The 109,091-nt window shown below is 44.7% G+C and overlaps 2 protein-coding genes and 1 long non-coding RNA gene across 5 annotated transcripts; 2 read left to right on the top strand and 1 right to left on the bottom strand.

Annotated features, from left to right (window-relative positions):
• The first annotated feature begins 11,959 nt into the window (after nucleotides 1-11,959).
• LOC130153051 (uncharacterized) lies at nucleotides 11,960-32,469 on the top strand. Its single transcript, XR_008823191.1, has 4 exons — nucleotides 11,960-12,856; nucleotides 14,241-26,308; nucleotides 26,809-26,901; nucleotides 30,014-32,469. It is a non-coding gene; the product is annotated as an uncharacterized LOC130153051 (long non-coding RNA).
• Nucleotides 32,470-38,231: 5,762 nt separating this feature from the next.
• Nucleotides 38,232-66,307, top strand: ASB2 (ankyrin repeat and SOCS box containing 2). Of its 3 annotated transcripts, XM_056347034.1 has the most exons (10): nucleotides 38,233-38,360; nucleotides 38,457-38,736; nucleotides 40,330-40,434; nucleotides 45,580-45,746; nucleotides 46,421-46,576; nucleotides 48,518-48,763; nucleotides 51,012-51,183; nucleotides 56,026-56,587; nucleotides 60,371-60,524; nucleotides 61,270-66,307. In XM_056347034.1, exons 1-10 carry the CDS (start codon nucleotides 38,297-38,299, stop codon nucleotides 61,404-61,406), a joined length of 2,043 nt encoding a protein of 680 aa, XP_056203009.1. In that variant the 5' UTR covers nucleotides 38,233-38,296; the 3' UTR covers nucleotides 61,407-66,307. The 3 variants fall into 3 exon arrangements, with proteins under 3 accessions (XP_056203011.1, XP_056203009.1, XP_056203010.1); XM_056347036.1 differs by lacking the exon at nucleotides 40,330-40,434 and having other exon boundaries at nucleotides 38,232-38,360; XM_056347035.1 differs by having other exon boundaries at nucleotides 38,233-38,736.
• Nucleotides 66,308-67,689: 1,382 nt separating this feature from the next.
• Nucleotides 67,690-68,559, bottom strand: FAM181A (family with sequence similarity 181 member A). The gene has a single exon (XM_056347854.1). It carries the CDS (start codon nucleotides 68,557-68,559, stop codon nucleotides 67,690-67,692), a length of 870 nt encoding a protein of 289 aa, XP_056203829.1.
• Between the last annotated feature and the right edge of the window lie 40,532 nt (nucleotides 68,560-109,091).

Genomic DNA, 109,091 nt, shown 5'->3' with positions numbered 1-109,091 from the left:
TTTTTAAGCAGATAGTTTTGGAAATAGATATAACTTCATCAGATTGCTATCCCACCAGTTGATGTCTTTTTATTAGTGTAAAAATAAAGCACAGTCTTCTTGCTGAGGCCTTTTTCATTAAGCAATTAAATTGATAGATGTTATTCAAAATCTTGTTTAGGATTCAAATATTCCTGATGGCTTTTTATATTTAACAAATTCAGTCTTGCTTAAAAAATATAAAACTTCAATTATTTGACCCCATTGCTCTAATACTGAGTGAGCTACAGATTAAGTTTCAACAGTATAAACCAAGATTTGAATTGCTTGATTTAAGGCAAATCTGCATTTGTCTCTTTCTTGGATCTTGGGCTTAGTATTCTGTATATTACTGAATGCCTTTGACCTCTCTCCAGCGTAGGGTCCCTGCATGAAGCGCTATGCATATAAGTAGTAAGCAGAACCAGCCAAAAGTGAGGTCGTGGGAAATTTTTTAATTTCTTTTTCTTAAAAACCTGGTCGTGATCCAAATTGGGTGGGAACCAAGACTTTTGCGAATTTTCAGCAAACTGAAACCTCCACAGTCTGTGGTGTGGCTGGCTGGAACTGACAGACTTGTCGATTCCACTGCTAACAGCATCTGTCAGTGCCCCAAGCAGCTGCAGGAGGCTCTCCAAATCCCCACGCTGGGGCAGACCCGCTGGCACATCGGGGTCCATCAGCCCCAGGGTGGGTGTCAGGAGCACCTGTGCTGTGGCCACGACCTGTCAAGCTGCCTCAACTTCAGTAAAAAATTATCAATTAGAACATTGCCTTTATTGCCAGTAAATGGATTATTTTGTTCTACCTTAGCTTGGCAGATCTGAGGTTAACTGATATTCCTGTCTAGGTTTTCTTTTCCTTTAGGTATACAGCCCTTAAAACCATGGTTTTATTTGCGGCGCTCACTGTTATTCTCTGGCACAGCCAAAAGTCACACCTCCACTTAGCTATTCCGGGCACCTTGGAAGCTGGCAATGCCACCACCTGGATGGAAGACTCTTCTTCCTGTTACTATACTGTTAATATTCTTTTACATTTTTTTCTTTTGTGTTGTTGCTTAATTGCTTCCAAAGGCTGTGACCATTTAATATTTTTGGACATAGGATTTTTTTTTTAACTTGAAGTTGTTATTGAGTTTGTGCAATAGAGTTTAAATATGACTGGAGTCAATTAGCCCTCCAAATCAGCAGCTTTAAGTCAGCAATTTACTTTCACAGTGTAAGGCGATAAGGTCATTCTTCTATAATATGGATGCCTATGTGATATAGGAAGCACTTTATAAGTAATATGCCTGCTTTGTGCTTCTGCATTATTGTCATGGTTTAGCCCCTGCCAGCAACTAAGTACTACACAGCTGCTTGCTCAGCCCCCCGATCCCATGGGGAGGAGAATAGGAAAAAAGGTAAAACTCATGGGTTAAGAACAATTTAATAACTGAAATAAATAAATAAATAAATACAACAACAACAAATAACAACAATTGTAATGAAAAAGAGAGAGAAAGAGAGAGAGGAATTAAACCCAAGGGGGAAAAATGCCCCAAACAAGTGATGCACAACACAAGTGCTCACCACCTGCTTACTGATGCCCAGCAGTCCCCAAGCAGTGATCAGCCCCTCCCCCCAGTTTATATAGTAAGCATAACGTTCTATGGTATGGAATATCCCTTTGGCTAGTTCGGGTCAGCTGTCCTGGCTCTGCTCCCTCCTGGCTTCTTGTGCGCCTGCTCACTGGCAGAGCACGGGAAACTGAAAAGTCCCTGATTTAGAGTAAGCACTACCTAGCAACAACTAAAATATCAGTGTGTTACCAACATTATTCTCATACTAAATCCAAAACACAACATTGTACCAGCTACTGAGAATAAAATTATCTCTTATCCCATCTGAAATCAGGACAATTATACGTTTTTATCCTAATGTATCTAAAGTCACCAACATATTCTAAACTTAGCCATGCAGACTATTGTTAGGGAAGGGAAGACCACATCTTAGGTCATGACAGTCCTCTTGACTTTTGGAGGAAAGAGAAAGTTCAAAGCATCCATCCAGAAATAGCCAAGCTGGACTGGTATTGAAGCCGAATTAAATCCCCATTTCAGTGAACTGGTAAAGCCAACATTCAGTGGTTTCTTAACAGCATCGCTAAATGATTCTCCAGTTCAGAACTGTATTGTGTACCAACGTGGAAAGTAGCTACTGCACATTGTAAAACATGGTTATTCTGCAAATAGGCTCAGTAGCAGTGGTGAGGAAGGGAACCTACACAACATTAACACCAACTTTCTGCAAACAACCTTGCCACCCTCCTGAAGCCTGCACTGAAAACGAACAGCTTTGCCAGAGCCTGGAAAAGTCTGATTCTTCTTTTAACTTCTGGCTTTTCACACAGAGCAGTCTGGAGATTTCAGGCCTACCACCTTCTGCCAATAATCCGTTAAAGGAGAAACAGCCCCTTCGCGTAGAGAGCAGAAAATGAGCGGCTGCTTGCCCAGTGCTGCTCTGGGGAAAGAAGATCAAGACCTGGCATAGCCAGTCAGATAAACTGAGCTGCCCAAGCTTTGGTTACTGCCCTCTTCCATTGCCTGAGATGGGAAATTCTGATGCTATGCACAGTCTTTCCTGAATTCCCAGAAGGCCGTTTGTTCCCTGTAGTACAGCCAGTCATAAGTTCAGGATCAGGATGGTCCTACTCTCCCCTTTCCTCTTTCCTCTCTTCCTCTTGGAAAGTAAACAACCAAAAGCCTCAGCAGGGTCATGTTTACTTTTGCTCTACAGATTCTGGCTGGCTGCTGGAGAAAAACTATGGCTCTAAATTGACAGTGACCAATGATAAATCTTTTCAGTTGTGTTGAATTTCCTTTGAATTGTTCCAGTGGCAAATGCACATGCTATACGTCCTTTCTGAGAGGCTCTTTCCATGGTGGGTATGAGCTCTCCAGCTGGGGGTTGCCTGGTGAGGAAGGAAAGCAGAGGGCTGGGAGTCCAGTCATCTCTCTTCAACACAGATGAGCTGGGCTAGCATCAACAGCATGTCCACGCAGTGGGTAACAGTGAGCAGCTGAAGGCAGAAATCTCCACGGGACCTGAAAGAAGATGGTGGGGACTGCAGCCCTGCACCCAAGCTGCTAGGGACCAGTGCAATTTGGTTGCATTTTACACACTACACAGGCCAAACAAAGGTGTGACGAGGAGGAATGAGAGGTTTCTGGGGTTTGTCCATGTAATTGTCCGGGCTTCTGATTTATGCCAGAATAACCAAGTCCAGCATGAGCATCATTCTGCCCTTGTAGACCTGTCACAGAAACAAAGGCTGCAGCAACACACTGCTTTCTTACAGAAAAGGGACTTTGGGTGGCCTAAAGAAAAGAATAAGGAAACAAAAATTGTATGCAGCAGTTTACAGCTTTAGTTTAAATCCTTTGAAGCTTATTGGTAGGATAGGGGAAGCGAGCGAAATTGTTGCTGAACTGGAAATGTTTCATTCAGTGGAAAATTCTGACTTAATTTCCAAAATCATGAAAGACTGCAGTCAAAACAGGAGTTGTAATGCCTCTTAAAAGTTGCATTTTACATTTGCAGCTGTCATTCTGCTCTTAGGCCTGGGATCCCAAGGTGACCCCTATGCCTCCTCACCCTGGGAGGTCCTGGCCCCGCTCCCTGAGGGGAGAGGCTGATCCTGGCCTCTAGGAAAGCTGAAGGATACAGGAAGGAAAGTGCAACTCCAGTCTAAGGGCTCTGTGACTTTCATTTTTTCAGGTATTTACATATCTGGTTTAGTATCTCAAAGGACAGTTACATTTTCTGTCAAAACCCACATTTCTGGGAAGTCTTGTTTCCATTCAGAAGCACCCTCAGCGTCAGCAGTGGTTCCGTTAACAAGATTCGCTCCAGGACTGGTGCGTGACAGCCTTCTCTGTGTGACTGGTGCTTTGTCCTCTCCTCTGCACAAAGCCGGCTGTATCCACAGTGATAAACATTGGAGGTGAGACCCATGCAGCAGGCTTGCATGCTCATGCAAGAAAAAATGCTCAGAGGAAAGAGAGGGCACCAGGAGATGGGCAGAGGCAACCAGAATGAGTAGGCAGTACCCAGTCACCTCTAAATCGGGCTTTTTAAGGCCCCGTGAAGCTGATCACATAAGATGCTACCCATATGCTACCCATAATTAAATGAAACCTTGCAGAGCTCTGCAGTGCTGGCGGTCCCTTCCATCGGCAGAACACACTGCCCCTCTGCTGACTGACCTGCACGGGGTTATGTGGCTCACGTTTTCACACGCATGATCTGTTCTTCAGTCATTTCTCTTAATACATCATCAACCAAAACACTTGCCTTCTTCAGACCTTTAAACATGTTCTGGTTCTCTTCTTTACCTTACTGTACAACTTAGTTTGCTGTTGCTTGTTGTTCCAACTTTGTCCTGGGTGGGTTATACATTAGTTTGTTGTGCAGGGGGTGTCTTTTAAAGGCTTCTAAGCTGTGAACTGAGTTTTGATAATTCCTATTTATCAAACAATATCAACTTCCAAATACTATTGGACTGAACACCAAAGGAAAATCCATGTCCTTCTCCAAATAAGCATGCTGGCGGTTTTGTTAGGTTTTTTTATATCTGTACAGCCCCCAGGGATACTGATTCATTCTGAGTTTTTAACTATACAGCAGCACTATAAGTAGGAACTATAGTATCAGAAATTCATTAGAAAATCATTAAGAAATCTGAAATGTGGAACTTAGCAGAATCTGGGGTGACTGAGTCAGGTTGAGTGGGGTGATTCTGCTCCTCTACTCAGCTCCCATGAGATCCCACCTGGAGTACTGCACTCATCCCTGGAGTCCCCAAAGTAAGAAGGGCATGGACCTGTTGGAGCAGGTCTAGAGGAGGGCCACGAAGATGATCAGAGGGCTGGAGCATCTCTCCTAGGAAGACAGGCTGAGACAGTTGGGGTTGTTCAGCCTGGAGAGGAGAAGGCTTCAGGGAGACCTTCTAGCAGTTTTTCAGTACCCAAAGGGGGCCTGCAAGAAAGCTGAAGAAGGACCTTTTAGTAGGGCTTGTAGTGATGTGACAAGGGGTGATGACTTTAAGCTGAAAGAGGGTAGATTTAGATTAGATATTAGGAAGAAATTCTTTACTGTGAGTGTGGCGAGGCACTGGAACAGGCTGCCCAGAGAACCTGTGGATGCCCCATCCCTGGAAGTGCTCTTTGAGCAACCTGGTCTAGTGGAAGGTGTCCCTGACCATGGCAGGGGGGTTTGAAGTAGATAACGTTTAAGGTCCCTTCCAAACCAAAACAAACTATTCTACTCTATATCCTATCCTACTCTATCCTATGAATTAACTGCAACATGACACTTTTATGAAAGAAGAAGCAATTGCTATTTGTTTTCCAATGGACTAACTGGACATGAGCTGTGGTACCCACTGAAGAAAAGGTATTTCTCTCATCCTCCATGTGATTAGAAGGTAATTTTCATGCAAAACAACATCCAGGGCAGTCCAGTGAGTAGCACAGCCCTATCCATCCCACTATCCTGTGCTTTGGATGAAAAGCCATCACTACTGCACTCTCACTGGAGAGAAGGGGGGTGGACCAGGGACAAGCCTCTCACCAGCAAGTGCCTACTCAGGTGCTTGGCACCATGGGTCCCCATATCCATATGACTTTCTTGGATCACTTTGGTATGAAGGCGGGCAGGAGTGTTAATCTGCTTGAGGGCAGGAAGACTCTACAGTGGGAATCCCATGCAACACTACAGGCTTGGGGCACAGTGGCTGGAGAGCTACCTGGTGGAAAAGGACCTGGGGTGCTGGTCAACGCCAGCTGAATACAAGGCAGCAGTGTGCCCAGGTGGCAAAGGCAGCCAAAGCATCCTGGCCTGTATCAGACACAGTGTGGCCAGCAGGACCAGGGCAGTGATCGTCCCCCTGTGCTCGGCACTGGTGAGTCCGCACCTCAAGTCCTGTGTCCATTTTTGGCCCCTCACTGCAGGACAGACACTGAGGTGCTGGAGCGTGTCCAGGGAAGGGCAATGAGGCTGGTGAAGGGTCTGGAGCACAAGTCCTATGAGGAGCAGCTGAGGGAACTGGGGATGTTTAGTCTGGAGAAAAGGAGACTCAGGGGAGACCTTATCGCTCTCTACAATTTGCTGCAAGGAGGTTGCAGCGAGGTGAGTGTTGGTCTCTTCTCCCGAGTAGCAAGTGACAGGATGAGGAAATGGCCTCAGTTTGCACCGGGAGAGGTTTAGATTGGCTATTAGGAAAAATATCTTCACCAAAAGAGTTGTCAAGCATTGGAACAGGCTGTCCAGGGAAGCGGTTGAGTCACCATCCCTGAAGGTGTTTAAAAGATGTGTAGCTGTAGCCCTTAGGGACATGGTTTAGTGGTGGGCTTGGCACTATTAGGTTAATGGTTGGACTGGATCTTAAAGATCTTTTCCAGCCTAAATGATTCTATTACTCTATGCTTCATTATTATGCTGTTTTGGGCAGTGGTATTATGTCGTTCCCTGCTAGTGGCTTTTTAAGTTGACAGGGGTTTTCAAATGTGTGTGACAATACAGTGCCTCCTGTGAGAGGAACAAACCACTGGGAACAGAGAAATGCAGGTTTGAGTCCCCAGTGTCCCAGGTCATCTATTTAGCACTATTTAGCAAAAAAAAAAAAAAAAAAGAAAAGGTCTGTGAAGTGGCACCCATTCCCAGAACTGAGTACTTAGTTCCCTTTGCTCAAAACACCCACAATCACTGGAAGGCATTACCTAAAAGCTGCTGCTTGGGACATTATGGAAAGAGGTCGTGATCTCCCGTACCTTCAAGTAGCTTGGGCAGCTGAGTTGGGACTGAAGGGAGGTGGTGTTTCCACCAAGGAGCCAGGCCCACTGGTGCCCAGCCCTACATGCAGCCTACAACCAGCAGCAGCCACTGATTTTTTTCAAAGTGCTGCAGCACAGGCATGCAGTGCTCATCAATGGCATGGTGATGATAAATGAATTAGGGGCTCTTTCCTTGTCCTGACGTTGAGAGGTCCAAATTATATCTCATGGCAGTGCCTGGGCAAGAGTCAGGTGGAGGCAGTACCAAGCACTGCTTCAGCAGCTGCCCAGGGCAGAGCTTGAGATTCACAGGGCAAGAAGAGAGCAGGACCTGCAGCACAGTGGTGGAACATTTTGGAGAACATGTGTGAATGTCCACTCCTGGGCTCTGGGCCCAGCTCCATACCTGCCAGCTGAGGCACCAGTGCTGGCTCGTACTACCTCTTGCCTACCTGTTCTAAAAGTTTGCATCCTTGGTACCAGTACCACTCCTGATGGGTTTGGCAATGGGGCATGAACAGTACTCAGCTGCTGTCCCACGGGGCTTTTACTAGCTGGATAATTCTTGGTGACTCAAAGAGGGCTGGTCCTGAGGAGTGGTTTGATGACAGAGCTATTAAAACTGATGCTACCTTTGGATTAAGACAAAAGACAAGGAGTTCGAGGCTAGATCTGAAAGAACTTGATGCTGCCTGCAATGAATGCCTCTAGCTTCATCAGCTGGTGAGTCACTTAGGAGTGTCTAATTCAGTGACTCTTAGGAAACAAAACTTTAGCAACCAGCTCTCCTGTTTGGACTGGTGTGAGGGAGATGTCAAGGGCTTGGCTCACTGCAGCAAAGCAGCATCAGATGCTTCCTTTGCAATTTGGGAGTGTTTTCCAGCAAGCTTGCTCTAGTATAGAAAATTGGCAGCACGCAGTGAATGGAACATGCTGTTACAACACTGGAAATCTTGTGCGAGATGTTAACCGGGCACAAATCAGTACCTCTGTCTTTTGTAAGTAGTGAATCAGCTCTCGCACAGACTGGTTGATGCTGTGATAACACAATGCAGCACACATGTTACTGACCAGTAACAAAATACTGCCATGGTATCATGGGATCTGTGATACTGGATTTGCATCCTGCCCCTTCATGCTCCTTCATTTCTGCTCACACCATCTGGATCTGGAGAGCCTCTGCTCCTGATGCCCTCCTATATGTCTTCCAGCCCAGAGCTAAGGAGCCCCCAGGGTTAGATTGCCATCAGGGAGGAAGTATAGGAAGGAGGGTGAGTGAGAGAGAATTGCATCCCACTTTCCTCTTTTGGCTGCTGGTGCTCTCAGAGCTGCCAGGTGGTCTCAGCCCTTGAATAACGGACTGGGGAGGGGGCTTTGTGCAGAGGCAAGGGAGGGGAGGGCCAGCTTCAGCACAGCCTTGTTCAATTCAACTCCAGGATCAGGGGGAATTTTGAGGGACTGGTGTAAACCTCATGGGCAAAGAGAGCTGGATAGAGCGAGGAGCTAACATGGTGAGAGCAAGAGGCCAAATGCCTCTGAACCCCAGCAGCCTCACACTGAATAGGCTCTGCAGCATCATGATATGGTTTGGGCACTGTGAGTGATTTCAGTAGCATCACTCATCACCATTCCCACAGTGTTCCAGTATGTAATACTTCGTCCATTTTGTGATGCCTTCTTTCTCCCAGAGAAGGAGGAACTAAAATGAGGGTTCCTGCACTAATTTCAAAGTAGACACCCTGAACCAGAGTACACCAAAATATGTATTGATCCCAGTCATTCCCAGCACGACCAGTGTAATGTCAAAGTTTTTTATAACCAGTGTGTTTCCATTCTGCAGCAGTTAAATCTATTTTCACCAAGCTTGGATATGCAGGGCAAACAAACAAAAAAGAGCATTAGAAGAAGAATTATTTAAGAAAACCAGCTAGCCTGATGCTGAAGTTCACAATCTTACTCTGTTGAAGCAGCAGTACATTAATCTAAAATAGTGCCATGTGGATGCTTTCCACTTTTTTACACCACATTGTATTATTTCACCACTGCCCGCCGGCAGCTTGTTTTGTGCCTTCTTTGTAGCATCTTGCTCTGAGTCTGGTCTCCTAAACCAGACTGCAACTTCCCAGATTCATCAGGCTGTGTCACTAAGTGTATGATATGAATTTTTCTGAAGTGAATCCTGCTGATGAAGAGGAGAAGATTTCTGTGCAGGAGACCATTAATTGCCTCAAGTTCCCTGCTAACCTACAGGATTTGAGTCTACAGCTCTGCTCTCCTCAGCCTGTGCCCTCCCCATAGTCTCCTCGTGGGGCTGTGCTGCCCCTTGCAGGCACATGCTGTAGCCAGGAATGCAGGCAGAGTGGATCAGAAAAAGTGAAGGTCTGTTTATGTAGCCCATTAATTAATCTTGGACTGTACTGGGATCATTTATTGCTATTAGCATATCCTACCTTCAGGATTTCCTGCCCTTGCTATAAAATGCATATAGATGCAGACTAGTCCACAGTCTGGGTTTTGAGACCATCAGCTGGACTCATTTCCTCCTTCCTCTTTATTTTTGCAAGGTCAAATAATTTGCCTTGTCTCAGTAAGGCCAGGATTTTGACTGAAGATTGAGAGAGCTGAGGCAAGGTTCAGAGTTAGACACAAAGCTGTAACAGTTTGGGAACTTTTTTGGACACTGTTCTTGGCCCTTTCACTGGCTCCTCCTCTGACCAAGCGCTTCCCTGCGTCTCTGTTATCTCTCTGTTAAGACAGGATTATTCTGCTAAACCACTTTAATACGGGCCTTTGGGAGAGGCTGGAGAAGGTCTTTGAAATATTGATGGAAAAAACATTGCAGTTCTCACTTTCTAGAAATGTCCATATATAGCTAAATTTAGGCAGTCTCCAAGTGGGTTTATGTATCCTAGCAGACTGTGTGCTCTGTGGCTTTCTCCAACGATACTCTGCTCCTCAGGTTTACATTCCCAGGGGCTGTATCCTGAAAAGATCAGCTTTGAAGAACATGTTGTGACATATTTCAGACAAGAAGTACAAGTGTCCCTGTCCTGGCTTTATATCCTGCCTATTGTCACATCACCTCAAAGGAACCTAATCCACTCCTGCTGGTGTTACAGGCTGGCAGCAAGATGAGAATAGCAAAGCTTTGTGCAGCATGCATACTATACATGCATAGGTGCACATGCTGCTGCTGATAGATACCCCTTTTTAGCAGCCTTCCCCTCAGTTTTTTAGTTGTTCGATGTATCTAATAACTTCCAGAGAAAATGTGAGAAGTGGAGAAATATTACTCTTTGTGGGGAAACTGAAGCATGGTGTTATGTGACTTTTTCCCAGTCTCTTCATAACTCACTGGTAGAGCTGAGGGACAGTTTGGGTCTCCTTGTTCCTGGCTGTTTGTGCAAGACAGTGCCCACTGCTGCGACACTCCTGCTGCCATCAGCAGACCTGCTAGTCTGGGTGGCATTGCATCTGCCAGAGTGCTTCGGCGAGCAGGGTGAGTCGCTGGAAGTTTAGCTGACCATGGGGGTGTGCATGCCTCTTGAGGAGGAATGCCACACACACACCATGCCCAGAGAGTGTTTGCTGCTTACCAGCCTCATGTCCAGGCTTGACAGCAATCCCACCTCTCGCCAGGGCTGCGTGTGATGGGGTGGCTGACAGCAGCCTGCCTTGTGCCTGGCTCTGCCCCAGCACAAAAGTCCTGCATGAATTTCTGCCCACCACAGTGAGTACAGCATTGCCAAGTTCCCAGAAAAGGCCATTCCTCCCGCAGTGACAGAGCAGGGCTCCAGCACAGTACAAATCCCTTTGGGAGATCCTCTTTTTCTTTTGGGAGCTTCCCAATGATGTTGCTGCATTTGTCCCTGTCCCCGTTTCCTCCCTGTGACCCTGGCTGGTCTCTGCAACCGGCTTACCTGCTGTCTGCAGTGACCTTTCTCCTGGGTGATGTGTAGCTCCAGCTCTTTGGTTTTTTTCCACAAGCTGTTGCCCATCTGTTGCAGGGAAAGCTCACTCATCAGCAGCACCTGGATGATGAAAGCAGAAAGCTTGCCCACTGTTGCACTTCTCCCTTGCAGAAAGGTGGCCAGCTGAGATGGCTTCCAGTTGCCAAACGGCTTTCCAAGCGACTGTAAGTGTCTGCAAATTTACCAAGCCTGCTTCTGGGGCTGGGTCAGGAGAAATGTAGGCTGGTCCGCAAGCACCAAGGCTCTGCAAGGGGCTGTGCAGCTCTGCTTTGCTGGCAGGGCCACCTTCTTCTCTTACCACCGACACCAAGGTAAAACGCAGCTCCGGCGTCAGCACTTGGACATTGCCGAGCAGAAAGGTCGGCGCCAGGAGGAGTGCTGCCCAGGTACAGCCCAAGCCTGGTGGGTGGCACTTGAGCCTCCTTGGGACCTGGCCTGGAGTATCAGATCCAGGGCAATGATCTGAGGACACAGGCTTTTGCGGGACTGCTTTCTCTTCCCAGTAAGGGTACAGTTTCTCGATTTATCCCAACTAAATTAATAATGAGGATGACTGATTTAACCAAAAATATCAGGAGTAATCTCTTAACCATAGAAATCAGCTTCAGTAGCAACATTTTGTAAACACGTCTCAAAATTAGGCTTCAGTCACCACTTCTGTGTATTGCTGTGGCCTGGATTGCACTTGGCTCCCCTCCAGGAACGCACTTGATATCCATGAGAGACTTCCAACAGGGAGGGAATCCAGGCTGTGCAGTGGCCACTGGCACCACTCATTTGACAACATGGATTTTTTTCTAGCCAGTTCAAATGAGGGGGATAAATTTTATATTTACAGTCAGCAATAACTGGAGAAATGTCCCCCTTTTCAGCTGTTATATGTGAGTCTGGGCCCAAAAGATGACAGTCAGCACCACAAAGAATTTGATTTTTAGGTGGCATGACTCTGTTGACCTAAATACCACCCTATAAACCATAAATAACATGCTTAGTAACATTACAGTTTTTATGGTATCATGTTCCTATAGCAAGGCTTCAAGGTCACGCTGGTTTTAATTGTAGTCATCTGACAGGATGGCTAAATTCGTTATCAAGTTCTGGTTTGTAGCTGAGAGCCTCGTGCTTCCTATTGATAGCTCTCACCGTATTCCAAATAATCGCTAGAAGGGCACAAGGGAAATGAACCACAAAGTAGACAGAGGTGCTACCTATCATCTATCACATATACCTTATTGTCTTTTCTTTGCATGGTAGGAGCCAAATCCTGCTGATGCGCAGATTTCTTCCTGCAGGATGGGTTGTTCTGACTGCTCGTGGACCTCTGAGGAAGTGCCTGCACCTTCCAAAATCCACGAAGGACCAGGACCTCTGCATAACAGCCTAATCTCACTGCTGGGGAGTGTGTCTAGCACTCCTGGGAATTGATTCAAGTTGACGAGTTAGGAACATTCATATCTCAGCACTCAGATTTCTCATCTGGAGGTCATCTCCACAATCACAAATTCCAAAAATAGAAAATGGCAGTTCTTCGTGCTTGCCAGTTTTTAAATGTGGGAGTTTCACATTTTCAGGTTGTTTCCCTGCAACTTTGAAAAGGCTTGAAACAGACTTCTTAAGAAAAAGCCACACCATGCCTCCTTCCCCACCCCTGCTTGAACGGTGGAGACCACTGTTTAATCTGTTGAGTCCAAAACTTCAGCTAGTCTGAGGTGTGAGAAAGTGATGTGAAGTGCCTGTGCTGGTGGATGTCTGACAAAAGCGAACAACCCTGTTTTACTCCAAGAGTGTGGAAAGGTAAGAAAACAAGGAGGCTGAACTGGTTTCATTTCAAGGTTTTGTCAGGGAAGTGTATTGGACTTCATACGTCTACTACTGAGGGCTTTAAGCTTCTAATCCCGGGGAATCTGATTTCTGGAAAATATGGTGATAAGGATGGAAAGGAGGAAGACTCTTCACCAAGTAAGGTGTTGCTCCGTGAATGGAATATGAATACAGCCAGAGTCTGTAGTGACCCAACAAGGAAATTAATCCACTGTGAGACTTCACACCAGTAAGTGAAATGGTTTTTTAAGAGAATCTGTTTGGTTTGGTTTGATTTGGGGGCTTTTTTTTTTTGTTTGTTTTGCTGGTTTTGGTTGTTGGTTTTTTTTTTTTAAGTCTGCATGGGGATTTCTGTGTCCTTTAAACACACTATTCCTTCAAACAGACTTGACCTCATAGTGAAAACAAGCCAGTGACTTTTCATAGCTCAAGGTCTAAATGTTGCCAAGACAAACTATTTATAGGCTTAACACCTGACTTGGTGTTAAATAGCTCTTGCTGATAAACCTTTTGGTGCAGAATTATCACTTCAGACTGAGACTGGACTGAAAACCCAAAGACCTGGAAAGCTTGAAAGGATTCAGGTAGGATTTAAGATGCATTTCAGAAAGTGCATTTAATGCATCTTCTGTAAGATATGTGTAACAGCAGAATTAGAGAGTTTGGTAACGGTAGGCAGGTTCCTTTACCTGTATGTAAACAACACATCAGTGAATTTACTTAAAAGAACATCACCTAAGTGTTTAAATACATCATGGAAACACAAATGGGTTTGTTGATACCAAATGAGCTTTCTGCAAGCTGGATCTATGTTTAACAGCCTCCACTGGGTGGTGGCCCCTCTCATTCTAACACAAATATTCCCTTGACCCCAGTATATTTGTTATAAAAGCAAGAGAAAAAAATATCAAAGCTTGTTGGACTGACTTGCTTGTTTGGAGAAGCTGATAGAGCACAGTTGACCTTAGAAAGGGGGGGGGGGGGGGGGGGGCAGGGGTAGAGGTGGATAGGGAGCAGGACTGTATTCATTTTATAGTGTAATAAATGTTTCAACATATCACAACCATCTTGGTTGCCTTGCATGGGGCCACAGGGGTCACAACCAATTTTCTGAAAAACATTGAGCTATGAAACAGTCTGGAACCTCTTCTACTGCAACTCTAATCCTCCAATAAATAAGTGGAGAAAACCAGATTGTGTCACTCACAAAAGGGTGGAAGCAGTTCAGAGCTGTCTCCCATCCACAATGCTCCCAGGCAAGCATGAGCTCTGAAGCCGTTTTAGGGCAAGGTCCACAGTTGCCTGGAGGGAGAAATCCAACCATGGTCAAAACCTAACTCCTGGGGGCCAAGGATGTGTCTGTGTGGTCTGAGAAAAGTGCTAAGCATGCCCAATGGGCTGCAATTTGTCCAGGCAGGTTTCTTCAGGCTGGCTTTACCCAAGTGTTGTATGGTTGTGTGGAGCCAGAAGTACAACAGAGCTGACAGCCAGCGACGGAAATGGGAAGCAATGGGGTCAGGAGGCTTAGGGTGTTCGTAGCCACTTTCAGTCCAGTTTGTGCTTGCAATGATAGTGTGATGAAGCCATCCAAGCATCACTGCTTTCTTCCTCAGGCACAGCAGCCCTGCTGACTGCAGTACACAGATGGAGTCTGCAAGTCTAAGAGCTCCCAATGCAAGAGGCATGGGTTTGATCCCACCTTCAATAGCAGACAAGCTCAGCAAGGTAGAAATGAAACACATTGTGAATCCTTTCAGTGACTTCATGTCACCTTGGCCTAACCCAGTTCCCAAAAGGACATCATCAATTAATTGCTGTGATGCTGCTAAGTTGCACTATGCAGTCCTGACTTACTTTCTTCCCAAGCACAGCTGTATTGGTAAGTTGAGTGTTTCTGTCCCTTGTGCTGCTATCAGCTGCAGAAGAGTGTGCTCCTAGTTCCCAGCCAGAAGGCTATGCAGATCCCATGGTCAAACGGGGCTGCAGCTATTATAGAAGGGATCTGGCTCCCTTGCCCTCTACCTACAGCTTAAAAGTGCTGCCCGGGCGCACAGGCTCAACCCCAGGGACATGGGTCTGTCTTGCTCCCTGCTGTTCATGCCACCAGCTGCCAGCTAGACCCAAGCATACCTCTCTGCACAGCTGGTATTGCTGGCGACTGCATTTACCCGACCACAGCTCAGGAGCAAAGGGAGACGACGACAGTTGCTGTTACTACAGAGAAAGACCCAGCAGGTGCCTCAGAGCAGCACTTGCTGTCAGGCAATTTGTCACTGGTTTTGAGTACGAAATCTGTATGTACTTTGTATTTAGCAACTTTCCTCTCAAGCTTTTGCTGCCTGCAAAGAAAATGAAGAAATACCCAAGACTATTTTAGAAGGGTTAGTACAAACAGTGAGAATGAAGTATATTGTTAAAGGGATCCTTTGGTGTTAACGGGATCTTTTCATGTTAAAGGGACCCTTTGGTGTGAAAGGAGCTTTCAATTGTGTTATGCCACATGAAGAAGATTTCAATAATGTTGGAGAAGTATATAAAAGCAACTGTCCTTTGAGGTGGAAATCTGACAATTCTGACAGTTCAGCCTCCCAATTGCATCCTGAAATAAGAAGAATGCTAATAATTATAATACTTAATAATAGCAAGTACTAACATCCTGTGGTACTAGACATTAACGAGATCTACTCCCAAATACTGTGTGCACTGTTCATGAAAGGCAACCTCAGACTAGACAGGTGCAGCCAGGGAGAGCTGAGCAGAGCAGGGGCACTGGGAGCCGGTCTGGGAGAAGGGGGACTTGGCTGGCTTAACATTGGCGAGAAAGTATCCCAGAGTGGATACCAGTGCTTTCTATAAATAAAGCAAGGGCATAACACGGGGGAGAATGAAGAGCCACTTAAGCTAAAGGACAGAGCTGGCAGCAAAAGAAATAAAGGGTCATGAGTCAATTACAAGAAAGTTTGTAATCAGAGGAGAGAGGTCTTGAGCAATGCATCACTGGGTGTAATGGGAGCTGGGGCTAGAGCCACGTTGGACACTGTCCCTTTGCATGCTGCCATTGCAGGCTACAGCCTCTTGAAAGCCCTCGAATGCTGGAGGTGCCTAAATCACGTAGCACTCTCCCATAGGCATTGAGAGTCTCCAGGGAGCTGCAAGCTCTGCGTCTCCACACGCTGAGCAGCTTCATGCTTTTGCTCATACCTGAGTCCCAGCAGATGCGGCTGACCACCAGCTGATGTCCTAGGGGTTAAACGTGGAGGGCCCCTCACTGTGAGGCTGCATCAGTCTGTGAGGTCCAAGCCTCTAGTAATATTCATTGAGAGCCATATTTCAAACATGACTAGAGGAGGGGGAGGCAGCGCTCCACTACCCACATGTTTGCACAGCTTCTTGCCGACAACCAGGGTAGAAAACAGGGGTTAATCCCCGCTGACCGCAGAAGGAACGTGAGCTCCCAAATCTCAAGTCCCCTTTGGCTATAAATCAGGATTTGCACTGCCCAGCTCAGCAGTTCTTGCAGCCCCTTACTGTGTCTAGCCCAGATTTCCTTGCTCATTTTTTGATGGGTCTTATTATACTCTGAAGAAGGATTGTACATAATGCTTACTAACAATAGCAAGGGACGAGGCCTGAAGATGCAATAGGTCCCTTTTAGTGCCTTGCTTCTATTACCAATACTGTGCTATCTTGCTAATTTGTTTTATTAAGTGAATCATTGGAATAATGGAGATGCATGGAGTTGGATGAGAGCGTGTGCAGACAGAGGCAGCCCTGTGTTACACAATCTGATATTGTGGCAGGGGGAACTTAGCCCTTACCTGACTCAATTTTTCAACCTCTGCTACCAGTTTATTTTTCTCTCAGTCATTTCATTTAACTCTACTTCTGCTTGGTAGTTTGGATTGCTCGTTTTCTCTTCACACCATTAGCCTTAAAAACATAACAAACTTTAGAGTTTGATTCCTGTTCAGGCACAAAAGAAACAAAATGATGCATTTAACAGGTGGATGAAGCTCTCCATTTAGGAACATGGTAAACTGCTGGATTATGCAGTGTCCTGGGTAGATTTATTAGCTCCCAGCAGATCAAGTCCCAAGCAACTGAAGTGTCCACACTAGGAATGGAGCGTGGGATAAGACACTCATGTCCCCAGTAACTGCCCCCAGTGTCATTGCTGAACCCAAGTCAAAATATTTTACAGCACAAGCAAAGACCCAGGCTTCAGTCTATGCAGGCTGCAGCAGTGACTCACAGGTCATGGTAAGATGTGAAAGTCACTCCTGCCACTGCATGAGGGATGTGCACTTGTGAGAAAGGGAAGGAGGCAGTGAGCACACTGTAGTGTCAAGCCTTTCTCCAATGGACTATGCCTGTTGCTTAAATTTCCTACCAATTGCAATGTGTTTGAATGTGCAAATGCTCCCTGTGAACAGCCAGAAGAGAGTCACTGAGGGATGAAGCAAGACTAAGCCCTGATGCCAGGGCTCTCCTAGCACAGAGTGAGAAGGATGCTTACATCTTGTGCTTGGCGGCCAGCTCTGCTCTCCGCTGGGACACAGCTTCCATCCTCACTTTAATTTCTTGCCTCTTGGCAACAAGCTCTGCTGTGACATGATTGACTTTGACCTCTCTTTAGAAGTGGAGTCTTCTGGAGCGTGTTGGCACTGCTTTCCAGCGTCTTGCTGGGGCCCAACCAACAGAACTGGCTTTGCAAGTCAGTAAAGACACATAGCAAATCCTCTTGTGCTTGCGTAACGCCAGGTCAGAGTACAATAACTCTTTGTCCTAAAGCTGGCCAAAATGTCAGATTCCACCCTCTCACCCTCATAGTACATGCATACACTTTAAGTGGTGACCCCAAACCTAAGCAGGAGTGCAACAGTTTAAGAAGTTCCCATTTTGTCAAAGTAAACTATGAGACTTTGTTTGGCCATGCTAGGAGACACCATGACCCAAGGTCCCATCCTGCCACAGCACCCAAAGGCATACAGTGGCAAGAAACCCTTTGATCAGGCATGCAGCTAAGCAGCAGCAAAGGGGACGGTGGTGGGCTGGGCTGTACTTGTACCATTATGACCAGTGAGGCTGGTGGGACACTGCCACGTGGGTCTGAGCAGCCCTCGGAGTCTCTGACATCCATGGAGCTGACTAGGTCAAGCTGGGAAATGCCCAGGCCGTAGCCAAGCCTCACTCAGTGCTGTCTTTATGCTGGTTTTGGTGCACATTGGTTTAAATGAATAGTAAATTGTCACACGCTGGCCAGTGTGGGATGAACTTGCTAGATATGGGCCTAACCTCCAGAAAGATCTAACCTTGTGTGGGGCTTTTAACAGGGTAGAGGGCATCCTGGTTATCTCTAGGCATGTTGAGGAGGTGCTAAAGTTAGAATATTAACCAACTCTGAAGCTGATGAACAAAAATAAACAGCCTGAGAGGTCACAGAATCACAGAATGGTCAGGGTTGGAAGGGACCTCTGGAGACCTTCTAGTCCAACCCCCTGCTAAAGCCAGTGCAGCCCGCCCAAGCTCTGCAATGCCCAAGGAGGTACCATATCTCTTGCTCATGATTCAGGGGAGCGTAAGGTGGTAAGACGGTGGAGCATCACTCAGTGCCTACAGATACACAGGACAAATCTGGCCAGAGAAGCTGGGCAGGTGCCAAGGCATGTCCCGCTTTCTGCACGGAGAAGAAAGTGCATGAGGTAGGACTTGAAACATGTCATGAACCATGCAGGAGCTGTGCATAACTACAGATGCTATTGTTGAAGACTTGGTATTAAGATTTATTTCCTTAATACATTATATGTCTTTTCTTTGGTTGCACTCCTGATTTTTACCTTTTTCTGAAAATGAATAAATGCTTTTGGGTTATTGTATGTATAAAAAGATGCATAATTTTTCTGATGCATAATTTTGTCTGAGGGAAGCCCCTGTATAATAATGTGATGCAGCTCAAATTTGAATAGACCCTTTGAATCTACCGTATGCTTGGCTTCCTGCACTCATGACACCACCTCACCTCGGCTGTCGATACACCGCACTAAGGTAATTTTCCTGAAGAACAGAGTGCCATGCACTCCCTTCTCTAGGGGCCCAAACTTGGATCCAAACGATAACAGAAATAGCTGAAAACACCTGGGGTGAGCTTAGCTGACACGTGCACTGTCCACTGAGGGCAGAGTTAAGGGTTTGCTTTGATTTAAGGAGAGAATGCCATTCCCTGAGATTCTCTGACATACACAAGAATAGGCAAAGAGATTTATCCAACCTCATAGATGTTGGGGACGTGAGTGACACCTGTCTTCTTCTTCTCTGGAAAAATACACAATAATCAAAGGAACCAAAGCATCACCCAAAGCATGGGTTTCTTACTTGGTGTTCTCTTGCCTGTACATGGTGAAATGGCCTTTGACTTCAGGAGGTGTTTTGCCCTTAGAAAAGAGTCCATAATGTTCTGACCTTCTCTGTGTAGAGCTGTTAAAGAACAGTTACCCAAGGATATGCAGAAAAGCTGAGTGGCATGCAGGACTGTAAGTCTTTCTGGCTTTATACCTGCACTATGAGAGCAAGGAGAGCAAGACCCATCCCTCGTCTCTCAGAGAGGGCTGGACATAACCATTTCTTCTCCCCTCCCCTGGGGACCAGAGGAAGGGACTGACCATATGTTAGTACTGATGATGCTGTCTATCCCCTAGACCATGCAGGGCACATTTTTAGCTTGCCTTGGTTATCTTCACTCCAGACTTGGACTCTCTCTGCTGGCAGGTAACACCACCAATGTAGGACAAGGTGTTTGCATCAGCCAGAAAATTTCTCAATTGAGATGTTTTCAAAAAATTAGCATTACTTATTTGCCAGCAAAGATTGACCAGCCAACAACTTTCATCAGATATCTTTTGATAATATTCCTGGTTAGTGATTTTCTTTTGAGGCACAACTGTTTATTTCTTTGGCCAATTCATAAGCTCGGTGAAGCTGATGTATGTTGAAAGGGAACCAGTTGTATTCATTGGTGTTATAATCAGGGGAGTTAGAAGAGCTGAGGGCAGGATGCATCTTGTCTCCAATAGATTTGTCCGTAGCATACTAAATGCAGTGATGGTTTGAAAAGTTCTTTAAAAATTTATGGACTGATGACAGGGGAAGTTTAATATTCTGATTTTTACTCAGCTTGATTGGTTTCAAAAACAATTACACTACTTGGAAAATTATATTTTATGAAGCAAGGTCATTTCTGTCATTTTCATGATTTCAACATTTCTTTCAGGTTAATATTAAGTTAAACGAAAATGTAATAAGAAACCTGATGTATTTTATTAGATTTTGCTTTTTAAAGAAAGGGTACACTGCATGTTAACAAAGATCAAGAATTTGCTTTTTGAATCAGACCTTGTATGAGAAATACCAGCTTGCAGTGATACGATCTTTTCCCTAATATGTTTCTTAAGCCTGATAGTAGTAAGGATATGTGGTGCACTGCCATGGCATATAATGACACGGCTCTGCTCAGCAGTGCATGATAGCAAAGATGAGAAATGGTTGAGTTAAGACAAAGAAAAGAGTTTCTGTCATTGGTCTGGCAACCCCAAAGGGGTTTTGGTCACAGTGTTTACAGAGACGATTGTACTTTGAAATCTTCTACGTACAAAATGAATGGGTGTTTTTATAAATATATGTATCTGTATGAGCAGGGCTCCTTATGAGGACAAAGCGGACTAAATACAGACTGGGGGAACATAAAACAGACCTGTTCAGCTTCTTGACAAGCTGGTGCAAAGATTATGCTTTAGCACTGCACTCAGGGGCCAGGCAGCAGTCACTTTGCATCATATTGCACAACGGAGAAAGGATTCAGGAGGCAGGCAGGTTTTCCAACAGGAAAATTCAACCTAGAAATTACCAGCATGACAGCCTTTGTATTGCATTTCTGTTTTAAGTTTAACATCAATGTTTAACGCTGAAGATTTGAAATTTTATAAATCTGCAAGCCCAGATCCTGATAGGCAAGACTGATATATATTTATCAGTATGATTCAGAGCATGATGGTCTCTGGAATGGATCCTTCTGGATGGATGGATGCTAAACAGCTCCTGAGGATTTTCTTCAGATGAAATGTTTGTCCTGACACCTCTGCAGAGATTGTTTCAGTGGACACAACTGTTGAAATCTTGGAGAAAGTACCTGTTCTCATAGGTTTTACAAATGAGAAAATGAGATATGGTCCCAGCTACTGATTTTCCACTGGGCACGCAATAAGCATGGTGGGTATGGGGTGAAAAATGAGGCTTCTCTTCCAGGATTAGTCCCATACAAAATGCCTTAAGTGATATTATGCATTTGATTTGTTTATGGTTATAAGTTTTGGAAGTCTAGAGTCTTTTTTTACAGGAGGTGGAGATCTTTAAGGGCAAGCTGCAGAAGAATGGTCTTGAAATGGGCAAAACTAATGGGCATGTCTGGTATGTGGCTGATCCTTCTGAAGATATGCTTTATTGGAAAGAAATGCTGCCAACACACATAGGAAGGACTGTGCCCTTGGATCTTTTGCACCATTTTGAGAAGGCTGATGGGGCAAGTCAGCTAGACATAGACAGCTGATCAAGTAGGTTTGAGTGGCAATTTAGGTAAAGCAGGTCAACGTATGTATGTGACAGAGCTCTGCAGTATGTAAATAGATACCACGGTGGTGGGCACATTACAGTTGAGGGATAGATTACATGGACTCACGTGTGAGCAGCAGCTGCACATACTTAGTTTCTCAGATCTGTCCTAGGCTTTTCTGGGGCTGAATGAACCAGTTGTGCACATATGTGTCATATTATGCATGGTGGTGTTCTGTCTTTTTATTTTTATTGACGCCATATTATCTGTTATAAATTCTGATTTTGCAATGATGAATCATCTCACTGCCTTCTACAGTCTCCCTTCCCCATGTTGCATGACTAATTTAAATTCAGGCAGTGCCTACTGAGATCGTCCCAGTTTGTTTTTATTTTCTGGGATGACACCTTTAAATGCACAGCACTTAGTTTACAGATAGAGCTGTTTTATGTGTACAGAAAAGTTACTACTCAATTATTCTTCCTTTTTATCCTAAATTCATTAAAACACTGCTATTTCTGAGATTCTCCAACCAGCATGTTCCCCATAAAGTTTTCTTCTTTTATATTCAAGAGTATGGTGGGATTTGAAGTCACCTACCTGCACTGACCCAACTGGGTCAGCAAAACAAGTTAGGCTGACTTTTGCCGTTCTGCCGCTGCAGCAAATGCCTCATCTGAGATTGCTGGGGACCCCCAGTTTCTCATGATGGGTTGGAAGCACAGCAGGAATCTTTCTCAACATGCAAGTTCTCTATGTACTAAGCCACGCGTATTTTGATGACTTCTGCAAAAGGATGGAACAGAGCTGGGGGGAAAACAGTTTTTAACAGCCTCTGCCTGCTTCAACACAACCCAGCTGCCTTTGTCTTATTTGTACCAAACTATGATTTGGAGCAATATAAATTTCTAGATGGATGCGAATCTGCTGTCAACCTCCACTGAGCAGAGGGGGACCTGTGGGGAGTGGTGTTCCCAGCCATGGCTGCAGCCCCTGTTCCCCTGGCAGCCTTGGCCATGGTGAGGCAGGTGATCATGGGCCTCAAGGCTTGCCTTGGCAAATATTTCTTCTGCATGCTGCTATGCAGAGACCTGACAAGTCATGTTAACACCCTTACCTGGGTAAATGTCCCTTCCTTGCCATGCATAACACCTTGGAGAAAATTTCAGCCTGAAAGCTTCAAAATCAATTGTAACAAATTCAATACAATCTATTCCCAGGAAGCCTCCAAGTGCAAATGATGCAAACAGAATTGAAGGGTTACAGGGTTAGATTTCTTTTATTTTTCAGAAGCTTTTTGACTTACTTGGTGCTGTCCTTTTTCACACACAGTTCCCAGTCCTTTCTTTGTATCTCTGTGTGTGTGTGTGCACATCTACTGCAGCACATGCAGAGACAGACAAATATTATCTTTTTTATCTTCCTCCAAACTACAGTCCTCTCAGCGAAGAGGTTTGATTTGCACAGTGAAGTGTGTTCTTACTTTACAGAATAAGCAAAAGAGGTACAGACCCATGCTTATATCTGGATTATGCCATTTTAGTTATATGTAATTTTAGCTTTCTTTTTATGTAATTTATTTTGGTTTTCTGCTACTATGAATATTGTGCTGCTAATTTGTATTATGACTTTTCCCTGAGGATGCTTAGCCAGTACAGAACTCCGACCTGTCCACCCACAATGTTGAAGACATATACTTCCTAAGACAAACCGGAGAAACTTTTTTTTCTGCTTGCTCCAAGTCAGCCTAACCATCTGCATAATGAGCGCCTCTTTTTTATATTTCATTGATGCTGTGCTCAGACAGTGGTGGATTCTGTGCACAAGTACATCATCAGGTCCTTTCCAGGTCTATTTGCAGCTGTGGTTGTCCAAAAGTTACCCTGAGCCATATGGCATCAGCAGAGAGCTTTTCACTCCTCTCCAATGAGCCTGAAGTCTTACTGTTTGTTTCTTACCAGACATAAGCTATCACCCTGGAGCTCAAAAAAAGGAAAAGTGTTAATGTATCATGAGAACGTCATACGGCAAGTCAGTGTATGCCATTTGCATGCCACATTGTTTCACAGATCTGATACACAATTTTTAAAATCTCATGATGGATCATACACGCCTCTCCCTGAAGTGCTTCTAGTGCTCCCTGGACTGAGCTGCACCTACTTTGGAAACAAGTAATTACAGTTCCACTGAAATAAACAGGGATATACTGATTTCTAATGGCTGAATATCAGCTCATTCTTTGCATAAATAAATGCAAAAGACTGAATTGTCTGGCCCAGTCTGTCAGGTTTGTAGCTTGAATGAAGAACTTAAGGATGGATGGAAAGCAGGTAGAAGCAGACTTGTAGCTACATGAAGGAATTCTTTATTGGAAGAAAGCTGGAGAAAGCCTGCTCCTTCTGCAGTATTTTGCCCAGCTACCCTCTTGCCACACTGATTTGTACCTGTAGTGGATATCTCAGGTACAGGACTTCACCCTCTTCACTCAAGTAGAGCAGATCTCCAGTAAGATATCTGTACATGTGCACATATATGTGCCGAGAGAGAGTGACTGCTTATTCACGTGTGTGTTTTGCATGACAGAAGGGTCAGAAGCGATGATAGTACTTTGTCATAAATGATAAAGTACAGTTACACTAGGGAAAGAAAAGGTTGGTAATGCCTGGTTGATCTATTCTTTCTCTGCATATTTATGTGTGTTATGAGACCTGAGTGAGTTTTGACTGATTGTTTTGTCCTCACTTACTCCAGTGTGACTCCATCAGCTTCTCTTGTACTGAACCAATATAACCAAGCACAGCACTAAATGAATATTAGTTCCCATGCTTTGTCATACATATGTGATGCAGAGCAGAAACAAACTGATCCTGAGGCCAAACATGTGGTACAGATTGTGGTTACAAAAATCAGTGATGAAGGCAGCATCCTCCAATTACTCCAGTGGTTTCTGGTAAATCTTTTTTCTTCTCCTTCTAAAAAAATAAAATTATTAATAAAATTATTATGAAACACTCCATTCCTATTCACATCCTGAGCAGTGAACCAATAGCCAGAGACTTTTCTTAACACTGGTGAAAATTTACATTATCAATCACCTTTTTTCTGAGGGGAGTGTTTTGGCTCTTGCCAGACACGAAGGTGTCTACAGCTCTGCTGGTGCCCTGTGCTGCACAGGCTGCCCATGAGTGTGCTGCCACGTTCACTGAGAGGAGCTGCCTGCAGAAGTGAAGTCTTGATGCATATACGAGGTCTGGGATTTTTTTTTCTTTGACTATGTTTTAAAGCTAACCACAGTTCCCTGCACAACCTGAACTCGGTGTTCACAGCATGCCTCGATGTCCTTTCTGTGTGACTCAGTGTGTCAAAATCTAGGCTGGTGCGTGCAGCCTTGCTTTCCCCTAGTGCCTGGCTCACAGTGCCAGCATCCATGGGGATGGAGGTCCTTGCTGCTGGTGTTCAAAGCCACATGTGGGTCTCTGCTGCTGCACAGCAAGAGGTTGTCAGGAGTCTGACAACAATAGCACAGAAATGTGCTATTTGTGGCTCTGGGACTCATTGCTTCAAAATGTCATGGAGATAAAGAATTTAGCAAGATTCAAATTTGGGTTCAGTGTTACATGAAAATGGGACTGTTGAGGAATAAATAATCAGAATAGTATTTGGTTAGGTTGCAAAGTGCCAAGTTTTGAAGATTTAAACCAGTCTTCATGAGCTTGCAGGATGTCTCTGCGTGGAACTATTTATCCTGACAGAAGTTTCTTGCAAATGCTCCTAAACCACCACTGTCGGAGTCAGCCTATGTGGTCTGCTTAAGCTGACCACTGGCCCGATTGATTTTTAGGTACTAAACAACAGAAACTAAGGTTGTTATCAGAGATTAACCAATGATACAAAACTGTGACCACAATGAATGTGACAGACAGGATGTGCAATTGCAGCAGAGAAAGCAAAACCACTTTCATGAAAAATAAAATGTGCCAACCAAGAAATGACTCAATCTTTGCAGCATTTCAATAAAAATATCTTTGACACTCTGCATGCACCCACCTACATTCATATATACTGTGAGTAGCTTAAGAAGTTTAAACTTGTCTCACAATCTCAGGTCAATAGGAAATCACTCATTAAAGGAAAAAATGCTAAACATGATTTCAGCACTTTTGAAGGGTGTTGTGCTGGCATGCCCTCATAGCAAAGTGCTTTGGTATCTGGAGAGCAAGCACAAAGTGGATGCATAGATGTCCCTACACTGACATGGTAATGTGCCTCACTCAGGTCCCAGAAGACTGTCCCACCTAAGGGTGAGATTTTTTTTGCTGAGAGGACCAGGCAGTATGCACTGTAGCCCATGATGTGACAGATCACCCTCCCCCACACCCAGGCTGAGCTTGCATGTGCTCCCATCAGATACTGGGCAACTGTCAGGTATCAGCCCCCTCCACTTGGGCTGGATCATCTTTATCTTAGGGACCCAGGGAGCTGTTTGCATCCCATTTCTAATGCCTTGAAAAAAAACCTTCTCTTTGCATAGCTGCCACAGCAATGTCAGTTCCCCACACTCCCCCAGGGCTTGCTCGGCAGCACTGCATGCTGCCTTGGTGCTCTCAGTGCGCCCTGATACCAAGCTGATTCACACATTGCAGCTGTTGGCCCCTCCATCTGATGGCCAGCAGCATTCACCATTGTCTGTCTCATCCCAGTGACGTTCCCTCTGCCAGGCTGTAGCTCCAGGAACACAGGTGGACAGGGACTCTGCACCAGCTGGGGACCTACAAGGATGTTTCTGCAGCAAAGAGCCACAGAGGCTGCCAGCTCCTGGCAGCAGAGGAGAGCTTGGCATTGATGGCCATCACCCAGCCGTGGCCAGAGTGCCTACAGCCTCACCATCCAAGGCCTGGTGAAAACACTCCACAAGTGGGTCTAGATGAATGCCAAAGGACAGAAGCATTGCAGAAGCTCAAATGGAGAAAACACATCCTGTTTGTTATCACAGCTCTCAGTAACATCAAGAGCTGAATTTCAGCTTTTTACTCCAGCCTTCATCTCTGCTGTCGTGCTTGTTCTCATCTTACCGTAAAGGTGTTAAGCAGATTTTCCATCTCACTTTGTGGTTTTGACACTTGTGTAACAGTTGGTTTTTTCCTGTACTCAGGTTTTCCCTGGAGCTATGATCTCCAAACACAGCTCAGGAAGCTAACGATGCTTAGTTTGGAGGTGTGGGTCTCCCTGCCTCAGCCACACTGACTGCTTTCATCTAGCCCTGTTGTGGCTGAAGGAGTCATGTATTTAGCAAGCTACTTCTTCAATGTGAAAGAATCTGTCCTCTTCCAGGCTGAGGGTGGGAGTTTTGACAGCCATTTAACTCTGGTCTTGAGGAATCAGACATCTCTCACTTCGGTGGGAAAAAAATTCTACAATTCTTTTCGCAATTCCACTTTATCTATTCCTGTCCATTTTTAAGATAATCTAGACTGTAATACATGTATTTCTATGGGACAGTAATTACTACTTGATTAAAAAAAAAAAAAGAGAGAAAAAATGCGGAAAAAGATTATTTTTTTCTGTCTTCTTGCTTTTAGTTGTGTTTCTTCCCTCAGTATACTTGTGACTCTTATTATTGCACTGCCTGCTTACCAGCTCAGTAGATAGAGTCCAGAAGCCTGCTGAATTAGGTAAGTGTACTGTTATTTATAACTGAGTTGAACATTACATATTCGTATGGCATGTTGTGCAACAGATACACACTGGTGTCATGACATTCTGTCCAGACACTTGTCCTAAATTTAGCTCTAAATTTAACCTGAGAGATGTAGGGCAAATAATTAAATGTCAGTTCTGTAAAACAAACCTGTTGCATTGTGATTTGAACTTAAAGGGGGCATAAACCTCTGGTCCTCTCTCATGCATGCTCAAAGCAGTCAGTGCAGAACAACAAAGCTTTCTCAGGGCAGTATGAAGGACAGTTCATTTGATCAGGGGGTCAGATATTGTATTTATTACATATGAATTTGACCGCACAGCAAAACCAGCATTGGGTAAACAGAGATAATGGTGCAGTGCCCTTTAGTACAGTCTATTCTGGTTCTTCTGCTGCTTTTGTCAGCACAGCAGCTGACGATGTCTCAGGTCTGACCAGCTCACTAGGGGAGTAGGCCAGTGTAGCATGGCAGGAGTCAATGTGCATGACAGCTCGTCCCCCTGCTTTGAGTTTCTGAGCCCCATGGCAGCAAACCCAGTTCCAGTGGGGGTGGCCAGAGGCTGCCTTTGGCATTCATCCCAAGCCAGGCTGGAGCCCATCTCTCAAAAACCAAAAAACCCCACTTCTCCCTTGGGCCGTCCACAGGAGGGTCCTGTGCTGCTTTGCTGCTCTGGTGGCACCTGATAGCCTTAGTATAACTCCAAGCATAAAGAAAGTTGTAATTCCTTGCACTTCATTGTACTCAAAGTCAATGACATTTCTGCAACCTTCTGAATTTAGGTAGGGGCATCTTTTGGTTTTTTTGAGGTCTGTTTATCTGTGGCAATAATAAAGCAAAGTCAGATTTTTATCTAGAAAGCCTGTTCTCATGTCATTGAGGGAAGGGAAGGAGAGCAATGCAGCAGGTCTGATTGCATACAGCAGGCACCACAGTTACAAACAAATCAGTCTTAAAGGAATTAGGGGGTACCAGAGAACTGCATCAAAAGGGACTCTGTTTATAAACTAGCCTAAGGGATTGAATGGAGAGGAAAACGGCCGCTGTATGTTTCCAAAGACTGCTTTGAAAAAACTCTGGAAAGGTTGTTCTGCATCAAAATTGATGTCACTTTTCCATCACTGCTTTTTCTCAGGACTTTTGCTATTCACGGCAGCCTGTGTCTCTTGCCATTCTCATTCTCCTTCTCCCTTGCAAGAGCCTTGGAGCAATGGGCTTGCAGCAACATCTCTGAATTTTGTGGGTTTTGTAAAGGTCAAGAAAAAGACAAGTCTTTCATTAGAATTCTTACCAACATATATTATAACATAATATAAATGATATTTGCACAGCAAAGAGTAACTAAATGATAATGTTCATGCTTCCCCTCTTCCTCCAAGGAACACGTATTTGTTTATATAGTCTTTGGGTTGTGTTCACTTCGTATTAGCATTTCACATTCCCTCTGACTGATTCCTCTTTCAGTTTGAGTCAGTGGATGTGACCTTATGATGACATTTGCAGAGAGGCAGTGACGGCAGTAGCTATACGCTCTTCCAGAGCTCACTGGCAGGGCAGATCTGGGCTGAGTCATCAGATACCTGAAACAGGGCTTGGGACCCTGGATACTGGGTGTTTCCCTTTGTGCTCATGTTATATTTCCAGAGGAGTGAGGATTGCATTTTGACTGTATCTGAAAGGTAAAAATTTTCAGTGGGGAGCCACTGTGCAGAGGTGGAAGTCATACACTGAGCCGAAGTCCACCCTGACTCGGGGGTGTGGGTCAGCAGCTATTAGGGTGGGTTAAATTCCTCCTGAAAGGGGGATTATGTTCTTAGCAGAGTGATCTCAAAACACCTATATCTTTCCAGCACTGAAGTATTCCGGCAGCAGAGTCAGCAAGAAATAATGTATACTCTAGTCCTTACCCCTGGGCACATGTGACATCCTCCACCTTTTCCCACACAAGTGCCTCTGGCTCCTTGCCTTTCTCAGGGTACTGTGGCCAAAGCAATCATTAGTTCTCGCAAAGGAAATGGAAACCATCTTCCCCTGTGGGAGTTTCTATCGTCTTGTTTTTTGAACATCAGTTATGTAGCAGGAGGCACAGGAGAGTTGCTTTTGGTTCTGGTGTTTGCACTTAGTTTTTGGGAGTGTCTGATGGAAGCGCAGCACGGCAACACTGAACACCAAGCTCTGCTCACTGCAATATGATCACAAAAAGTACAGAGATGTGTGTCCTAGGTCTATTTCAGTGAAATATGCCACACAAAGCATGTTGTTGTCTTTCTGCAGGAAAAAAAAATTGTTCAAACAAGATATAAGTAACAAGAGAACAGTTCCAGGTAATTGGTGCACAAAGCAGTATGCTGTTCTGTAGCAAAGTATTATAAGGACTTTCTGTCCAGGTACTGTTGCTGCCACAACTAACCAGTATTTCCCTCCTTTCAGAACACCCACCCATGAGCCAAGCATTTGGATGCAGTAGAGTTAGTCATTGTTGGTTGTCATAGGCTATGAAAAATAATAGTTTGTGCTAATGTCCATTTTCACTTGCATTTCATCATGTGATGGCACATCTGTGGCAGCTCTGCACAAAATGAGCCTGTAACAAGCTCATCAGTGTCCTGGAATGCACAAATGAACTTTGTTTTTTTTCACCAGCCTCAGTTGCCTGATTCAGTTGTGTAGCTTAGTAGAACTGAAAGGCTTAGTAAGGGCTGAAGGGTTACTTAATGGAAATAGAGACTCTGAACAAATCCAACAATCATGGAAATGTTACATGTGCTTTCCTAGCCTGACTTCTGCTGGCTATTTTGAGGAAACACGAAGATTAAAGTGAATCTTTCTGCTCATTTTGCATGAACAGCGATAATAAAAGCAACATAAACATGTTATTTTCATACAGTCATCCTTCTTTGTCTTCTCTCAGATTCAAATCTCTTTATTGCACCTTGTTTATGAGATCCTAGCTGATTCCCCCATCATCATGAGTTGGCTATTTCCATAATTTTCTATTTAAAGAAAAAGCAAAGAGATCTAATATGCAGCGTCTGAGTTTGGTATCTGTCCCAGAAAATAGTGTAAATTTATCTATTTATTTTTGCAGGTGACATTTGTAATCTCTTGGAATGTCTTGGGGTTAAGCTGAAAATGCTGATCTATAACTGTGCGTGCTCCAGGGGAAATATTAGCAAATCTGATGCAATGCTAATAAAACATAATGATTGTTATTATTATGCTTTGGGTGTGTTGTAATAAAGCCACAACATTGTTTTATTGGGAAAAAATTTCAACCCCCAAATGTATGATTTCATTCCTGTATAGTAACATTTCTGTAATTAATATTTCAAACTTCTATGAGGTCTTCCTCTGAGGATACAAAGTATTTCACAGATACTAATTAAACAAGGTCTTATTCAGCAATCTCTATCCATATAAGTACTCTTGTTGGCTTTCCATCTGCAAGGAATTTTGCACTTTTCTCTGAACTTAATGTATTTGATTATTCCCACTTTACTAATGTAAAAAATGAGACACACAGGAGTTACATGATTTACTCAAGACAAAAGGAAGAACTAGTGATATCTGAAAATAGGTATTCTGAAGCAGAGTCCTGTGCTTTTATTAGAAAATGGTGTGGCAACATTCATAGGATCTCCAAATGTATCAAAGGGGTGCACAGGGCTTTGCAAGGAAACCCAGGAATGTGGGAGGGAAGGGAATTGCAGTGTGCTTGGTGTGAATGGATGGGGAACCACCTGCAATGTTCATAGCTGCTGGGACCTTGAGCCCCAACATCTTTTTTCTAATCAAGTGGTCCATCCTGGGAGACATAGGCACCCTTGCCTTTGCCAAGCGTGACTCTGCATCACAGTATTGGCATTTTTCCTTGAGTTCAGTGGGACATTAAGCAGGCTGTAAGGGTGCCAAGGGTGTGGATCGAATAAGAGACTGCCACAAAGGCAAGCAAAAGGGTTAAATATGTGAGATATTCATTCCTGTGTTTAAGCCAAGGCTGGTTACAATCTTTAAGTAATATAGGGGAAAAAAGTGCTGGGTGTTGTTTAAAAGTTGTGGAGGGTTGGCTGACGTGTTGTCAAGGGCATAAGAGTTTCACACCCTCTTGGTGATGACATCCAAGGCTCCTTTACCTGCCACAGTAACTGCTGAATGTCCTTAACTTTGGACAAAACAATAGCCCTAGCACTAGTTATGAGGGGCAGATGGGTTTGTGGGCAGCAGGGAAGGGGGACGTGTCACGTACTGGCCATCCTGTTGTGCCGAAGTAAGTTGGATGGAGAAGCAAGCATGGAAAGGGAATGACGCTGGTCCTGAAAGACACTACAAGCAAAGCGGGTGAGTTGCAAGGGATCACACATTAGTGGATGATGCGGTCTTGTTAAATTGGTTCCTTTCAAGATTGTTCTTGCTAAGCCTTAGATGGGAGTGTTTATGCACTGACAGGGTGGGTACAGCTAGCCTGAGGATCAACAAGGTACTCAAAAGGTAAACCAGACCCATTGCAATCTAGGTTTTATTCTTTTTACATGCAATGTTTTGCCATGGCAAATAGTGAAGCAGGAACTGAAGGAAAAAGCATAGGCATCATTGTGATGGTGTATTATAGCTTCCCTTCATTCGTCATACTAGCTGGACAAGTACACAGAAACCTTCCCAAACTATATCCCCACGTTCCAGTTAATCCAAGTGTCAGTTCTCCTGTATGTGCCTGACTGTTTTCTTCTAGCTCACCCCTGGATCAGTGCTATCTCTGCCTTGGCCAGCTTGCCCTCTGCCACATGTGGGGAAGGTGGCTACCATTTCACGTTTATGGCCTTGAGGAGTCTGTCGTTCACATTTACATGGTGTAAGAGCAGCTTTTTTTCCACTAGTAAGCTCTTACAAATACTACTTGGAACAAGTTCACAGCTGCTTTTGTCATCTTTTGGAATCCTGAAGTCTCAAACTTGCAGCCTTAAAAACACACGAACCACTCTAAAACACCAGTAACTACCCATGTAATGTTTGGTCACGTTGTTTAACAAGCAGAAGCTAAAAGAAAAGAAAATGGACCTCCCTTCTCCTTGAGTAAATAAAACTCTCCAGGACAACGTATTTTACTTCAAAATTATATGGCAAGGGTTTTTTTTCTTCTTTAGGTTCCAGAAACATGTCCATATATGGTCTACTTGTCAGGGACAATAAATAATGATGTAATAGAAAGGTCAGCTTTGTGTCATTTAGCTACAGGATGCTTGATGAAGTGAAGTTCTTCAGATAATGCAACAAAGAAGAACTTTAGGATGGGTAAAAGTTTCTGCCGTTCATCTTCAAACAGGAAATCTGAGATTCAGAACAACTTATATTTTGGCTTGTATTCGCTGATCATGGGGTGATCCAGAAATAAACTCCGGGCTTCAAAGCGAGAGTGTTTCAAAGCTGTCCTGCAGTTGATCGAAACATCCAGGCAAAGCAGGGAGACGAATACCAGCACGGATTTTCTGAATTAAGACTTAATCAAGGAGATAACCCATTTCAGCAGTATTATTGCCCTTTTATTTCAGAACAAAAAGGTAATGCAAATATGCATGTTTTGAACATATTTAATATTTTCAATCTGTCAGTGTGCTATGTCTGTTAAAGAAAATATTTTTCCTTCAACAATGTCTATGCAAATATTTATTCCTATAGCAGTTTGTAACCTAACACCCTGACACAGTCTTGGGAATTTTTGTGGTTTGCTTTTGGGTTGGTGGTTTTTTTTTCAAATAAGCCATAAAACACTCACTAGTGTTAAGCAGAACTGTAGCTCTGTCATTTCCTTATTTTTCTTTTAATTGCAGGTGATACTTGTATCTTTGTCCCTAGAATAGCTTGCTCAGAAATGGTTGTTGTAGTTACGACATGCTAAGGCACAATGTAGTGTGTAAGGCACAGAGTGAAGACAAAAAATGACATCAGCAAGTTATTTCTTTCATTTATAAATTTCTAGCTGGTATGACATGAAGCTAATATTGCACTGATTGCTGCGTGAATTAATGCTTTCTGAGAAGAAATAAAAGCTTGCAGATGTATGCATTTCCAGTAAAGAATTTGCATAGAACCATGATTTCATGGCATCATAACACATGCCACACTGATAGGTGACCTGTTTTGACAGCTGGGGCTGGACAGGGGGATTTGTTTGCTTGGAGGATTCCTTTGGGAAGCCTGGCTTTGCTCCTTCAGCACAGGGCTAGAACTTGAGCAGTTTGCATAAGCTGTCATTAAAAAGTGTGTTTGCCTGTTGCTGCAGCTGGACAGCATGAGGTGTCATTCTTCTGATGCCTTAGTGCTGGCAGGTCTGATGGGCACTGAAATCATTACGTTTTTAAAAAATCACTTGCTTCCTAGCAGTAGTTACCCAATGTAATATCCTTGGAGAACTGCAAACGTTTATCTGGAAACTGATCTAAACTACAGCAAAAATGTGAATACTTCAAGTGCTGCAAATTGGTCCAGTTTCCATTGCCAGCAGAGGATCTGGCCTGAAAGGTGCTGCAGTAAGAGCTGAAGCAGAGGCTTCGTTTACTGTGAAGACTTCCAGCCGTGTTTACCTTCCCCCTGTGCGTGCTCCTGCTGCTTTCAGAAGTAAAGGCAAACACATGGAAAGGCAAACACATGGAAAGGCAAACATGTATCTGCAGAAGCTGGGGCTCAGTTGTTCCTTGCAAAAGGCAGAATGAGCAAGCCGCTCCTCTCTTTTGCAGCCTCAAAAGACTTGGTTTTGTTTTTAGAAATGTTTTGTTGCACCCTGAGCCATAAATACTGAGGTCCTGTATTGAGTTACAAACTGACCAGGGTAAACTCACTGCAAAGGCAGGCAAAGTCCCTGGCTCTGCTCCCTTAATGACCTTGTCACTCACCTGCCACCCTCCTCTGACAGCACTAAGTAATTCTGCTAATTCTGCTGCCTGGGATCTATTGAAGGAGGACAGGCAGCCTTGCTAAGCTTTTCTTTGAGGAAGCGCTATCAATGGGCACCAGTTGTTTCAGATGCTAATGGTATTGAATAGCACGGTTCTGCATGTTCAAAGCCAGCTGTAATCCCTGTTGTTTATTTATGTTGCATCAGGGATCAGAGGCCCATTCTCCTAAACACTATATGTTGACAGAGCTTGTAGTCCAAATATAATAGCAACCTAATTGTGTTTGTCTGTGGCTTTTGCCACAGTGTCAGTGGTTACTAGTAGTCACCCTGGTGAATAGCACCTTTGGCATCGGAGCTGTGCCAGGTACAGCTGCTCACTGATGCAGGGCAGAGCATCACAGTCTGGCATTTCAACCCTCACCTCCTGGCCCCTGGGTGCAGCTACATTACCTGACACAGGTCTGATTTCCACATCTAAATCAACAAACTCTCACTGAAATCGAGATGGCAAAATTAAGAATCGGGATCAGGACCTATGTGGAAATGATGCTCAGTTTAGATCCAGTAGATCTTGCCAGACCGAGCTATGAAATGGCAGCACAGGCAGCAGTATCCTAAGGGGTATCTCTGCCAAGAGAGATCACTAGTGAAGCCGTTCAGACCTGAACGGAAAGCAATCTCTAGGGAATGATATGGGCACTACACCCACAGCTTTAAAAACCAGGTTCTGCTTTTACAGTAGATGCAATGCTGTGTGCTGCCTGCACGTGAGGATGGGCTTTTAGGCTGCCAGGGAATTGCAGGGAACAGCCGAACATTAAAACTTCCTCCATAAACCTGAATTTAGGGTGAACAGTAAGCACAGCAATTATAAATCTGATTCCAATACTTTAAACCTACGGTAAACAGGCTTAGAGCAAGCAAATAGATCCAAGCTGCATCTAGAAAGGCCACTGGCCAGATCTTACTTATCCAAACCGGTTCAACCATACCTAGCAACAATGACTGATTTTTTTTTCACACCTTCATTACAGAAGCTGGAAAATATTTAGCTTATAGTGCATTAGTCTAGTGGGCTTTCATAAGGCCGTGGTTGGTAGTTCACCACTGGCCTTAGATGGGGTAACCTTAGCCCTGCTGTGTCAGCGGAGCCAGGGTAGGTCTGTGGGCTGCAGCAGTGCCAGGCGATGCCGCCGAGCTCAGCCACAGTGGGAGAAGGTTAAACTGAATCAGGCTGCATTTCATTAGCCTCCAGCAGAGGACATGCACCCAGCTGGCTCACCGTGGCTTGTTACAGAAACAACTTCATCCAGGGCCTGAGCCCTGTGGTTCTGCAGCTTCCAACAGAAGCATCTCCAGGTGGAAGGGGAGGGTGGTGGCTCGGCTCTGCTCCACCGGGGGCCATCACACAGGGAGCTGTAGGGAGGAGGCACACTTCATGACTCCAGCCAAACTCAGTTACACCACACAGTCAGTCTGAGCAAGGGGAGACAGGCAAGGGGATGCAGTAACAGCTCTGCAATAAAACAGTCTCCGCAAGGGTTCAGGACACAAGGCTGTCCCTGGCTGTAAGAACAGACCCAAAAGCCCAAAAGCTCCTGCAGCCCCAGGACGTGACCCTTTACACCTTCATTGCTGTTCTGCCAGTTAGATGAGCAGAACTGAAAGCTTTCTCTATTTTAAGCCCTACAAAGTTTCTTCTACAGGATGAGTCAGTGATGGGAGCTGCAGCCAGAGCTGTTGTTTCTGTACTCCATGGGACGCCGGTCAAAATATTTAGATTAGTGAGGATCACCAACATGCAGGGGAGGTTATCCCATTTCTCTGTGAGTAGGTGGGACCCAGTTAACCCATAAAAAGAATAAGAGGGTGAAGTATGAATGATCCCGTCTTCCTTTGCCCTCCCTGTGCCTTAACAAGGTGTAAAGCAAAAGAAAGAGGGAGGGGAGGATGCCCAGAAATGGCCTTTATATCTAGATCCATTGGGGATTTAGGGAGGCAGCTAAATCAGTTGGCTTCTCTGTGCCAGAGCATGGAGTCACATTGGCAGTGGTCTCCTGTATACTCCTCAAAGCCCTGACTGCCCACAAAGGGACCCACTGCCTGGTTGCCTCCCATCGGAATGCCAACAGTGGGGCTGGGGAGGATAACAAGGAGGGATCTGTATCTCAGGCTCCACTGGTTCCGGTTGCCCTCAGAGAGGAGCAGTTAAATTTCCACTCTTGCCTCCTCCAAAGAGTCACTGTGCATCACCTCCATTAGGAGCTTACGATCAGATCCTGCCTTCACTGACTGCTTAGTTGAGGTCTCTGAGTCACCACTGGGGCCGTGCCCCTACATTTAGGCATTGCAGTGCTGGTTGCTGCAGACAAGCCCTCTGACTCCAGCCCGTGGATTTCACACATCTGCAGTGCACCAGTTACGAAGTGAGTACCCAGGCTGACCGACTATGAAAGTGCTGCCCAGCATGCCAGGAGTTGAACAAGCCAAGCAGCAGCAGAAGCTGCTGGGAAAACAAAGCTGTGTCATGGTTCTTGGCCAGCCGCTGGCTGGAGCACAGCCAAGGACAGGTACTGGAGCGGCTGGGGCATGGGGCAGGCAGCGGCTCCGCACCAGAGCTGCCAGCAGTTTGATGCCTGGGCTTGCTTCCCTGGGACAGCAGAGGGTCATAGCAGAGCTGAGGCGCTGCAGCTCTCTCTGGAGAAGGTAACCAACAACAGCTGTGAGAAATCTAGCTGAAAATACAAAAAAGAAAAAACAACAAAACTCGGTTGCACTATTTACAGCAACAGAAGGTTTTATTTTGGCAGTTTGCATTGCTGTAAAATACATCCTTTGTTGTTAAAAGTCATAATGTCAATCTGAAATCTGCTGGGCTTCCCTTTACCCCAACCTCTTCCCACTTCTTCTGGGGTGTGCTTGGAGCCTGAGGTGGCTCTTGATGTCAGAGATACCAAGATTGCTGAAGTGAAAAACTTAAATCCTAGATTTTAAGTTAGTTATGGCTTGGTTTAAGCTCTTGAAATTTCTTGACACTGTATTAGTCTAGTTTTTTAAAAAAGATGATGGCTAAAGAAATAAACATGAGTGTCTTGATGTGGATAGATACGGCTCTGTTGCCATTTGGGGAGCTACCATTTCCTCCTGGTCAGGACTGTTTCCTGGCAGGAGGCTTGTGGTGTGCTGGACCCTGCTTCCATCGACTACGTGGGTGTGAGTCCCTGGGAAGCCAGGCTGCCCCAGGCACTCGGAGAGCCGGAGCAGAGCCCCAGCCTGCTGGCGAGAGCAGCTGTGCAGGGAAAAGGGGCTGAAGGCTTCACTCTGTCAGCAGTGCTGGTTTGGTGGGAGGCAGGTCCTGAGAAAGGGGGGCCTGGGTGGCTCTGCCATCCTCATGCCTGTGGCTCTGCTGGGTGGTCCAGCTCACCAGGACCCATGGTTGGGCAGGGCAGGGCTGTGTGGAGCTGGAGACCAGCCCAGCTGTGGCGTTGCTGGGACAGGGACTGACAGCACCCAGGCTGGGGGCTGGCAGCTTTGTCGGCAACCCTACTGGTGGACTCCTGCTGCTGGCTCTCCATCCTCCCCTGTCCTGGCCATGTCCTCCGCTGCCCCTCATCGCCATTATTTTACACAGTTCTTACTCAGTCCTTGGCTGTCATCTTCTTTAAAAAGGCAAGCTTTTCCATCTCCTCTCATGAAATAAGCCCTTGGCCCTTGAACACTGGTGGCCAGAGTGGCATCAAATGAGATCCTGCTAGAGCATTGTACAATTCAACACATTAGTACTTCCCTATCACTGCTGGAAATACCACAGTATTTTGGATTGTCTTTGGTTTTTTTGAGTCCATGCTGCAGTGAGGGTTCACAGTCATTCTGTGACTGCTGAGTGCGCTTTGATGTTTTCCCCCTCTCTCATTTCCAGTTCTCAACCACCAGTTTTTAGAAGAGAGCCTGACTATAAGTCTTAAAGCTTATGACCTTGAACTTTGTTCTGTGAAAAGCAAAAAATCAGAAGTGAAACTGAGCAGTCTCATGTTGCTCTCCTAGCTGAGTGAAACAAAGAAAGTCACTTCAAAGAACAGCTTTGCATGTTGCTCAAGAGATCTTCAGATAAGGTAGAAAAAATTACTCCACAAAGTTCTATACACTTTGTGGCAGAGAACTTACAACCATATAAAAAAAAGAACCAGCAAACATACAAACCTCTTCCCTTAATTTTCTGCAATTAGAGCAAGAAATAAAACAACCCTCCCAAAACCCGACAATAGATGCCCATTGGCATTCTCCTAAACAAATTCATTTCAAAGCTGTAGCTCTTCAATTTTATGGGTATTTCCTTTACTTATTTTTCTTTTGAGTGGTGGTAACCAGAATAAGTAGATAAAAACCTGCCTTGCTTGCAGCAGCTCACTTCCCTTTCTTAAACACCAGCTAAGTCAATTACTTCTCTGTGACAGAAAGGAGTTAGTTCATTACATTTACATGCAGATTTTAGCTGATAATCTTCTCTCCCCGGGAGGAGGTTTTCTGAAGGGTTTTCTGGTCAGTCTAATGAAGAGGCAAAGCCGAACAAAAGCACAAGATAATTGAGTTTGTTTCATTTTCCAAATTTTGATGATCACAATTTCCTTTTACAGGAAAGCCAAAAAAAAAAAAAAAAAGAAAAAAAATATAAAAATGGCTACAACAGCAGCAAATACTCAAAGACAAACTATAGGCTGCGAGGAATACAGTCTGTACGGTAGCTTGAGTGAAGATGAGCTGATAAAGATGGCCATCCAGCAGAGCTTGGAAGAGGACCCCGTGGGTCAGCCAGCTGCCCAGAGCCACCAGAAGTCAATGGTGGCAGGTCCCAGCGAGGCAGCCGCCCCCAGCCACGCCAGCAGCCACAACCCGCCCTACCGCATCTACCCTTGGCAAAGGTGAGTGAGCCCCTGCCTGAGCTGCCTGGCCCAGACAAACACCCTGCCCGGGAAGAGAAAAACAGCTTCCCCTGTCAAAACACATGCTTTTTAATTAGCTTTACCAAGCGGCTGCTCTGTGAGTCTGTCATTAGTTTGAAAGCCAGTCTGCTATAAATCCAATGAGGTCAACAATTTACGCCCTCACAGCAAAATGAGAATTTGCTTGATGTTATCTGCTGTAAGCAACAGATAAAACAAGAAAAGGGGCACTGCTACATGCTTTCCTGAACAACAGCAGCCCTGCTGAAGCCAGTGGCTCCTTTCCCCACGGGGGCATGCTGTATGCTGAGCCTAGATTTTGCCAGAGACGGAGCACAGCATTTGTTATGGGAAAACAGAGGAGAGAGGCCAAAAATAGGTACATAAAACAGTGTGAGCTGGCTACCTTCTAAATACTGCAGTCTTTAAAGGACGTAGTTATTTCAGATCGGAGACTGGCCTCAGGCACACTGCTCTCAGCCAAGAGCAGCTCCAGACACCAAAGCGTGGCAGCATCCCCCTCCCCTGTGGTGCTGGGCTGTGGGTTACAGACACCTGCTGACAGTTTCAAACCCAGACATTGTTCTCCTTTCATTTTTTAAAACACAGATTTCTCAAATGGGGAGGGAAGAGGTTACAAAGTCACTCCAAAGCCAAGGGAAAATATCCTTTTAAACTCCTTTTTTTTTTTTTTTAATAATCTGGGAGTAACTGAAATTTTGTTCCTCCTTCATTCTCATAACTCCACCTTCCTCTGACACCTCACTCATTACCACCTGTGATTGTTTGGTTTCCAAGGCTGGGAAACCGGGAACAATTTGATGAGCAGTAAGCGCGTTTCATAGCTGTGGAATCAGGATGCTGTGCTGCAGGGCCATCCTGCTCCCACCAAAGGTCGTGGCTTCTTGGGATCATTACTGTGCACTTGTACTGTCAGCTCTGCCACAAGGACCTGATGCGGGGGAGAACAAGGGCTCCCCTAGCCATTTGGTCTTGTCCTCCTTGGGGGTCCTTTGACACCTGTTGTTTTGGCAAAAGACAGCATCTGCTGTTCCATGCTCTAACCTGTCCTGCTTCTGCCTCAGCTGAGCAGCTTTTGACCTCCCACTGGAGGGAAAAACTTTGCAGCCTGTAGCTCTGGATCTGTAGCATTGCTGTACTCTTCTGCCACCCAGGAGAGCTGAGCTGGAAATGGAGCTGGCACCCGGGTGCCCTGGGCCCTCCTCCACCCCTGCCTCTGCCTGCTTGCGTGGCGCTTTGGAGGTGATGAGTGTCACCTCGCCTCGTCCCTGCTTCCTGAGCGGTGGTGGTAGGGTTAACCTCACTGCTGTCTTATATGGTCATTTGAATCCCCTGACGCTTCCTCAGAGGGCCAAAAATAATCTCGAGCCGAGCGAGCAGCTGAATCCAGCACAGAGCAAGCCGTGGCCATCTGCTTTTATTCAAAGCCCTGACCGGCAGGCTTTCTCGCTCTATCTCTGCGGATGCGTGTCTCTGTTTCTGCCTCAACATGACCTGTTTCTCCTATTCGGAGTATTTCTCTTTATTTCATTCATGTCATCGCCACTCCAGATTGGTGGCCCAGCCAAGAGGCCGTGCTCAGCCGTCCAGCTCGGGGGCAGCCTGGGGGTTCAGGCGAAGGTACGATGGCAGCCTGTTCAGCACATCCCAGCCCGTGTAAGTGCCTTCCTCTCCTGCTTTTCCCTGTGGTCAAAACAAGCCTTGCTATTCACTCTCCCCCTGAGCCAGTTCTTCGGGGTGGCAACAGTATCTGGTGGGGGGAAATGGTGGTGTTCATCTGGAAGAGGTCTTGTTGATACCTGCACCGCACCGTCGCTGCCCTCCCATTCTTCCTTCCGACCTCCCAGCTGCCCCAGACCATGCCCAGGCTCTTGCAGGTGACCTACCTCAGACCTCCCTTGTTCTCTTCACCCCCTTGACCCCTCTCCATTCCTCCAGTGCACATGTCCTGGGTACTCTGGGTCATTCGGTAGCTCTGAGGGGACAAGGATGGCAGGGAAGGGATGCCTGCACTGTGGTTTATTTATATAGGCTGACTCCTGAGTCAACACAGTAGATGAGGCAGGCAGGTGCTGAGAGTAACTGTGTTGGTATTAAGTTCAGCAATGGGGAAGAGTGGGGAAAACAAACAAACATTTTATTGCAGTATGTAAACAGGGTGAGAAAGTCCAGTCCTTCAAAATAAATATTTTATAAACGCTCCCAAGAGGCCATGCCTGTTCTGAGCAATACCAGCACTGTTCTTCCACACTGAGGAGGGCTGCTGAGGATCCATAGCACATCTTACCTGCCCAAGGAGGAAACCAGCTTGACTGACTTTAATCCTTCTGGCCACATTTTGCAGTTGGCAGAGACTGTAAATAAGCTAAGGTGAAAACAGTCATGGATGAGGAAAGCAGACAGGGATAGTGGTGGCCCACACTCTGCCCCAGTGCCTGTATGTAGTGAAAATGTCTGGACTGTATTGAGTTTATTACAGCTCCCGGCAGGCAGAGAGATGCATGCACCTGCCTTTAGCTATGAGATGAAGAGAAGAAAATCAGCGCACTCTCTGTCCTGCAGAAAATTCTTGCCTGTCTTTATCTACCCAGTTCAAATCTAGTCTGTTTTATTCATCTTACAAGTCCCTCCCTGGATGTATGTTGCAGTGACCACCCCACCCCCCCCCACACTTCTCCTTTCATCGCTTACCCAGCTCTACAATCTCCCCCACCTCACCCTGCACCCTAGCTGATCCAGCTCTGTGCCTGGCTCCCCACTGACATTGCCCTCCCTGACATTGTGAAAACCTATTTCTGTTGAAGCATGAAGCCTCCCTCAACCTTGTCACCTGCCAGTGCCCCTTGGCCACACTAAGATCACATCCTCTCATTAAGTGCTCTGCACACCTTACATGCCTCTCTGCTGCTCCGGGTGCAATGACTGGAGGGCAGGCATTTCTTCTGTATTAGGTAGCTCAGTAGGGTTCAGTCCACAAGAAGGCTGGGATAAAGCTGATAACTTAGGGCTCCTCTGCTACCAGGTGAAAGCAAAAATGTGTTTGGGAAGCCACCTGAAAGCATGATGTCATGACTGCTTTATAGCCCTGGTCCCAGAGCCAGGCAGGGATGATAGTTGGCTTCACCTGGGGAGATGCTGTTCCTTCATGCTGCCTGTATCTCACCATGCTGCCTGTATCTCACCAGGCTGCCAGGAAAGGGAGGAGCAGGAGCTTCCTGAACCTTTCTGTGCTCCACTGAACTGCTTCTGCAGCACCCAGAATTGACCCCATCATACATCTTATCTGCAATGAGTATTTATTATCTTGGCTGCTGGCCTTTGAAATGCCTTTATTCTTTTGACTTGCCTGTAAGGTTAAGATTTCATCAGATCTTCAGGTTTCCTCTGTAGTTTTAATACTCACTTTTTCTGTATCTGACAAAATCCAAGCTGTAGAATGTGTTGCATTTTTTTAGAACAGCCAATTATGAGCCAGGCAGAAAACAAGGATTACACATTGAAACTCATTAAACTTTCTGTACTGATCTGGAATTTGCTTGGCTAAAGCATCGACAGCCTTGTCCAGCAAACCCCCTCATTTTACTCAGGAATCATTTAAGGTCAAGGAGCCCAACAGAAGTTTGCTTCCTTCAGCATCTGAGGGCTTAAGCAGAGTAGTAACTGATTCTTCACACATTTTTAACCCTGCCACAGATCCAAGGTACCCTCTGCTTTCACTGAGGCCTCAGCTAAATGTAATTCACTCTGCATTTGCTGTGTGCCAGCCCAATGCACAGCCTTCTGCACTGGCCCACCTGGCATGCAGTAACTCATTAAGTGCTGGTAGCAATCATGTGCCCAAATCCTCAGGCTGCAGTGAACAGCCCTGCAAGTGTAATCTGAACCTTCGCACAGAACAACAGATGGTTTCAGCAGCCTTGTGCCAGAGGCTTTTAAAGACGAAGGTCCCCCACCTCCGCCTCCTCTCCCAGCCAAATGTGCCAATTGTTGCTGTTAGCAGACTTCAACAAAATGCCCAATTTAAAATGCCTGTATAAAAATCTGTTATCTGTACAAAACTAGCAGTGTTAAGCTTAATCCCCAGGGTACTCTAAATAGCGTGGAGATACAACAGTGTCCCTGGGACCTCAGCAGGGCAGCTATCAGAAGGTCACTTGATTTCTCCTGGGTGGGCTGTGGCCAGGAAGGCAGCTGCCTGCTCTAGCTGTTATCTCCTCAAGCAAAAAGCTTGGCTTTGGGTCCCATATCTCCCTCCATTCCAGCGTTGCTATTTTTGTGACCCTGCTGTCTTGAGATCACTGCTTCCAGCTATAGAAAAGGAGCAAGTGGTACTAGGTCCTTTTTCACCTGGGAAATGGTGTCTTTCCCATTCCTTGACACACATGTGTTCACCTGTTCCATTGCAGTCCCTGAGTTTATCCTCACAGAAGCAGCTTGGTGACTTTTCTTTCAGTGCTAGGATTAGTGTTATGGCACAGATTTTGGTACCTCTAGGCAGGCTGAAATTAATGATGTCTACATAAATTTCAGGCTGTCAGTCTGCCCAGCCCCTGCAAGGCAACAAAATCCAGGGCTACTTCTGTAACTTGCACTAAATGCAGAGGCTGTACTAATGATCTGCTTTTTGAGGACTCCTGCACTGTGAGCTGCCCCTATTTTTCTGTCTCTGATCTCTGTTGTAGAATTTTAGACCTTCTGCCATAATCGGAGTTTCTTCTGGTTGTTCCCATTGTCACTGCTCTGCATGACAGTCACTGCACACTGTATTCCTGCTCTGGTGATGCTAAAAGTCTCTCTGAGACATGCACTTCCCTTCCCTGTCTCTGCTTTCAAGGCTGCAAGATGTCTCTTTAGAGTTAGTTTGAACCACAAACTGTCCTATGTTTCCAACATCCTCTTGTTCTCTGTCTCTGAAATCATTCATTTTTTGCAAGTCCCCATTAGAAGTGGAAAAATGCTTCTTCCTTTGTGGTGTTTGCTGTCCTGGTGCTTAGTCATTTGGTGCCTCAGAATAAGGAAGCAGTGCCTGCCTTCTCCCAGCACAGCTGAGCAGGAGCATGAGCAGGTACTCACGCTGGAAGGCACAGCCAGCCCACCGCCAGGCACAGAGCCACTGCCTGCCAGGGGCAAGGGTCCTGCCTGCATCACCTGCAGGGTACCTGCTCCCTGCCTCTGCTGCGCTGTCAGCAGCCTCAGCCGGGGTGGAAGGAGGGTGGCGGGCCGGGCTGCGGGCACTGCTGACCCATGGTACGGTGACAGGCAGCATTGTGACCCCACTTTGCAGGGAGTCCCACAGCAGCTCTTGCTGTTGCTCGGCAGGACTGGTGTGCCCAGTCAGCCCTGCTCTGCAATAGCTCTTACAGAGCTTGGAGAAATGGGTTGCTGTCTGGACTGTGCAGAACACAAGCTTGGCAAAGAGAAGGCTTGGCAGAGCAAAGCACACTTGTAGGCTGCTCATTGTGTCTCACTTCTGGGTGGCATGGAGCACACTTCATGCTCTTTGTAGATTTTCACAGTACGCCTTGTCTTGAAAGCTTCAGAATTAGGTAGCATCAAAAGACGATTGTCACGTTATTTTTGTTTTCTGTGATAAACAGTGAAATACTACTTTAACACTTTTCAGTGATTCTACACATTTCAATCACTTTCTACTCTGTAGAGGCTTTAAAATACTCCTTACCTCCCTCTCTCCCTAATAATTTTTTATTCCTTTTACTCCTTGTGCCTAGAAGTTTTTTGACCCTGTGGAGTCTGACAGTGGTTTGCTGGGTTCAAATGGACCAGATCACAAATCTTTTTACAGCTTGGCATCAGGTCCCAGCTGTGGTTCCAGAGGCCCCTGACTGCTGGAGTTTCTTGGGGAATCGCTAACTTGTCTAAGAGGTTTGCAGGAATGGACTTGTCAACGGAGCTAACGGGTCTGCTCCCAAGCAGGCTTCTCACGACCAGATTTTTAGAAGTGCCCAGCACCTAATATCTCTTACTGGGACACTGAATACACACTTTTGAAGGTCTATAATTTCTGAGGTGGTTATCATTTCTGAAAATTTGATTACTCAGTGCTGAAATAAAGGCTGGGGACCTGTGGGGCACGGTTGTGAAGGGCAGTGCAGAATTTCATTTGGGTGGGTGGATTTGGTTTTTTAATCCTCCCTGGCTGAAGAAAGGAAAGCCCAGATCAACACCCTGATGTTCACACAGTCTAACCAGAGCTCTCCCTTCTTCGTAACTGGACTGGCTAATGTCTGAAAACAGCATTGTGTAAGAGAAATTGGAAGTATCTTTAAAATACAAGAATAAGATTTGTTGAGAATTTCTGTTTTAGGGCTAAGCCACCTGCAAATCAAATTTAAAGTTTTCTTCAGGGATGAACAGAAGAAATTATCTTCAATCAAGAGATCTCATATGGAAACACATGTCCCACATGGGACAGCAAATGGCAGGGTGATGCAGTTATCACAACCATGGACACTCATGGAAGTGTACAGAGCAAGGGTAAAGCTGGTCTCCCCCAACTCCAGCTATCTAAAATATAAGTGTTTATGTCAGAGATTAGTCACACTTTTCACCTTCCTCACACTCCAAGGAGAGAGCTTGGCACCTCCAGACAGTGATTTTTCTGATCTGTTGTGAGTGGCCAAACCAGAGAAGACAAATTTTACCTCTACAGGTCCTGTAGCAAGACACCTTAGGATGATAAATACTATATAGGCTAGGGATTCACTATATTGGCTAGACGATACGGTGATGTTGCTGCAAAAAGCTTCTCAGTAATGAAGGAGTTTTAATCTTATTTTAAAGAGAACTTGACCCTGTAGTGGCAGCAATCAAGGATGGAGATGAAAAAGCAGTATGCAACATGATGAAATCAGGAAAAGACCTTTCTGAACCTAATAAGGATGGCTGGATACCCCTCCATGAAGCTGCGTACTATGGCCAAGTGGGTTGCCTGAGCCTGTTGCAAAAAGGTCAGTGAAGTTAAAGCTAAGTAATCACAAAAGGGAGAAGAAGAATATGAATAAATTAAAAAGCAGAATTAGCAGAAACCCAAGCCTGGTCTGGGACAGTGTGTGAAGCTTTTTTCCAATCTCTCTGAGCGTATGTTAATTTCACCTTCTCTTTGAGAATAGGTTCCCAGACTGAAGCTTCTAAAAGTTAGGATCTTCCAGAGAAAGTGGTATCTGGATAGATCTTGCCAAGTCCTGGACATCTCACAGTAAAGCCTTGTAGCTGAACTCTCAGCTGTTGTGAGCTGCTTGGCTGCCACAGCTGACAGCAATTACCCCACTTCCCACTAGTGGGAGATCCAGCCCAGCACCTCTTTGCTTATCTCTGAAGGTGGTTAACTACTATAGTTTGTTTTCAAACTGTTGCTGAAGAGCAGTTACTCCACAACTTACTGCATCACCAGTGGCCATAGCTGAATATTTTAATCTATGCCGGCCACTGATTTAAAGTGCTTGATCTGAGTTACAGTAACTTTATAGTATATTCTTAAATTGCTTTGCTCATGGAAAAGGAAAAGAAAAGAAATAAACAACAAAAAGTCACGTAAAGCTAGGAGGATCTTGAAAGGTAATGATGCTGCAGATACTTGTGCACTACGTGCTGTGATGGCTTTGGGCTTGCCATTTCTTCACAGCGTACCCTGGCACAATCGACCAGCGCACCCTCAATGAGGAGACAGCTCTCTACCTGGCCACCAGCCGGGGCAACCTGGACTGCCTGCTCACCCTGCTGCAGGCTGGGGCCGAGCCTGACATCTCCAACAAAGCCAGAGAAACGCCACTCTACAAAGGTAAGCGGCTGCCTTTCCAGGGATGCTGAGCTCTTCTGGCACCACCGAGGCAGAGCTGCAGGATGGCTGGTGGTGTGAGGCTGAAACTGTGATTAGCTCTCATTTTCTACTTTCCCTGTCTACTACGTCTGACCTGCCATGCCACAGCCTTTCTTCTCATCCACCTCAGAGGCAGGATTAGAGCTGCCCCTGCAGGATGCCACATGGGCTGAGGGTGGGGTGGGTGATGCTTAGTGGGGCCCTAAGCACAGGGTGTCTGCACAATGTCCCAAACTTATGGAAAGCTGGATTGTACAGGAATATGTATGCTCGTCTAAACAGTAGGTCCTGTTAGGTGTGGGAGTACGATGGCTGTAGACATGCCAGTGATTCCTATATTGTGTGCGCCAGGCCAGGCTGTGTGCTGTGGGAGATGCATAAGGTTGTAAACAATTCATTGAGGTAGGTAAAGTGTTTAGTGTGAACATGCTACTTTGCTGCTGGTCAGAGAGAACACTTTCTTTAGCAGAACAGCTTTACATTATGATATCACAAAGATTCAGAGAAGGAGATGATCTCTCACACTTTCATGTCCATGCCCTTTAACTGACTGCTCCTGTCATGACTATTTTTAGCACTCTAAAACATTAAAAAGCACATATTACTGGTTAAAACAGTAATCTTGCCTCCAAGTTTGGATGCCTAGCATTAGAGCTGTTTAAAATGCATTTGTTTTAAAATTCTGGCCTATAGTCTGCTAAAGGAAAGCTGTTCAACCGTGCATTTAGCACACAGTAGTGGTGGTAGTAGTAGTAGCAGTGCTCATACTACTACTAATAACAGCAAGTGTAATAGGAAAGCACCGTTTAGCCAGAGGAAAACTGTTATTAAGGATGTGCTACTCTTGATGCAAAATCTTCTGGTCTATCCTCCAACAACAACAACAACAAAAAGAAAAAATATCGTAAGAAACTAGTCATCCCCAGTGCGTAAACAAATTAAACTCTGCAGAGCCATGCACAGGTAATTACAGAAGTGTCTAATCACATAGTTGCTTTCAGTACACATGAGTGACACCTGCGTATGGGTGAGGAAGCCATGGCAATATCCCAAGGGAAGAGCCAAACCCAAAAGGTGGGAATTCTGTGAGGAAAAGACACTATTATTTCAAAGAAAAAAACCCAATTGCTATGGAGTGTGCTGGCCTCTCTATACATTGTACAACAAATGCTAACTGGGGTTTGTAAATGTCCCTTATTCTAAGTACCTTTGGTTTGGGGTCCCACCATAAAAGTGTGCAGGAAGCCTCACAATTTGGGATTCAAAAAACAATGGGACAAATTGGTAGAATAAAAATCAACGAAATACTATTAATTATCAAGAAAATATCTTTAGCTCAGGATGGTCCTGAACTATAAATTGTTGCAAGCTGAGAAAGTGCTGCTGACTCACATCATTACTGTTTCCTAAGGATCCTTTCCTGGGTACTGTTGGTTTAAGCTTGTTTTGGGTTTTTTTTTGTCTATATAGAGCTTTATCTGTTGTCCAGTCAGTTTGCACCGAATTTGGAAAGTTTTCAAGTTATGATTTCTGTAACATGTTGTTCTTTATAAATAATCTCCTGCACCTTGTCACCTTGCTGTGTCACTGTGGTGTCCAGTTGGTACAAACGTGCTGGGCTGGATTCCCCTCCATGCCAGGCCTGGCACAAGTCCTGCACAGAACACTTAGCCTCCTCCAGGCCCCGGTTGAAGATTGCCTTCACTGCCACATCATTTACAAGCCCCGGACAGTGTCATTTGGTAACAGCCTTGGCCCTCATATTCACCTAGATGGAACTTTGGTCTTTACTGACTATGGCCTAGTTGTATTATATTGCCTTATGCTACATGGAATGGATACCACAACATCCAGAATCTTCTCAAAAGCCTGTCCTAATCACTTCCCTTTTTTCCAAAACAGCTTGTGAGCGCAAGAATGCAGAGGCTGCAAGACTCCTGGTGCAATACAATGCTGACACCAACCATCGTTGCAATCGAGGATGGACTGCTCTCCATGAGGCTGTCTCCCGAAATGACCTGGAGATTATTGATATCCTTGTGAAAGGAGGTGCAAAGATCGAGTCTGCAAATGCCTATGGGATCACTTCTTTGTTTGTGGCAGCTGAGAGTGGGCAGTTGGAAGCTTTGAGATACCTCGCAAAATGTGGTGAGTACAGCTGTGCCATTAAATGCCTTTACTGCTTTCATTCTTCATATTTCAAAGTTGCCATTAATTCTCCCTGGCTCAGTTTTTCTGCTTCTGGAGACAAGGCCTAGCCTTCAGAGGTGCTGAAACCCTGTTGTTCCAGGTGGCTGAATTGTGTAGGGTCTTCCAGTGAGCATGGCCCAGACACGTCCGCTTCTTCAGCATCCATTCATGGTCACCTACTTTGGGAAGTAATATCGTGCTCTCTAATTACACTGCCTGATTGAAAACCCATATTGCTGCACACACGTAGCCTAAAATCCAATCAGTCATAAAAGATAACTGTAGGTGGTAATAGATGTCAGAAGCTGAACATGAGCCAACCCCATCTTCTCATGAACATGTGCAGTGATGGGCAAGGTTAGCTGTCCTCCATTAATGAATCCTGCTGAAAATAGATAAATACTATTGTATAGTTAATGGATTTACACCAAGGAGAAGCAGACTTGCTCTCTCTGTGTGTATATGTTCAAACATGTGAACAGAGTGAATTTGATTCTAGTTTACACTAAATCTACCTTTTACTGCTCCACTCATGTAAAACAGCTTTAAAATAAGCACAACGTACTTTACTACTCTTCTGAGGCATATTTTATTTTCACTGTGGGCTAATATCTTCAATGTAGGTAACAGCTGGGCCCTGCACTTGTGAAATAAGAGCTAAACAGCAATGAAGATAAGAAAAACTTCTGAAGCAGTTAGTATGGCTAAAATATGAGTTGGGGAACAAAAAATGTGTTCTGCTGTCCAGCTAGCATTCTCAAGTCAGTTTTATGTGACCAGTTAGTCCACCACACTGCCTACAATTTTAGAAACTAAGCCAGGATGTGATTTGTGTTTCAACTTAGATAGATATTAAGATTTCCGTAAAGTTCAATTTTGAGAAAAATACACAGGAGAAAATCCATTAAAACTGTCCAATTGTTTCAAGCCCTGGAAAGCTCCTCTGAGAATCCCAGGAATGATATCACTGCATTGTTTATGATGAGCAATGTTCATCATAAAAAAGGGTTTCTTTTTCATTTCTTTTTCATTAGGATCGTAGTCCTGTGTTATGTTTTGTCACTGCAATTCTCCTGATGTTTCCAGCTACATCTTCAAAGGGCCAAATACAACACAGATGTTTCAGTTTGGGGCGAGAGCACAGGGAAATGTTCTCTTTGGCAAGGAGTTTTCATGATCAAATGGGAGACTGATTGGCTCCTCTATTGGAGTTTAAAAGCAAAACTCCAGTGAAATGTCATTCCCATTTAGGATACACATAGAGCAGCCCTCCTGAGGACAGCACAGTACAGCATACTACAGTCAAAACCCAGGCTTCCAGGCCTTAAATATCTAGCACAGAAAAAGCTAGAATCCAAATTGTTTGTGGCCAAAAAGTATTAGGTCTTGGTTTATTCATGCAAGTTGTTTATTAAGCCAAATACACGCTAGAGCTCCAGAAAAAAATGCCCCAAATAATCTAGTAGCTCATGAATAATGTTCATCTTTTTTTGGTAAAACCTACCATTCGGAGCCTAACTGGAACCCTTGTGAAGTGATGTGGCCTTAGGTGTTGAGTTTTGAAATGAAATAAATTTTCATTGAATAAGGCATGACCAAAGCTGATTAGAATTGTTACTCAATACCATGCAGATGTCATGTTATAGAGTACTCTTTTGGCCTGGCTATGTACTAAAACTAAAATATAGTGTAAATAGTATAAATGTACTGATAGCGTGAATATATAAAAAGTATAAATAATATATTTAAATATAAATAAATGTATATCATAAATATATAATCATAGAATTATGGAGAGCATCTTTTGATGTTATCTAGCCCAAACTCCAGCTCAGGAATAATCTATATACATTGTATAAACTCATAAATTCAAATGGAATTATTGTATCTAAAGAAAAGGCCATGCTATATAAATAATTTTATAGTTTTAAAGTTTTTTGCCTTTGAGCTGCAGCTGAATGGAGCCTAGAATCATGATTGGGAGCTAATAGTCACCACCCATGTTAAACTCTCCCTCATAAAATTCACATCATATTAAAAACCAGTGGAAAGCTATGATGTATCACCTCTGATATGACCTCATTCACATCCCGGTCCAGCACATTTTGTAGCTTCAGTGTCATGGAGATGTATGTGTCCATTCAAAGCATGTTGCTTCCACCTGATTTTAACCTTTTGGTGCTACAAAGGTTTTCTTCCTTCCTAGGTGCTGATATAAATACTCAAGCCAGTGATAACGCCTCTGCTCTTTATGAAGCCTGTAAAAATGGACACGTACCTATCGTGGAATTTCTTTTGTCCCAGGGAGCAGATGCTAATAAAGCCAATAAGGATGGCCTGTTACCTCTTCACATAGCAGCCAAAAAAGGGATTTGCGAGTAAGTTTTAGTTCATTTCATAGTTTCATCTTTTAGACAAGAATCTGAAGTCCTTATTAAAAGGAGATTGGAATGTTCTAGATCTAATTGTGAACATGGGATGCTGCCACTTGGGAGCTGGTCTTTCTGCTTGCACAGCTCAGGCTGGAAATGAAGAACGTGTTTGCAGGTTGGGATGGTCTAGGATGGGGTGAGCAGGAATGTGGGTGCAAGATTCCTTTAGCTTTGCCAAGATGTCACCTATTACAACTAAAAAGACTCATGTATCTTGGAGCAGATTAAATTGAGCTCCAGAAAATATGCTTGAGACAGAATAAAAAAAATCTGTGTGTGTGCATGTGTGTAGGGGTAGGAGTTAGTCCTCATTTTTTCCTACATGAGCCCATTGTGATTCTCCTGTACAAGCAGAACATGCTGCATTCACCTCTGGTATGTCCAGGTTTTATTAACAATAATTCAGATGCTGACAGCAGGAAGTGGTTAAGTGAATCTCTAGGGCATTGGAAAGATTGTTGCTAGAATATGGTGTCCAGTTCTGGTATCCTCCCCTTCAGAACCCTTTCAGGAAATTGGAAAGGCTTCAGAAAAGAAGTACAAGAATTACTCATGATCTGGAAAATATACTCTATTAGTGAGTGATTAAATGACTCTTAAATATAACAGACAAACGCATAAAAAGATCTAGTGGGATCTTTTTTTTTTCTGAAGTAAAATGTGTTTGGGATAGAGCTGAGCACACTTTGAACAGTGAGAAAAGTAACTAATGGAAAAATAACCAGGAATTGAGTAGACTTACTAGTCCTCTGAAGCAGAAGTGTTTATAGGAGAAACTCTACAGCCTGTGATAAAGGATATCAATTTAGAAAATGCTGTCTAGGGATCGGATTGTTGCACTGTCATGGAAATATTGTTGACCTAGCTCTTTCAAGACCTGAGACATTGGAGTATGCTTCTGAGGATGAACTCCTTAGCATTCTGATCCTAGGGCAAGTTATAGCTCCTGCCTTTAACCCCTCACTGCTGGAAGGGTGAGTGACCCACAGCCATTTTGCAAAATACAGTCACATTTCACAGTGACAGACCCTTTTGGTGACTGTAGCAAATTCTTCTGTCACAGCTTCTATCAAAATCCTTTCAGCAATAGTCAAAGGAAAGAGTATATCCAACTGCAAAGACTGCTTCTGGATAGTAAAGCTAACTTTGCAGACAACTGTAGGAGCAGATTCTTATATATTTCACAGTGCCTGGGGAATGAAAAATTTTGACTGCACTACGCCTTCCCATAGCATCTTTTATCCTAGTGTTTAGGTCTTCTTGGGAATCCCTATTAAGCTTCTCAAATCACTTTGATAGGCCTGAAGATAATAATTTTCTGCAGTTGGAGTAGGCCTGCTTTGTGTGCAAGCTGTGTATTCTAGAGGGCAGCCCAGTGTGTGTTTATACGCATACAGCGTGTACATGAATACCCTACATAGACTAATGCAGGCATGATTCAAAATTTTCTCTGGGGTTTGAGCTACAAAGACATTTTCTTGAAAAAAACCCCACATTTTAGATGAGAAATGTGCCAGAGACAGAACCCAGCTTTAGTTGCTCACTTTCAAAAAAAGTTCATCTGAAAATACAGTAAGTCGATCTGAGTCCAATTTGTATATAGAGTCTGCACCAGCTCTCTGAATCTTCTACTCCCCTCAATAGTTCCTCACCCTGACCTGAAAAGAAATTTACATGGAAACTCTACAAGCTGAGTCCATCCCCATGTTATGAAGGAAAGTGCCTGGTTCAGATCTCACATCTGTTTATTCCCAACACCCAGCAGCATAAATGAGACCAGAATTTAGCCCAAACTCTGAGTTCCTTCACTTGTAAAAAACTGAGCACAAATATTTGTGCACAACTGCTGCAAACTAAGTGCAAAAGAAAGAAAAAAGAAAAAAATTTCTGCTCTTATAAATATTTATCTAAATGACAAAGCTTTAGCCCAATTGGCTGATCATTCTTAATTCCTTTGGTATTCAGTAAAATAACACCCTTCACGGTGACCTCTCTTTGTATTCCTGCAGATTTAATACGTAATTCTGCAGGAATTCCACGCTTCAACTTTTTGCCAGAGCACGAAGGCTCCCTACCATCAAAAAGCCAAGAATGCAGTCCCAAGGCTCAACTGTCAACTCTTGTTGCTTGGTGTTTGTTTATTTTAAGTGACACCTTGTCAATACTGACCTGAAATTCATAAGGGTCATCTCATCGGCTGTAGGACAATCACAAGCAGTTATTTAACTCCTCCCCCCTCGGAACTGAGATGCTGAGAAGGGAAGACTTTGTGAAGTGTGGGCAAATTTATCAAGTAAATGAAAGCCATTAAATTTTTGGCACATTCATGCTAAGGATGCTCTGCCTCATATATATATATATGCCTTTCCATATAGTTTCTAACAAATAGAAATTACAAAAACAGGTGCCAGGGATAAGGGGAAACTTGGCACTATTTCAAAACTGTACATGAGGCTCAGCCTTGTGATGGACGTAGGATGTAGCCTGGCGTGTCTGGCCTTGGCTGCCTTCTCCCTCTAGACAGACAGGAAAGACTGCAGAAGTGGAGGCACCATATTACTGAACCGACCCGCTTTGGAGGATGAGGAAGAGAGACGATTCAAGCCTCGAAATGAAACTGATACAAATGTGATGCTTCTTGTTTTTCCTCCCAAAATAAATGTGGGGTACAGGGAGTGTACTGAGGCCTGGGACACTGCAGCATTTGGATGCAGAGTCTCAGCATGGCACCCCTATGTTGAGTTTCAGGCCTCCCTTGCAGACAGAAATGACGCAGTGCCTCTTTAACTCAGATGTGAAGAGCTGGCTGAAGCACATATGCTGGAGAGAAAGAACAAAACAGACCCTTAAATCTTCAAAACAGTTGATCATGGGATGACTAATGCTGGTACTTGGCATGGTCCTCGCAGTGCTCTGTGCCCTTTTTGTTATTACGGCTCTTACAGAACATTTGCTAATGGTGGGAAGTTGCCAGCTCACCAGCGCCCAAACCTCCTGCTCCCTGGTGAGCATCAGAGTGCTGGAAAATGAGTGAGGCTGCTTAGAAAAAAAAAAAAGAAAAAAAAGGTGTTTGATTTCCCAAGATATTTACATATTTTAAAAGACTTTTTGTTTAAAAATGATATGTAGAAGTAACTTAGAGACATCAACAGTCCAACACTTAAATAGGAACATAATCCTGTAAAGTGTTATGCATCTTCAACTCTTATTTCAGCTCCTGGGAGCACTGGAGGCTCTGTCTTTCACAGGATCATTCAGTGTATCACAAAGAAAGGTCTTCCTGAGACTAGCGTTTACATTTGGCTTAGTTCATTATGTAAATATACGTTTGAGGGCTGAGTGTTGGGACCAGGCATTGCAGTCAAGCTGAAGATGTGCAGCATTTTAAAGGAGACATGCTACATGGTAGGAAACTGAGATTTGCATGTTTGAAGAACTGTTGACCGCTGGATAAAGTCTGCATGGAAGGAAGAAGAGGAGGAGAAGGTGTGCTTAGCATGCTGGCTCCTACAGGTTTCATTTTAGATATCCCTCTCTCTCCACAGACAACATACAGGGAACATGAGCATCTCCTGAGACAGTAGGCAGACTCAGGCTGGATGGTCCCTAGTCTTTCTGGAAGTAGCTTAAGGTGACTGGTCTGTATTTACAGAATCAACCTAGTGCCTTGGCTAAACCATCCAGTTTTACATGCAGGAAATGAGGGTTTAACCCAAAGGACTGGTCATGCAGCTCCATTGGCACCTATGGAGAATAAAACTGATCACAGATTTGCAACTGTGGGGCTCCTGCACATCATGTGTTTGAACTTCATGTTACAGAACGAGAGCAGCTTGATTTATGTTGCTGTGTCTGAGGCCACATCACACTTTCCAATAGCAACCCCTGATTACTGGGGTTTAGGACTTGGCTGTACATTTTTTCTCCCTGGGCTAAAGCATGGAAACCAGCCTGGAAAATATTTTTATTTCTTTTTCTGTCCTTTCCTAATTATCTTTTTGGCTCCCCATGATCTGGGATGGATGTTGATAGTCCCATGAATTTGCCACAGCCAAAAGCCACACAGTGAGAGCCTCCAGGATGGAGATCAAGCTAGGGTAATAACTGAATCGTAAAATTGGGCAGGGAGGCTTGGGAACCAAATATGTAGTTTGTTCTAGCTCAGTCCTGCAGAGGAATGTTTGATTTCACCCCATTCTGTCTCAAGCCTCTTGCTGTGGCTGTGACCCATGAGGCCTGCCAACATCTTGTGTTAGTGCCCTTCTCTGCTGAGCAATAAAACATAAAACAATGCCGATGAAGGTGGGGAGATACAGCCTCTCTGCTGGCACCTCAGGCCATGCACCTGTTCCTCCAGTCCTACCCACAGCATGCCGATGAAGGTGCAGAACATCTGGGAGATCCTGGCTGGGCGTCTGCCTTTTGGGCTGGGGCACCTAAGACAAGTTACAACAGGGTAGGTGAGCGCCAGCACATCATCTCTTCCATTGTAACTCCCCCTGTAGCTGCCACTATCTCATAGAAACTGGGTGATAATTTCAAAAAACACCTGTTCCTCCAGGAAAGAAGGAGTCACGCAAGTGACAGTTTCGGCAAGGTAGGAGCACAGGGAGTTGCTGACAGGTTTCAAGTTCACACTTTAGTTTCTCTCAGAGAGAGTTGTTCCTGTGCCTGAGTTGGCAGGCTCTCTCCGGTGGTTACAACCATACAGCTATGATTTGCTGTATGGTTGTAGATCCCCTAGGTCCCCTAGAGCTCACTGCTGTTCATTGACTCTCCACCTGACAGGATTGTCTCCATGCTGATCCCTGTGACCAGCCGCACCCGTGTCAAGCGTAGTGGCATCAGCCCCCTGCACTTAGCAGCTGAACGCAACAATGATGACATCTTGGAAGAGCTGATCGATGCTGGCTATGATGTCAACACCACCCTCTCCAATGAACGGTCCTGCCTTTACGAGGACAGACGCACCACCCCTCTTTATTTTGCTGTTTTTAATAACAACATCTATGCCACAGAGCTCCTGCTGCAAGCTGGAGCCAACCCCAATGTTGACCTCATTAACCCATTACTCATCTCCATTCGCCATGGCTGCCTGAAGACCATGAAACTGCTCCTTGACCATGGAGCGAACATTGATGCCTATATATCAAGCCATCCCACCACATTTCCAGCTACCATCATGTTTTCGATGAAGTACCTTTCCGTGCTGAAGTATCTCCTGGATCTGGGCTGTGATGCAGGTTCCTGCTTTGAGTGTCAGTATGGAAACGGCCCACACCCTGCATTAAATTACAGACGGGACAGACTTAACGATCCTCAGCTGTCCAAGGAGCCAACCATAGTACAGGTAAGCACTGCCTGTCTACCCACAGTACTTCTGAGGACATCTCCTACTCACGTATCCTGCAAATTTTAATGCATTTTTTCTCCCAGATTTCCTGTGATAGAAGATGCCTTCCCTCCTACTTTATTAACAGAAAAAAAGGTTCAGTGAAAGTCCTTGAATGTTCCAAGTCCATGTTCAATGACAGCAGGGTGGTAGGCAACAGCCGCTGTGGCCCTGGCTTGAATCTGTAGTGAATTATGGCCATCTTGACAGCTTTGCTGTCAGATCTACAATATTCTTTTCCTTTGGACCTGAGGTGCCAGGAATAAAGCATGTTTTCTTGATAGGCAGTGTCATATGGGCAGTAACATATGGACAGTAGCATATGGGCAGTAGAAACCTGCTTGTTCTATTTGCCCTATAAGATTTGTTTTGTCTGATACAGAATTTAAGCTCCTAGTTAAATTAGAATTGTCTAGTGCTTCTCTTTATGAGGGTAAACTAATGAATGTAAATAGTTGCAATTCCCCAGTTTACTGAACAAACAGCCATGGTGAGAGAGCGTAAATCATTACATTAGCTATATGACTGTGCATTATATTTGAAGTTTTCAAAAGACGTTAGGAGATGTAGATCCATGATTTCATATGTTCAAAGCCCCTTACAGATTTTAGATATCCACACTTTACACGTGTATCTTTGCAGTCCTTTCCGAATCTCAGCTAGGCTCAGCTTCTGTTGGGCTGGAATTGAACTATCAATTCCTTAAAGAACTTTGCAGAATCTCAGATTACACCTGGGTTTTTTTCTGATCTCTGTGTGCTGACTCCAATCAAAATTTTCTACCCTTCAACATGCAACACAACAAAGAAATCTCAGCATGGCAGTCTTTCTATTTTGCAAAGAAGCAGGGAAGAAATAAATCACCTTCTATCTAGTTTAAGTGTAATTTTGAGGGATTCAGAAGAAAGTGTCATTTAGCCCAAAGAGGTTGTCACTAATAAATGCTCCTTGGTAATGGAAAGAACAAAGGAAGACATTAATAGATCATAGGAGATCTTGACCTTTTTATTAGTCCTGTCTTCCAAAAGACTTTACTCTCTAGTAATGTGTCTGGGAAAAAATGAATAAAAAGAAATCTTAGAAAGAGGATTGTAAGAATCCATCAAAATAATCTCTTATACCAAACAGAGCTGACTTCTCCTTGAGAGCGTTTGTCACAACAAAATTCCTTCAGGATACTACACTTTTGTCAAAGAAGAAATAATAAAATACATCATCTCCAGTTCTTGAACTGTGATATAGTAGCATGTAGAGTGAACAGAGAGCTGGAATTCCAAGGCAAGGAGAGACAGTTTGTCTGTAGCCCTCTGTTGTATCCTAGCCACTCAAAACCCGTTCTGTTTTTACTTATTTAAGGACATTTCACTCTGGATCTCACCTACAACTACTTTTAGTGCCTAACAATATATTAGGTCATCACCTTAATGGTCAGACCATGTGAAGCAGAGGTAGCAGAAGCTGTATCAAATCATATTAGTGCCTAGAACCAGTGAGAGGCAAATGCATACCGAAAAGAAGCAATCCCTTCCCGCCAATACTTTTTTAAATTTGCTTCCTTTACTGCTAGGAATTTGGCTAATGAAAGTAAGGCTTGTGTGGTATAGCTTCATAATATAGTTGTGATATGTTTTGTATTCTGAAATACAGAATGTATCTTATGAAACTATAGCTTTTTCCACACAAAATGCGTACATTTTTTATTTTATTGTATATGATTATGGAAAGATAATAAATCTGAAAGCTTAGTCTTTACACAGTAAAGACCATGAGCTACTGGAAGTGGATTTGAAAAATGAATATCTATAAATCATTACTGTTGCTACTAAATTAATGTGTGCTGGAGAGAGCAAACACAGGGAAATGGTTGCTGTCTCACTGCACCACGTTTCCAGAATTGCAATGTCAGACCCGTGAACACGGAGGGTGAGGTGTCCTACTGCCGCGAGAGGGCATTCGGGGGCCTGCCAAGAGGCATGCTCGGAGTCGCTTTGTCCCTGAGTCAGTCCCTTTGCCTGTAGCTGCAGGTTTGCATAATTTTGCTTCATTTTGTTGTGCCTTTTTTCCTGCAACATGTTTTGGAATATTTTTATTTCAGAGAATGTTTTTGCAGACTGAGCTTGTGAATAGGCAAGAGAGAAAAAGGCAGGCCAGGTCTCTGGCAGAGACAAGAAGAGGAAAGCAGTGAGATTCAGTGTTTTATTGCCCTACACATGTGTCCTCATTTAACTCGATAATGTGGAGTTACTGCTTGGAAGTGGTAGTGCAGATCCCCAGCTTGCACATCCTATAAGTAACTGCGTGGCAATGGCATATGCACTGGAGAATGCAGCCAGATATTCTAAACCAAACTTCCTGTAAGTGGTCCAGGTAGGAAGCTGTAGGTTGTCCACTGGGATCCTCCCAACATTACTGTATCTAAATTTCCTGGGAAACACTACAGGGTGGTGCTCAGTGGAAAAAAGAAAAAAAGTCAGAAGAGTAATAAACACCTCTGTGAATGCTGTCACCTTGAATAAAATGGCCTTATAATTTTCTGCAGCTTTATTCTTTCCAGGGTGAGGTAATATAACTTTAATTCTGAGTAAGGGTATCCACACAAAAGTTTAATGCATTTTGATTTAGGGCTCATGCATGTGTAATAAAATTTGATTTTTGATTTTTTTATTAGATAGTTACAGGAGCTTAAACTGAAAGAGATTTAAGCTGGTGCGTTGTCTTTCCTGTTTGTGGTGGGCTTGGAGGGTGGTTGCAGACAGTCTCAGTGACTAAAGTGATCGACGGTGTTTAAGCCACCATCATCCAATTGGGTTTGGCCATGTGCCTGAGTTCTTACCCACACAGCATGATGCAATTCATGTTAAATTTTCTGTCTGCTCACATGCAGATACATCCATAGATATCTTCGTCATATGCAGCACCTTAACAAGAGATAGATGAAGCTGTCTGGTGTATTATACTTAGTTAAAGTGGAAAGAGAAGTCGCTACTTTATTGATATGAGACTGCTAAAAGTCAGGTCCTTAAATCTGTTCTTCAATATCACCATAAGCAGCCCTCCATGCAACAGCTCTAAGTACTCTGCAGCTCCCATGGGGGGCAACAGAAAATTTGCTTAATCCAGGACTGTGTAAGGAAGACATCACTGTATTAGGCCCAGGATAGTTCTCCCATGAGTGAGTAAAACTGCCTGGGATTCATCTGGGCAGAGATTTCCCCAGACTTGTTTCTAGTGAGGTGTTTCGTCCCCAAAAGCTGCAGATGCTAGTAGGTTCACAAGAAGCAGGAGGTGCTGTGCTTGGCCCGATCTCCCTCTTTCCCTAAGCCTCCTTTCTGCACAGTTGCCACACAGAGCCCCTCCCAAGAAGGGGAAGGGACCCAGCATGCTGGGCCACAGTGCCCTAGGCTTCATGGACCTTTCAGCAGCTCCCTCACTGGCTTGGGGCAAAACTCCTCTGCCCTCCCATTTCTGCGGAAGTAGGACCCTGTAAACAATTCAGCATCTTTTCCATGCTCCAGAGCTCGGACTTCAACAGAGGTTTGTGTCCTCCTGCTGTCACAAAGAAGGGATTCCATCTTCAGTTGCAAAAAAAAAAGTGCTTAGTTGAAGTTTCTGAAGGGAATCTGGTAATTGCCCTCACAGCTGGTATAAGGTTGGGACCACCAAAGCCCTGTTGCTATTGATGTAGATTCCATGGTGGCATTCACGTCCCACTGACTTTAGTCAATCTCTTTTTCCTTGAAGTTTTGTGAAATGGTGTCTACTCCAGAGATAAGTCGCTGGGCTGGTCCAATCATCGATGTTCTGCTGGATTATGTGGGTAATGTGCAGCTCTGTTCCCGGCTCAAGGAGCATATTGACAGCTATGAGGACTGGGCTGTCATTAAAGAAAAAGCAGGTATGGTCACCCAGGACAGAATCGGACACAAATAGTCCCGCTGCTGGAATCAAAGCCTCAGTTACCATCTCTTCTTAGTATTCACCACTTGAACTTGATAGGATTTCCCTACTGAGACTGAATTACATTTTGGACCAGGCATGAGGCAGTAGAAATTGCTGAGTGTTGCTGGGTCTGTGATGTACACCAGCTGCGGATCTGACCCACTGGGAAGGAGCATTGCCAGTGCAGGAAGGCCCATTTGGCCGCACCTGGGGTGCAGTCACATCAGGGCAGGTGGGCAGCATGACCATCTCCACAGCAGCCCAGCAGTCACCAGTGGACTTTAAAACTTCTACTAACATTCTGCTCTCCCAAATATCCTTTCCCTCAGGATCAAGTCTTTCATAGACATTATCAGTATTAGTTTCCTGGCACCAAGATAATTTTGGTACATATTACATTTATTTTCAGTGGGAAGGCTGAGTACTGTGAAGCAGCTCGTTTAAATCTTCCTAGAAAGCCCATAGCTAAGGCTGAGATGGGATACAGCACCCCATCCTCCTGCCCTGCTTCCTTCCCTATGTCATAACTCAGAATAGATGAGCTGCCACCAATGCCAGATGAATCATCCCTCTATTACGGAAAAGCCCCCTTTTTTCATTCATCCTCCCATTTTCCTCTTGACACTGACCTGGCCAAGCTGAGCTGTCCCTCTCAAGTTTAAACCTGTTCTGCTCATGTTTCTGACCTGCCTGTTTTTCAGAACCCCCACGACCTCTTTCCCATCTTTGCCGCATCAAGGTACGAAGCCTGGTTGGAAGAAACCGCATTAAACTTCTTGACACCTTGCCTCTCCCAGACAGACTGATTCGATACTTACAGCACAATTACACACAGTGACCCCAGGCACACCAGACATGCAGCAGCTTCCCGGCATGGCACTCAGCATCATCAGCATGGTGAGGGTGCACGTTGTGCATGGTGGGGAAGAATTGCTGCTGGTTTGGTCAAGCGCCCTCCAATGACTAATCTAAGAGAAATATGCTTCTGAAGCATGAGTGAGAAGAAAATGGAGGAGACAGAGAGCTAAACATGGGACTGTTGTTAGGTTTTCCAAGAGAAAACACCTATGATTCACCTCAGAGCTTGGTCTGCAAAGAACAAAAAATGAAAGCCAGCACTGAAAAATTAGTAGTGCTGAAGCAAGTATCAGTGAGGAATTAAAAGGTATCCTGGGGCTGTGGTGGAGCTTAGTATCCTTGCTGCGATCACAATTCAGAAATTATCGAGAAACAACTTATTTGGGAAAACAATCACATTTCCTTCACTGAATGAGATTTTTATTTTAGTTTCTTTTGTACTGTTTGGATTTCTGCTAAGTGTGCTGGTTGCTAATTCTCTGATGCATTAACACCATCTTGCTAACACTTCTACTTCCATTTTTTGAACCTTTATTATTGAGTAGAATACTTGATTCTGAACATTCAAATCTCAGATCTTTTTAATAGACTAAAATTCAGAAGTTCTGATTCCTTTAGAAGTGAAGGAAAGGTTTATTTAAGGATGTATCAATTGTATCTGCGCATAGTGAATACAGTTCATTTTGTATTACATTGGCAATAAGGAATAGGTGAAATTCTGCTTGGGAAGATTTATTTTTTCTTTTTCTGGTGTAAATTAGAAGTAGCTGCACTGTAAACAGTAGCTTTACTCAGTCATGGAGCTAGTGTCAGAACAGAACAAAGCCCTAGAGGTGCAGGAACAGAAGGGAGAGGCAACACTGCTAAACCAATTTTCTTTGTTCCTCCCATGAAGATCTTGTCCCTACAAAACCCAGCCTCTCTTACCTCCTTGGACCTCCGTGGCTATAATACCATCACTGGATGAAAGAGAGATTATTTCAAAATTGTGGAAGTCAGACTTTGAGATTTATGAAAATGGATACGCAGAATTAGGCTTCCAAATCCTTATTCAGGTGCCTAAACAATGCCAGCTTGCTTGAGCCAGGTGTAGTTCCACTTGAGCCAATAGGACCACATTTGGTGTCAGATATTACTGAGGCAGAATAAAAGGCTTAGGATTTAGCCCTGAATTTCCTGATTTTGGAAGTTTGAAGTATCTATTAGCTCCCTTTGACATTGATGAAAGTTATTATCTCAGCTTCTTTGAAAATTAGGTCACCTATTTACAGCTCAGATTCACAACTGATTTATGGCAGCTTAACAAGTTACCATCTATCAGCTGAACCGCTATAATTGTCCGTGAAATTCTTTTATTGAAGTTTTTAACAAGTCACATTCCCTCACAGCTGGGGAGGCCGAGGAGCCCATGAATGGTTATTGGCAGCGACTACAGCTCAGTTGATAGGTGTGACTTGCTGAACTGATTTGATGAGTGCCTCGTTCCTGACTCGGCACCTAAGTAAGGATGGAAGAGCCTAAATTTGGAACTACGTCTTTGCAAATCTTATGCTAGAAGCACAATCCTTCTTACCTTAGGTGATAGAGTTGTTGTGCACTATGGTTTATTTGGATTCCCCACCAGAGAGCTGACAGATCTGATTTTGTTTGTTGGCCTGCATACCATCCATGGAATCAGATAGAAGTGTAAGTCGGGAAAATGCATTGCACCGGATTTTATTTGTACCGCGTTTTATACCTTAATACAGGACTAAAAGTGTGTTGCACACATACAAGTCTGTCTGGGCACACAAGTTCAGATTCTGTAATGGTTTTGTGTGAAATGTGTTCAGCACTTGTGGAACAGGACGTGAGCAGAAGAATTGGTTATAGCTATGGGCACTCTGTCCATAGCTGTCCCCTTCCCAAACACAGAAATGTTGAAAAACTAAGAGTTTCAATTCACACTGAACAAGGATCTTCTTGCAAAGCTTTGGAAACTGCTGAAATTTTGTCCAGTGACTTCCATTACTACCAGTTTAGCATCTACCCCCTTGTCTCCTGCAACATCAACAGGGAATTGCTTCAGGCTGGAAAAATACTAGGTGGAGAGAAAGGGATGGGGAACAGGAAATCTTCAGACCAGTTTTGCCAGTGAAGGCCCTGTGTTGATAAGCAAGAGCTTGAGAGAGAGAAAATCACCTGTGGAGTCTGTGCATCTCTCACTTTATGGGGCTGAGCAGTGAAGGTCTGGGTCTTACTCATATTGATATAAATCTGAAGAAAATTCCTTGAAATTAAGTGAGTGTAACAGAGCAGAGCTGTAGAGGTTGATGGATACGGACACACGGCTTGGTGGAGACCATGTACGTAAGTGCTTGTTTGGTATGCAGTGACAGTGTCCTGCAGACAGCTGACTGATTGAAGAATTCAGTCACCAGCTGCATTTATAACCACAGGGTTGGGATTTCATAAGCTATCCCAAAGTGGGAATTTCCCCTGAGCCATCAGAGTTACGTATACAAAAGCCTCTTGAGTTGCAATTTCTTTTTTTGTCCTTTGAGAAGTTGAAACTGGGTTTGAGTGGAGCAGATACAGAAAGTCCATTTCTTCTTTCAGCCAAGAGACCTTTATGCCTCTATAGGAAGACCCGTGTCCTGTTTGCTCTCCACCATTTGTCCTGAGCAGGAGAGTCCCTGAGCTGCAGAGCACTGGTCTGATGGGAATGTACCGCACCTGCAGGAAGGATAAGTGCACATTCTGCACCGAAACTGAGAGGAAAGTCGATTAGAGGGGGAATCTGGTAATTACAGTGTTATTAATTCCTTTCTGCTTGACCCTTAGAGCAAATCTTCACATGTTCAGTTTACATTTATTTGCACTGAAATGGAGCTCACTACCTCTCCACTCCAGTCATTGACACAATATTTTGTGCACAATACTGAATCTGTACAAATTCAATGTGCATTTAATGCATCTGTCTAGAAGTTACTGTGAAAAGACAAATACCCTAAAACCCAAACAAACCAGGCTTTGTAAGCAGATCAGTAGTTCTAGTGCAAGGTAAAGTGGCTTGTTTTTACTGAGTGTGATAGATAGACTCCTTCAGAAATGATGACTTTATGTGAAATGTTCTAGGAATATTTCATGACCAGGTTACTGTACTTTTTTTTTACTGCAACATGTGCAATTCACTTGATGTTCTTGTGCACTTTTTTTGATTTTTTATTTCATTTTGTATGAAAGCTTTTTCATTTACCTCTCCCTTCCCCTTATTTATAAAAGCTGTTGTGGTTTTAACAGTTTAAATTTGCATTGTTGTAGTAAATAGCAGCTCTTGAATGTTATGTTTCCATCTTTCAAACTATGAATAAACAAGTAGATTCTGAAGGGCTATCAGCTGTCCTGAATAGCAACACCAAACAACCGAACACAAAAATAGCCAGGAAAGGTCTGAATCATTCCAAGCTTGAACAATTAATAATTTTGACGTTAATCTCAGGGGTGGGAGAAGAGTAAGTATTGCTAGAGAGGAGAAAGAGTTGCTATTCTTTGTAACTTTGGAAAGTCTCACACATCCCCATTCAGTGGTTTTGAATATACTTAACAATTGTTTTCTGGTCATTTGTGTTTTACTTCACTGCTGCTCCAGTTCAGAACCTCAGCAAGAGCCACTGCCTGCCCTGGGCTGGGGAGGGAAGTTCCATGTAACAAAGGATTTTAAGGATTTTAAAAAGTAACATCAGTTTAAATCTGAGGGCAAATGCATAAGTATCTGTGTGCCAGAGGTAATTTGAAATGGTCTGGTTCAATCCTTCATCATAACTTAAAAACATGCTATTCTACTACAAGGAAATTGTACAGCAATATACATTTAAATATGAAGCAGTTAAAAAGAAGAAAAAGAAAACAAAGAATTTAATATCGAAAAAAGTAGAAACTTGATTTTAACTCTCTTCTTTCTCTGGATTTCTTCAGAAACAGAATTTCTACAGAGGCTGTCCACTTTGCCAAGTATTTTAATTTCGATAGAAATTCATATTCTGGTGTGATACACAGCATTTTCAAATTTCCTTTCTGAACTCATGCAGGAACACTTGCCCATGGCAATCATGGCAATACCTGGGCTTCGTTCCACAACCTGCTCTGGTCACCCAGATGGAAATCCAGACCTATGCCAAGGACGCTGCTCTGCATTGACAGCACTGAGACAGAGTTCAGCATCTGGTTTCAACTGGATTACAACAGTGACACAGAGCTAGCTATTGGTGTGAGAAAACATCCCTATTTCTATGTAAAAAATTCCTTGCCTACAGCTTTGCAAATTAAGAGCCATAGCTCTCCTCCCAGTAACTTACACAGGGGTACTGCCTCTGGTTTCTGTTCATCAGCTTGTGGAGGGGGACAGAGTCCTCCTATGGACTTCCCCCCAACCCCCCTCAAAAAAAAAAAAAAAAAAAAAGACAAAACCGGAAAGACATCTTAGTACATTCATATCTTCATTTCTGGATCAAGAGCTAACGTGATGTCTTTAACCCTTAGATCAGCTTTTTATCAGCTTGCATGTAGTTGGCAGGTACGTGCTACCAAAGCCAATTCCTGCTGTCTCTCCTATAGGCATAGTCCATACAGGCTTGATACACGTTTTAAGTGCTGGTAGCAGGGAGAAAACAATGAAAGCAATCTCCATTTCTAATTTTGATCTGCTGGACTAACACATTACAGCTGTTGTTTCCATAAAAAGTAAACATTGGCGGGATATATTGTGAGGTTTGGGGAAAGAATGAGCTACCTGTAGCCTGAGAGTAGTTTATATCCTAATGAAAGTTGCAACTTGGTTATATAAGACCAAACCCCATCAAAAGATGCAAAATGATACTCTACAACTGCTTAAGATGGTAATTCTTTCATGACTGCAATGCGCTCGAAAGAAGTGTTGCCTGTTTTTCCCCTTGTGGATAGGGAGCTACACTAACCAGAGACCAAGCTGATCAAGGCCACTTTTTATTGAATCCTTGGAGAACTTCTTGTTAGCTTCAGCAAGAGCAGCTTCAGGCCCTGGGAGATCACCGGCATCCGTTCTCTGGCCCCTTCCCCCCCATTAATACACTTCTCTTGACCTCAGTGATTTACTCCAGTATAACTGAATAGATATACATGCCTGCAATATTAAACCTTTCAGATCTCATGTTCTGTGCCTTAGTACCACTGCCTCCATGGGCATAAGAAAAATCTAACTCAGAAAAATCCCGTTAACTTTTCTAACACTAATTTGTTAAAATAATTGGGAAAACACCAGGCAAATAATTTGCAGACAGGTCTTGTGATCGTATCTTAAAATCAGGCAAAATAAAAGATGCATGTGAGCCAGAAATCAAGGCAGGCTATTCCATGCAGTTTTTTCGTCTATCATATTTTATGGTTTTGTATTCAACAAATACAATTTCTCATTTGTTCCTTTGAATGCAAACAGTTCCTAATGTGGAAATTCGTGCTGCTTCCATTTGCACCAGCTTAGTGCTAGGTAATTTTCCAGAGAAATAATTTGCAGTTTACATCACTCTGAATAGGCAGAGGTTTCAGCCCTCATATCTGCCCACCAGTTGCAAATCAAACTTGTGTCTACCCAATGGGGCAATAATAAACAGACTGCATTTGCAGAATCACCAAAATAAAATTACCTCTTTTCTTCCCTTAATTTTTTCTTTTAATTCTCTCACTATTTACATACAAGAAGAGCTTAAATCAATTCACAAAGTGTGATTCCTACATTAAATACTGTCCTTCCAGTCTCTTGCATGCAAAAGGAAGTGACCTGAATATCTTGACTTCTCTGGAATTACTTTAAAGTACAAAAACTCTTTGAATGGGTTTAATTCATTTCATTTTGCTGCTGCTGCCGCAGGGCAACCCCGGAAAGATGTTCCCACATGGAGGAGGTCTCCTAGGTGTTACAAGTGCGGCTATGAATGGCCCGCAGCCCCGCTCGCCACAGCTCAGACAATGCCTGTCGATGAAAGAGCCCTGGTTTGCCTCATGCTCCGTGCCACCAGCTTCGTAAGGCTTATTCCCAATTTACACGTGTACCAAGGGGAGAGTCGAGCCCAATAGCTTCCCAACAGTTACTAATTCGCTCCAGCCCGCCCACGAGGAAGAGGGTGCGATTGCTGACCTCCTTCCCACTGCTGCTCCACGCTGTCAGCAGCTCACGCCTGGTGCCCAACCGGGCATTTCAATGCACTCTCAGGAGCTGTTGTGTTCAGCGTGACTCTGACACCCCCTGGCTAAAGATAGCCAAAAACATTGAAGATTGGCGGGGGGACGGCGGGCTTGGTGGGGATGGGTTTCAAAACCACAGGCCTATAGAGTTTCTGCCCTGTGCCCTCGGCCTCCTTGCAGAAGGGCGGCACCTCCGCTGGCAGCGCAGCCACACTCTTCCTCCACAGCCCCAGCCCTGGAAAGGGCGATGGGGGCAGCGTGCTGGGGGGCTGGTACACCCCCAGCCCAGGGCAGGGGAAGGGGCAGCAGGTCCAGGCACCCACCCGACCCGAGAGGACCCCGGCAGGGTCCTTCTCCCCAGCATGCGGAGCAGGCTCAGGGGGGCTCTCTGGGCCAGCAGCATCCGGGCTCCGTTTGCTTTTCTTCCCCTCATAGGGAGGAGGGTCTCTGGGGGCTGGGACCCCCTCGGGGCCAGCAGGAAAGGCCCTGGCTGGCAGGCTCTGGGCTGGCCGTGGCTCTTCCCAGAAGGAAGCGGGGAGCTGTCGCTTCCTCATGGGCACCTGGTCCGGCCTGGTGGCCTCAGGGTTTTGCTCCTGCAAGACCCGTTCCCCGGCGAGGTTCTCCTCAGCCTCAGCAGTCTGTGGCACCTTCTCGGTGGCAGCTCCGCCAGGGGGGCTGGGGTCAGGTGCCTCAGGCTGGGGGCCCCGGCCCCGGTCCTCTGCCCCCCTGCGCCAGCTGCACTCGGGGGGCTTGCTGGGGTGGCACCGTGGGATTCGGGAGTACTTCTGAGAAAACCGCTTGAGCTGCTTCTGCAAGTATTTTCTGTGGTCCACCGACCGGCGACAAGGAGCCGATTTATCCAGAGCCGCTTTGATGTCGCTGGAGGCCAGGTTGACAAAGTTCAGTAGGGTTTTTACCTCGCTGTCCGATGCCATCTCACTGGATGCACCACACGGAATTTCCCATTAAAAGTTTATAACCCGCCTTCAGTCAAACGCTGACAAACCTGCGAAACACGACAGGCAGACTTAAGAGCGGGAAGACTTGGTTCAAATAGCACCCAGCAAATGGAGGGAGGCTGGGGGGACATGTCAAACTTCTCAGCCACGCAGACAAGTTGTCCATCAGCCCTCCTCCATGCCGGCAAACTCCCGCCACGTGCCCGCAGCCCACGGCCCTGCGCCGCTGCCCCAGTGCACACCGGCATGGGGAGCGGCTCACCAATGCCAGCCCGGCGTCTAATCTTGTTAGATAGTGCTTATGTGGAAAGAAGCAGGGGCTGCCACTCCTGCCTCCCTGTAAGCAAGCGCGGACACTCACCCGGCGTGCGGCGGCTTTTCTCGCCGGTGCTGGCAGCTGCAGCGTCGCCGCGAAGAAGAGCCCCTTCCCCGCTAATCTCGTTAGGCAGGTTACACACCGCCAACCTCGGCGGAGGCGGCTAGGGCCTGCCAGTGTTTGGACGCAGTTTAGCAAGCACTTGAGCAAGCTGAATGAATATCGACTCCGGCGAGTTCGGGGCTCTCCCAGGCCAATCAGAAGCCACTTTGCCAAATACAAAGCATCCCAATCAGGCATCAGCCTCCCCTCCTCGCATTCTTTGCCATCACAAATTGTCACCATGGGGACAGCCACAGAAAGACAGCTAATAAATACAATCATTTCCCCACGATTTCTACCATTCTCCCTATCCTCTTCACCCCTACCGTGGCCTTTCTTTTTAAAATGACACAATCCAAAGTGCAAGTGCTGAGGATGAGTTAGGGAAGTTTAGACACCCTTTTCTCTGCACTCCCCAAAGCTATCTGGGGGCTGATACTAACCATGCTTCATTGGCACAGGACAATGTAATACGGGGGACCAGGCTAGCCTACTTTTAACCATTCCTCATCAGAGCCTTTTTTTTTTTTTTTTTTTTTTTTTTTTTTTTTTAAGGGGAGGATGATGTCAGAAAAAGGTAGGAAAGGAACAAATCTCTAAAGAGATGTGCAGATATCCATGGAAAGGGAGCTTGAGCGCTCAAGAATCTTGTCTTTATGTTTGCCCCCTCAATTGAGTTACACAAAAGCTGAATTACCCATTCAAACTACCCGGACAAAAGGATGGAGTTGGATAGTACTCTTGCATCTGTAGTCAAACAGTTAGAGACTTAAATCGAGTCGTCATGATGGAGAAAGAGTTAGACAAAGCCCATAGAATTGCCATCAGCAAACATTTTCCTGTGTCATATTAGTGGGTCTCCATGACTCCCCCTGGCCTGGGGACAATAGCACAAGTTTGCACACTCGACTACTGTCACCCTGCCAACGCTGGCAAGGAGCAGAAACAGGACAATCCTTTAAGGGGAAAGCATGCCCGCTGCAGGGAAGGTAAGAAGAGAGGGAAGAAAAGGCGTGTGAAATGCTAATTGAGCTGCTTCCTTTACTGATCCAGAGTTATGTGAGCCCTCCGCCTTCTCGCAGGCTTGTCCCTAAGGGGTGGCAATAACTTAATAGCGCAGTAAAAACAAGAGCTGGAGGAAGAGGAGAGCAGAAGGACTGCCCTCGTTGTGCATCGGCCACACCGATGACACAGAGCTGGCAGCAGCCTGTGTGCCAGCCCAGGACCCACTGCCTCCCACAGCTGGAGCAGTGCTGCTCCTGCTTTCCAGACTTCAGCACCCTGGGTCTGGGAAGAGTGGAGGGAGGCCCAGGACCTGTGCATCCACCTTCAGGAAGATGCTGCTAGCTCTGGATGGAATACAGCGTGCCCCAGGGGAAGCAGGGACAGAAGTCCAAGCCATTTTGCAAGCAAAATCTATCTTACTGATGTGAGGCACCAAAGGCCTGAGCACTGCGGGTTGAAATCAGCTACATTTTATGGTTATTTTACTGTATTTCTATTACTCCAGTTTTCCTTGGAGGAGGACAAGATCCAGACTGTGCCATTACACCAAGCTCGGGGCAGAGGTCTCAGGGACTACTCTTCAGTGTCCCTAAACTGATGCACCCAGTGTGGCCATCCCTATTCACATCATTTCTCCCAGTTTGGCCTGAGTGACACATGCTGGTGCTCAGACGCTCGTATTTCAGGTCTAGGGAGACTCCAGGGCCAGGACATCCTGCAGCAGAATGCGCAGCAGAGCCTTTGGCACCATGGTGGGCTGTAACACAGTTGCTGATTTGTCACTGCAGGTGTGCCTCTCTCTTCCCAGTTTCTTTTTCAGAAGCAGTTCACTCCCTGGGAGAGCTGGGGCAGGTAGCTCTGCCCGCACCCTCTGTCACCTACCTCATGCCAGCATGCAAATCTCTGTGCAATCTTATCCTTTCAGATCATTTGCAAGGGGCAGTTTCCAGTCACCTGCTTGAGCATCTATTGTGGCATGTGCTAGCCAGGGCCTGGCCGCTCTGTGACCTGTCACAGATCCTTTTGTGCAGCTCAGGCTACAGGGAGAGGTTTTGCCTAGCTCATTGGAAGAGATGCACACCAAGGGATCACATGTCTGCAGGAACAACCTGCCTCCTGTGCTTGAGCTTTTGAACCCAACCTGGACACCATGTTGCACAGTGCAATCTCCCAATAAAGCTAGTTGGTTGCCCAAAGGGGTGAGCAGGAGAGACAGGGTGACATGGGACAGGTGCCTGGGAGCAAAGGATTGTCTCAGGATGTTAATGAACTGTGTCCTCAGCGGCCTGGGAAACTCATGCCTTGTATTATGAGACTTTATATTCAATCATAGGGGCTCAGGACTTCTGGGCTGTGCTCTGAGACTGAGGGCTAGTGGGTGAGTTAGATTGAAGAGGGTGGATATGGCTTGCCTGCTTATCAGAGGATAAGGGACACACAGCACCCCTCTAACACACCCATTGCAGAAACCACCTCCAAGCCCCCAGACTCCAGTCGTGCCTGTCCCCTCCTGGAAGTATGCTTGCCCAGGATGTGGCTCCCTGGGCACCACGTGGCAGCGGCAGAGGGGCTCCCCATGCCTCCCTGCACCCCCTGCTCCGGCATCCTGTTCCCCTGCAGCTGGGTAACGGTGGGGAGCCTAAGGGGAATGAACTGGCAAGCAGGATTTAAAAACCAGAGCAATCCACCCTTTCAAGGTCAGACTCAGGTTGAGCTGCACAGGGTTTTCTCTAAGAGGCCACCGGAGCCCTTTTGTTCCTCGCTGCTCTTGCCATGTTCATCCCAATGTACATGTGAAAGGAACAATTAACAATAGGGCACTCCTCTCCAAGGATCCAATGCACTTTGAAGTGTCCACCAACCAAAGGCTCAAGAATGATACATCATTTTCCACTGTGAACGTGTCAAACTAGTACAGCAATTGAAAAAATGTCTCCACATGCCTTCCCAGCATGCAGACAGGGACCAGCTGGAGAGCCACTTCATATCCGACATGTCACCCCCTGACAGCTGTCTTCTTGGTAACTTTTGGTATGCAAAGCTTCTAACTCCTTTTTTTAAGTAAAGCACAAGAATAAATTCATATCACTTCAAAGTTGCAGCCAGGCTTCTCCTACACACGCAGTATTTCCTTCAAGACTGAATAAAGAGAAAGAAAAGATTTTCTTACACAATAATACCTGCAAAGTGTTTTTAAAGTGTCACTCATTGTAAGCGATGTCAAGCTTTAGCCACTTCTACATCAAAATCTCCCACAGCTTATTTCCAGGCTGAGAGGCCCTTTCAGCAAACATATTTCAGCATCAGGCCAGCCTGGACCGTGCAAGCAGACCCAGTAACAGCAACGCACACCGTTAGCTGGGTTGGGAATCCCTCCACTGGAAGTGCTTTGAGCAGTTCAAATAGCATGAACACCCAAATCACTGCTGTTATTTTAATGCCCTGTAAAGCAAAGAGCAGTTCAGTGAACAGCTGAGTGCTACAGAGATGATATAGAAGTCACTGTTTTGACACTAAATTTACTCAAAATTATTTTTCCTCCCCTAAAACAGAGCTTTTTCTCTCTCCTAGCCTGAGAAACAGATGTTGTCATAGGGTTCAGCCCACTGTCAGGATAAAAACTGCATAAGGCATAGTACACTTTCTGGACAGGCCTGGACTGAAATCAGCTCTTGGTGGTTTCTTGCCCTCCAGGTGTGGGATGGCTGTTTGAGGTATGTGTCTGTATGGCAAGCACTGTTATCTGCATCTCTTCCCTATGGGTGTTAAAACTAGGTAATCTCCATTCATTTAAAAAAAAAAACCACAAAACCTTTCAGATTTTTACTTGCAAAATAAGACTTCTTAACAATGGTCAAAAGTTTTTCTTTTAAAATTCTCTACAGATTTTGCTTGTTTGTGTTGAGAGAAGAGGCGAGGCTAGGCAAGGTGAGGAGACGAGGAGAGGAGAGGAGAGGAGAGGAGAGGAAAAAAGCAAATTTCCATTGTTTTGTGGAAAAATTCAGCTATTTTTCCCCATTTGGGTCACAATCCTAAGACTCCTTGTTGAGCTTAATGAATGTGCACTTTGAAGCAAAGAGAAAATGGAGCTCTAACTGTTTTAAAACATAAGAAAATAAGCTAGAAAATTCCCAGATGGGCCACCTGTGAATCATCCATTTACTCTGTCCATTAAGGGCAGATAAAAGCAAAGATATTTCAGTTGCATGCTATCTTTTCATTCACCTGCTGTTTCCTAAGCCTGTGCTCTGCCTTCACACCCAGAAAAAGAGAGAGCAAGAGTTTTGAGGAGAGCCAGGAGCCTGAGGGGAAGTGATGATGGCTCATGGTGAAACCAGAAGTATTGGCTTGGAGAGAAGCGTTGGGATGGAGGAAGACCACTAAAGCTTTTCCTCAGGGGTCCTGATTTTGGATTTGTTGTTGACAGTGACTGAAGTGGAAGGATGTAAATGATGTGCTTATAGCATAAAAATCAAAGATGTTATTTAACATCATACTGCAAGAATTGTGTGACCTTAAGAGTGAATGCGATGGGAGAAGAAAGGATTTTAGTAACTGAGTCATATGCCTCAGGCACTGACAGTAGGAAACTGTCTGAAAATTTCTGCCATGAGGAAAGATGTCACTCTCTGGAAATGAGAAGGCAAAACAGGTCCTAGGATAAAACTTAATAGCCCCCCATCCTGTCTGACCTTCAAACATGGGGCACTGCTGGTGTTCAGGCATCCAAACAGGTTGCCTTCTGGATTCAGCCTGATCCCAGCCTGTGATGTGAGCCTGCCCATCCCAGGACCTGCAGGTTCATTTGAAAGAGAAAGAAACCCCTATGTTACCTCCATAAATATTTCTGAGGATGAAACTGATCTGTGAGAAAAGTGTGGGCAAAGCTAGCAGCCTGGTCCTTAGTCCAAGGACGCAAAGGTCATCTGGGACAGGCAAATGGTGACAATGGTTGCAGGTCTGTCATCCCTTCCACCATTCCCCGAGTGATGTCTGACAATGTGTGCACAGTGGCACAGCCAAAGCCCTTGGCACCCCTTCCCACACTCCAGCACACAGGAGCTGCAGGCAGCGGCAGGGGCATCTAACCCTGGCACTGATCCTCACACAGCCTGGTCCTGCCCTGGAGCTGAGTCCTCTAAGCTCAGGGAGGGAAGAAGGAGGGAGAATATGGGATTTTTTCATGGATTCATGCTGTGCAGTCATCCCCTTTGCTCTCCCTCCTCATCTCCTTGTTGAAGCCAACACCTCTTTGCCAGGAGAAGAGCAACCTGGCACTCCCCCCAGATGAAGCTTTGACTCTTCCCACCCCTCTCTTTTCATTCCCCTCTTGACAGTCTGCTTTGACCTGAGTGACATCCTCTCTTTGCTTTCAGTCCCAGATTTTCTGCACTTGGGGACAGACTTTGAGCAGGCACTAAGTGTTGAGGCTGCGCAGAGGCAGCGAGGGGGGCCACGGCTGCCCCACAGCCTGCCATTCAGGCAGATGGTGGAGGGGCTGATATGAATAGCTCCTGTCAGTCTCATAGAGCGAACTTTACAATTGTGCTACGTGTTGGACTGCACGTGACTAATGCCATTCTTCTGCAGGCTGCAGGCAGGACACAGCTGCTTCTTTAAGGAAAATTTTGTTTTTCTGGTCACAATAAAACACCCATGGCAATATTGTATCCATTTATCCAATATTACACTCCATAATCAGGCATGATCAAAGCCCATCCTGCCTTTCACCACGTCCCTTTCTGGTAAATCAGATAACGTTCAAAAATGAGCCTGGCCTTGGTTTGGTCCTGCTGGAGGTTTAAATCCTGCCTCCCCACACAGCAGGTATGCACTGAGAAGCAGCAGCAGGGCCAAATATAGGTTTCTTTAAATAATTCTGGAGTAATTAAGTATTTCAAGATCAGTGATGAATTCAGTGACAAACCCTACATGGACCTTCTGCTGAGAAATAGTGCTGCAAAAAGGATTAAAAATATACAGACACGGTTATAAGCATGTGAAAAGGTGAAGCCCTTCTCTTAAAAGGGGCCAAAAGAGAAATGCACAGTGAGCTCTGGACAGGGGCTGAGTCTGGATCTTGAGCCTATGGTACAGAAGAGCCATGCCAGACCAGAAGGGTAGTGCTCCTCCTGCCCATGATTAGGTCAGACTTGCAGCCCTGTTCCCTGCTCCACTCTCTTGGACAAGGCTTCTCCACACTGGTGTGGTTCACTGCAGTGAAACCAATGCCAGACCCTCCAGCTCAGGTGAAGCCAGAGACACAGCCCTGTCACTCTTGCACCTACATTTCCTTACCAGGGGACATGCCCCTGACCCACAGCCCGGCTGGGGTTTCACCTGCAGCTGGGCAGCCCTTGGTTGTGGGGCGATGTTGCGGGCGGCCCCAGGCAATGCAGCGGTCTGCCCAGGAGGCTGCAGGTGGGCAGCTGTCCAGCAAGGCACCAGAGTGTGGTTAGACCCCTAACATTTCCTTGCGCCTGCCTCTCTCGTTGCACTTCCAGACACAGCCTCTGCCCACCAGCGCTGCTGAAATGCCCTGCGGAGTGTGGAGCAGGCCAAGAGCTTTGGTTTGGCTGGTTGTGGTGAGCATCACCCGCAGACCTGTGGGTGCATCAGCTCAGTACAGGCCGAGCTTTGCTTAAAGTGCCTTTGCCATCCCCTCTGAGGCTGAGCCAGGTGTTGTCTGAGCAAGAAGGGTATCTTTGATCTCCTTTCCCTCCTCGCATTAATGGGCCACAGAGGCTGTAATATACTGTGTTTCTGTGGCATTGCAGTCCCAGCTCAGACTGCATGATTGCCCTTGGACCCACACTTGTTTGAGGTACTTCATACATAACATCGATATAGAGAATAAAAACTAACTCTAGCTACTATTTTAGTTTCTCTCTGTTGAGAAACAAAGTTAGAATTTTGGTCATTATTGTCAAACCAAAATGGTGACAAGAAATAGCTGATGAACTACACCCTTCTTCTTGGATCAGGTCTTCAAACTCTCCTGGTAGTTTGCAATATGGGAGCTACCAGGGAGCTCTTCCAGCCCCAAGGGTCCCTTCCAGAGGGATGCTAGGATGAAGACTCAGTGTCCAGCCTATATCTGGGCTGAATTAGCCATGCAGAAGCCCTAGGAAAAACTCTAGAGAGACCTCTTAATCTTCTCTGTGCTGTCGGTTGTCTTGGCTCTTAGCACTATCCATAGTTCAGGGAATCTGGCCACCTTTGGCAGCTGTTCCCCTAGGAAGTAGCACCAGCCTGAGTTCAGTGTCATCCCTCCATCTGGATTTTGGAAAAGACTTTCTCTAAAGTTGTCCTTATGTTATAAAGGAGTGTGGAGGGGTGGCAAGGGCTGCAGCTGCTGATCAGGCTCACCCCAGGAACCACTAGAGGGGTCCCTGGAAGGTGAGTCCTGGGAAACATGAACAGCGTGCTGCACTTGCCAAGCGACCTGGGAACAAGGAGCCTTGCCGGGCCTGCTTTTCTGCAAGGTGGGTAGATGGAGAAGGTTCCCCAGAAGAGGCAATGGTTATCATATGGACCGGAGAAAGAGTCGTTTCTCTGCAGCGTGGTCTGCTGCCATCTTCAGTGCCCTTACAGTGCCCAAACACGCACCTTTGTGCCGAGCACCTCGGGGCTAAGACGCTATGCCAGGGTCTGCCCCTCAGCATGACACGTTTGATGCACAGGCTGCGGCAGCACAGGTACGTGGCCAGCAGCTGGGGAAAACGCCTGTCCGTGCAGCCTCCGCTCCAGGGAACGGCCGTGCGCTCTCTCAGGGGTGCCCTGATGTGCAGCCCAGGACGGAAGAGCGCTCGTGTCCAGATGAACCGGCTCCGGGTGAGGCAGGATCGTGGCGTTTCGGGAAGAGAAGGTGGGCACGGGCTCCCGAGCCGCTGGCACAGCGGGATGCGCACGCCGCGGTGCCACGGCGGGAGCGGGCGGGAGGCTGCGGGAGCGGGTGGCCCCAGCCCGGGCTGTGGCGCGCCGCCGCCGCTAGAGGGCGCTGCGGGAGCCCGGCGGCGCGGGGCTGCCCGCGGGGTCGCGCCTTGCCGGGCTGGGGCCGGGGCGGCAGCGGGCGGGGCACGGTGGCGCTGCGGCCGGGAAGGCCAGCGCCGGGGGTTAATTGTTATTTATAACTGACCCGGTGCGGGAAAGGTCCCTTACGCTCTTTTCACCTTCTACACCGCGGTAGCGGTAGGTGTACGGAGCGTCCCTGCACGGTGCTGCTGCTCACGGGCTGCGCGGGAGGAGAAGGCGCCGCAGGCAGCCCTGAGCCTCGGTGTGCGGGGGGCCCTGCACCGCGGAAAGCTTCACAGATGCCTGGGCAAAACCCTGAGCAGCCTCAAAGCTCCCTCTGGTCAATGGTGCCTGAGTGTGCTCAGCACCTTCCAGGTGCTCAAGGCCAGCTGTTTGGGACCAGTCCTGCATTCATAAAGCATTAGGGAGAGTTTCAGAGGAAAAGGCGGTACATCTTGCAGTGAAGAAATGAAACGAATCACAAAGCCAATATTAAGCGAAGCATCAGTGATCAGAATGAGTCTCTGCTGGAGCTCAGGTGTTCTGGGCTCAGTACTCCCACTGAAGCCAAATTTGAGGTGGGTGTGAATTCCCACATGTGCCAAACCAAGTTCCCTTATGAGGTTTCCATTAAAAACACAAGAGCTGGATATTTGGAGCAGATTAGCACTCACCTTGTTTGGGATATCGCAGTGTTTATTTCCACTGGGATGCTATACATGGGTGTTGATGGGAGGCAGCGGGGTTTGGTATGTGCTGGTGCAGAACGTAAAGGACTTAGGACAGGAGGCAAATATGCTAAAGTGGAAAAAAAAATAGATTGCTTATTGGCCCTAACACAGTTTCTTCAACGATCTTTTGCAAAGAGAATGCTAATAAAGAAAGAAAATGGATATTTTGTTTTTTTATGACAAATAGCAATAAGAATATATCATCCAATTTGGGTGGTCGCACCAATTTTTGCAAGACTGATGCCAAGTCTATCATTTGTCATCTTTTCTTTCCGCCCCCAGTGGATCTGGTAGATCAGGAAGTCTGTCACTGTTGCGCGAGTTCGATCTGTGCATGAATCTGCCAGGCATGTGCAGAGCTCCACATGAAAGGCAGTGGTATCGGGGAGCCTGGTCTGATCCATCATGGGGACCACAGAAATCAATCCAGATAGACGATGCTTTAAAGTAGCACCTTACTCACAAAATTCTATGATCAGTGTCTCATGGTGAATAAGAGGTATTTGTAGCTATTTCGAACAGTAGCTTAAATATCTATCACTTGCAGTGTGATTTGCACTTCAGCAATAAAATCTTATAGGCTTTTATATCTGGGGAACTTTTATATCTGAGGAGGCTTTTATACCCAAAATACTTTGTCAGAATTTGTATTATTTTCTTCATGAAGTATATTGTGGAGCCAGGCTGCAAGGACAGCAGAGTGGTACAAGGAATACTTTGGCTCAACCTTGACGATCCTTAACTTAGTGATTGCTGTTTGTTCTAGCACAGAGGAATGACACAAAGTAAACCAGAAAAGAACAGTGGCTTACTGGCTTGTCAGCCTGACTGAAGCAAAGATCTGCATCTGCTTATCAGAGAAAGATCTGTAGATCATTATGCTGCCTGCACTGAAAGTAAATGGGAGAAGGAAGGTTAAAAATGCAGCTTGCTGCCCTTCTAGGAGTCTCCTTCCCACCTACAAGAAAAGGTACAACCATACCGGTCTGTTGCTATAGATCCCAGTTCAGGGGAACTCATGAGCACAAGCTTATGTGCAACACTACAGATGTCAACACAGACTTACTCAGATGGACCCTACTAAATTAACATTTGATTAGCAGCAGCCAGTTCCCCCTACCCCTCTTTTTTGGACAATAGTTCTCAGAAAGACATCATTCCACTGTGTTACATGCTCAACAATGCTAAAACCCAGCACTCTGGGTTTACAATGTGATATATTTAAAACAGTTCTCCAGTTGTAACTGATAGAACTTAAATTTTGGATGCTGAAGAAGTCCCCAGGCTGGCGATGGTGGATAAATCACACTCAAAGAGCTTAACCTGGGTGTACAGGGCCCTTCTTTTAGGGATTAGTCTTGCTGGAAGATGCAAAAGGTCGACATTTTCTGATAAACAAGTCATTACACCTGCATTATTCCCAAAGTTGGAGCTTTGATGGTGAGGTGGAACATCTTTGATCACAGAAGCACAGACAGCCTCTGGGAAGTAGATCTTCTTAGACAAATTGACCTGAATCAAACCATGAGGACAAGACGGCATTCAACTAAGTGCTAAAAGAGCTCAAATATGAAATTGCTGAGTTGCAAATGCAGAGCTTACAGCAGCCTCCACCCCAAGGAACAAAGGCGGGTAATATGACTAACAGAATAGATGAAGAAAGATTTCTTGTGGACTGGAGGCAGATTTACCAGAGGAGTACCCCAAGGGCTTATGCTTGGTACTGTTCACATCTCTGTATGTGGCATGTCAAAGCCAGTGAATACTGGCAAAGTTTGCAGATGATACAAAATTATTCATAATAATCAAAGCTAAAGCTGACTGTTGCAGAAGGAGCTTATAATATCAACTGACAGTGAAGTGCCAGATGAAATTCAATATTGACAAGTGCAAAGTAAGGCACTTAGGGAAAAAATAACTCTACTTATACATCTACGGTGATGGGCTCTATCTAGCAACACTCAAGAAAAATCTTGGGTAACTGAAACTAAGGTATGACGTTTGTTTCTGAAAATCACACTTATTGCCCTGCAACACTCAAAAGGCAAATGGGATAGCAGGAGTTGCTGAATGAGACAACACAATAAAATACAACAGAAAACAGTATTACAGCACCAAGCTAATAACTTTTTGGAAAATACAGAACATGTAGCAAAGATGATCAGAGTTTTGGAACAGTTTCTTTTTAAGGAAAGGCTAAATTAGACCTTTTCAGCTTGGAAAGGAAAGTACCTGAGGGGACTTGATATAAATGTATGAAAACATGAATGACATGGAGAAGGTAAAGAAAACACAAGGTTAATTTGTGTTTTTCCAATGCAAGAATTAGGGGTAACAATTGAATTAGTAGAGCTAAACCATAAGGAAGGAATTTTCTGCATAATGCATTAAACCATGGAACTTGTTGCCAAGTATAGATGAGTTCTAAAAAGACTCAGAGAAAGTCATATAGGACCACTATTCAGCTGTAAAATCCACCTTCAACTTGGAGCTCAGGGACTCCTGAAACTGTTGATTGTCAAAAGCCAGAAGAGGGTATCAGGTGCAGATCACTGTGCACTTCTCCTGTCCTTGTGTCCTTCCTTAAATAGCCACATAAACTGCTATCTGACGTGGGATACTGGACTACAGAGACTTTTCATCTCATTCACTAGAGCATTTTTTATCTGAAGGAATGGGAAAATACATCTTGGGTATGATTGTGCAGTCAAGACAAGGAAAGGGTGTACTAGAACCATGTGAAAAACAAAGTCCCATTTCCTTCCACCTACTATTTACAAGTTTGTTTGGGGCTATTCTGCATTCATAGCAATTTTGTTTTGATGCTTATAAAAGGAAGTCTGCAACTCGGAAAGATTTACTTATGATGCTTTTTTAGAAGAAATATGAGGTTGCTCTAAGGGGAGCTAACATAATTCCAAGTGTCATCTATCATGAAAAAATATGGGGTTTTTTGGAGAAGATTTTGTTTCGGTTGTTTTATTATGGTGTCAGTCACAGCATCTTTTCTTACACCAGAATATACAGTACTGAGCCCATCAAAACAAAAGCCCTCACCCAGTTCTGAAAACAGCCACAGACGTGCTTATCTGTGAAGCCTCTCTCCAGCATGGCTGGAAGTCAGGATGGCCATACATTTCTGTACACACGAATGTGCATGTACTTGTAGATTTGAGGCCCAGGAGAAAATCCAAGTCAGAGAGAAATATAGAGGAAAATTACATTCTTTCTTGTTGCTGGTTTGCAGACCCCATCAAGGGTTCAGATACACTGGTATCACAGTGTCTGCATCCAGGGCTGACTATGGGTCTAAGGCATAAACAAAGTAGGCTGTTGTTGAGGGCAATACACAGCTGGCAGCAGCCAGCTGTGGGCCTGGTGGTAGGAGCAGCCAAGCTCCATGTTCATGGGGCAGCACAAATTCAATTTTGCTCAAGTTGCTGCTGAGATTCAAGCTGCTCTGCCTGGTTTGCAAACACAGGGGAGCCATGCTCCCACTGGAGCTGAAAAACACTGAGATGGGGCTATTCCTGCTGTCCCATTTTATTCACACAGATCTCATGACCGCGTTTGAGGACATGTTTGATACATAGCCAAAAGCCAAAGATTTTGAGATTTCCCAGGAGTGAGACAAATACCCATCCTCAGACACATGAGCCTTCAGATACTGCAATGAAGTGTTTGGTAGGAAAACTTTGGTTGCTTTTTGCTCCAAACAGCTCAGCTTTGATAAATGCAGCAGGATTGATCTGCGCTGTGTGTCCCTTTACTGAGTTATGAAGTATAATCCTCCCTGGAACAGAACATTTACATTCCACTGACCTAGTTGAAAAAATGCATTAATTTTAATTTATGTAAAATTCTCCCAATAGAAGAGTGAGAGGAGAGAGGCAATGTCTTATTTGCAGTCCTTGCCTGCTTGGAGCTAGAAGTGAAGACCAACTTTTTAATCAGGATTTTTGAAAATGCTGAAGCATTTCAATGGGTGACTTGTTCATGTAAATCCAGATGCACCTTTATTACCTTACCTCCCATTTTAGCTCACGGGATCACAAATAAAAAATGTGCCATCAACCTGTCTCCTCCACTGAGGGGTGCCTCTCCTCCTCTGGGGACCCTGGGGCGGTGGGGCACTGGGGGCAGTTTAAGACAAGAGAGAGAGCAAAGGCTTCACCCAGACACCTCATTTCAACTCCCGCTGTTGCACACCTCTGTGGAGGCCGATCCCATAGCTAGGGAATTGGGGAACTTTGCTGTTGAGGGAGGAGGTTAATGGTGCACCTTCCTGCATCAGTGGACCTGAAGAGCCCAGAGAGCTGGTTAGCCCTCAGCCCAGCCCCAGTGCTGCTGTGCCTACAAAGGAAAAATGGCCAGTAACGCCTGTGAGACTTGGCTGTGTAGCCCAAAGTTTGGCTGTAGCATCACTTCATCTGCCTCAGTGAGTCAAACACCACAGGTACATTTACAAAAGGGACGGAGCAGAGGGTGGTTTTGTATTGCTTCAGCATGAAAAAACAGATGGAAAGATGTCTCATGTTACTATTCTCTCTAGTAAGAATTACTTGCAGGGCCTCAGTGTTGTTCCTACTCCAGCCAGCCAGCCCTGTTCCCACATGGGAGGTTGTCAGAGCAAGGAGGTAGCAGAAGCCATAGTTATTTGCTCAGCAGGCTCTTTGGCTGCTACCAACGTCACTGTAGTCACTGTAGCCAGTGCAAAATAAAGCCAATTCAGGAGCTTTTAGTACCAAAATGGCCTAGGATCAGGGGAACACAATGACGTCCAAGTCATCTTTTTCTTAACTCCTGCATAAAGAGTAAATTCGAGGCAGGTGAGTGTGGGGTCCTTTCTCTACCCCTGGAGGCTCGGGCCCAGCCTGCCTTACTTGTGCTGGCAAAAAAAAAAGTAAAAATAGGAAAGAGGAAAAAAAAAAAGTAAAAATAGAGGTATCTGCGTACAACAACCATGTAATTCCTACATCTCCGTATCATGTAGTACCCCTGCTGTTTACAGTCCTACATGTCTCTCTGGTTCAAAATCATCTCTGTTATAACTCCAGGAATGAGAAAAACTTCCCTTGCAGGGGCAAGTAAGCATCTGTGTCTAATGAAGATATTGCAGGGATGAATTTGATTGCTGATGTGTAAGGGCAAGAGCCACTGTGCTTTCAGGAGGCCGCTGCTCACCTGACACGATATTTTTTCTTGGTTGCTGGTATCTTTAGCTTACAGTAAAGCTCATTTCAGATGGAAAGTACTGTAGATGTTTTCCTCATTACCAATGGAAATGCAATGGTGTGTTCTCAGTAAGGCTCTAAATGTGCTTATCTCCAGCTGTTTAAAGACATGTTTGCATTGCTGAAGAAGGGCAATCCCTATGCTAGACTGCAGCTGCTCAGAGAGATATAGTATCGTAAAATGCAGACAGTGATTTGTGACAATGGAGAAATTTTTATTTTTCCCAGCCAAAAAAGCAGTCATTTTGCACTCTACCTTATGCAACATTAAAAAGCTATTATGAAAAGTAACCTTTCCCTATTTTCTAATAAATGAATACCAGGAACATCAGGGGTACAGTATCAGGCAGGTATAAATAATTAAGGGCAAGGAAAGCAGGAGGAATATTGTCCACAAAAAGAAGAACCCCGTCAACTCCTAGAACATTTCCAAAGATTTATTTGGTAATGAAACCAGCAATATTCATTTCAAACATTAGAACCCAATTGTCAGCTTTTCAGGCCTAGAGAACTTACAAGCTGTCAGATCTCCTTCCAAACACACTCATCCCCTCACAGACCTGTCTTTTTCTGCAGCTGGACTTTGGCAGAGTCTTAAAACAAATGTTTCAAGGGAGAGGAATGATTATGCAATGACTTTCACTAAAGAGAGAGAAAAGAGAAATAAGTAATATCAATGAAATAATGTGCATTACTCTGTACTGTTTAAGACTTGAGAACTCTGGCAGAACAGAGGGAATTTTATCAGCCATTCTTCCAGGTATGGAAGTGTTGAGAAGAGACAAGAGTTATTCCCTAGCATGAGTAGCCAAGGCTTGGTAAAAGCAGTCTGCCGGTTAAGATATTCTTTCAGCAGAATCTACATTTTCCATGGGATTTCTCATGTTCTTCACGAATTTGATTTACTCAAGAGTTTGTAAGGATTTGCTATTATTAACCTAGTTTGTTTTCAGAATCAACAACATGTTAAAGACAATGATTCTGCAATGTCGCTCTAAGGGCAAAGCTGACGAGGTTTTCTGACAAAGAAGATTGTTCCAAGATTTTGAACACACCTGGTATTTTGTGCAATCTAGCAGCCATTGCATCCAGATACTTGCAAAGAAAAGCAGCACAGATATGTGAGTGTCCCACCTCTGTCACCACACAGGATTGCTTCAGCTAGGGGTGGCCCACCATGCCAATACCTTGGAGTAGACCCTCTGTGCAGGGTCTCCACCAGTGCAAGCAACTCAGTGGACCAAACTGGAGATGCTGCTAAATGTGTTTCGAGGGAAGAAGCAATAGATATATCAAGAGTCTGGCAAGGCTTAGTCTATCAGCTGAATTGGCCTGGTGTGATCCCAGAACATCTGGGAACAAAACTGCCTCTGAATAATTTTTGTTGTTTAACTTTTGTGTGCCACCTTTAGGACAGGCTCGGTTGAATACTACCAAGGATTTCTGGCATGGTAGCCTTGGTGGCTTGGTGCAGATACATTAGCCTCTTCCTTCTCTTCTTGCTACTACTTTAGTTCATATTTATGCAGACATACTGGTCAGAAAATCCTTGAAACTAAGATAAAGCTCTTTTTCTTTCTAAGAAGTAGTCATTAATTATCCAGTTATGATTCCCTGGACCATTTAGGTAACTCAGGTTCCAACTAACTGATAATTCATTTTACATCAGTTCAGCTGTGTCACATTGTGTCATTTTTGTTTCTTGATTGGGTGAATGAAACCTTTAAAATGGGATGTAGCAAGTAATGAATACCCTGTTCATACAGTAGAGTAGTTCTTGTTTTTGTGTGTGACTGACTACACAAACAAGATTACATCCAGGCCAGTGCAGCCAGCCACCACGGGGTGAATGCAGCACGCCAGCTGCACAGGGAATAAGTGGAGTTTGAAAACATCATTGTAGACCTGGTCCAAATGCTCTGAATGGAACATCCCCCTTCTACAAAGCTTTTGTAGGAAAAAAATTAACTGGCCCTACCAAATGATCAGCTCTATTATCTGTTAGGGTTTTTTATTCAACGGTGACTTTCTAAAACCTTTAAACACTTGCTGTCACTACTGAACTGAGTTGAATTTTGTTATGTGAATGCTGTTCCCAGGAATAGCTGTTGCCAAAAATTTAATTAAAATAAAGGAAAACATAGTAAAACAATTTTAAATTGAACAATTGAAAATTGAACAAATTCAGAAGGATTTTTTTTTCTAAAATTGCTTTTTGTATTTTAATGCACAATCATGCCCACCAACTCAGCATTATTTTTGCAACTCAGGTGCACAGAAGCCTTAACATACCAGGATCTCATTGTCCGTTGCTTTAGACTTCTGTACAGGCTGAGCTTCAGTCATGAAAATATATTTCTCCAACAATTATGAAGTAGGAGGGTGGAATTTTCCAGAAATATCTCAAAAAGTAACTAGTGTGTGGATCAGGAACATGGACGAAACCAGCAGTGCTTGGGGGTTTCCACAAATATTTACAAACACTGCTTGCAGAGTGCAGGCAGCCCTAATCACCAGTACAAAAGCCATATCAGCCTGGTGTTTAGCAACTGTGGTGAGCATTAAGAGCCCGAATGCTTGTTGGCTCTGGAGAGATTGCTTGGTAGTGGGAATATTGATTTGCAGGCAGAAGATTTAGATAATCCATTTTCAGGAAGGCTTGTAGAAAAAATAAGTTCTGATTGCTGTGTATTTGACATGAAAGCAGGCTGCACCTTGTTTAGTTGCATCTGCAGTTTAGACATCAGAAGCTGAAGAGCTTTTCCTTAAAAACTGCCATTTGCCAGACTTCACACTGTTCTGCTTCAGGCACATGGAGGCAAGGCAAAAGGGTATAGAAATCAATTTTATCAGTGCAACTGATACGGTTGGAAAAAGCAGGTAAGCTTTTGAACACACAGATGATTCTTTAGGTCTGGAACAGGCATCAACCTTCAAGTGAAGTTTAACTTAGTTATGGTAATCGATTAAACAACAGTGCAAAGGCTGGTTGGTATGCATGGAGCAGGTGAACGGAGCAAGAGGAGGTATGATGAAGTCCTGTGGCCCAGGAAGAAATAGCTGATCCCAGAGGAGCTTTGTGAGAGGAAGACAGGAGATAATTCTATACCACAAAACTGATGTCTTTGCTGAGTTGGTAATACCTAAGCAGCAGCAGAACTGTGATTTATTTTTTTTTAGGTAGGTGAGCTAACCTGTTGAGCATGCATTATCTGCTGTTGACAAGGAAAATGGAACAGATCCTTCACAGTGTTATATCAAGCATATTATATTAAGTGCATCTGGTCAATGAAACACATCCAGGCTGTCTGACATGTCTCTCAAATGCTGAGATGTTTATTGAGAACAAGATTGTGGGGCAGAATGAAGACCAGTGGGAATATATGTGGCTAATATTGATTCGATTAGGAGCTTGCTGTAAAGCTAAACACAACAAGCTTCCAGGGAGTTCAGCTGCCTGTCTCTGTGTCCCAGGCCCTTCAGTGTTTCTGTCTATTAACAAGTGTCTTGTAACTTGGGGTGAGCTGCTAAAAAGGCTGCTCTGGGTTAGGGCTCCAGGTCCCTCCTCCTAATCCTCCTCTGCTCTCCTGTGCCAGTATTGCTTTCTCCATGGGTCCTTCTTCTCTTTGTATTTTCTTCTGTCATAGACTGATATTATTTCTATCATGGTCTTGCTAGCAGCTCCTGTTTAGCAGTAGAATAAAGTAGGATCTCTCACCCATGTTTATCTTGCTAATGGGAATTATCTGAATAGAAAATGAGCACAAGCAACACTCATTTACCATGAAAAAAAGCAAGCTGGAAAGCATCAGAGAGATGCAATGAATGAACTCCTCTTGCTAATGGCTGACTGGCCTTGTTATTAATACAGATATAATAATGTTAAGCTTCTCTATTAAGTCAGCAGACCGGGACTACTGGTTACACTTCATTTCTAAGAAACAGGGTCATTTTTCAATTACATTATAATTCATGGTGTCTTTAAGGGCCTGGAAAATGCAAGAAGTTCAAGAACATCTCACTAAGGATGCTGCAAAGTTTCACTAAAACAAAAAACTCCGTACAGAAAAACCACATTTGTTGGATTGTGATTCACTTTCTCCCTATTCCAAGATGAAGGAAAGAAAGTGATTACACCTATGCAGATGGGGAACCAAAGTTCATAACAGATAAAGCTGAAGGTAAGCGAAGATCATCTTGACGACATGACTAAAGTCTGCTTAAGACCCTCTGCCAGAGCCCTCCAAAACTAAGTTACCTGGGTGTGCTCAGCAGTCGCATACTGGTGTGCAGCTGCAGTTTTGGAGTGCCTGGTGAGGTGAAGTGAAAGGTGTTAGAACATCTTTATCTCTTCCTCTTGCCCCTGTGCTGGTGGTGCAAGCACTGGGTTCACTTTCAGTCCCCGCCTATTGCTGGGCATAGACTGGCTGGAGTTCTTCCTGGGGCTGATGGCCATGCAGGGAGAGCAGGGCAGCAGCACCCTCATGTCTCTCAGGTTTCTGGGTGTGCTGGGAAATAGCGTTACCCCAAGGATGCTCTTGGACAATGATGAAAGAAAAATTCAGGCCGTGCTGTTTGCATCTGAATCACTATACATACACACCGCACATACCTGAGCACCCAGCCTTGCCCGGGTCTCAGCAGCACTATTGCTTCCCCTGCTGCGCACACAGCTGCAGGGGGCTGGCTGTCACGTATAGCCTGTCCCACAAGGCCCGCTCAGGAAGGACGCAGAGTATTCTTCCCTCTCAGTGTCCTGGTTTCCATCTGTTCATTTTAGTGATGTTTTGACATCTAGGAACTGGGAGTCCCAGAGGATGCTGTATTATCTCGGTTGGAAATCTTGTGTGAAGGAGAGGGTTAATCATTGCCCAGGAAGGTGAAGCATGACAGCAGAGGGAACGGTTGGCTCCAACTTAAGCGACAAAGACAAATGTAATGGTGGTTGGCAGGAGAAGAGCATTTCCCTTGCCAGCACCCTCCCTTTGCCATTGCCTGGGGCACCAGACCACACACAAGGCCTTGCTGGGCCTCCTCAGACCTCTTGGATACATGTATTCCTGGGGTGTCAAGGGATGCCCTCCTCTCACTGTTGCTGGCAGAGGAACCTGGCCCAGATCGTTGGAGCTACTGCCTTACTCTCATTTAATTTCAGTAGCAGTAGCTTCCCACATGCTTTTCGCTTTTTCTCACAGCTGAAACCCAGGCCACACTAAAATGCTGCAAACTCCTTAGGTGCCTTTGAGGTCTCAGCATCCAGGGCAACCCCCAGAAAAGACTTCTGCCTCTCCTGACCCTTGTGATACCAGTTCATCTCTCCCTCACGCCACAAAAGCTGCTGCCCTTTGGCTTTGCCCTTTGCCCATCCAGCTGCCCTTTGGCTGCTTTGGGGACCTTCATTTGGCAGAGCTAAAACACTTGTAAAGATGCCCTGGTCATGGGTTGCCATATTCTCAAACAGGAGATCCCTGTTGCTGTCTGGGGTTCGTGGGTTATCTGGTTCAAGCTCGCCTAAGGTAAAACACAAATAAAGTCATTGTTCACAGCCTCAAAGTACACAACAAATTCATTATTTTTGCAAAAGATGTAGAATAAGATAAAGTTAATTACCTACCTGGTTTAGTTATGCTAATATTAACTCAAGAAGGTGTCTTTCTAGCTGTCTAGCTCTCAGCTGGACACAGGCTGCAGTGGCTCCAGCACTACACCCCAGACCTGGCCGCCGCAGAACCTGCCCAGCTCCCAGCCCATGCCCCGGCAGCCTGCTAGCCTTTGGGAGGGAAAAAGTGTTTGGGGCAGAGAAACTGCTCACACTTCACACATCAGGAGCAGCTGTGTGAGATCAGTTCATCCTCATGAAATTCAGATCCCTGTAATGCTGCCAAGGTCAGGGAGACCTGCCTGGCTGCCTTGGGTTGAGCAAGGGACAGTCAGGCAGAGGAAAGCTGCCTCTGGGTACAGCTAAGGGCTGCATCTATTCTTCACAAGATACAAAGCAATACTAACAATAAAACTATTAGTATGTGAGCAAACAGTGTGTGCTTGCTCTTGCTGAGGAAGATCCACCTGTTTTTCTGCTCGTGAGGTCTCCTGCACGTGGCTGCACATCTCCTGCTCCTCCAAGACTCCCAGTAGTCCCTTGGAGGTAAGAAGTGGCTTTTGCCTCCCAGCCAGGAAACAACAAAGATCTGTTCCCTAGTTCCCATGGGGATAAGCACTCTTCCAAGGGCCTATTAGAGGTGCTGAGAAACAGGGAATAAGTTCACTTGGAAACAGGGAATGACCCCATAGTGATAGGGGAAGAGTGAGCTCCAGTGGTTAAGCTGAGCTGCCCTGTGGAAGGTCCCAGCACTCAGCATCCAAGGAGCAGAAAACAACCATGTTTTCTCTAATTCCTTTTTTATAAGTCTCCTGAGTCCCACCCCAGTTGCACAAGTAGGCTTTATCCTTATGTTTACCTCTATCTTTCTTTCCAAGGCAGCCAAGTCCTTTCTAAAGCTGAAGCTGTCGTTACTCCCCCGCAATGCAGGAGGAAGAGACTGAACTTTGAGAAACCATTGGACCAGCCACAAGTTTAAACTTGAAGTTGATCCAGCTGCACAGCATGTCCATCAAGTACTTATTCTTTGCAAACATGCATCGCAAGTAGAAAAATTAAATATCTGCTCTACACTACTTGGGAGACCCAAGTGGTGGGTCTTCGTCAACCACTGGCTGCTGATCAAAGGCAGTTCAATTTCTTTCGCACTCTTTCTCACTCATTTTGTATTGCTCCAGCGAGACAGTTCAGCTCCTGCCAGCACAGCAGTAGTGTTTTACTGCTCATATTGTGGGTAGGGACAGGGCCTGAGATATGTCCCTTATTCCCCCATCGCTTGGTCTTTCATCACCAGTGACTTGCACTGCACTGCAGACACAAGCACACCTTTTCCTGGTGTCCACCTCAGCGAGACTTACGGTAAGAGACCCAGGCGGTGGCAGCTGCTGGTCAGCCAGTGATCCGCTTTCATTTGGGTGTGTGTGGGTGTCTACGATAACACTGAGCATCTCTGACACACTCGGAGAAGAGCATTGGCTGCAGAGGACAGCCAGCAACATTTTATCTCCCTGATTAGGAAGAAGCAGCCTTTTGAATTTGAGAGTGACTGATGTTCATGACCTTTTCCTTTTAGAAGTGAAGGACTGTCTTTAAAACATGCTCCGCCTGTGTCTGGGGATGCGCAGCGAGCTGAGCTGCTCTTGAAAACAGGACTTGAAAGGACTTCGCTTCCCAGGGTCTTGGTCTGGGACCAAGAACTTACCCTGTGAAGGGAGGGGAGATGGGGTTTTACTTGGTCAGGGTCAGAAATAACACGTGAGGGTTCACTGGTAGGCAGTTGCACTTTCTATCTTGCTCGGCTATGCCTGGCACCAGGCACTCTGCAACACAGGCTAGTGACAGCAGGAGGGATGGCTGGCTGGAGGAGATCTGCTAGAGCCCGAGTGCAGGCTCCACCACAGGACTGCAGGGCAGGACCTGTCCCGGTGCCAGGTGACAATAGTGCATAGCTTGTTGTCCTCCCAGCGTGCCTTGTGCTGGCATTTTGTGGTGGGAAATGTTTCACCCACCAGGAGGCTTTGAGAGCTAATGCTGCCACCAGCTTGTCCCACTAACGGACTTGAAACCCTCGTAGCTGTCACAAGCGCCTGGAAAGCTGAAGCCACATTTTGAAGATCCACCGAACTGTTGCAGTCTACAGCCTGTGCTCTGCTTGAGGAGGAACCCATGCGCTCGGTGCACGGGATGAAAACGATTCCTTAGCACAGATGAAAAATTACATGAAGATACAAGTTATCTCCACGCACACACTTATAAAAACAACATGCACAACTGAGCAAGGGGGTGGAGATCTTTATTTCCTATATACCTGTACAGAAAAAAATATCTGAAAAATTATAGTCTGATTCTGGTTCCTTGTAGGAAATAACAATGGCAGTATTATTGCCTGCAGCCTTATCAAAATTACAGCAAGATACAATTTTCTATTAAATGGTTTAAAAAAACTCAGCCAAACAAAAAATAAAACCAAGGAGTCAGTGAAGATGATTGTAGAAATCTTATGACCACAGTGAACCTTCCAAACTTTAAAATTATGGTGCTAGAGAAAGGTTGTTGCCTTCTATGCAACACAAAAAAAAAAAAAAAAAAAAAAAAAAGTCTGCTCATTGCTACAGCATTATTCTAATCATTAGCACTAGTGATGCCTAAACCAAGGCAGTTTGTTTCCTGTCTACATAGTGGAGGGGAAGTCCTGAGAACTGCAGACCCACAGCTGAGAGTTAAATTAGGCTGAAGATATTTTTATAGCTTTTGGCTTCTTTCAGTGTACCTCCTTTGGATGGATGCTCTTTTCAAGCTGGAGCTCTGCAGCTGTAAGCAGGGACTGGGAAAAACCCAAGGAAACTTTCTCAAATACATGCATTAGCAACAGTCCTGAGGCTCATCTGAGGCTGTTGTACCTACTTAGGCAGTGTTTGAAGAGCTTTCAGATCATAATGAATTCATGCACCCTACTTCATTTAAATACACAGAGACGCCATTTTTCAGTGCAGAATCCCGAGAGCTCCCATTTCATTTTGCACATCAAAATGAAAGTATTCAGGATCAGTCTGACCCCATTCACACCGCCATTATGAGAGAATAAAACCTCCTACTTTGATGAATTCATGCAGGGGTGACGCCTCAGGATGGACTGTTTGGTGCTGTTGAGCAGCCTCCAAGGGATTAATCCAGGGATCCTGGGACCCAGTCAGGTTGGGGGTGGGGAGCACAGCAGAGGTGCTTTACGTGGCTCTCCCTGCGAGCCCCCCGGCCCAGTCTGTGCCCAGCTCCCCAAGGGACCCAGCCCTACAGCAGGGCAGGGGGCTTTCTGGGCTGCGTCTTTCACTCCATTCATCCATCCACCAACCTTCTGTAGACAGTGGAAGGGATGACAGACTGTTTAGTGCAGATAGATAATGCTTTTCAGAAGGTGGAAGGCTGGGAGAGGACTTTTGCAAGCATGGAGGAGGGTGTGTGTACTGATAGATCAGTTGGTGAGATTCACAGCATCTGGCTCTTTCTTCCAACTGGCTTCCCATCTGGCTACTTTTTAATGTAAGTCTTTCAGCTCCACCACCACCTTGTCCTAGTGGTGGACCTTAACAAGCCCCCATACAGCTTTTGGACACACACTGCTCTATGCTAATGTGGCAAAAAACCTGTCCCTGTGTGTGCAGAGGAGCCTTACAAGAAGGTAAAAAGTTACACACTAGACACACTTTCTGTGCTTACTTATACCTAGACCCAAGCTTTTTATCTCCCTTTAGTGAATAGAGGGGCATCCCCACAAGCATGGGGTGATGTGTGCTCCCCGCTTGCAACACAGGGCTCTCTGCAATATAAAACTTATCTCCTCCATGGCAGCCTATAAAGCTGCATGGAGTGTCCCGTAATGCTAGTGGCAGGGGCCTGGTTTGGTGTAAGAAGTTCTGACTGCTAGTTATATGACCCCAAAGATGTCCCATTCTCCCTTTACATCTGAACCTGGCCCAATCCAGACCTCTCCCCAGCAGGGAAAGTAGTAAAAATATGAAAGAAACCCAGGGAGAAGAGATGCCTGGTCCAGAGGAGTTGCAGATGGCCATGGTGTACGGTAGAGAGCTGTCTGCAGATGTACAATGAGCCCTGGACTGGCCTAACACTGCTCCCATCACTGGCAGGGAGTGGTGGGGGCTGATGGCATCTAGTCCACCCTCAGTCCCAGGTGCCAAGCTCCCTGCCTCCAAAACACTTGATTCTTTAATTACTCCTCACCAGACCTTACTGCTATGGCAACTGCGGACACTTCAGACCCACCTGAGTGACTCTAGTCATAAATATTGTTGTTACTAACTGGTATTGTGCCCCTGGTGAGATGTAGTAGTACCTTGGAGTCAGGTAACTTTGAGACGGAGGTGTGCATTAGTATTACAATGAGATTATTTCATCTGAGGAAAGTCATTTCACCACAACAGTTGACTCAGCCATGGACATCTTGTGGATTCTTCGTGCAACAGCTGGTATGCAGCTTGTCAGCTGTGTGGTGCCATCAAGCTCCCGTTCTTGCAGGGAGCAAAACAGAGCATGGCTGTGGTGCCCCCACTCTGCTCCAGCCTCCATCACTCCTATCAGCCTATGCTGAGCTGGCAGGGCGTGTTGCTTAAGGAACCATGGTGATGCAGATTCCGTGCATGCCAACCATGCTGAAAGCGATAGCTGTGTTTTACCCTAAAAAAGCTCTGTAGTACTACACTTCTATTAGGACCGAATATTGTCTAATTTCCCCACCCCACCCCAAGGTGATTTTCCCAAAGTGGTGATCATGGACGGTGAACTGGCTGGAAAAGATGGATCTAGAACAGCATCAGCAGGGCCCATGCACGATGCTACCAGGAAGACCACTTCTGATCACATACAACCTGCAACTGTTTTACAAAAGTAAGCACAATGGATGGAGCCTAAATGCATGAATCCAGAATTTGCCTCCCCATGTAATTTTATTAGCTGTAAATCATGAGTCACAATCAGGTGTGCCAAGTATTGAGTTCTGTGCAAGCCCACAGAGAGTGGCCACACCTGGAAGACCCAGGCTTTGGAGCTTTTTGAGCACAGTCTCTAAGTCACGTCCATAGCTTGGTCTTTTACACTCAGCAATCTGCTTGAAAAGGTTGTCTCAAGCACAGCAGATCTCCCTCCCTACATGTGCCCTATTGCTCTGCTTTTGAGCTAGTGGCATCCAAGCCTTCCCAGTGTCTTTCAGCACCCTTTTTCCTATCGCCAGGATGAAGGATGGGAAGAAGGGAGTGCTATTTTTCTAGACATTTAGCAAAGCATGTGCATCTTTCAGACTTAGGCAGACTAAAGTCACCATGCACTTCAGGTGCCACTGTCCGTCTCACAGGTGGACAGATCCAGACAAAGCCTTGTGTATGCAGCTGAGGCTGACATCTGCCCTGTGATGCGACGGGGAACAAGGCCAGGAGATGTGCAGCAGCTGCACTACGAGCTGGCAAAGCAGCAGCAGTGGCAAGCTTGCCCCAGCAAACTGGTTAAAAACACCTTGGGTACCCCTACATTACAGGGCAGGCGTGCCAGCATCCTTCAGCCTCTTTTCAAAGTGTAGTGGCCTCAGCTTGCCCCTTGGTCCATGCTCTGGTTGCCTCCTATCTAAAGGAGAAAGTCCTTTCACAACCTCCTGCTCCCCTCTCTGCCATTGCCCCTTGCCTGTAGTTAAATAATAATGGACTAATGGAACATGGCATGATGGTAAGTGCTTGAAAGATTTACCTTTTTTCTTCATTTAAGACATTTTAGTGCAAGCCAGCAGTTTCCAGCCATCATGGTAATTTATTTAAATTCTTTTTGTGGAAAAACAAGACGTTCCACAATACCTCTAAGACAGCTCCTGGAGCGTGGCTGTTGCTGGCTAACACTGCCTATGGGAGCCAAGGTACTCATTTGCACCTTGTACTTCACATCTCCGCAGGGGGGTGATTACCCCTGATAACAACACCCCTTGCCAGGGATTTTAAGCATTTCTGCTCCAACAAGTATGAAGCTGCATGGAATAATTTCAAAAGAACAGTGCACAGGAACAACATAGGAAAGAATTATTTCAACAGTGTTCAACGTTGCAAAATGAGATGACAAGAAAAGAAACACCCCCCAGAAAGAGATTTCCCCATAGTGAAACCAAAATGTATTTAGGAACTTTAGAACAAAAACTGGGGGGAGAGGGTGGCTGGTTACTCTGTGGGAGCAGTCAGACACCAGACAGTGACACATTAAAGCTTTCAGAAGCATTGACTGAAAGCAGCTGCAGAAAGTACATTTCTGTTCCATAAAATAGTGGTAAGCCACTCTACAAAAACAAACAACCAATTTAAAGCATCACCCATTGCTTCTAGAACTGCCTGGTTTATCTATCTGCAGAGAAATATTGCCAGTTAAACAAGATGGCAGTGTACTAAAGGCTGACTTATCCCATTTTTGAAGCCCTTCGGTGAGAAATGCCACCCATTCCTCCCTGGACTGCATGCTATGACAGTTTGCAGCCTGGGAGTCCACCACCTTCAGCTTTACTGCAGATCACTTCCCGATACCAATGACATGACACATGCAGCCATATGACTTCCTCATCTGCATGCACCGGGCTGAGGGGACTTTGAGACACATCCTGCTGCCAGTCATGAGTTGCCCAGCTGGAGCCAAAGCAGTATTCAGTGATTCCTGCCTTGCAAAGACTAGGCGCAGGAGCACAGAGCAACGGGCTGGCTTGCCTGGACCTCGTGCAAGGAGGAAGGCTGAGTGGCGTGAGGGACAGAGCCCAGGGTCAGGATGCTCAGCTCACACCCGGGGCACTAGGGAGCTCTCCCATGCACCCGCAGATGGGTGTGCGAGCAAGCATGCTTCCAGTTTAGTGGTGGTGGCACCTCAAACACCGCGTCAGAGAGCCTTGGATGGAGCTTGCTCAGCTCTCCTCTATGCATATGTGTTTTCCGTCCTCATTTCATACCATCAGTGAGTAAATTAAGACCTTCAGCAGGTGCCTGTGACTTTGTTAGGGCCTTGGGCCTGTGCTGTTACAGTAGAAAAGGGACAGGCAAGAGACACTCGGCCCACATAGGGCACTGTGCATCCCCCTGAGGCCCTTCCCAGAGCATCAGTTGCCCGACTGCTGGCACAGAACAAGTGGAGCACAGAACAAGAAGGGAGCATTCAGCCTTGCTTTGCGTCTGCACTTGGAGGCAGCTGGCAGAGCAGGAGGACTAGTCAGAGATCTTCCAAGTATTCAAATGTATTTCCAGTTACTAAGTACGAGTATTTCCCAGATTAAATAAAAAGTTGTTTTTTCCTGGGGACCACAAGGCCTGTTAAGCACTACAGAGGGCAGGGCACGTTGAGTAAATCAGTAGATGCAAAGTCTTGCCACAGACTGTGCCCAAGCAGGGGGTCTCCAGGCCAAGGACAGAGACTACAAGCCTGGGGGGACCTGTCCTTGCTCTCCTGCTCTCTGCTGGCTTCATGGGACTGCCGAAGCTTTACTACTGCAACCTGAGCAAGCTCTGCTGGTGCTGCCAAGGGGCTAACATGCCCTGAAACTGCTGCAAGCATTTGCCATGTGTCTCCCCCCATGCCCCACTGCCCCTGGTCCCATCTCTGAGAAATTTCAACAGAACCAGCAGCAGTAGCCTTGCTAGATAATACCTGTTCCCCAAGGCCACTGCTGATGTGAACCAAGTCAAATATCCTTGCTTCTGGCTGGGGACTCTGTCCCTGACACACTTGAAGTTCAAGCATTTGTTCTCATTACACTCCATAGCATGTTCCACTAGTGTAGGCTTTCACAGAAGTGATCAAGTTTTGATCTAACTCCTTAGCTTTGATGAAGCTGTGGGTTTTGATAATAAAAAACCCAACTCAGAAATAGCTATTAATTATTCACTGGAATAGCAACTGCAACCTCAGTCGCCTCATGTCCCAAACCAATACCCTGGCCAAGGGGGAAGGACTGGGCAGGGGAACAAAATAGAACAAAATCAACCAAACAAATAAAACCAAAAACCAAACCAACCCCCCAGTTTGTTTCACTCTGCTCCACAGCTTATTGAACCTGTGTGCTTACTGCTTCAGCATTCTGGGGCAGAGCTATGTGTTTATCTCTGGCACATCCCAAGGAAGTGACCATGCTGTCACCAGGTAAATGAAATTAGTTGTGTCACCAGGGCAAGCCAGTGCAGGTCCTTGGCAACTGAAGACTCCATGTCAAGGTACCTCAGTTGCAGTCCAACCAATATTATTTGTATTAGCTCTTGCAAGAAAGGAAAGCTCTGAACAAGCTCTAAATTCCCTTGTAGGGACTTTGGGACTGCAGTCAGGCTGCAGTGTTCCTTGAGAGAAATTGGTAAAGGACCATCAAAGCGCAAAGGATGAAGTAGTAAGATAGGGAAGAGACCTGACATTTCAGAACCATTCTCCTCATAATATCTCAGTGCACACCGTAAGCATGAAAAAGCCAAAAACCCCCACACTAGTATCTAGCTAAGCTCATGTCCATTAAAAAAGTCAGGATGTGCCAGCAATTTATCAAACTATGGTAGTGAGAAGTGATACCTGCCACCAGGCATTGATACTTTTCTTAATGACTTCTTCTGCATGAGTTATTATCCCTAGTTTAGAAATAGGGAGGATGAGCACTATGAGGTGAAGTGATTTGTACAGATTATTTCAGCTGTTATGGAAAGAAGCAAATGAAAACCACACCATTTAGTTCCCAGGTTGTGTGCCGGTGAGTCTTTGCTCTCTGTTACTGTCCTTTCTTCTAAGTACAGGGAAAGGGAAGGGGATTGAGGTATGAAGACCTGCATTCTCTTTTTTCATAAGTTTCTTCTAATAAGAAGGGAGGTTTATCCTAGAAAGCAAACTTTAGCCCTGATTATTGCTCAAAAAATTTGCAAGTGTATAGATTTGTTTTAATGTGTTGTGTTGTTCGCTAGTGTATAGAGGGGGCTGCAGGGGTGGGAAATTGTTTCTTTTTGCACAGAAGGCTCCCATGGAAGAAGCCTCCTAATTTAGCCAGAGACAGCAGGTAGAGCTGTACCTGGCTCCTATGGTGCAGCTGCTGCAGAAGCAGCCACCAGCCACAACAGCACCTTTGGTCTTCTCCAACTTCCTCCTACCCCCAACACATTATACTGAGACATTTTCATTATATGCTTCAGAAAGACATTTGTGCCAACTTTTAAGTCTTCATATGCATCAGTCATTCCTCTTGAGATAGGAGAGGGCTTTTGTTACTGATTTAGGGCTTTGTGCTTAAATTTTTTTAGAAGACAATGCTAGGAATATTTGAAAGAGTAAAATATTTAAGTATTTTTAGCACATGGGACCAATGGGGGGGGGGGGGGCGGGGAGCGAGGGAAGCCCACACATCACCGTCTATACTTTCTTACACTTAAGGAAATACTTCTTTACTTAAGGAAATCCACAAATCCACTTAGTGGTCTCTCTTTCTTTCTCTCTCAAGCCTGATTCTCCTGTCATTTACACAGCTGTAAATCCAGATTAATTCCTTTGAAGTCAGAGGAATTTGAGGAGTTCAAAACACATGAAACAGGAGAATAATTGGTCTCTCTATAAACAGAGACTCCCCAGCTGGCCAGAGCCTGATCCTGTTGATTTAGTGGGTATTTTCCATTGTGTTTAACAAGAGCAGGAGGAGCCATTTCATTTAGTTAAGTTACACTTGCAGCCAGATCTGCTGACTCCATGGAAGTTACATTGGTCTCCAGTGCCAGAAAACTGGGGATCCGATTTTGTGCGTGCTGGAGTAATTCAGCAATAATCTGAATAAGCAGGTGAAGTCTAATTTAGGTCCACTATTTGCAATGGTAAACACTTGCATTATTTGTCATAAAAACACTGATTGCTGGTTTATAGCTTGAATTGGGCAAATGACTAGCAATAAAATATCGTTAGGCCTCCAGCTGAAAGTTTGATAGCTGATAGGCAATTTGGAATATTAATTGGTGCAATTAAAAGATAAGAAATACTTTAAGGAGATATCCTATGGACAACTCTGGCCAGGCACCAGAATGAAGTCAATAATGAGGTGTCAAATGGGTACTAAGCAGAAAAGGCAATGGGGAGTGTGCTCAGATGCAGTAATAAAATGACACTCTCTAGAGGCTGGATAAAACCCTAGAGTTCTAGAAGAGAGTATCTTAGGTATCAGAAGGGCTCGTTGATTTCTATAGGTATCATATTCATCTGTAAAATCTACCACCTTTACACTGTTTTTTTTTTTAAGAAACACAAATGCTTTTTTACCTTTTAAAACAGAATTAATCTTTTGTATTTAAAGACTAACAGCTGGTGGAAACCTCAGTTATCTCTTGGAATATGGGCTGTCAAAAAGGTGTAGAATTTGAAACCAAAACATGATTTGTAGAGCTGAGAGTGCTTAGTGTTGTTCCCTTGTCTGCACGCACGGCAGTAACTGACTTTATCTTCCTTTAACACACCACAAGATACAGCATTTTCCTCTCACCATGCTGTCTCCTAAGCTTAGATAATACTGGAAATGATGGCTCTTAGAAACTATTGACATGGTCTAAATACTGTGCATATTGTGTTTGCTTTGACCAAACCAGGCAGAAAGTCAGAAATGAAACAAGCCAGTGTGTCTGGCTAGGAACGGGTGTTCCTGTCTGGGCTGACACAACTACTGAAGGGAAGCCCAGCTAGGAGGGATATGGTAAATTCATACCCACAAAAACTTTATAACACCAGCACTGCCATATTGTCCAGTTTGGAAGGAAACCATATAACCACAGATTTGATTGAGCTTCTGCTGGGAAGCCAGTGTAATCACCACCTTCAAAAACAGGTCTGGTGTCTGTAACATAAAGACAAATTGCTTACAATAGCTTTGAGCAGTTCAATCATTCTTACTTACAAAAAGATTGAAAAGAAGTTTCTCGGGGTGCTTTTTGTCTCTTTCCTTCCCTTTGTAGCACTAGCAAGGGTGCTTGGCTTTAGCATGTCTTTTGACTCCCTGAGTGGAGGAAGTTACCCTTTCCAAACAGCTGGAGCCAGGGCTTATTGTGTCCCGTGTTGCTCTACATGGTCCTTTGGCAGCTGGACACAGGCAGGCCAACATGAAAAAAGGTGGCAGGGATCTGCAGGATGTCATTGGCTTCAGCTATTTTATCGGCACATATTACACAAGGCAGAACCTGCCTTGAATATTCTTTTGCTGTTTTCACAGCAAAGGGCTAGATTATGCCCCCTAATATGTGTAAGAAGTTTTTAAGTTAACTTTCTGATGCAAATTATATCATTTTGCATTATCCACTAGTTACCTGCAGTTTGAAAAGTACAGGAGATGTTGAGCAAAGCCTTTATGTCAATTCTCTCCTCACCTGAGAACAGCATCCAAGTAAGCAAAACTGAAACAACCCCATGGTGAATTCAAGTTTAGCTGTAGCTCAAGGCTGGAATCAGTCTGGGCTTTAGAAAATTTTTTAGGTATTTGATGAAACTGGGATTAAAGGGCTGTGTGTGCCCAGCTCAGCACCTGTGTGTATACCTGGTCGGTTCCAGCACATGCATCCTCTCCCCTTGCTAGATACCTATATTTAGGACAGTGCATCATTACACTTAACAGGCACTTCAGGTCCATTAGGCAACAGCCCAGTGTGAGATCTGCCTTCAGCTCTCAATGCACAACACAGAATAAGTTGCATTTGATTGTGGCAACATGCCGACAATGCCAAGGTTAATGAATTAAAGATGTAAAACAAAGAATGCTTAATGAAGTCAAATTATGAGTGATTGATTTATAAGGTGCCATTTAGTATTAAGAATAATCATTACAAAGTAAATCCTCTACCCACCTCTGACTGGGTTCTTGTAGGGATGCACAGCATTTGAAAACACAGCTGAGTTGAGAAAAAGCAAATACTCAGATCTGCAAAGCAACATCAAGCAAATGGGATATTACTTATTGTTTTTCAGGAGCAGTGATAGGAATGTTAGGGAGCAAAGAAGGAACAATATCATGACTCTTTGCCTTTATTATCATAATGTGGATAAGCCATCTTTCTGGTTTTGCCTGTGTTAAATCTCACCTAACTGGCTCCTTTGCAGGTTCAAAGTTTTGTATGTCTATACCATAGCTGGGGACCATAGTCTACAATTATTAATTTAATGGTGGTTCTGGACCATATCTTATTATCTAGTCAGAGATATTAAATTACGACAGAAGACTTCTCCAGAAGTCCACTGAGAGCACTTCCTCAGAATAAGAACACTGCCAGATTGTCCAGCATCTGAGATGGGAAGGAGTGGAGAGGAGCCTTTTCACCCAGTCCCATCTATTGCTCTCAAAGTCTGAGGTTTTGCCAAACTCACACAGTCCTTAACTCATGAAAGCTAGGGAAGATGTGGCTCTGTAGGGCTCTCCTTCCTCCTATACTGAACAACCTACAAGGTTGTAACAGGACCACAACACGCCTAAGACAAGCCTTGACCACACATCAAAGGGCAGGGTATGTAAGGCAGCTGCCAGAGCTGGAAGAATCAATGTCAGCTCCTTCTCTTTGCCAAAAAACTATTGATTCTCTATGCTTGCTGCTGTAACTTGGCTGACAGGTTCTTAGGACAGCAAGAATCTCAGCTAACAACAGTGCAGCTTCAGCCAGTTGTTCTTAATAGCCCTGCCAAGGAAAGATTTATAGACAGGACCTGAACAAGGCAAGAGGATATATTTTTTTTTAATGTAAGTATGTATCTCCGGACAGTTTGCCCGAGTACCAGTTTTCTCATATTCTTTTCCACAAAGGTGCAAGAATACAGTTTCTCTGGAGTGTTTTATGCGTAAGAAGTGATATATGAAGCTGGGGTAAGAGGATATATATAAAGCTGGTTGCTCTATGTGTTCCCTCACATAGGAGTAGCTTACAATAGCATGGGTTCTTAAATCATGACCTTCTAGACTGAGAACTAACCCATTCCCCCGTGAAGTTAATCAGAAATCTCTTGTTGATCTATACAGAGATTATATACTTATCACAGTCAAGGTTTGTCCCTCAGTATGTCCTCTTTTCCCAAAGCCATCAGCTTCTTTGGCTGTTATTGCCATGTGCACACATTCGTCTTCAAAATTAACCAGGTCCTTCCACACGAGCTCTCTGCTTTGTCAGACATCTATACCATGACCTTCTGTTTTAGATACACTACAAAATCTGGCACAGCACACTAGAAACTAAAGGCAATACAATAAAAATGGGAACTAAGGTGATTGATCGGGTGCTACTAGAATATGCGTCAAAAGAAGGAATAAGCCCTGCTGAATATAGGATAGCTCTGATTTACTATGCTTTCAAGCCATACCTTATATACCTTGTGCTTTTGACCATGGTCCATATTATTTTTCCTCTCGCCTTAACATAGTCCCTTCTATCTGTTATCTTTATGTACCCTCTGTCCTCTGGAGGATATCTGGGTAGAAATATATGGGAGCTATAAAGAAGATGCTCAGCAAAAATACATTGATATCTGAGACAGTGCCTGCACATGCTTGATTGTGACTGTGACAATGCCACAAGGTGGAAATAGGTGTTTCTCAAGCTTTACTCATAAAAAAGAAGCAGAAAGAAGCACAAGTTTCATTCATTTAATTTCCTTTTTTTCTTTTTCTTTTTTTGTTCATGAATCACTTTTCAGTAAAACACATGAGTGAAAGTCACTTTTATTTTGAACTTGTTGGGCAACATCAGGCAGATAATGTTTGGAGTACTTATGAGGACTTCAAGTCTCTTGCTTTAACTTCTACAAAATATATTCAATACTGGAGCAAAAAGGCAACATCTTTGACAGCAAAACATCACGATCTCATAAAAAAATTTACCCCTCTTGGATTTTGGCAGTGCACTGAATGGGGAGTGAGCTTTGAACTCTGAGATGACAAGGTATGCCTGGTTAGTTTTAGTACCAGGTTGAGGAAGTCCCCTGGAGACCAAGTATTGCAGGAGGAGAATTCAATTGTTAAGGTGTTTCCAGGCTGGATTAGGCTGAAATACACCCACAGAATGTGATGACAGGTTTCCTCCAAGCAAGAAACAATTATAAAAGAAAGGCCATTTGTTTCTCTAAGTGCAAATCTAATTTCTGGTTGTTCTACTGAATACACAATATAGAAATTAGCCTACTTTAGTAGACAGGAATGGATCCTAAATTGTGCCTTAGCCTCCCAGTACTAAGCAATTATTTTTCCCTTTTTCCCACCCAAAAGCCTTAGGCCAGTATATTAAAAACAACAATGCTGTTCTGAAAGATTTGACTGTCACTTTGCTGAACAGTGTTTTCTGGCTAATAGGACACAGTTCACATTCAACCTTAAGAGGCCTGTGGTAGAAACTATTAAATACTCCAGTTAGAAATATGATGGAGCAGTCCCCTAGGGACCTTTGCTCTCTGATGTTCTCACTGCCACTGGAAGAATAAATAAATGCAAAGCCTGTCATCCTGGCTAATAACTCCCCCAGACAGAGGTTACAATTACGCAATGGGAGTTAGCCCGTGTTTCAATGATGTTTTGCTATTAAATTTGCCTCCCTGAAAGGCTTTTTATGACTGCGAGAAAAAAAAGAGGTGGCAGACTCAAAGCATATGACCCAGCAGTCTGGGTTTCATGAGAGCCAGCACTAATCAAGCAGAGACATTTTTTATTTATAATGTACCAGAACCTTTCCTTTGGAGGGCAATATGAATCAGAATTGACCAGTCTACAGGCAGTATGGATGTTCCTCAACAAGGCAACGTCCCGGGCTGCACAGGACCCTCGGGTCCCCAGTAACCACAGCAAGGAGGAACAGGGGAAGGACAAGAATTCAGCATTGCAGTGCTCCATGGCAGCAGACTGCACATGAGGCATTTGAAGACATACTCCTTTTACTAGGATATTCTTCATGCCATAATGTGGCCTTGCTACAGTTTTGGTCACTGATGTATGAACACTCAGATTAGCGTCTGATCGGTCATGCTTAAAAACATACATTTTTTGCATGCTCCAAAACTCATATTTAGATATATGTGAACAAAACCCAGTGTTCTGGGGCTATTTTTTTTTAAGTGGAGCTGAATTTTATATACATTACCAGAAGACGATGTGTACATCAATTTGGCCTCAGAGATACAGAACATTTAGGGTGGAAATCTTGCTGATGGAAAAGTTGGGAAAGGAATTCATAGCTGGAGCCTGCAAGGCTGGGAAGGGTGACGTTAAAAATGTTTAATGCTTTTGAGGGTTGCCTGTATATGCATGAATCAAAGTCAGCTAAGAAGGCAGCCAGTGTTAAAGCCAGTGCCAATTACTAGTTCAAGGAGTTAAGAAACGGCAATGGAAATTAATGATTTAGGACTTTTATAGTGCAAGAAGAATGAGTGAGCTACAGTACTGGTTAGAACAGCACTGGGTACACTGGGAAGCTGGTTTAATCAAGAATGGAGGAACTCTGGTTTTCTTACAAATATTTTAATCCTTTACCTCCATCACATGTCTTTTATTAACTTTCAAGTTAAAAAAATGATCTGGATGTTTCTGTATGGACCAAATTGCAGCAGAAATAAACAGAAAGGCAGCTTTACAGTGTGCAGGGATTCCTACTAGCTGTCCTGTGAAGGCAGATTTACAATCTCTGCAACACAGAAGCAACCTAAAAGGGCCAAATCTGAGGATCTGACCCCTGCTTACAAAAAATAATTTGAGACAAGTAAAGTTGTTAACACTTTTCTGGCACCTTCTCCATTTGCAACCCTCAAAGTGTTTTACAAACATAAGCTTAGTGCAGACCCTAGGAGAGCTTCATTACTTTCCCCCTGCTCTCTATTTTACAGGTGAAAAAACAATGCAGAGGTGAAATGTCTTCTCAAGGTCACATACCACCTGCCTTGTAACCACCAGCTTCCATGCTCCTGCTCATACCCCTAGATCACAATGACAAGTTAGTGTGGTAGTTCCCAGTGTGAAATAGTCTCCTGGGAATGAAATGTGTAACCTGTTAAATATACAGCTTGCTTATATTTGCTTACTTCTAGAGTACATCTTTAAATAATACGTTTTCAGTGGACAATTTGAATAGTTCATAATTTATAATATTAAATCATGGCAAGGTGGTTTTTTGAAGTCAAATCTAATGAAATGACTAACTTCAAACAGGTTGAGCCTGTGATTCATTGAAGAGTTTATCTCTGTCAGATTTGTAGTTACACATATTAAAAACTGATCTACTTACCTATATTTTGCTCTAGTTGAAGTTATCAAGTTATAAATTCCGAATAGTTCCCAAGCTTGTGGTGAGTAATACCAATTTTAGGACAATATTTAGAATAACCTTTCTTTTTGCACTCAAATGCATTTTTATCTGCAACCTGCATCTTTAACTTCTGATATTTCCCCTTCACAAAACACAAAGACTTCTGTTTTACTTGTGTATTTTAGGGATCACTAAGAAGTCATATACTTTCTTTTTCTTTTCCTCAATGAGTGATTGCCTTTGAAATCACTTTAAATGAAAGGCATGAAATGCTATTTGAGTTTACATATCTCTTCCAAAAGCAGTGGAAGTGTCAGGCAAACACATTCAAAATGGATTGGGTTTGAGGTTGTTTCCATATTTAGTTTTTATTTATATTTAATATTTGGTGTTTCCATAATTATTTCCATATTAGCCTGATTTGGGGTGTCTGAAAAAAAACCTGATTCAAAGGGTGGATTTTCAATTTGATACGTGTTCTAGAACATCATGTAAATTTATATATGCAGTATGGGTGCCTACGCATTGACCTTCTGAGCGGGTGACTTTTGTTTCTGCTGTGAATGTCCCCAACCCCACTGAATGGAATCAAAATCCCAGATTCCAAATGCTGTATTTTGGTGGGAGGTGAGCTCAGGTGTCCTGTCTTGTCTGGCCATCTGGTGTTGAGCAGTTCTGGGTCACCTCCTAGCTCACAGCTTCTTCCATTCAGAAGAAACAGCATCATCCATGTGAGCATCCTTCATGGGAGGTAAGATTTTTCTCTTGCTGCAGATTCCTCCCAGTCTTGTTTCTCCTGATTGTTTATCTCAAGCCTTCAGATTTTTCTCACTCTTGGATCTATTTTTAAAACCTTTTTTCTCCTATAATATATAATCAGCACTCACCTGACAGGAGAGTGTACTCAAGAATTATGAAAAAGCTGCTTTAAGACCACATGATAATAAATTCTCCTTAATCCCAAATATATATGAGATACAGAGCAGGGCCCACAACAACTTTTATAAAGAGCATTAGTGTCAGCAGTTTAAAGAGAATTAAAAGGAAAAGTAACATTCCATCCCTGAGGAAAAATCAAAGCAGTGCATAAGACTAAAAGAAACATTTCTATAGGGAATTGCTTATGAAAGAGATTTTTAGTTCAAAATAAGGAAATCGCTAGGCAGTGCAGGAGGACTATATTGATCAAAAACAGTTTCCTGAAATACCAGAATCCAAAGAAGAGCTCAAATAAAAGACACAAATTAAAGAAAAGTAAGCAAGCCCAAATGAGGAGAAACTCCATCTTTCATTTGCAGCAAAGATTGTGATCAGACTCCAGAATAAGACAGATGCTACATGTGGTTAGGAACATTTGAAAACTGATTTATAGCTATGCTATGATGATCCATAACAATGCTAGATTTATCGACCACCTGCTGTGAACACAAACCTCTTTTTTTTTCCAGCAAAACTTCAGCTCGCCATTTATGAAGTATCTCGTGTGACATTTTCACAATTTCCTGGAAGACATGATTGACCAAGGTGCCAGCACTGCTCCATTCCTGCATGTTCACCAATCAGTGCAGATGCCAGGTGAGACTACTGAACCTCCTGCTGAGCTATTGAAAGTGAGCATGCTAAAAATATTTAGAGACATTTATTTGATTTCTCCACATGAATTCCTCTATAATTTATCACTTCAGCTCATACTTGTTCTGTTTTCTGCTTTGTTTTATTTTAGAAGGGGTGCCTTCTCTCCTGGCTTTTACTGTAAGCACATCAGAGGTTTGGATCTATGATGGTTATCAGGGCACACTATGTTTAGCTATTTGTCCTATCTGGTAAACTAGCAGACTTCTCCAGTTGTTTTGATGAGCACAGAGGGACTGAAAAGATACACATTTCAAATGTATACATATTGAGCAATAACGTTACAGTATTCTCTTCTTTGCAAGTATGTATGGTGTCCATAAATACCCAGAGATATGAATGGGCATGGTGCTGGGGCAAGCAGGGGATGGATGCTTATTATTCCGAGCTGCAGAAGCAGCCTGCTTTGTTTAGCTAAATCAATGAAACAGTGAAACAACCCCTGCATCCAGTGTTTATTTAATTTAATCCAACATGTCCCCTTGGAACAGACAGGTTTTCTGTGAGAAGCTGAAAGCAAAATTAAACATGACATTTTGGGGTATTCATCAAAAGCAGCTGAATGAATGAATGTCTGAAAATAAACACCAGGTTTTGTCCAATATTTCAATACCCAGGATTGGAGACATGACAGATTTCAGAAATAAAAAGATTCTTGGGTTTCCATTGTAAACTGCTGACAAATAAAAGTGATCTGTTAAGTTTATTTGAAAACTTGTGTTTACTTAGCATTGTAACACGAAGTCTTATATGTATAGTGGAAAGTCTTATAAGCATAGCAAGAGCCCTGTGGAGTTGATTGATCCGTGTATGCAGTAACAGCAACTATTTTTTGCATGAAGGTATGTCACGAGCAGTACAGACTACAAAGTGCAAATATGTGGATGAACATACAGGTAGTGGGTGAAGTTGCCATACTGGATGACCCACAGCTGGGTTTCTTACTACGTTTACTAAGCAAGGTTACAAGGCACATTTATTTCTGATGCTTCTAAATGGACACCAGAACAATGGCATAAGGAATAAACTGCTTGATAATAGACAATGAAATTAATTTTTTAGTATAAAGCAAGTCCAAAATGGCCTATCTTATCCAGATTGTGATGTCAATATATATCTAGCTACCTCACAGGTGATTTGAAATAGAAAAAATGGTAGATTTATATGTGCTTGGGCGGAAAATTGTCTGAAAATGTAAGCAGTCAGACTGGTACTGACCTGGTGTAACACCAAAGATCTAAATGATATTCACAAAAATGTTTTGGTGCATGGACTCATCACTGTTTTGAGATATATCCCCAAAGTCTCAATGAAGTTGACACTGTTGTGTTGAGCACTCAACAATGCTACTCAAATTTATCAGCTCTCTTTGCAAATCTTGATCCTTTTATGTGGAGAGCCATTTCTAGGTGAGTGGGCATTTTTTTAAAACAAATGCATATATATATGTATGTAAGTGAATACATAAACAATTGCATTTATTCCATTCAAGAGAGGGCTGTGGGCCTGTTATTTTTGTCTCCACTGAGCACAGAATAAGAGCCTAAGAGCCTGCGGAAATCAGGGTGAGTGCTCATGGAAAAGGGAGGCAGGCATGGCCTGTCCTGTGTACTGCTTACTGCTCTTTTACTGCTCGGTCCTACTTTCACAGGACTTAACCACATACAGAGATTAAATGGCAAGAGTTTAGACGCTTACTGAACCCATCACATGAAGTAGGACATTTTCTTTCAAATGTGATTTATCTCCTCTATATGGCTGGAGCAATAGATACCCTGCAAATGAACTCCATGCTTGCTTATAAAATAAAATCCACATTACTCTCAGCTATCAGACACAACTATAAATTGAATGAAAGTGAAACAGCGTAAAGAGGGTTTGGAAACAACAGTTCTATCACCAGCAACAAGCACTGGGCAGACATCATGGCAACGCCAGCTGAGTTCAGCTGTCAAGAGGCCCCAGAGAACCGACATTTACATCACCTTTGACAAGGTCGAACATGAAACTTCAGGTCTCCATTCAGGTCCTGGAGATGACTGCAGGGAATAATTACCTCTGGTCCAGAAAGGATAGCTGAATTTTTTTGTCACCAAGAAGAGGAGCAAGTCATTGGAGAGAGGGAATAGGGACACAGCAGACACAAATTGTGACACAAGGCAATATCAGTCATCACAGGTCAACAGAACAGACGAAGTTCACCTTATCCAGTTTCTGTGCGTGAGTCATGGGTACGCACACACTATGTGTGAGTTCTCAAAGCTCTATCCTTCTGCGGCCAGCCTTCTGGGAGAGTCACATTATTTAAGTCTCCTATCAAAAAATGGTTCTAAATGTCCTTTCTTGGGTTAAAGGTCAATACTGATTTTTTTCAAGCTAGCTCTGAGGAACCTCCCACATAACTAAACATACAGGATTGCCTACAAGCAGTGCCTCCAGCTGACACCAATGGGATGGCATGGATGGAGCAGGGGTCATTCCAGATTTGAGAGCTAGAGGTAAGGAGGAAAAGAGGCAGAATACATTGCTGTTTCAGAATTTGGGTGGTTATTTTTACTGGATTATGAAATGTGGTGAACTTCCTATCGTTTTCTT

Source organism: Falco biarmicus, chromosome 7 (genome assembly GCF_023638135.1).
Source record: "Falco biarmicus isolate bFalBia1 chromosome 7, bFalBia1.pri, whole genome shotgun sequence".
NCBI classification, from domain to species: domain Eukaryota; kingdom Metazoa; phylum Chordata; class Aves; order Falconiformes; family Falconidae; genus Falco; species Falco biarmicus.
This window is presented reverse-complemented; position numbering and strand designations above follow the sequence as displayed.

Coding starts and splice junctions, on each gene's coding strand:
- FAM181A (XM_056347854.1), bottom strand. CDS start 68,559: ATGGCATCGGACAGCGAGGTAAAAACCCTACTGAACTTTGTCAACCTG.
- ASB2 (XM_056347034.1), top strand. CDS start 38,297: ATGCAGATTTTAGCTGATAATCTTCTCTCCCCGGGAGGAGGTTTTCTG. Junction 40,435..45,579: donor TTCAGCACATCCCAGCCCGT/GTAAGTGCCTTC, acceptor CTTATTTTAAAG/AGAACTTGACCCTGTAGTGG. Junction 51,184..56,025: donor GCCAAAAAAGGGATTTGCGA/GTAAGTTTTAGT, acceptor TCCACCTGACAG/GATTGTCTCCATGCTGATCC.